Genomic DNA, 144,179 nt, shown 5'->3' on the forward strand with positions numbered 1-144,179 from the left:
ACCTAAATTTTTTTTATAAATATAACCCCAAACAAAACTGTCATACAAGAGCTATGTTTAGCTTCATATTAGACCAGGTTTAACAAACTATTTTCTTCGGAAAAAGCCTGTACCAAATCAGGATCATGGCAGTTGTGTCTTTCTTGTTTTGTTGATTGATAGCGAACTATTTTGTCAGTTTTTATGGATTACCCGTTTATTTTATTTGCCTGGGATTTTTTGTTTTTAATTTTATGCAGCTTTAAAACACACCTCTTGCAATATTACTTCAGTCCGACACTTTTACATCCTTGTTAGAATAGTACATTTTGTACTTTTCTTTTTTAGCCAGGGTTTTGTCAGTTTATTTTTAATCTATGAGTTTGATCGTCTCTCTAGCCTCGGTCACACCTTACCGGATAGCATGAACGGACGCCTAACGGACGAAAATAAAAGTTGTCCGTTGACAAAATTGTTATCCGTTGGGAGGCCGTTGGTGTACTGACCGAATACAACGGACGTGTAACGGATGCATAACGGACACACACCGGATAGGCAACGTACGAGAAACGGACACGTACCGGACAAAACGGATGTCTAACGTACATCCGACAGACGAGTAACGCATAAAACGGACACCTAACGGACGCGTACCGGATAAAACTGATGAACAAGATATACGGAAATATCAAAGGCGACAATAATAATACATGTAAATCGCATGAATATTCAAAATGTTTCTGTGTAACTGGTTTTGGTTTGTTCTTCAAAATTCCGCCAAAGGGCAGTGTCTGGCCTGAATAAGAACTGCTTGATTGTGAAGACGTACCTATACACTAAGATCGATTATGAATAATAAGAATTCATGAACCTTAAGAAATCTGACATACCAATAATTGGCATTTCTGACGCGAAATTTTCAATTAGCATTTATCCGTTTCAGATCCGTTCATCATCCGTTTTATCCGTTATACGTCCGGTAGAAGTCCGTTGGTGAATTTATCTTCCAGACCTCCAACGAATGTATAACGGACACGTAACGAATACTAAACGGAAACGAAACGGACGAGTACCGTACAAAACGGACGCCTAACGGACGGTCAACGGACATTTTATCCGTTGGACGTCCGTTCAAAGTTTTGAACATGCTCAAAATTTCCACTGAACAGAACGGACGTCGACGGATAAAACGTACGCTTAACGGACATGCAACGGATATTGACGGACGTCTAACGGATGAGAACGGACGTCGAACGGACATGAACGGATTGAAAAAAAAGTTATCCGTTAGGCGTCCGTTCGAGCTATCCGGTAAGGTGTGACCGAGGCTTCTGGTATCTTTCGACCCTCTTTTAATCTTTTAAATGCATAGAATAATATATGTGATAATAAGGAATCATTGAAAGACTTTACAATGTATAAACTATAGACAAATAAATACACAAATTAAATAAACGAATGGACTAATTTCAAGAGCATTATTTGATTTGTAATTTCAGTATGTGTTAAACCGTCCGTCCATATCAGCCCTGCTATCAATCCTAGAGCCATATCGTAACTTTCGGTTAAAACTCGTCTGATATGAGTCTCAGGTAGAAAGACTCAGTGAAGACTGGAGTGGGGTTTAACATTTTGACACAAGTGGGTTTTCAAATAGGAAAGGTTTTTTTGCAATAGAAATATTTTAAATCAGCTGAAGAATGACAATTTTAGTCGATAATCTTGAAAACTTCTATAGATAGACATAAACTTGTTTGCATATAGCAAACAAAATTAACAAGAAATGATCTACAAATCATATCCTCTGGACAACTGGCAGAAGTTCACCAGCAATATTTACCTTTTGGAAAATGTTTTCGCATGTTTTTTCCTTTAGAAAACCTGCAAAAGTGATTGTTTTTCTATAAGACAAATACAGGCTTTGATGGAGTCAAAAGGATTTGTATGTGAGTATCATGACATTTTTCTGCCTTGAAAGCTCAGTTGCTATATGTGTTTTGTTGACACAGGAAAAATGAAGAACGAGAACAAACAGCCAATTATTGTTCCTATTGTTTCGGGATTAGCTGAAACTGAAATCCCTAAATGCGTTTCAGATTATACATACTTAGAAATTTCACCTGACACGATGAACTTTGCCTAATACAGGTTAGAAAAAACAATGATGTTTGCTATTGCAAATTATAAAAGTGATACAGAAATAGCTTTAGACATGCTAGGTGCTTTACAAGCAAATTAAATGTTATCAATCTCATATAATTTGGACCAGGAAAATGAACGGATGTTATTATCATGTTGCATACATTATCTGCTTTACAACAGGTTTTTGGTCTAGACCTATGGATTGAGAAACATTTTTTTGAACATCGTTCAGCATTTAATGTTATTCTCATCAAGAATTTGAAAAATTCGTATTTTCTAAAAAGTCCATGATATGACTTTAGAAACATGGAATGTTTGTGTCGATTCTGAACAGAGTGATCTTTCCAGTTATGATTTTTTGGAAAATGACACAAATATATTGAACATTCTGTTTGAGATAGTTCATAACAAAGTGGAACTTATATTATTATGTTCGAGACCAAGACTTTCGAAAGGTCGATACAGGATACCCTACAAGCACTGTTAGTATCCGATAAAGACACATTAGAAGAGTTCAGTACTATTCACTTATGTAGCGACAGACACTATTATTCATTGTCTTTTAACGGACAGTGGCTTGTTACCCGTAGAGCTGTAGACACTATGTACACTCCATCGCCTATGTTTGTTTTTTATAATTAAGAACTATTTGTTTATGCTATTGACCATAAAATTTAAAAAGGGTTACAAAGTTGTTCAGTATCAATCAGTTGAGAAATCAAAACAGATGATACGTATTTTGCGTTTATGTAGCAGACTATCCATACATACATTTAAATAATTGTAAAAGGTAAATGAATTGTTTTCTTGAAATAAAGTTGTTTCCCTTTTACCTGCATAAATCAAATGCATTGATTAGTGTTAGTAAATAAACTTTCGTAAAAAAAATCATATTGTAATATTAGAAAGAAAAATATAAAAAAAGGCCCCTAATCAAATGACAAAATCAAAAGCTCAAACCCATCGAACGAATGGCTAACAACTGTTATAGTAGCGACTAACAGTGGGCTTTAAAACTGCGAAAACAAACTTACAATGTAATAACAAAAAGGAAACACGACCAGGTCACACACTTACAGCTCTAAACAAAAACGAAACACAGACTATGAATACTTACTTGAAGGCTTTCTGGACCATATGCTTTTCCATTGTTTTTGTCTCCCTTTTGTCGTCTGTTTTATCGGCACCGAGTGTTGGTGTTGATGTTATTAGTACTGTTAAATGTTATTGGTCACTCTGCTGTTTAATCTTATGTTTTATTGAGCAATTTCGAGACAGCCTTTTGTCGAAATTCAGGATAGATAGATATAAGAAGATTTGGTATGAGTGCCAAAGAGACAATTCTTTATCCAAGTCACAATTTATAAAATTAAACCATTATAGGTCAAAGTACGGTCTTCAACAAGAAGCATTGACTCACATCAAACTGCAAGCTATAAAGGGCTGCAAAACTTACTAGTGTTAGACAATTCAATTGGGAAAACCAACGGTATAATCTATATAAAAAACGAGAAACGAATATCACATCAACATTACCAAGCCATCAAGATTAAGCAAAGTGTCAATACGGCAATTAGAATAAGACAAAGTGAAGTTGTTCAGTATTGAGAAAGTGTGCAAAGAAAAGGAACAAATGTATTTAACATTTTAAAATTATAAAAAAAAGACAAAAATTGTTTTCTTCGCTTTCCACATTTTTCCAGAAGCACTATTCACAAAACAATTTATACCAAAAAAATATTTGTAAGTCATGACGTGCAAAAACATTTTCTGGTAAGTTTACTTTTGTGAAGTTTGTCGCAGAACTTTGTCACATATCTAATTTAAGCAATATAATTGGTTATGAACATTATTTGACGGGTAAATACAAAGCGTCATCACACTGACCATGCATGTTATATCACACTTTAACAACCTTAATATGCGCATAAATATGAACATATCTTTTTTAGTAATACTGAGGTAACAGAAGCAAAGACGGCTTCAATCACAACAGAAAATATAAGTATTTAACTTATCCAAAAAGAAAGACATTGCTTTTGCTTCATGCAAGTTTTTACTTCACAAGTTGAATCACCCGTCTAAAAATATGAACTAAACCAATTCAAAGTAATCTGATTTGATTTTGTGTCGATACTAAATTAAGGAAACAGATACATTAATGGGAAGCCTAGTAGATAAACGCAGATATAATTTTGAACTCATCTTGTGTCAATTGAACTGCATCTGAATATCGAAAATGTAATAAAAAAAAAGACTGAAACAGTACTAAAATAAATACATTTAACAATACTGAAAAAAAAGTCATTAAGTATAAACTATGAAACAAATGTTATACAAGTAAAGGCTTGAGTGTTCATGAAGAAAGGTATACCAATATAGCTGTAATACAAAGTGTATACCAATATAGTTGTAATACAGAGTAGTGATGTACAAAAGTCTCAGAAAATTCACTGTAGGCTCAAACTTTTCAATTAAATTATTACGGAAATTCAATATCAATTCCATTGTAATAATGAAAAAAAAGTTTCCTAGAACTCTTATCAACAATACAGTACATTTTATTTTTGAAACATTCACTATTTTTCACTCACTATTATAGAATACACAAACATTTACAATGGAAGTTAAACGTTGACTTAATTTAGTTCATGTAGCTTGGTACTTTTACACATTTGTTCTCTAGAATGCACTGTCATCAACTATGTGTATCTTTTCCATTGGTTTTAGTGACATCTGTACTACTAACTCTGTGTTTCCTGATAAAGAAAAATCCATATAATTATTGTTTCTTTAATTTCAAAATATGTCCGCTTAGAATGAATACCTTTCAATTTTTTTTATGTTATCATCAATAATACAGTGAGGTAAAACTTACCAATCAAGGAAAAAGGATCTTGTGCCTTGTCATTTAGCTCAACAATATTACTCGGGATACTGTACACATTGAACATCTTTGTAGGTTAATGTAGTTACTGCAGGATAATTCTTATATAATTTGCATAACATTCAAAAAATGATTTTGTTTGGTTCGATGACCTTGTTTTCTTGGTTTACATACTTTTAATAATAGAGGATATAGTTTCTGATTGATTATGATACACCCTTTTGGAAGGTTTAGTGCCAATTTAAAAAAAACCGAGGCATTCTCTAATTCTGTTATCTAAGTTTTCGTATAATTGATAGGTTAAGACAATCATCAACAAGATTCGGACGACAAAATATCTTTATAATGGAGGATTTTCAAGATTTAAAGCTATTTTATTTTTCTTAGAAATGTTACACTTTAACCTGAAACCTTAAAATATCAAACAGGATATTTTTTTCTTATTTCTATGAAAATTTATAAATTTTTTCAAGAATCGAAAATAAAGAACTTTAGAAATTCCATTCACAAAGTGTAAATTTACTTGAAACATGACATGCATATAGGCTTTGTCATGTGTGTATTAAAGCATTCATTATGAAGGTAAACCTAGAAAAAGCGATTCAGACGGAAAAAAGAAATCGAGTTTAATTTCATTAAATAGCGCTGTCTCGATATGTCTGGTGGTGACTTCAATTTTATATTTAACCAGTTTCCCTCTGCGACTTTGAACTTCTTTGTCATATGAAGGTGCTATGGAAATGTTACATTGATATGTTCCTACTGTCAATATCACAGTTCTATCCTCTATACTCTAATCCCCGAATATGACTTACTGAATAAGACTTATCATTAGTTATGTGCTCACATAAGCAACACTGCAGATACAATATGTGAAGCAGGATCTGCTTATTCTTCCAAAAATTTTTTTTTGTTGAGTCTCTAGTTTTCTATGTTGTGATTTGCATACTGTTGTCTTAAAATTATTTTTTTTTTTGCCATGATGTTTTGTTTGACTCGTGTGATTGAATATTCCTTTGATACCTTTAGCCCCTCGTAGACAAAATTCAGAAGGCTTAAAGTTTAAAAAAATATCCTCCTTGATATTTTGCATTAAAGCTCCTTCCATTATCGGAACAGTAAAAATAACGTTCCCAAAAATGTATTTCAACTCTCACTTTTATTTCCCTTTCATACAATTTAAAAATAAATAAAAGAGGAAAAGATAAAGAAAACAAGCACACTTTTCAAGGAAACAATTGTTAACAACAAAAATATGAGTCATTAATTGAGGTCTGGAGCTAGGTTCATCGCAAAGGATATTGATAAATTTATATTAGGGAACATTTATGTCAGTGACCACATTTAACCTCAAGCTCGATTTATTAATGATGACAAAATTTAATTTGGCTCCTCTTACGTTAAGTGTATATGCTCTTATTTCCACATGTGTATACCTGGATAAAATAGTAAACGTACACATTCGCAGGGGTAAATGAAAATAGTTTAGAGAACAATGTGTTGGTTGTTCTAAAGATGCTAGTTAATCATCAAAGATGTTCATAGATTATGGTATTTTTGTGCAAGAAAATTTAATGTATACAAGATTGATATTATGTCTTTCCTGTTTCCTGTTTCCTGGCACACATTATAACGAGCGACAAAATTTTATCAAAGGAAAATACACATATTGTAGGAAAATTGCGAAACGCAATCAAAGAATGTTATTTTACGTGAATAAGAAACCCTAGATCACAAAGTAGAAATCAAAGGGATTATCATAACTCAAATCGATGAGAAACTTTAAACATCATGGCAAAAAATATAAAAGAACAAAATACACAGGGTTGCGATACTTTATGAGACGGAAAACCTACAATGCATAGTGGTTTTTAAAACGGAATCAAATTACTTACAAGTGTTGAAGAGCAGTCAAGCCTTGAAATAAATTCCCATCTAGCGTTGTAATTCGATTGCTCTTTAAGGTCCTGAAAAATATCATTTTTAACATAACTTCCTTTTTTACATTTGTAACAGTTCATATTAAACTGTTCTATGTAGAAAATAGTAAGCAACTAAAAGCGAAGTAAAAAAATGCGATTATTTCATTAGACGCACACCACCTTTTCTTGGTCCTGTTTCCCAGCTACGTTAAATGCATCACTTAAAAAAAAATATGGTTGCGGGATCAATTTACCCGTTTTTAATACATCACACCCTACTGCACTGGTTACCGGAATTTCTGAAAAACCAAACCAGGCACTTTATATCTGGGAAACAGGCTATACATGCCCTCAATTTTAGAATTCCTTCATACATTTTTGTATTATTCAAAATTGTCTGTAAATTGTGTGTTTCACAAAGATCAACAGTCCTTCACCTTTAAAGTATAGTATGTTCTTTTTTAACCGGTCCAGATTAGATATGTTGTTGCATCTTACATAGTCTATCCAAATATTTCTGCAAAAAAATCCGCTCAAGCCAATGCTTAGGGTCGTCTTAAACTTGCAGTTAGGTGAGCATTGTTTTTTTTAGCTCCGTGTTGAAGGCCTCACTACGATGATGCAATACAGCAAGTAAACGCGCTGCTTTTTTTCTTTTTGCTGTACATTTCCTGATTGTGTGTCATGGAAGGATACCCACATACTTTGTTTTTCTATCATACTGATAAATGTTTAAAATACAATAGAAAGTCTTTACTTCCTAATTGATAAAATGATTATTAATTAAAAACTACCAAGACGGTGAAGTAATGTTTGATTTCTTTTAAAATTCATATCAGAGGAATTTGAAGCAATGTTTTGTAAAAGCATTTATTTTGAATAAATTTTGCAAAACATATAGCATGTAAGTAAGATTAATGTTGTCAAGTCGATAATTCAACATCATTTGAAATCGTTCACGTACGAACTTCAATATAACATTTAGATATAGTTAGGATATGCATGTGCTAAGTAAGTTTAGACACAAAAAAGAAAAGAACAACAACATTGATAAGTGAAACAAGGGATTCACCGGAAAGAACTTTTCTGTTGTCTTATATTCTAAAACAGCTAGCTTCTTTTGACATCAACTATTTAAACGTTCATGCCAATATTTTTAACTCTGAAACTTGAGTGGTGCTTAGAAAAGCCATGTAGTGCATCAATTCATCTAAATCGTTTGCCAAGGTATTTGTGATTGTTATACAAATGATTAACCTTCCTTTACTAGGAGCATTTAGACATTAGTTTGCGAAATTGGGTCCTTTATCACATCATTCAACTCAAAATAGTCTATTCCGCCACATATCTAATTTCTTATTAATGGCACACCTCTAAAAAACGACGAAATGATATCATTAACAAAATAAATATATATGTCTACGAAAATCGATTTTTTTTCCTTGAAAATCCAAAACGAAAGGATTATAGAAACCAGTAAAATAACAAAAAATACTTAACTCCATGGCGAATTCAAATCGTTAGTTCCTTATCAAATGGCAAATTCAAAAGCTCAAACGAATGAAAAACAGCTGTCATATTCCTTAATAGGTAACGGAATTCCTTATTGTAGAAAATGATTGGTTAATTCTGTTTTATAAATAAACGTAGCTTAACCTCTTACTTGTATGACAGTCACATATAGTTCCAATATACTGATAACAGTGTTTGAACAAAACAGTCATTATTGGTAAAGACACTCTACAGAAAACCCAGATTAGCAAAAATAAAAGACAAGGAAACAAAACATGACCACTGCACAATATCACAATGGCAGATATAAATACCGAGACACGCCTAAAGGATGTTACAAAAATAAACTAAAAAAAATTTAATACCCTCACAAATAAACTCATCATAGATACCAGGATTGACTTTTTATTTTTACCCCAGACGCGCGTTTTGTCTACAAGAGACTCATTAGTGACGCTCAAATAACAAAAAATATTTGAAAGGCCAAATAAAGTACAAAGGTGAAGAGCATTGTGGACCAAAAACACCTAAATGCTTTGCCAAATCAGCTCAGGTAATCTATTCCTGAGGTAGAAAAGCCTTAGTATTTCAAACATTCATAGTTTTGTTAACGGTTAATTTATAATTAATGATAACTCAAGTCAATACAGAAATGTTCACTACTGGACTGGCGATACCCTCGGGGAATTAAAACTCCAACAGCAGTGACATCGACCCAGAGGTTGTAAATAAACTGATCATATATAGATACTAGGACTGAAATGTCTTTAAAAAAATCTTTTAGTCTACAAAAGATTCGTCATTGACGCTTGCTTGAAAAAAAACCCGTTAAAAAGCCAAAATAAGTACTTAACTGAAGAGCATTTAGGACAAAAAATTCCTAAATGTTTTTCAAAATACAGCTAAGGTAATCTATTTCTGAGATAGGAACGTCTTAGTATTTCAAGTATTCTAAGTTTTGAAAATGAACGCAATTGTAAATGAAATTAGAATAAAAGGACAGTGCAACAACAGCATATGTCAACAATGATTTTTTTACAAAACCAATTTACTTACAAGATTTCAAGGGCCATCGACCATTGGAATAAGTTAGCAACGATGATGGTGATCAGTTTTCTGTTCAAGTTCCTGAAAATAACGTTTTTGAAAATGATTTATGCATTTCATTTGTAATATTAATGAAATTGATGTAGCTATTTGTATGAAAACTGTTACTCATGTATAACTGTATTAATTAGCGGTATAGGATACCATCTCATAGTTATTATCTTTGAGATTTTTTAAAGTTTGCAATGGAGTTCTCTGTTTGTTTTTGACTTTTTAAAGAATTTGAATTCCTTCGGTATCCTCTGCCTCTTGAGTTTTCAATTGATAACAAATTGTAGAAATATATCCATATAAGTCGAAACATGATGTTATAACCTTTGCGACAAGTTATTGTACCTACAATTACAAAATATACCAGTAGTCAACAATGGAACAGGTGAAAAAAAGAGGAAGATACCAAACAAACATTCTAAACCCGAAAGTCGAAGAGACCTGACAAAGGCATGACAATGTCACACTGACATGACGAATAGTCTTTACAACACTATATACCAAACGAAAGACTGTCCAATACTATATTCTTCGGGATGATTTCCCGTGATCCAGAAGGGGAAGCAGATATTGCTCCCAACGCAACACTGGTGATGACCATTGTTATTTAAAACTGGGTGATGTATCATAAGGTAAGGTCTCAATCGAAAAAAAGTAAAGAGGTCAAGATAGTGGTTACGACATTAGGAACATATTTCATTCATATTTGACACAGATTTACCATATCGGTACCGCTTCATAGACGTTTGTAAAACCTTCAAAGGGATGACGTCAACTGTATCACTTTGCACACTTGGTTCAATAACTTCTTTGTTTGCAGAATGATATATTGTATCAAAAAGGAGATATATAAAATGGCTAGTTTACAATTCAGTGTATAAAAATCATCTATGCTGTCCTAAAGTTGTGTCATTAACTGACTCCTATTTGCAATTTATAGTTTAAAATGTAGATGAGTAGCTTTAGATTTTCAAATAGTATGGGCTATAGCATCATTGAAGTGACATGGATTGTTGAAATGCGCATGTAGTGCAGAAAAAGTAGTAACGTTTATGTTATTAGTCACTTACAGGGTGTATATCAGCAAATTGATAATATTATTATTCTTTTTGAAGACCTGATCTCAATTAAAAAAAAGCAAGGTCTTTCTCGCTTATTTTTCATACAATGAATCATGTGTATTGACTTAATTCACACAATTTAAAGTTATCTTATCTATTTTCCCGAAATAATCTCTATGTATTTTTATTTATTAATTAATGACAGTAATGGCATACCTTAAACAGAAGATTAATTTAAAAATAAATTGCACGTATTTCTTGGTAAAACGTAAAACGTTAGTGAGATTACGATTTAAGGACTAGCAAATCATGAAAGGAGAGATATTTTGTTTTCAATTTCATTTACTTACAAGTCCTGAAGGGAAGTCAAATCTTGGAATAAATTTGCATTTATCGTTCTCATCTGATTGCTGAACAAGTGCCTGAAAGATAGTGTGTTTATGCATTAGTCATAATCCGATCATATTCATAAATACAAACATATTTTCGTTTTAAATAGCATTGGAAAGAGAGAGTTGAAAACTTTTGAAACATAATACATACACACTTAAAAATGTTTTAATGTCATTATGCATGGCTTTACACATGTTTATAATCTTCAATGTTTTATAGATTGAAAGGAATATCAATAGATTTGGAAGTTGGGCCAATTTTGCCCATTAGAGCCGCTTCTCCTATGTTAAAACATTTCCCTGTTATTTTCCCCAGCTAGAAAACCACTTCCTTCCTTCTTAAACAGAAAAGCTTTATGACAAGGGCCACAGCAGAACAGAGAAAAGTACTTGGAAATCTTAAATTTAAGTAGGATTATATATTTAATAAATGAATCTAATGTTAATAATTATATCTTAAAAATAATACATAAAAACAAAATTAAAAGCTAAAAGAGTGAGTAATATATTACAACGAATTTTAAAATTTTTCTTAAATCAATTTTAAGTATTTCCTGTCTGTATGCGATTTATAAAGTACAAAGTTGTTAATTTGATAAAATCTACTTAGTGTAGTAATACGTTGTAATGTGATGATATATACAAGTAGAGAAAGTGTGATCTGTTATAAACATTTTTGAAAATATTTATAACATGATGGAGTAAAACAGAACTAACTCTGTTACATAAACTCATCATAGATACCAGGTGGGGTATTTTATTTGCGCCAGACGCGCGTTTCATCTACAAAAACCTTATCAATGACGCTCGATTTAAAAAAAAAACGTTAAAAAGGCCAAATAAAGTACGAGGACCAAAAATTACTAAAATTTTTGCCATATATAGCTAAGGGTTAAATTTTCCTTTTGAAACATATAGCTGAGCTTTCATCAAATTATTTGTAATACAACTATAATATAGCCCTAATATATTCCTATTTTGGTCAATACCAAAAGACATCAATACAGATACAATTATGGTGAATTTAAAATAGATACAGTTGGTTATTTTTACGAATCATATTGGGGTTTAATTCCTTGTACTATTTAAAGAAGATGGACGTTATTTCAATCATTTACTGCTAAAAATAAAATTACCACACCTTTATATTATGAAAAGTATGTAACATATACAATTTTTATTGATAACTAAATGCATTTCCGTACTTTATATCAATTGTTTACTTACCTGGTGAGCACACAGTTCCATTTAACAGAGACAACTCCCATTCGTTCCATATTTATTGATATACACGTATTCATACCAATCACCTATTCAATGTGTATAAATGAAATTTTAAATTCAATTCAATGTATGTTAAAAAAGTGTATTATATGTATAACTGTGTTGTGGAAACACAGAAGGCAGTCACTCGATACATGTGCAGAATAATCCACGTGGGTGTGTTTCAAACAACGTGTATACCACAATGGTCGACAGCATTATCATGTCCGATCTGAAAAATTACTCAACAACTTGCATGTTTAATTTAACATTATTTCATTGGTCCGTGACATATCCTATTCAATAAACAAATTGATGATTTGCTAGTATAAATAAACTCACTTTATATGTTATTGTAGCCTGGGTTATCTCGCCTTCAACGTTCTTGATTGTTCACAGCATTATTTATGTAATTACACATCATAATTCTATTTCAATTTTAATTTCTAAGATGATGATTAAGATGAAAAACATAAACATGACACACAATAAAGGAAACACTTAATTGTTAGTTGGACAAGTTCAGCAAAAACCTCAATTGAGAAGAATTTGCTTTGATTACAGCTAGGATAAAAAAAAAGTACATACACCTATTTATTTGAATTCCAGATATAACAGAAATAACTTATATAATACTTAATGTTATCTCGAAATACTCGGAGTACAAGTTTAAATTCACTTCAATTATTTTCAAAAGTTTTATAAATGAAGACTGCCAGATCATGCACATGTAAAAATAGTGAAAAATAATATTACAGTGAAACCTGTCCAAACCGAACACCCACGGGACTTTGCGTTTTGTTCGGTTTTCACAGGTGTTCGGATTGTAGAGGTAAACGGAAGTCGACAACAAATAATTTTGGCATATACTGACAAGGGATAATAGGTGACACAACAGACGACAGTTTTTTTTTTTGTGTTGATTTAGATGTAAATGTAAATCAAACGCCACTCCGTCAATCACGCTCGTCGTTGGGAGATGTCCGACGTGGAGCGATTTTGCTTTTTATAATTATTTTCTCATCCGTTAATACACTGACCAATTCAGATTCACAGTCAATGTCAAATGACGATTCCGTAGTTGAATCGGGAACATCATTGTACACACGAGTTCTCGGACTAAACTGGTAACCCGCTGATTGATACTTCGGCAGCAGGGGTCCAGTTTATTCTCGGACTTTATCGTTGCCAAATAGCTAACGGAAGTCTTCGGGGGCATTCGAATCAAATATATAGGGCCTATAAAGGGAATCAAGAAATCGAAATCCATTGACCTTGTTGTGTTGCACGACTTTTTAATCCGGTGAAAGGCTTTAAAACTATTATTTAATTAAACAGTTTAGCTACAGAATGGCAGTTGCGATTTTGTGGCCGTAATTATTTGAGTAAGGTGCATTTAATTGATCTAAGGGAAAGTTCTTTTCTCGTCATTATCGGCGATGGGGGTAGCTGACTAGTTTAACGTTTCTGTACAAAAAATCACTTTATACATGGACACAGACATGCTAATTAGTTTGTAATAACAACTCACAAGTTCATTAAACCTCAAATACCTTCGGGGATACTTTGCCATCCTGTGTTTGTTTAATTAAATCATGCAAATAATTAATAATATTTTATTCTTTTGATTGGTATTGATCGATTTTGACAGGTAATTTTTTAGATAATAATTTACTAACGAGCCTTCAAAAAGCGTTCGGAATTCGGTGTTGACAGGGTTCGGTTTTTTTCAGGTTAAATTAACGTTAATTGATAGGGAAATTTCGTGGGACTTTGAAAATTGTTCGGTTTAAACTGAAATTCGGTTTTATCAGGGTTCGGTTTACCCAGGTTTCACTGTAGATGAAAAATAAATTCGTTTGTTGAATTTACATATACGCGTACTTCGACATTAAAAATCAAGTCGTCCGTTCCTCTTACTATTATGCTAATTTGAGCACGTGTGAATTAAGCCATAAAACTCCGTGCATTTACCTGTCACTCAAAGATATAAGCAGTTGTACTATGAGTGTCAATTAGACACCTTTCCATTGAAATCACAATGCATAAAAGTAAACTATTATAGGTCAAAGTACGGTCTTTAACACGAAGCCTTAGCTCACACCGCACAGCGAGCTATAAAAGGCCCAAACAATTACTAGTGTAAAATAATTCAAAAAGAAAAACCAACGGTCTAATCTATATAAAAAAAAACGAGAAACGTGAAACATTTATGAACCACATCAACAAACGACACCTTTGTATACAGAACATCAGAATACTGACTTAAAACAGGTGAAAACAATCAGAGCGGGTTTAAACGTTGTAATGATACATGTACCCAACCATCACCCTTATCGGAAACAATAGTGTAACATCGAAATATAGAAAGACCCACATTGCCTTGAAAAACAAGCTTATATGAAGTTGAAAAATTAAGACCCAGCCTCTACCACTATAATAAATAGAACTTTGTTTACTGCTAGTTTTATTTATTTTTCAAATAAATTTTTCGTCATGAAATCACGATGAAGTACCATCCCAAAACCGGGACGAAATTTACTTTATCTTATGCAGACTATAGATAGCCCAGCTGCTAATTCTGAAATATTGCTAAATGGACCGCACCTCATGTCACCAGCTTTGGATCGCCCATCCGTGATACAGTCTTAAGTTCAAAATATTAACATTTGCTGTTACAAAATGTTAGAAACTATTATAAATTAAGGAATGTATCTCCCTCATGCAAAGCTCTGATTCCTTTCACGGATTTGGCTATACTTTTTGGAAGTTTTGGATTATAGCTCTTCATCTTTTATATAAGCTTTGAATTTCAAATATTTTGGCCACGAGCATCACTGAAGAGACATATATTGTCGAAATGCGCATCTGGTGCAGGAAAATTGGTACCAATAATGGTATTCAATCGTCATCAAGATATTCAGTGCAATTTACTATAACTATATGACAATTATTCCTTTTTTTATTTAATGCCTGTTTTGTATTAAAGTTGCAATAGAAAAGTAGATATTTATTTTTAAATAATTTCAAGTTTAATTTTAAGAATGCACCTTTAGAAAGAAAATCAATTAAGAACTTATGAGAAATAAACGCAACAGTTCACAACATCTTTAAGATGGTCGTATATAGATAGTATTTTAATGATTCGAAATAACAAATGTATGATATACAAGAGAAAAATCATATGTCTTTTATTTTCTATCTATGAAAATTAAAAAAAATATAAAAAACACAGAAACGCAAATCAATATTCCGAATCTAACTGTATCAACATCCCCTCAGTTAGCGTAATGCCAGTTTGTTTGGTGGACTTATGCATTAACTGAATAATCTACGGTAGTTTTAACTGACATGCAATTCGATTTTTTTAATTCAATTCTGAAGAATGAAATAATATACTGAATTAATTGATGCATCTAAATCAATACTAACGGTACCAAACGTAACTAATACGTAGGATATAGAGATTGTCCAATTTATAACCTTACCTCACCGACCGTGGTACAAACTTGAAGCCGTCATTGTACTTAAAAAAAAATATATGCCGTCAATGTCGAAGTACATGTATATTAAATATACATTGTAATAATCAAAATTATTTGAAGGAGTTGAAGCTATAACTTAGTATACATTTCATATGTATATGTCCCCTTTTATAAGAAATAACGACATATGCTTTCAACCATTTGAATAAACCATTACACGAACGGTGCTTTTGTGTACTCAAGTCTAAATTTCCTGTGATGATCTACACCGAGTTTGATTTCAAACAACAATTTTGATAAATAAACACTTTTCAATTAAGAGGGACACTTTCGGGCGTTTTTGAAATATGAACAGGTGTAAACATTTATGATTAGGACACGGCGTACATGTATGTTTAAACATACATTGTAATCATCAAAATTATTTGAAGGAGTTGAAGCTATAACTTGGTATAAATTTCATATGTATATGTCCCCTTTTATAAGACATAACGACATATACTTTCAAGCAACCATTGGAATAAACCATTGCACGAACAGTGCTTTTGTGTACTCAAGTCTAAGGTCCCTTTGATAATCTACACCGAGTTTGATTTCAAACAACAATTTTGATAAATAAACACTTTTTAACTAAGAGGGACACTTTCGGGCGTTTTTGAAATATGAACAGGTGTAGACATTCATGATTAGGACACGGCGTTTTGACGTCCCGCATCAACTAGGCATGTAAGGGTATAAACTCATTATATATACCAACAATGAAATTTCATATTTACGCAATACGCTCGTTTCGTCTACAATAGACTCAACAGTGACCAGTGGGAGTTCAGTAACATTATATTGGGCATTATGCGCAACTTTTTCTTCTTAGGCAGTAACGGTAACGTTTGCTACTATGACACAGTCCATATCGTAAACTTGGATATGCATGATGGCTGGGTTTGAAGCATAAACAATTTGTGTTGATTACAAAAGTAAAGGAACATACAATAAATGTTTAAAAACTAAGGAGATGTTCTGTATGTTAAAAGTAATACTTTACCCATGTTTCCGCATCAAGAAAGGAATTTTGGGGTATGCTAAATTACGGAGAGAACAAAAACCTCATACCCCGAACATTTAACCACATATGTGATTATCTCTGTGTAGTCATATTGGACATGTCAGAAACATGTCCAATATCAACTCTCAGAGGTATTTTGTTTACACACAACTTTTGAGCTCCTCATTTTGAGACGCATTAGGGATATTGACCCATATGGACACTTTTGGTGAGAGATCACGTTTTTAAGTTTGACAAGTATGTTAGGAATTTAAGATAGGAGGAAACAACAGGATAACATCAGTTATGAAATGATAAGAAAAAGATAAAACTAAATAGAAACAAGGAAATTTATACTAACGTTATGAAGAATATTTCGTTCTCGTCAAAATGATGCAAACGGTGATGAAATTTTCATAAAAAAAATCGGTCAAAAGAACATGTTATAATCAAATTCCATACGAGAAATTAAAGTGAACCCACAATATAAATCCTTTTAACAACATGATAGAAACATATTGGCAAATAACCAATTTATTTGCCTTATAACAACATAATTTAATCGCTTGAAAAAGATGTTCGCAAATATTTGTTTGTTACCAATGCTAATATTAAAAAAACATAATTTACTTTCGCTTGTGGTTTAATATAAATTGTCTAACAAGAACATTATTTGACTACAGTGTTAAATTCGCATTTGTAGAACATTTTGAATTATCATCTTCGCCACCTAAATTAGCTATGAGCTATTATTTAGTAGGTAGACGAACACAAATATCATCAAAGTTTTGAAATAACTTACTTATTTTGATGTGAGCGTCACTGATGAGTCTTATGTAGACGAAACGCGCGTCTGGCGTACAAAATTATAATTCTGGTACCTTTGATAACTAATTACTTCTGAAGAACTACTTTGATTCCAACAAAAAATACATCTTTGAAGATGTAATCAAAATGCTAGACATTGCTATACGTTTTGACTGATGGTAATGTTTTGTTGCGATTGATATTATGAGAAACAAAAGACCGTATTACAATGGATCAACACTACAGATGGATAACATCATTTCACTCATGTAACTCATTTTAAATATATATAATATTCATTCATTATGTTGGAACTTTCTTATCACCTGATATTCGCATTGCTAGTAACATAGAAATAACGATTGTATGTCTGTCTGTCAGACAATTTTCTTAAAAGAGGTATGTCTTTTGTTAATATTACTTATACGGTAAATTGCATTGTTATCGCTCTCAAAGAAGGTAGAAAGATTCCAGAGGGACATTCAATCTTAAGAGTAGAAATAAACTGCCATTGATAAAAAGAAAAGACTAACAGACAATCAAAAGTTCACAAAACACAACAAAGGAAACAAAAGACCTAACAACTCAAACCTCAACAAAAACTGGGGTAATCTCAATTGCTCTTTTAGGGTAACCAGATTTGCTCCGAGTGTTGCACCCATCATGCTTATGTAAGTACAAACCCGGTAAAAAGTCAAATTCTGGAAAGGGGACGGGAATGCAGTGAAGACATTAGGAACATATCCGTTATCACCTGTCAATTCTTGTAAGATTTTTATGAAACTTCATTCAGTGCGTAAGATTTATCTTTAAAAAAAACCTCATTGAAAAAATATCTTATATCTGAAATTTCATTGAATTTACTCTCAGGCTTTCATTTCTCTAAGATATCCGTAAAAAGTTGCAAAAAAACCCAAGTTTTTTCTAAGTTATTCACCTTGGTTAAAATAAGTGTGCGAACCAAAGGGGAAAACTGTTTTATTTATAGTGAACATATCAAAGACTTAATTTCTCAACTGTGATATATTATCTGCCTCATGGTATGCAACTGACAATACTCCAATGTGTTTACATTATTTTGCGGCTGTTGATTGTAAAATCCAAGGAAAAGCGTCCGGTTATGTACTTCGAAAAAATGAGGATTCGTATTACTGGTGTATGGACAATCTTATTTTGTCGACGCACCCGGGCTTGATCATTTAAGAAGACTTGCAAATTCCTAAGTTTATGTTCAACACCGATTTAATCTACTGTATTGATTTATGAGATTTTCAGACACAACATCTAACATAAACGTTATATTTAGGCCGTACATTTTAAAAGCGGATGACGGATCTTGTTTGTTGGTGCCGTAACATTAGGTTATAAATCAATGAGGATACAATCCGCCGAGAAAACGTTTAATTTGTCTTAAGATGATTCAAATGATTAAAGTTTTAATTGTTTTTATGATATTTTGTACATAAACTCATATATAATATTTGACACAACTTTTTGGAATTTTGGATCCGCAATGCTCTTCAATTTTGTACTTGTTTAGCTTTATAAATATTTTGATATGAGCGTCACTGATGAGTCTTATGTAGACGAAACGCGCGTCTGGCGTACTAAATTATAATCCTGGTACTTTGATAACTAAATATAACTATTGGGTCGATGCCACTTTTAGATGAGGTTACCATCAGCCCAGCTTAATTGTATAATAACTATTTACAAAACTTTTGTATTATTCGAAATGTTTAGGGTTTCTTTACCAGTCATAGATAATCAAAGCAAACATTTCGTCATCGTCGTTTGTTAACTTTTACAAGAATCGTCTTCTCTGAAACTTATGGCCCAAATTAAACCAAACTTGACCACAATCATCACTAGGGTATCTTGTTTAAAAATGTGTCCGATGATCCCACCTGCTAACCAACATGGCCAACATGGCTAAAAATAGAACATAGGGGTAAATTGCAGTTTTTGACTTACATCTCTAAAACTAGAGCATTAACAGCGAATCTGACATGGGGATAAAAATGTTCATCAGGTTAATTTCCATCCGCCCTTAAATTGAATGACGAATCTGACAACCCAGGGTTACTGCCCTGAATTGGAAATTTTATGGAAATTTTGCAGTTTTTTGGTTTTTATTTTGAACATAATTATAGATAGAGATTAACTGTAAACAACAATAATGTCCAGCAAAGTAAGATCTGCAAATAAGTCGCAGCATGACCAGAATTGTCAGTAAACCCCTTCAGAAGTAATTGCTCTTTAAAGTCAATTTTTTTCATTTTTTTGTAAATTTTTGTAACCTTTCACAAAAATCTTTCCTGAAACTACTTTGACAAATTTAACCCATCCTTTGCCATAATCATAAAGGGGCATCTAGTGTAAAACATGTGTCAGATGACCTCGCTTTCAAACCCTCATGGCCGACATGGTAAAAATAAAACATGGGGATAAATACAGTTTTTGGTATATATCTCTGAAACTAAAGCATTTAGAGCAAATCTGACAGTTCATGTCCATCAGATTAGGATTTATCCGCCCTGAAAACCCAAACGAATTCGACTACCCGTTATTGGTTGCTGTCCCTGAGTTTTTTGCTGTTCTTTATTATTATCGTAGATATCAATATAATATCTATTATCTAATACTATTAATTATGATTTTAACCTTATTTTACATGATTTCCAAAGCATCAGTAAATAAAGGTGAACGACACATGCTCTTGAGAGTCTCTAGTTTTATTCGAGCTTCACTAGTAAGTGTTTTCGAGACAATAAACGCGTCTGTAGGACCAAATATGATTATTAAATACATGACGAGTTTATTTACCAATAGTGCATTACAACAACATGTTGAAGGTTCCTTCCTCGAGTGTATCACGAATCCAGCAGTCAGCACTTCTGTGTTAACAGAATTATCATGGATATAGCCATAGTTGTAAAGTTTTCGAAACAATGAAATTTCTTTACAAGGAATTGCTTACCTTGATATAAAAAGAGGAAATGTGGTATGATTGTCAACTAATCAGATATCCATTAGATTTCAAATAACTGGATTTAAGCAATTACAGGCAACATTAGGGTCTCCAACAACAAGGAAAAAACCCATACCGTATTGTAGGATAACAGGCCCGGACATAAAATATGAAACAATTCAATTGAAACAATAAAGAGCCTTATCTATAACAAACAATTTAAGAAAAAAAAATATGACAGACACGACCTAATGACAACCACTGAACTGCAGACCCCTTATTTGGGACAGTACGTCATAAGGTTAAACTATAAAAATCAATTAAAAGGGGCTTTGCCACATCAAACACAACACAAAAGACAAAACTTAAGATCTGAGAACACCCGCAGTTGCTAACATCTAGTTCGAAGCCAATAGCATCTTATTAAAAATATCATGTATCTTAGACTAAAATATTAGTCAGTGCATAACTAATATCAGTGGATATCGTGTAAAGACTTCATTAACAATCAGAAAAAACATGAAGTTGTGCAATGCCTATTCTTTTGGTACTTAATGCTCTTCAACTTCCCACTTTTTTACTTGTTAACTTTTTGGTTTCATTCGTCATCGATGTGTCTTTTATAAATAAAATATTATTCGAAAACAATATGTTGATATTTTAACATATACATAGACCTTTTAAACCAAAGACAAAAACATACTTATATTTTCATAATGGTGTCCAAAAAAAAAAAAAAAAACATGCACAAATTTGTGTTTTCATAAAAGTAAGAATCCTTTTAAAATTGAGAAAACAACGTGAATTGTATCTTACGGAAGAAGTTTTATCTAGTTATATTTTTTGAAGTCGTTATCTAAATATGTACTTCGGTTTGAAATACGTATCCCATATTTTTTTTTATTTCATTCGCTGTTCAGTTTATCCTTCATTCATTGATTATTCAGAATAAATTGCTGGTCATATAATATCGTGTTTGCTTTACTTCCAGCTCATACGTCTCCTGGTATATCGAAAAGGACACAGGTAAGCTCTTTGCAAAAACCTGCTTCACATCTTATTTCCATATATAGGTCTATGTGAGTGAACACTAAGATTTTTTTTATACATTTCGAAAACCTGAATCGAAACCAAATCATTTAGCTGTTAGCATCCTTAAAATTAAGTATTTCAAATAAGAGTTGATTTATTATTATTCTTTTTTAACTACCCAATTTGAATATTTAGTTTTACTAACGAATCCTGGTGTATAAGACCCATTTGAAGTCAAAAACATTTTGTCGGCTGTAAAACAAAATCTGTTTTTAACACAAATTAATAAAAACCAAGTTTTCCTTAAGGTAGATTCATAGTATCCTGTCATCTTAGATTGTACTATCGCAGTACACACTCGGTCTAGTTTTTTGCCCAAATCTGCAAATTTGTAGACAGATTTGCCATTTTATTGGTTAAACTGTTTAATTATATAGAGAAAACTTGCTGATTTATTGCGTTAATCAAAATATGTAAACGAATACCAAACATTTAAGTTTTAGAATCATTTTTTTTTCAACTAAGAAACTTAAGGGGAAATAAGTCTTTTAGTAAAAGAAATATTCTGCGATGATAGGGAATTTTTTTTAATTTTTACTTGTAGCAAAAAAACAAGTTCGGTGACACCAATTTTTCTTTTTCTTTTCTTTAAACATATTGTAGAACATATTTTCTCACAATTTATTCAAATAATATCCCATAGATTCTTTTTAAGCACAAAAAATGTGTTTTTTCATGATCATTCTTAGAAAATTTAGGCAATTTTCAACATCTCATAGCTAGAAAAATAGCACGGTGAGCTATCCTTCATATTATATATTTGAAAAGAGCATAGTCATTATGGCAAAGTATAAGAAAATTCCATCTCGGGAAACTTATACCTATAATCTACCTTAAATTATCCTAATATAATCAGAAGGAAGTTTGGGTTTCTCTGTTCAACCTATTTCCCTGACGTCACGTTATTTTCCTTACTGTAGAATACTTTTTGCAGAACCCACTGACCACTGTGTTATCATAATAAAATTGAGAATGGAAATTGGGAATGTGCCAAAGAGACAACAACCCGACCATAGAAAAACAACAGCAGAAGGTCACCAACAGGTCTTCAATGTAGCGAGAAATTCCCGCACCTATTACTTTAAATTTTAACTTAAAATCTTTTTGGCTTATTTGCAATGCATTCCAACAAACTGGATTTCTTTTCAATTGATTATTATCTGCTGTAACTTATGAAATATTGATTATTAGTATGTCTTAGTTTGTTCATGTTCTTTTCAATTGTTAGTAGATTAATTTTAAAAAAAATTAACTACAAAAGGATAATTTTCAACATTTAAACGTTCTCGAATATGATTATAAAGCAATATCAAAATATAAAAACGATAAAAGAGAAAAATAAATCAAATATATTCTTAAATTTTTTTTTTAATGAGTATTTTGTCATGTGTCAGGTTTTGAATATTGGTCGATTTTCACCATTATGATATCGAACTGAACATTTATACGTTAGTGGTTTTTACACAATAGTTAGAAAATTATATTAGTTTTAACTTACATAGTGTTCTAATGATTTAATACTAGATATATATGGGGTTAGAAAATTCAATATGAGGTGCGATTTTACAAATTGACTGACCCTAGATATATCGTATTAGGTCACTGGCTCACTTTGTAACGAATTTGTCTTACCGACTATCTTCAAATCATGAACATGTGGTGTTCAGACTAGTGGCCTATACCGATTGTATTAAGAACCTACTTCCATTGGTCTATATAAAAACAAAATCCAACAATAACAATTTGTTTGCTTTCGCTGTGTTTTTAAAATGAATTTATTTGAATCGTTTATAATCAATTCCTTTGTTAAAACCTTTAAGATATTGCCATAACACCGTGTATGTTTCATAATAGGAAATAACTCCTCTACTAATCGTGTGTTGAAATAATCCCCGTCTACTAACCATATATGGAACCCTACTAATCTAATATGGAAAATGCATGGTATCCACGCGGTTGCTTTTAACCAATCATATTCCTACAAATGTATAGGAGGTAAGATAAACATCTATATGCCCTTTACACTAGCAAATGTTAACTTATTTTTATAGTTTTATAGTACTAGTATTATGCTATAAATAAATTCGTCTTTGTTTGATTATCAATGGTCAAAATAAACATCACGACACCATTGCTCTGAATGAACTCTTAATGAACAAGGTGTGGTTTAAAAGGCACGACAGTTTATATTACTACTTCGACAGTAAAATTGTTTTTTGAAATAAATGATATTGAAGATTAAAACAATAATTTCCTCGAGACAAACAAACAAAACACAAAAAAACTATACAAAATGTCATTCCGCGTTCATGATTCTAACTTCGTACTATAAATATCACCAACGACTTGCCGATCACTTCTAAGAGCAGCGTAATAAAAAATGAAAAAACAACTTAGTCGTTCATTCAACTAAAAGCATAAATAATCCTTCAATGTAGAAAACAAATTTTGGGTGTATAAAACTGAAAAAACTTGAAAAAGTTGGTATGAAGTTTCGCGTGGTTTCAGCAACAAATATATATGTCGTGTACAAGTTGCAATTTTGTACAGGTTATAACCTGTACAAAAATATTGTACGTGTTATAATTTGTACAATGCTAAAATACAAGTTTTAACATGTACAAAAGTACCTCGTACTTGTTATAACCTGTACAAAATATTGCTTAAAAATGGTTTTAACCTGTACAAAATTTGAAAATAATAATGAAGCAGAATATACATGTATGATTGAAATTTATTAAATAATAAAGAACAATAATCAAAAGCAAAAGAAGGTGGATTTTTACAGCATGCATTAAATACTACATTTTCATTCATTTTAGAAACAAGTTTTCTTACTTGTTGCTTACGCAATATCTCTCTCACACTCATTGTGACAAGTCAAACATATTAAGTTGCATTGGCAAACAAATGAACCTAGTTTCTACTTTTAAAGTATACCTTAGTTTGTCCAACTTTAGTTCCAATTTTATAGCCGCTATGTTCATTCACATTCATCACCACATCTTTTATGTTTCTCTAATCAGCAGGGCGACAGAACATTTAATAAATTTATTGGATTTAAATTATCAATATCAATATTTTTACATATAAAGATTTGCTTGATTTTTTAGGTTTAAAACTAGCAATTTAAGGGGATATTACTCCAAAACAGTGCATTTCTGAAGGAATCTATATGAAATTTTGCTATTAATATTTTAGCTGGGAAAACTTGCACAATGACCCTATTTTTTCTATTGATATTATTAAATCATTTACTATAAGCTATCTCCTCCTATTTCATTTGACAAATTATTATTCAGTTTAGCTTCTTATCACACAATGATGTTTTTTCCTCTATAATCCATACATAATGTGTCAGGTTGTCACAATCCGTAGCTTAAAAAAATGCCCGATGACCTATCATTTTTTTTTATATATTTTTTATCATATCACAATATATACTACATTTTGGTAAAGTATGAACAAATTCTATTACTTCTAATTTAGACTTCCATTCTACCTTAAGGTATTTAAATAATTATTAAAAGCTATGTATCTAGTCATTAACAGTATCAAAAAGAAATGCTTTGTAATGATAGAAACATTCCCCCCCCCAAATTTTGTTAAACCCATTTTTACGCAATATTTTGTACAGGTTATAACATGTACGAGGTTATAACTTGTATTTTTGCATTGTTCAAATTATAACATGTACAAAATGTTTGTACATGTTATAACCCGTACAAAATCGCAACTTGTACACGACATATACATACTCGTTGGTATATTAAATTTGTGAATTGTAGATTTTTGAGCGAAAAAAACGAAAAGTCGTGATATATATCATCAGTTATTTTGCAAAGATTTGTGGGACATTGTATAAGGTGTTAATTGTCACTCACTTGTTCGTCTTGACTTACAAAATTCATGTTTACAAAAAACCCCAATGCTTTTCGAAATAAGCTGATTCATCTATGCTTTGTTTCATATGACTTTTGATTGAGTTAATCCATTTCAATTGATATAATGTTTGTGTCTGCCTATGTTGTGATGTTACACTATTGTTTCAGGTAAATGTGAAGGTTAATACCTATCAAAAAGTTGAAACATTTGTTTGCACCTGTCTTAAGTCAAGAACCTGATGATCAGTGGTTGTCGTTTGTTGATGTCGTTCATAATTTTTTTTCTCGTTTCTCGTTTTTTTTATATAGATTAGACCGCTGTGTTCCCGTTTGAATGATTTTGCACGTCATTGTGTGGCCTTTTATAGCTTGCTGTTCGGTGTTAGTCAAGGCCCCGTGCTGATGACCGTACCTTGACCTATAATGGTTAATACTTTTACAAATGTTGTCTTGGATTGAGAATTGTCTCATTGGCACTCATACAAAATGTTCTTATATCTATTATAAATTGTATTAATCAAGGAAATGCATATCCTAACCGTAAATCGCACTTCCATCAATCAATATTTTTTCCATGAGAATCAAAATGTTGTTCATTTAAGTTTTTTTATAAATCAAATAGGTAAATTCGGACTGAAGAACCAAACATATGTATATTAAGTTCCTACCTTGGGATCTTTTCATGTCTGAAATTAGACAGTTATTATATATCATTAGACATGAATATAACCATCCATGAAAACCACGAAAATTGGTACCCCACGAATAGAAGTACGTTTACAGCAGCTGCTAATTGCTTTAATCTTGGTTATACGAAATGTTTAAAGGCTATGACTTAATTTACTATCTATCTGAACAATTACAGAATAAGTCTGTAACAAATGCTTAAATTCTAAAATTCATTGACTTTTTTACATGTCGAAATAAAGATGTTAACCGTGTGGTGGTAATCATTTCAACATATTTCATAAACTATGACATTATGAGTTTATTTTGGACTTATGAATTGAATTTCTATCGGTATGTGTTGCCTCTCTTTTATAACTGAACTTTGATAGTACAGTGTTGGTAGATAATGTAGTGTAAAATATATAAATATCTTGATGTTACATATGTGTTTATATTAGTTCCAATATTACAAGATCTTCTACCAAATATAAATCAGCTGAATAAGATTTAAAACAGATTTTGTGAAACATCATGTTTGTGATAAAAATAAATCCGCTAAAGAAGAGTTATTTGCAAAAAATACACAATTTTAACAGATACGATAACAAGAGAAAAAAATAATGTTAAGGAAAATATTAATGATAAAAATATATTTTTTGTTTAACCTATCGATAAGGACAAGATATAGACAATTTTGACATTTCAGAGTTAAAAGATAAAACAACTAAACAATTGTCCTTATGACCTGGTATGTCGTCTGTTATCCCGATCTTTCAAATCTCTGTTTCAATTCAGTCACTTTGAAAATTATCGTTATCAAAAGGAAATAGTTCCATTAAGTTTTGTTATTGGTTATCGAGGGTAAAGATATATAAAATTAATTAGTTACATCGATAGTACAAACATAATGTAAGACTTTAAACTTGAGGCAAGGCAATCTGTGTCATAAGAAATTGTAAAAACAAATTTGATAGATGCTATAAAGGACAATCAAATTAAAAAGAAACTGCCTACGCATTGTTTAAGACAAAAATGAAAAATATATTACCTTAAAAACTAATATCACAAATCACATCAAAACATGAGGTTTAATTCAGCTGCTATGAAGAAGTAAATAGAACCTGCTATTCAGATTTGGTACCAATATGAACTCATTGTAGGTACATATTCATACTATATTTCATCCATTGATGTCACAGAAATGTAAAAAGGCAATAAATAAACTCATCATAGATACCAGGACTAAATTTAGTATATACGCCAGACGCGCGTTTCGTCTACAAAAGACTTATCAGTGACGCTCGATTCCAAAAAAGGCCAAATAAAGTACGAAGTTTGAAGAGCATTGAGGACCAAAATTCCTAAAAGTTTTGCCAAATCCAGCTAAGGTAATCTATGCCTGAGGTAGAAAAGCCTTAGTATTTCCAAAACAGTAAATTTATAAATATAACCATATCAATGACAATTCATGTCAGCACAAAAAGTGCTGACTACTGGGCTCGTGATACCCTCGGGGTAATAAATCTCCACCAGCATATAAGATTGTAGCTTCAGTTTTAATGCACTACATCTTTGGTTTTATTTAGACCCTTTAAACTGTTTATATTCATGTTCCACTGATGCGTCTTCTGTAGATATAACTCGGGTGCCGTATAAATGCTATATAAATACTTAATACTAATAACTAACTCAAATGTATTCTAAAATATGGAAGTCAATAAAACCTGACAGACCAAACGTCGACTATATCAAAGACCGGAATAATATCTGTCATAAACATGATAAGCTAAGTACCTTTGATTAGTTTTTAAAAACAACTATGTAGATACCGTTGCTGGTAGATATTCGTGCCTCAGAGTATCTGAAATTCATTAGTCAGCACATTTGTGTTTGCATAAAAAAGCACTGATACGTTCTTATATGCCTTAATCGTATTTACAAATTTTATAAAGGTTGTATTGGATTTGGGTTTCTTCCAAGCATCACTGATGAGTAGACAAAACAGGCTTCTTGTATGATAATTTGTCAGCCTTGTATCTTAGATGATTTCTAACGAATAAAACTTATTCGTAGTCATCTATGACACATATACTTTATTTTGGCCAAACAAAACAGTTTGCGAGTTGATTTCAATGCTACATCTTGAAATCCGTGACGCAACAGCCCCGTTATAAGCGGCAAGTCCTCTACTAATCGTTAAAGCTACTGAAATAGAAAAAAGGTAACCAGAAAGCAAAAGTCAAACAACCAAACAAATACTTAAATGTTTCATTAGCGATGATTAGCGTATTCAATCTAAGTCCTATTTGACATGTGCGATCAACATATTTTCCGAATGAAATATTCAAGTTTGATAAAAAAAAAAATGCTTACTTCAGATCGTTACGCACTTAGTAATAGCAATTATATATTCATTTCAGTGTTTTAAAGAAAATAGATATAGATAGAGGTAGGATTTTTACAATTTCTTAATCTTATTTGAAAAGTGCAGAATACTGAAAATTTGAAATAAACAAAAATATAAGCCTGATAAAAATATTCCAATTTTGACTTTGAAAGCAGTCAGGTGTTTCAGAAGCACCTTTTCTCACTATAATTTCAGTGCTATTGATAAATTGATTTAGTTCCCATAAAACCATGTGTTAGATAAATTTCATATCATATGATTTTAATAATTAGCTCTTCCACGTTTGTTTAAGTTTTAAAATTACCAGTATGACTTCGTTCATCACTGAAAAGATTGTAATTGTCAAAATACGCATCGGGTGCAATAAATGTGTACACTTTATGTTTTCTATGTTTAAAATCCGTTGATTGGACTGAATTGTCTGTTGTTTAAAACTCAATCCCTAAAATCCCTAAACTATATTCTAAGTCCACCATTTAAAGCCTCGGTCATACCTTACCGGATAGCACGAGCGGATGCCTAACGGATGAAAAGTAGTCCGTTGACAAAATTGTTATCTGTTGGGAGTCCGTTGATGTACTGACCTAATAAATCGACGCGAAACGAATGCATAACGGACACACACTGGAAATGAAACGGAAACGGAAACGTTCCAGACAGAACGGATGTCGAAAGTACATCCAACGGACGAGTACACTAGAAAACAGACACCTAACGGAAGCATACCGGATAAAACTGATGGACAAAGATAGACGGAAAAATTAAAGGCGACAACAATAATACATGTAAATCACATACATATTCTAAATGTTTCTGTGTAACTTAACATCATTCGTTCAACATCCGTTTTAACAGTTAGACGTCCGTTTGAAGTCCGCTGATGAATTTATCTGCCAGACCTCCAACGGATGTATAACGGACACGTAATGGATACAAAACGGAAACGAAACGGACGAGTACCGTACAAAACGGGCTCCTACCGGACGTTTAACGAACATTTTATCCATTGGACGTCCGTTCAAAGTTTTGAACATGCTCAAAATTTTCTACCGGACAGAACGGACGTCGACGGATAAAAGGTACGCTTAACGAACATGCAACGGATATGGACTGACGTCTAACGGATAAGAACGGACGTCTAACGGACATGAACGGATTGAAAAAAGTTATCCGCTAGGCGTCTGTTTGAGTTATCCGGTAAGGTGTGACCGAGGCTTAAGTTACTAGTTCAATTATTTAAGTTTCCGTTTCTGAGGCGTGATCAGTATTAGTCTTGAGACAGACATTCACGTGCAGATTAAGCAGGAAAAATATATCATAAATATCAACGATTTACTTTTCCATAGTGCATACCTCGTTAGTACAGTGTTGAGGAAACATCAGAATACACTAAACAAGATAAGTATATTTAAACTTACCTTTAGTTTCTTATTACAAACTTTATTTATTTTCTTTTGACATCAGACTCGGACTTCTCTTGAACTGAATTTTAATGTGCGTATTGTTATTCTTTTACTTTTCTACATTGGCTAGAGGTATAGGGGGAGGGTTGAGATCTCATAAACATGTTTAACCCCGCCGCAATTTTGCGCCTGTCCCAAGTCAGGAGCCTCTGGCCTTTGTTAGTCTTGTATGATTTTAAATTTTAGTTTCTTGTGTATAATTCGGAGTTTAGTATGACGGCCATTATCACTGTACTATTATGCATATTTTAGGGGCCAGCTGAAGGACACCTACGGGTGCGGGAATTCTCGCTACATTGAAGACCCATTGGTTGCCTTCGGCTGTTGTTTGCTCTATGGTCGGGTGGTTGTCGCTTTGACATATTCACCATTTCCTTTCTCAATTTTATTCCTGTGATAACATTTCAATTTGTCAAACATAAATATTGTTTAGTAAGAATGTGGTATCTTCCTCTATCTTGGATTTTAAAATAGCAGATTACAATAGGTCTCAGATACATAATAGTATGCAGTTCATGTGTAATTCTTTTCTTGCTAATATAGAAGAGTATGTGTTTTTCCATATTTATCACTGTATATTTTTTTAATTCATTGTTTACAACTTTGCTATATAAAGGAGATAACTCAGTTAAAGTAACTTTAATAATAAAATATTGTGAATTTACCTTATTTATTATGTAGCAAGAAAACGAGTCCGGTGACACATTGTTTTTCTTTTTCTTGTCTGAAAGCATATTATTAGAGCTATCTGCTCATATTATTAGAGTTATCTGCTAATATCTTAAAATTCTATGGTGTAGTTTCCATCTATACAAAATCTGACAGTTTAGCACAGACTGTAGCATGCAAAAAAACAGGTGACCCATACTTTATTATATTTTTTAATAAAATAAACACATGTTATAAACTACATTTTGACGAATTTAAAAAAAGAAATCTATGGATTTTGATTTACACCCCCAACTACCAAAACGATGAGAGGGATTTAACATTTCAGTATTCATGGGTTCTAGCAAATTTACTAAATATTTGGAACAGTCGTTATCACAAAAGGGTTCAGTCTATTAAGACATTGCATTCCAAATACTTAATAAGATATTTATCAAACTTTTTTTATATGTTATTGTGATTCAAATCGAGTTATCCGTTTGATGTATTGATGTGTCCATTTTGTTGTGGTCTAAGCTTTAACTAACGATATTTGATAGTAATACAGAAGCCATCATTTTAAACATTAACAGAAATATTACTTTGTTACATATTTTTGAATAATAATTTGCATTGTCATTTGGTTAATGTTATGTAGTTTTGTTATAATAATAAAGTTTACCCCAACTCGACCACACGAATACACAAATGCGTGCCGATATCTTTGCGTGTTTATCTAGAATGTAATAATCTATGTATCAAGCTTATATAATCCAAACCACATTAAGTACTAAAAACCAATATACGACATGGCATTGTTATTAAATATCAATATTTGTAAATTTACATAAATAATATACTAACAATAAACTGTTCTTATAGAATCTGCTTTTTGTTTCGCATAGTTATCTCATCGCAAATCACATCATATCTAATGAAGTATTCAGTTTAACTGATTTTTTTTTATCTTTATACATGCCAAGAGCAAGAACTAGTTTAATGCAATCTTTAGAACTGGCAGGTATTGCCTACAGACGCAGAATTAGAAGACTATTAGAGGGGGAGGTCCAAGGAAATATTGGGAATTCGAGGAGACAACAACAGCAAGCTCCGACGGAGGAACGACAAAGACAAGATACAGAACAACCAGTTCCTATTGAGCAACAAAGACCAGATCACGCTGAAGTGCAGATACAAAGAGAGCAAAATAATTTTGCTTTTTTTATGAAAAGTGAGGTTTTCTTCTAAGGCTTTTCTACTTCAGGAATAGATTACCTTAGCTGTATTTGGCAAAACTTTTAGGAATTTTTTGTCCTCAATGCTCTTTAACTTGATACTTTATTTGACCTTTTTATCTTTTCTGAATTCGAGCCGAACTAAGAGTCTTTTATAGATGAAACGCGCGTTTGGCGTATATACAAAATGTAATCCTGGTATCTATGATATTATTTGATAACAACTGCCATAATCCTGACTTGGTACAGGACATGTTAAGGAAAAATGATGGGTTAAAAAAACCTGTACAATTTGAACATAGTATACACGTATTGATCACTAAAGGCCTTGTTTTTTATGATTATATTACTGATTGGTTTATTAATAGTGGGAAAAAACAAGACAAAATCCATAATAATATATCCTTTCAAATTCATGTTAAATATTTTTCTCACCAAAATGGTATTTGTCAACAAAATATGCTAAACACTATCTTTGGGGAGAGATGAATTTCAAACGTATTTCTTTTAGTTGGATAAAACCTGTAGTTCCGATGTTTAGTCATAATGTAAATATTGTTCTTCTTATTTTTTTCAGTATTTGGCATATTGGTCTCAATAGCAATTATTTTTTTTGCAATTGCTTGGTTGAGCTGTTGGATATATATATATGCTGGAAAAATATGTGAAATATCCTGCACTGAGCGCTGGAATAACTTGCATCGACGTAACCCATTAGATTTTAAAGCATGGAAAAAGATTTTGTGTCCATTTGTTGTAGAAAACAATTGCACTTATCCATTGAGAATTACTTTGATAGATATAAGTGACAAGTTTATTCCTTATAATCAAAATGAGTTGTGGATATCAAATAACATGTACGGTAGTTATTTTCTTCATGCTAATTTTGAGCAATGTGCATCTGAATATCAAAAGTATAAAAAAGAAAATAGGGAAATTGAATACTTCTTCCACGACCCTTCAACACACGCTGTTCAGCGGAAACACGAACTTCGAAATACTAGTTCACCATACTTGTCTATATTTAAAAACGGTTGCAAGTATAGGAGTGAAGCAGTTAGGAAGCAGACCACATTTTTTTCTATCCGGCATTTCATTGAAAATCAGGAGCTTTTGACCCGTTCATTGGTATTTCAATTGTTCGGCGCAAACAAATCTGAATGTTTTCCTACTAGGATATTTAGAGAATTGTTAACCTTTATTACAGCTATCGATTTCAAAACTGGTTGCTATGAGTTCTCAAACACATCACCATCGCACGAAAACTTATCTATTGAACAAGCTTTTTTCAGGGGAAAGACATTTGTCAGTGATGACGACATGACGTACCTAAGTGATTGGATTCTTTTTCGTTTTTCTGTCTACTTTTTGTTCCTATACATAGCTTACACAGTTTGGGGTTTGACGAGGCAGATGCTAACATTAGGAAACATGTATTATTTTTGCCGCAAACCTCAAATACCTCCAGAAGAAAGTCCAAGCTATGTATGGAGTCCTTCTCTTATCTCAACCAATAAAACATTGGCAGATTATTTTTTGAAAATAGCCTGCTTCAGAAAATTTTATTCTGTTGGAAGCAGTTATATCACAGCATCTGCGTGTTTTTCCTATGTTCGCACTGTTTTGTTTATATCTTTTAGCGAACATGATATCATATTTCGCATTTTTGAATACGAACAATTTTTATGCATGCTGTATTTTTTAATAGTATTTTTATTTTTCATTCTCGAATTAATAATTAATAAATTCTGTAATAAAAATGTTATTCTTATACCGGAACCGACAGAAGGTTTTGCAGCAATGCTACCTATATCCTCATTATTTTGGAATATGAAATTTTTACAGAATAAATTAACTTCATACGTGAGTGAAAGACGAATAAAACAATTTTACTCTGCATGTAAAGTCATATTCAAACTGATTCTTTTAATTTTTTTTCTTTATTTGTTAATTGGCACATTTTGCAATTTTAATAGTTATACATTTTTCGTCCTGCTTTGTATTTCAATAGTTGTATATTATTGTGCTTTGAACATTGCTTTGTATACCATTTGTAAGATAACATTCCGATGTTTTTTATGGTATAATTTAATGATCATGGTATATCCTATACTCTATTGGAGCTTGAAGTTCATTACTGATTATTATTTCACATATGTTCCAGTTATATATACTTATAAGATTTGGATTCCTTTCGTATTTCTGCTTCTGTCGTACTTGAAAGATATCTTTATAGAGTATTATCATAAGTTAAGTATATTCTTAAAAAGTGTTTTAGTATATATAGAATCCCATTTTGTCGATGATACTGATATGACAGACTGCTTTCGAAATATTGCAGATAATGCTGAAAATCCAAAAAAGGTTGCTTTTTTGGCTGGCAAAGCAAATGAAAATGCCACGAGTACTTTGCAAGAAACTTACATAACACATTCGGGCGTGATGTTATTTTATGACAATTATGGAACTAGAAGTGTTACATCAAACTTTGTTTGCAAAATTATTATGATTTCAGAATTATCGTTTTGTAGATTTATAGGGACAATTTGGTCTGAGTTATCGTCACTTATTATTCGTATGGTGCCAGCTGGACTTACCTTTTGGGTATTAAGAGATATCTATCAGTTTCAATCACAAAATATCGATATGTACACATTTCTTGTCAGTACATTTCTTTTTCAGACATATCGTAAGGTCTGTTTTCACAGAAATCGTTCACAAAGTGATATTTCAACTACAAAATATTTTAAAAGCCGTCTAATAAGTTGTATTGAGCAATTTCATGATGAATTTGAAATGTCTGTTTCCACTTCTTCCCATGTGAATATAGTTCCCGAAACATCAAAAATGTGTAATTATGTATATTTGCTTTCTGCAATTTTAATTTTTATGGGATTATTTGTACAACAAATGATATCAAAATATATCTTGGAATGGAATATTTACGAATTGCAGCCTCAATATCTGTATATTCAAAATGTATTGTCATTTGTTTCCGAATTAACATTTGTTTTTTATATTTGTTTGATGATTTGAAATGGTTGAATATATATGGATTTTAAACTTATGTCTGAGCATTATGTTAGTATTTACTGCAAACACACACGATTCTGAAAAGTGATACTGTTTTACCTAAAAGGTAATAACATATACATTTATTGCAGCAAAAGCGCTTTAGAACAGTAAATATCTCATCAGTTAATTTATAAATGAAGATACTTATATAAACCTAATTAAAAAAGAGCTGTAAAAACCAAATAGGACAAAACATTATATTGTAAACAGTGCAAAGAATCCAACCATTGTCAGAAGAAGATATTTTCTGATTTTAGAATTATTTCCGATAGGAAATTTCGGTATTTTGGTAGCAATCCTATTTCTGATTCTCTATTTTGATGCATTGATTATTATTTACAAACTATATGGAGTTTAATCTCTGTGCTTGGTATACTTACGATATTTTTTCATATTTCCTTATTTTCGATCGTTTTAATAGATCTATCGGCGTTTAAGGTAAAACGGTGTGAATATATTTTTGTCGATTTTCAGAAAAAAATGAGAGGAATTCTTAAAATCTTGTTATTTTGGAAAATGTGAAATAATTTCAGTTGTGAGTACGTTGACCATGACTTACAATATACATTATGGTGGGTTTTTTTTTCCATGTCAATGAATTCGGAAATCGGGATTAACATCTCTCTTAAAACATATTTGTTAACCCAACTACAGATGGTTTTGAATGCTCTATATATGCATATATGTTTTGTAAACGTTTATCATTTTGTGAACTGTCAACTTTCTCAGTACTAATAAACACTCTGCCCAACATGCTGTATATGTGTTCCAAGTATAACGTTACACAGTCCATGCTAACATGAAATGGACTCAATTGAAAAGACCATGCTTCTTACACAAAAAAACTAATCAACAAGATTTATGAGGAGGATTTAAGTACACGAATTAATATGAAAAACTTCTGAAATCGCCAACACAATGTGATTGACTAAACATTGTACTGGTGTCAAACATACAATAACTGTGATTTACTTTCAGTCTGTTTTTAATGTAAGTGAACTTTTTAAATGAATAAAAAAAAGTTACATTTATTATGGGCACAAATAAAAAAGAGTTTTGTTTATTAATTTCATACGAGAGAAGCCATAAGCTCTGCAAGGTACATGGTATATGTCCTAGTGATTGGAAGTTCCCATCACCTATTCAACAAAATTGTTTTAACAATACATTTTAACGAGCCTTATCATATACGCTCGTCTGGCATACAAATATTTAATCCTGGTATCTTTGATGTTTTTGGTTTATATATTTGTTTCAATACAGGTATTGATGAGCACACCACCATACATTGTTATAAATTATTGATTTGATTCGTGTTTTAATAATCGAAATATCTTTTAGTAAAAATATCATAAGAAGATGTTAAAATTAGGCGAATTGGTTAACCGGTGTGTTAATATCGTAAATCGATCATGAATAGAAAATTAAAGTAATAAACAATAAGAGGGGTATTAGTCAAGTAAGTCAAAAAGTAGCGAAACTGTGTGATTCGACAGGGTAATTGTCTAGTTTTATGAGTGTATCGTATCAACCGACTTGCAAAATCTACGCAATGGTAAAATGTCACTACCACAAATAGGACTTACACAGGTACAGGTCAGACGACCATATTAATATCTTAATATCTGAGTGAGTTAAAACATGATGCAAGTAATTTGAGACAACAAATAAGTCAAAAAAGGTTTTGAACAATTGAAATTATATGAGAGAACAGTGTAAAACATCGCTGATACTGTTAGCATCCTCTCCTGTGAATGCATTTTTTACATATATTTCTAGATATGTACGACATATGATCATGGCATACGACTAATTAAGGCAACAGTAGATTGTCGCTTTATAATAATCACAATTCGTTTAAGCGAAATTCAATCCGGGTAACAAACATAAACTAAGGCGGAAACTTTGAACAGGACATGTCAAGACAAATATTGCGGGTCGAACCTGGTTTAATTACTAGTCAAACCTACCGCGAAAATGACAACAATAATTGACAGCAAGGCAGTATAAACACTCAGAACAGAAAAATAAATAAAAAAATGATATAATAGTACAGGACAACGGGTAAACCGCAGAATAACAATAAATTTACGAACAGCACAGCCTGATAACACAGACAAAAAATAAACGTGATATATTTTTTTCTCTAATTCTTTCTGAACCCATTGTACATGAAAAAAAAGAAGATAATCAAGTCATGGTTGTCGATGATCTCATAAAACGATTGGATTAGTTTAGGGGTTATAACCTTTATCAGCCCACTGAATGAATCAAAGTATGCTACCAGGTGTTAGTGAAACTAACTGTTTTATGGAATGTGAAAGGCACTCGCCATTCTCGAAGAGGATTTTCGTTTAACAAACAATGAAAATATATTTTTCAATTATTATTGAAACAGATTCTTACATAGTTCAGTCGTTTTTCTTCATAATTTTGTTAAATGAGTAGAAAACGACTGCAAATGCAAAACAAAATTAATATCATATCACCGTTAGACCAAAAGCCTGATATCAGAGAAATTGGTTGCGGTAAAGAAATACAGTTATAATATATTCAGTAATATATTCGTATCCCAATGACAGAATAAACAAAGGTGAAAGATTGGATACTCACTAAACTAATTAAACCCCACAATGTTTCTATCAAAAGACAGCAATGTCGTAACTACGAATTAAAAAGATATGGGATAAGTGCAGCGTGGAGAAACGATCACACGTTAACTCAATTAGTAATTAAATCAAAAAGTCAGCACACTACCTTATACAATGACTTTACAGTTTAAAGATATGAATTTAAAAAAATTGGTCAGTTGGAATATTATTTAAAAAAGAGACGACTAAATTACTGACATCAAAAGCAATTATCATAGAACAATTGTAAATGTCAATGTGTGCCGATCTGAAAGGCTACGCAGTTTTTCTCCAATAAAGGCATCTGACGTCTGTTGCCATTGCAGGTAAAATTTTCTTGGTGCGTTATTGTTAATGATCACATAGTAGAGAAGGAAGGAATAAGACTATTGCTGCTACAAGTGGAAAATATCATTTTAAAACATGTTTACCCAGATATTCTCTAACGGACAACCAAATCATCATGTCGTAGTACGCTAAATTTTAAAAGGAATTACGTCGACTCTTACATTTAAAATAGGTTCAATGGTTGAATTGCTTCTGTGTAAGCATTTAGCCTGTAACGAGAAAATCGTAAAGTCATGTCAACCTATCATTTATGCGTAAATAAAATCTAGCCAATTTACATAAAAGTAAATCAAATATATACTGGCTAAATACATACCGATCATTGGTCTGGTTCATCTTCGATCTCCAAAGTGATAAACGAATATAAAATATTTAAAAATTTAAAACTTACTACAAACGCTGAATAGTTGATATAATCGACAGCGACCAGACATGTAACAATTCAAACAGAGTTATGAATACATTCGTTGAAATTGTCTTTTTAGTCTTTTTTATATAAATTATAATACGTATGTTTTCAGGGTGATTTATGCTCCACACATAACGCATTGAACGAATTGTACTGAAATGGTATATGTTCTAGTAAGGGTTCCATCCTGTTTCCTTATCACAGTTTGTTGTAAGTATCAACATATATATGTTTTAGATTATGAGTTTGACTGTCCCTTTGGTATCTTTCGTCCCTCTTTTATATATAACATAATGTTAGAAATGGCGACTTTATTTGTATTATTCCATTTTATTATTGCTAGTTTTCTTTGTGAAGTTTTGTTTGTGTTTTTATTGTTAATGTTATGTTTGCTTCGACCTTGTAATGCTTCTTGTAAATGTTTGACAAATTAGAAGTTGCATTATTAAGCACTAGAACTATTTTGGAGAAGACATCAATATTTTGTTCACACGTTAGTTTTGTATATCATTGTATACCAATGCTACTGCACTGGATGTCTGTAGTGATGCTCGGGGTTAAAATATAAAACACGTAATCAGGCATTATAGCTATTTTATGTAATAAATTAATTTTAGCCAATGAAAAACCGAGACCAAGCGAATTATTCTTAAAAGGTAAAAATCGGCTAATTCATCAGTATCGTTTTCAAACATTATAATTTAAATAAAGAGTATTTGCGTGAATCATGTAACTTTTTTCTCTGAGAACAGTTGGTTTACAGTTCAATGACGTCAGCCAATTAAGACAACATGCTATGGACATTTCTAATGCACTTTCTGGAACAACTGGCACCGGTCAGGTATATTAACATTTTAGTTGTCGAAATATCCGATTAAAACAAAAACAAAACTATGATTGTTTTCATTTCCACATCATAAATATGTACTTACTGTTGATCTTCTCATGCTTATTCAACATGCTAAATGTATTAATCAAATATATCAGTTTTATATAGCTAATTATAACAGTCACTTTTGTCCATTTTTAGAAATAACTGTTTGGTTCCAAATGGAATATTTAAATTAAAATAAACGGGATAAAACCGATTTGAACCTAACAATCTCATTTTTTTTATTTGACGTCGATGTTCCACCTGTCGTTTCCTATCTTATGTACTTTCATAACTAGCACTAGTACTGTTTATTAAAATATTTTTAATGATCCAAAATTTATGAACCTTGAATAAGTCCAAAACTTACTCTCACAAATTTACAGACACCACAGACTTTTGAATACTTGCAAGAAATTACACAATCGTTATATTGCTTATTTTGTCTTAACAAATCTTGGAATTATATAAAGTTCCCTTTTAACTGGTACAGCAAAATGTAGGTGGTATAAATTACAAACACAGTGCTACATTTATTCATATTGCAATATTTAAATTTGATAATAGGAGTTTCTTCTACTTAGATGAGGATTGTTAAGATACATTCTAAGAATGGTTTATTAGATAATGGCGGAATTTTTTTTTCAGTTTTTTTTTAAATTTGAAATCTAACCATAAATCATTATAAAAATCAATTCAAAACAGATATAAAACCTCGTATGTAAACAGGCGTATTCACGTTTTTCTTATTTTTTAAAGATTAATCGTACAAATGATTGTGCTATTACCTGGAAGTTTCAAGGCATGCTGATGGGATTTGAATGGAAACAGATTGGAACATGCGTAGACCAATGTACAGGGGAATCTTCTACAACGATCAATAGCAGTAAGGGTGGTGCAATTGAACAATGTCTAGATAATTTATTGCTGAAGTTGAAAAAGAAAGACACTCATTATTATATATAGATAAACCATCATTTATTATTCATTCTTTTCTTATTATATTAAGTTTAAAGCAGATTTTGCCCCCAATTTTATGACTTTACATAGGACATGAAAATATAGTTTTCAGTGTACATGTACTAATGCTGTAGTACATCTATATTCAATATTTATTTATCTCGAAATATTGCACACATAATGCTAACCGTTCATAATAAAGCCAAAATTTGAAAATATATTCTGCATTTTTTTTTATTTCATCAACAACAACGATGATTTATTTTGGTATTTACCTAACCGTTTTTTTTATCTCGAAATTAATTTTACTCTAGAATTGACATCTTGATCATTAGTTCATCTAAAATGTATGAAAAAAAAATTCTATAATTTTTCCGTTACTTTTATTTTTCTGATGTTTTTTTTTTTTGAAAATTAAGCATTTAGTCTCTTTTCAATTACAATATGTATCGTGTTGCTAAGATACAAAAGAGACTGGTGTGAGCTTTGTAACAACAATAGCAGAATCTCATTTGGTCGAGAAAAAAAAGTGATAAATAGGTATTAAAACCCTTATTTTTCTTATATGATTCATTCAGATGTAAAGCGTTCTTTCATTTCAAATATACTTTTTGTGGCCTATCCATATGTTAAGTACGTTCTTCTTATTGTTGTTTTAGGATTTACTGAAAGAAATCATCAAAAAGAGTATGTGGTCGCTTGAAACAAAAATACAAAAATAAGATAATGCAAGTATTTATGGCTTAAAAGCTAATTAAGCAAATGTAATTTCAATTGACATTTATGTATGTATACAAAATTGTTCAATTGTCTACTAAATAAATTTATTCTACATAACGTCTATATATTTGGCTCTATTGACTTATATTAATGTTTATCTATATTACGTTTTTGTGTTTGATGTAATTTGAGGAAGTATGAAATTGACATGAGGATTTGTTGCGAACAAAACATTTTAACAATAGGGATGCTGTCAGCTTCTAGCTATCAATTTCTATATAGCAATATTTCAGCAATGCCTTAACATTGAGTTTATATCTTCAAGTTTAAATGATACACTAGAGCTTGTATTTCCTGTTATGCATGCTTTTCTTGATAGAGGTTCGCTACACACTAGGATGATTTTGCATCGGGATTCTAGATTTTATTCAATTTGATGTCAGTCCTTTGAGCACACTGATGGCTATTATGTGTTATTTGACCGTAAGTGAATACCATTGTCATAGATGATGACGGATATGTTCTAAATGTCCCAGCAACAGTGCCATTCTCTTTCCACCGATTCTATGCAACTTTTTTGTGACTGTCATACAAGTGAGAGGTTTAGCTAGCTATAAAACCAAATTTAATCCACCATTTTATACATAGGAAAATGCATGTACCAAGTCAGGAATATGACAGTTGTTATCCATACATTTGATGTATTTGAGCTTTTGATTTTGCCGTTTGATTAGGGATTTTTTCCTTAGAGTTCGATATTTTTTGTTATTCTACCTTTGAAATCATCGAACATATGTGATATGAATGTATAAACATGGTCAAACCGACACTTAATGTCACAAAATATATCTATTATTTTTACTGTATACCCGTATTATCAGCGCAAATGAAATGTTTTTTCAAGCTCAAATAAAATAAAGTTTGTACCGCTAATGAAACGTCATTTGGTGCATAAACAAAACAACAGTTTAAATATTTCATAAACAATATGAGAATAGAATGGCCTGATGCAAAACCAAAATATAGTCCGACAAGATACTCGTCACTCTATTTGAATACATATTTAGTTGTGCTTAAATTTATTGATAATATAATTATTGTCACTGTGTTAATGTAGGTTGCACTTGTAAATACAGCTGTTTCACAAGCCTTTTATGGGAAGAAATTTAATATTCCTCTACATGTTAATTTATTAATGTACTGGTTCCCAGATATGATCTCAGTGTTTTATCTCATAGAGACATAACGTAGGAATGTTCTTTTTTTACCGAAAACTTAACAGAAATTTCTAAGAGTGTTTAGGGGCACCCCTATCTCTCTCTTAGTAAATAAAATGCAATGTTCTTGCTTGTGCGTTTAAGAGAGCAAATTAGGATATCCATAAGGATGTGAATCATTTCAGAGATCGATCAAATCCATTGGATTTCCTAGACGACTGTAGAATTCTCCGTGATTACAGAATCGGAAAATGTCCCGAGTATTTTTTTCATCTGAATAACTGTCAGTATTGTTTTCGGTTCGTCTTCGTTAAAGTTGGCTTATCTTATAAAAATAAGATGTGGTATGATTGCCAATGAGACAACTACATGTATCTTACAAAGTTCAAATGAGGTCGATGTAAGCATTGATAGACAATCGTACGGCCTTCGGCAATGACAAAAACCCATACCATATAGTCGGCATTAAAAGGCCCCGACATGAAAAAAATGAACAATTCAATTGAGAAAACCAACGACCTAATCTATAACAAAACAATTTATGAAAAACGAATATGACAGACATGAACCAACGTCAACCACTGAACTACATACTCTTGACTTGGGACAGATACATAAAGAATGTCGCGGTGCTAAACATGTTTGAGAGCGTTCAAACAGCTAACAAATCCACAAACCGGACGAGGCAGGGTATTTATCTGGCTTAATTTTTGGTCGTATTTGGTTTTATTAGCTCTTTTTTATAAATACGTTTTATTATGTTTTTGATTTTCAAGTATTTTGACCTCGAGCGTCACTGAAGATATAGAAATTTTCGAAGTACGCATCAGGTGAAGTTAATGTTGGTGTCGTTACTGTTATCATAAAGATATGAACCCTAAACCGTGCAATTGCGTCGACAAGATTAGCGTTTACTGCTAAATGTATGCATGCATATATATATAGAGAACTTATGACAATATTCACAAATCTCAAGCTAATTTGTATTGGCTGATGATTAATTGCAATAACTGGGGTATCTAGATATAGACTCATCATAAATACCAGGTTTATAATAGTTCAAAAAATGTAAATAATTATTACTCTCTCGATAACAGAATCGATTGATTGATTGATGGATTGATGTTTACCGCAACTGTCAGCACTTTTGTGCTAATATGTTGCGGTCAAATTATATTGGTGGAGGGATCCACAGTAACCGAAGAGAATCACGGACCTTCGGTAGGAAAACGGACAGTCATAGTCACTAATGATTGGAATCGAACGTAAAATCCACGTGCAGGATTCGAACTCACAACCACTGGCCCCCTCATTAATATATGCAAGTTTTCCTTTGCCCGTAACATCATTACGTTGAAACCCTTTATTGTTTAGGGATTTTTTTTTAAGTTTGTGTGTTTGTTTTTTTTACCAGTTCTACAGGTGTAAAGGTAAACCCATAAAAGCGCTTCTTATACAACACGTTTTTATTTGCTAGAAGAATGCTTTCGCCCGGATAATGATATGCACTCTTGATTAAAAGTAATCCGAAAAATATATTTCACCGTTAAAACACTATTACAATGTATCAATGCTTTCTAATTTCAATTGTTTTATGCCACTTTTATTGGCTCTCTGTTAATTGAATGAGGTAGTTGGAATACTCAGGGAGAACAACCAATTCAACCTTTTGCGAGTATGGTCTAAAGGAAACGATGATAGTCCGTCGGAAGGGGACGATAAATGGCTGACCCGTGTTAAGAGAGAGCCATATCTCTTGCACGTTAAAGACACCCTTGTAGATTTCGAATAAGAGTAGGCTAATGCCGCTACAAGGCAGTACTCGCACCCTCAAAGTGGAAAGGGATTGATATAAGTTGCAAAACTTGTTTCCCAATCCACTATAAATAAATATGTTTAAACTAAACTAACTAACCTTCATTAGGAAAACTTGCATCCTTATGAATTAAGATTGAAATCGAACACAGTTCGTTACAAACAGAGGTGTATAACAAATGTAAATAAAATTGTAATAAATTTATTTAATTTCAAGTGTAGCTGCATTTGACATTATTAAAATATACGTAAAATTTTATTTTTCATTGGTTGGAAACGGTTAACTGCCTATACCAAGTTAGGAATATGACAGTTGTTTTTCATTCGTTTTATGTGTTTGGGCTTTTGAATTGCCATTTAGAAAGGACTTTCCGTTTTGAATTTCTAGGTTGTTTTACTTTAGACTGACCAAAAACACAAGTCCTATTCAATGAATGGCGTCGTTGATGCTGAAGTGTTAAGTCTATCAGTCATATAGCCATTTCACATATATTGTATATTCTGATTGTGGATTTTGTGTTCATGATCCATGATCAACGCATGAGTTCTGACAGCACAGTTGATCCATATAAATATTAACGTAAGAGTGTCCCTGATGGTCTGAAAGCACATAGATTTCAATACTTTCAAACGTTAAATATAAAAGATTTTCCTCAATTTTCTCCACAAATGTACTTGACGAGAATTTAATATGATATTACGCACTAAAAAGTATAATACGTGTCAACTACTGTTTCTGCCCTGTTTCTGAACATGCGTTGCCAACATGAATTTTATTTGAAGATTCTGTGTTCAAAGTTACACTTAAAACCTGAAATATAATAGCTGCAATGAAGTACATTTGGAATATTTTACAACATGAATCATTCGTACCAACATGAACCTTAATTATTCTAAATGTACTCGCACAAAATAAACACTCTTCGTTTAAAAAAATAAATAAGATAGTTAGGGTGCAATAAAAGTGACAAAATATTACCGAGAACTTAACTGTTATTTTAAAACGTTTCACCTTATTATAAAAGAAACAATTACGCAATTTCTGAAAATCCAAAAATGATTAAAATAATTCAATCCCCGATTGGATATTACCATAATAAGGAAGAACTGGATCACCCGTATAAATAGAAGCCTACATGTAAATTGGTAGGAACAAAGTAAAGACCAGTTAAAGTAAGTACAAGAGAAATGCTTAGAATTTTTTTTTTTAACTCGTATGAGATATATTAAATGTGTTTAATCTTAAAATAAAATTAATAAAAATATGTTTGCATTTTACTGTCCGTCCATACGTTTTCAGCTTCTTTGGTTTAGTAAGCTTACACTATTCAAAACTGAAAACTTTGCCGAATGTATTGAAATCAAATATCGCTTTATATAATATAGTTCATATTAAGTATGCTCCTTACAATAATCTAAAAGTTACAAAAAACAACACATTTTACATTTTATATTTAAAGTTACCAGCGTCAAGACTAAACGGTTTAATCAAAGACAAAAAAAAAGGCTAAGGAGAATGCTGAAAGTACTGAGCGCTTTATGCCTTTCTGTGGTGATTTTTCAGTTTTCTGAAACTAGTTCAAAAGTAAGTATTTGTACCCTAGATAAATAGAACCAATTAAATTTTCTACCGTAAAAGTACATACTGTCCGGTTAAGTGTGTTAACATTATAAACGATCAGTTCCGAAAAAAACCATCACCATAATTCTGACATATTGCCCAAAATCAGAAAATAAATCCTAGAAATAATTAAAAAAAAAATAGAATAAATAAATTTCTTACAATAAAATCTGTTTTCGTTTGTAGCTACCTCAGTGTCATTCTACCCTTAAAAATGTTTTTTTTTTTTAAACTTATAGATTTGCACAGACTCGTTATGACCTACTGTATCATAATTTAAAAATTTCTCGTGTCTAAGGAAAATTTAAAATTACATAGAATAATGCTATCTACTCAAAAGAAATTTCGTTTAACATTTTTTTCTTAAAATACTGGGTGATACTAAACTTAACAGATTGTTTGTGTTTTAAATAACAAAGCAAATGCTATGGTAATACCATGACAATTTTTGTTTGTTCAGCATCGTGTGGTAACTGATACTGAAGGGATTAAGTATGATGTCACCGAAATCAAAGAAGAAGGCAAAGAAATATCCGTCATAAGAAAAAATGGAGTTATTCTAGAGGAACAGATTGTAAACCAGGATAAGGTAAATAAGTTTAAATTATTTTTGAAACGTGGACATTTAATGTTTATGACTACAATGAGAGTATGTGTCCACAGAACACCCTGCGCCAAACGCAGTAAATTCTATGTTCAGTAAACCGTGACATCAAACCATAATTTGGTATATTATGTAAATAGTTTAAATCGTAAATAATATGTAACCTAAATTTTGAGTTGATATGACCACAACTCAATGACAAAATCTATATTCAAAAGTTTTAACATGAAAATATACTGATTTTCTACTATCAAATTTTAATGTTTAGTGAACCATGAAACTGGGTAAAACAGTGATAGGAATATTCCTTAAAAAGTTCACAGCATCATGAATGTGTGTACTTGCTTTCAAGTTGAGGTGACCAAACTTGATGGTATACTACTTAAACTTAAACTGATACATGTGATATGAGACACACGAAGAAACAGAAGAAAAGACGAAGGGATAGGTGGACAGACAATAAGACGAATGAACGAACGGAGGGACGCACAGACCATAAACATTATGCCACTACAAATAGAAGAAAGGGCATAAAAAGTAGTTAAACTCATCTAGTAGATTATTCCATAAATGTGTTTACTCTTGTATCGTGTGCAATAAAATAGTATCAATGTTGTTTTTCCAATTGTTTTAAAAGAAAAAGAGATACTTAATCTTTGATTCGGTAAAATCTATCTTTCCAGTACAGATTTCCTCACAAGTAAATAATAAAAAAGCAAAACGATTGTCATATATTTGACTTAATTCAATTATCAAAAGGCTGTGATTTTGGATATTGAAGTGTAAAAAATCTAAAATAAATGTTGAACTTGAGACTTTTTATTTTTATAACTTTTACCATTTTAATTTTCTAGGGTTACATAGTGGTTAAACAGAATGGAACTTGCAGTGTTGAGTTCCATGATGAGGTAAATTTAAACGTTGTATGATATATCAGAAAAGGAAATGGAAGCTCTAAATCTCAATCAGCGCTTCACATATTTCCACTAAATGTCTAATGTAGAGCTAGCTACTATTTTAAATTTAAGGTTGATATATATAGCATTGTGATCACATTTATTTGGAGAGTTTTGATAAAGTTAATGTTATGATATAACCATTGTCTTTTTAACTTGGTTTTCAAGTACGTTTTAAACTGTAATTGTTTTTTATTCAAAAATTCAAATTTTGATTTTATGTTAGCAGAGGATTTAATTTCAGGAATATAATACTAATAAAATAGTCACAATGAGCATATATCCTACTCAATACACGTGGAATAAAGATGGAGGTAAGTTTGAATGAAATATTGTTCATATGTATTTTGAAGATAACGATAGAAATGCATAAACGTTGTTATAAAAAATCACAATTTCTATTGGTTAACATTCGGTCAATTTTAAGATTTAGTACATATTTTACTTTAGGCAGAAGTAGGTGATTGTTACACAGGAACTGTACCGAAAGCAGATGAAGTCACAGAAGATATCAAGCAGGAATGTGGGGACCTTGAAATCGTGTTCGTCAGATTAGGCGAATGTCCGGATAAAGCAAATGGTACGTAACTTGTCTTTATTCAAAATCGAAAAAAAAAGACGTCATCTATTCAGATCATAATATGATTAAGATAAAATACAGAAGAGCTATTGTAATATTTTCTCTGTTGAAAAAATGTAAACCAAATTTGAATCGTAAAGTAAAATGTTCTTCAAAATAAGCATCAGTCAGCCAATTTTAGCTTATAAGTAATATTGAGCCTGTTTTTAGCTACTAAAATCGCCCTTTAATACAAAAAAAAAAAAAATAATTGAAAAATAAGCTTATTGTCGTTGTTTTGTTTTGAGTGCCTTTTCTACTGATTTGTATAGCAAATTTTTATATTCAACTTTACCAAATACTAAATGATATTTAATGAGGGTTTTTTTTAATTATCTAACGCTTATTTATACAAGCTGCATATTCACGTGACAGTCCCTATTGACGAACTTCGTCTGTTTTTTTTTTATATAGAATGAAATTCAAAACAGTGTAGCTGTGGCCATTGATTGACACATTAAAATCATCCATTGACTTGGACAATTTACGTGAACGTGTGTCTGTAACGACCACTGTTCACGACGTACCTACGATAGATATTTAAACTGTGGGGTCACCAAAGGTTTCTTAACGCCTTTAATTATAAAATAATTCGAAAAATTAATCAGGAATAACCTTCGTGTTTTGATTTATATAATTGATATAAATCAAAATATCGTGTTATTTCTGATAAATTTTTCGAATTACTTTATTTAGGTATTGAGAACCTTTGGTGACCCCATAGTTTAAGTGTCTTTAAAAAGTACATAGTGAGCATTGGTCGTTACATACAAACGTTCACCTAAATTGTCCCAGTCAATGGATGATTTTAATGTGTCAATCAATGGGCACAGCTACACTGTTTTGAATTTCATTCTATATATGTTTGTAATGGTAGCATGTAGATCCTTAATATCCGAGTTTAAAAATCACTACTTTTTCAAACTCGGTAAAAAATACCCTACATAAGAAAATATCTGTTTCAAAGTATGGAATATTACAGGTGTATTTCATTCGTTTACTGTGTTTCAGCCTTTTACCTTGTCATTCAATGAGGGACCTTCCATTTTGAATATTCCTTAGAGCTCGGTATTTTTGTATCGTATATACAATATGTCAAATATTTTATAAACATTTGTCTATTTATGTATGTTCACCGCACATAATGTCTGTTTTCTCGTTTTATTCTGTATTTATACGGATTGTCAATTTTTAAGCAAATAAGTATAAATAAATCTAAATAATAAATGATATGAACAATAGAAGTAAACGTTAAAACATTTTCAAACTATCTAAAGGCTTCATACAACAACCGGTTATGTTCTTATTTATAGAAGTAAACACATTTTGTTCAAGTGCAAGTATTCATGGCTTTGTATTTTTTTTATATGTGTTTTAAGTTAGATACTTGACTTCAACTCAAAAAGGTTTTCTATCTTCCCAAAGTAGGTATAGTGTCTGGAGAAAATCGTGTTGTTTCGAGTAAACCGGTCCACATTTTTCGATATAGATCAAGTTTTTTGGAGTGATATACATGCTATTGCGTCAGCGTGATAATTTCATTCACGACTATTTATCTAATTCTGAATTCAACACATAATTTGAGCGCAATCTATGCACAATTTCATAAAATTAAATTTAAAAATTCACCATTTTACATTATTCGCGTTTTTTTTTTCGAGAGCAATATGTAAAACGTCCAGGTTTTTTAACAACTGTCAGGTTTTTAAAGAAAATGTGAATCATAACGTACACATTCTAAAAATTTGCATTTATAACCTTTTTTGATTTTTTAATTTATAACTTTAATTGAATGAAGACTAATAATATATATTACCATTAAGTTACAAAAACATGTTACAATGTTGATCAATGTAACCATTTTCGATCTAATTCTAATTTTCTGCTAGTACTGAAAACATTTTACAATAAATTTGCAATAATACGACTTTTAAGAACGGCATTTTGAGTACAGAGGACTCATAATATATTCAATTTTATTTCATGCTATCTTTGTTTTTACAGTCAATTATACTTTCTGATTGATATATATTACTGTTGCGAACCTCTGTGTAAGAGTAAGAAAACTATGGAAAAGTGGTAAAAAATCCGAAAAATATAATATAAACACAAATATTCTACTAAAAGAGGTCTCCAAAAACCACAACACAAAATAAAAAAGGACCACTTAATCCTTCTATTTATATTTCCGTATGACCATAAGATTTGAATTGAATTGAATAGCTTTAAAATAAACCAACACTTTATAAATTTTATTCGCTTTTCTGGATTAACCTTCATCTGGAACGCTAAAAGTCGAAAATGTAAAAGTAAGGGGTGAATAAGTACCGAAACAGATGAAAAGTTTGAAGACAGAAAGATAGCTTAAAAAAGCCAAATCCATCTAAGGTTCAACTTAGCAACATAACTGTAAAATGAGAGATTATATTTTTTTACCAAAAATTGTTGATTGTTTTTTGTTTTTTTTTTAGCTTTTGTTTTGTTTTGTTGAAGTTTGTCAATGTCAATTCTCTCGTTTGAGACGAGATGATCATCGATGTAATCATTTATAATTATAATTCAAAACAGAAAACAAAAACCAAAATTTGTGTTTTGTGTCACTGGATTGCTATCTCATCGATTGGTTTTTTGGGCTAGAATAAGAGATGAAACAAGGTTAAACTGTTATATTTCATATAAAATTAATCTAGTAGATGTAAAATGTTTGCTTTTTTACAAATGCATAAACATAGCAGAAAATTGTATGTTATTTAATTATGAATATTAAGACTAGACGTGTATCAAATATGTACGTTTTTTTATCAACAATAATGGGTAAGCTTCGTTTAATTTCAGGGAAAATACAGGCAAGAGGATGGTTATGGAAACCCCCCAAATGCTCTCTCTGCTGTTATGTAAAACTGGTATGTTCTCGGTGGAGATGTTCCTTTAAGACTGTTTGTTACTGGAGATGTGGTTGATAGTTAAATCAACTAGGAAAAAAGTATTGGTTGACAAAAATGATTTAAAAATACTGATTGTATTGATTGAAATAATGGATTGGAAAATGAAAAATACTATTTGATATGATTGAAACATTTAATTGAAAAATACTTTTTGTAATGATTGAAATATTAAATTGAAAAGTACTTATTGTAATACTTGAAATATTGGATTGAAAAATACTTTTTGTAATGATTTAAATATTGAATTGAAAAATACTTATTGTAATGATTGAAATATTGGACTGAAAAATACTTTTTGTTCTGATTTAAACATTGAATTGAAAAATACTTATTGTAATGATTGAAATATTGGATTAAAAAATACTTATCGATTGTAATGTTTCATTGACAATTTAAAATATAGTTCAAATTGTGTTTCCCAGACATTTCAATGTTTAAATAGATAATGTTTAATTTGACATGCGTATGTTAACCCCTCTTTGTTGTAAAAGAAAATTCTTGTGAAAAGTGTGTAAACTCTACTATCGTTTATAGAATACACTGTCCGTGTCAAGCGCAAGCTGTTTACTCTACTAAGTTGAGAGTTTCTATGATTTAGAATCACAAAAAATAAATATTTTCGTATAAATAAATACGTGCAACACATTTCTTAATTATTTTGGTCTAAAGTCCTTAAAAAATTAGACAGCAAAGTTATATCACCACACTACAAATTTTATGAAGTAATTTCAATTCTTTTTCCCCCGAATGCATTGATAAAGTTTCGGCAATATAGTTTTGTAACTAAAAATAGAAGGTGATCAAAGACATTCATGTTTATCCCAGATAAAAAAGGAAATCTTGTATTCTTCCTCACTATATATACAATGTATATATATATATATATATATATATGATACAGACTGGAAAAACAACCTTTATTAGATATACAAAATAGCTGTATTTTGTACTAAATATATGATATATATATATATATATATATATATATATATATATATATATATATATATATCATATATTTAGTACAAAATACAGCTATTTTGTATATCTAATAAAGGTTGTTTTTCCAGTCTGTATCACCTACCCTGTATCGCATACCCCGTATCGCATAGCTAAACCCGTATCGCATACCCCGTATCGCATGGTCAAAACCCGTATCGCATACCTTTTTTTTTTTCTTTTTTTTTTTTTTACATAGTTTTTTGTTTATTTTTTGCTTAAGAAAAAATTTCCTCAAAATAGGTCATTTTTTTTAATGACGTCATTGTTTGGTATGTAACGTCACGAACGTCAAGTTTTCATATTGTATGTGACGTCACGAACATCAAGTTTGCATACTAAATGCAACTATAAAAAATACAAAACACTCAAATAAATACAATAATAAACAAAATATTTTTAAAACAGCAGCAGGCAAATGGTAAGGTAACCCAGGTGCTTTGTATAAGCAGTTATTTTAAGGCTTTGAACCAAGACAAAAGCAGAACTGAAGGTAACCCAGTGCTAATCTATCGGGATCAGAAAACAGTTCATATAATATAATACTCTTCTGTTGAAATATGTGATAAAGCCTATAATACATGGCAAAATCCGTATCACATGCCGTATCACCCTCGACCAATATCATCCCTCGGGCCTAAAGGCCCTTGGGCTGATATTGATGTCTCGGGATGATACGACATATGATACGGATTTTGCCATGTATTATTCTCTATATATATAATGTAGCATACTTCCTTATATATTTCTGGTGCAATGCACTAATCAAAGTTTTCATTTCAACATTTTTGGGGATGATGATGAGGAGAAGAAGGTGCACGATGACGACGACTTACGGCACACAAAAGTAAAATTCACAATCAAATCGAATGGCCGTAATGTTTTAGAAGGTTACCAGCTGACAATTCTTTAGTATGCAATAACTCTTGATTTGGTTTGAATTATTGGCCCAAAGAATTCGGAAAGTGGAAAGCAAATCAATGATCGAAGATCAATATCAGAACCAATATAGAAACAACCAGTTACAATTATACTTTTAATAAAGGATTTTACTTCTTCAAGGAACTTAAGTACTCGTGTATTTTTCCGTTCTTTGTTTCTTTAGTATTTGTGCTTGTTACAAATCAGTTGACATAAACCATTTCTGTTGTATACACTTTATTTTTATGTTGTGCTGTATTACCACTGACCCATGTGAATGAGTGAACGCCCACACAAACGTTTAATCCGGGCAACATTCTTTATTTGCATGTCCCAAGTCAAGGGAGTGCAATTCAGTGCATGTCTTTGGTTGCTGTCTGCCCTATTTGTTTTTCGGTAATTGTTTTAATGAACTAGGTCGTTTATATTGCTTCAAATTATGACATGTCAGAACTTTAAAGACGAAGATGTTGCTGACTATTCAGTAATGGTTTTTCAATGTTGTTTTCATTTATTTTGTTTGCTTAATATTGTCGAATGTCGTACGACCACCTATAGTGTCATAATCATCATAATTTGGACACTGGTGGATAGTTAATCTCACTGTTAACCATACCACACCTCCTTACATGTGTATAAGAAAAGTTCGGTAATGTTGTTAAAGAAATCATAAATATGATTCAACTTTTCTTTCTCGGCAATTATGCATTTTTCATCAAAAATACTGGAATTTTTCTATATCCTTTCAAAAAACGTAAAGTTTTACTGACATAAACCCAAATTATCTAGCAAATTTAGTGTACCAAACAAATAACATGCGTTATGGAATTTGGCATGTTCTATGTTACATTTGTACATAGCCCTTAAGCCAACACTCAATAATTACTCATTGCTCCTGGAATGCTATATAAATATATTCTCGTAACTAAACACATACACAAATGACGGTACACATTTTAAATTTGTGTATACTATACTCTTAATCTGTATTGTTGAGTACGGCGGAGGGGGAACTTATTATGGCATATAGCGAATTGGTGGGACATAACCATTTTATGCGACAAATATCAGAATTTTATGTGCAAAAGTATTATAAAACAAATATACATTTTTGCTAAAATTAAAATTATTAATTTATTATAATTTACCATCCTCTTTTCCTTGCTTTCTTACAAATCAAGCCTACTTTTTGTTGTATCCATGGAAACAATCTGCTTTTAATTGCTATAAAATATTGCAAAAAGGGGGATAAAGATGTCACATATTTCCCATTTTTTTCTCCAGAACTAGAATTTCAACCCCTTGGAGTGATACCTTTTCTGAAACTGTTTCCATATATTTATCAAGAGATAAAATTAAACTCATATGACTTTTGTTTCATTTTCTTTGTAAAATTGCGTCAAAAACTCCGTGGGAAAAAAGTGTTTGTAAACACTACACTAATTTCTGGACCTATAGCTGGTCTGGCTTTGAAAATACGGACAGTCAAACAGAGAATAGCCCATTAAACATGTACAAAATAATCTTGATGTTCTTATAACCACTTTGAAGGCTAAATTGGTCATCAGCTGTCTAAAAATTATTTTTTTTGCACAATTATTTTCATATTTGAAAAAGCCACCATGGCCAAAATGCGAAACTACACTCCTAACTGTGTATTGCTTCCATAGCGACGGATGCCACATGTGGAGCAGGATCTGTTAAGTCCTCCAGAGCATCTGCGATCTCTCAAAGTTTTTTAATGGGGTTTTCTTTCCTTTGTATGTTCTGTTGTTGGTACCGTTGTTTGTCTGTTAGTCCTTTTCTATTTTAGCCATTGCGTTGTCAGTTTTTTTTTTGAATTATGAGTTGAAGGATCCTTCGCCTCACTTCTTTTTCGAGAGAATAAGAAAGACAAATGTTATGGGGTATCAATCCATGGTACAAAATCAGTACGTACACAGATAAAAAAAAAATGTATATAAAAACAAATACACAAAAAACACAAAAAAAAAGGATCAACACTTTTATTACTTTCCTTTTTTATTTAAATCACAGTGAGACTTTCGACATAGAGTAAAAATACTCTTACCTCATTGTAAATTTTGAGACGGTCATTAGCACCAGCTTGAGTGGAATTCTTAATTCTCTGCAAAATAATTCGGATCGACTTTGAAATATCTAAAAAAAAAGTTAGGCCCGGTAAAAAAAACCCCAAACCATGCTGAAAAGTAATACATATTTTCAACAAAATACTTCCTACGACTTATGGGTTTGAATGTCTCTTTGGTAAACTTCGTATTTCTTTTCCTAAGCATTTCTGTAAATATCAAACTATATAGAATAAATTTTGGTAATATAGGTATCAAATGAAAAATGAAGGACTAGTAATCCTTGTACAACACAGTTAGACTGATAATTTCGATTAATACAAAAGATTATGACATTTTGGTTTACTTTCACATTAGTGTACCCATGTACTATATTTAGAGTATATTGCTTGACTTTGTCTTGTCACATGTGGAGCAGGATCTGCTTACCCTTTTATAGCACTAGTGGGGTTCGTGTTGCTCAGTCTTTAGTTTTTACGTTGTGTTTTGAATACTGTTGTTTGTTGGTCTTTTTCGTTTTTAGCCAAGGCGTTGTCAGTTTATTTCCGACTTATGAGTTGGAATGTCCCTTTGGTATTTTTCTCCTTTATTTCGCTTTTTTTCTAATTGAAGCTATCAGTTTCCCGTAGAAATACTGTTAATAGGCAAATAGTTAACAAAAAACTGTTTTCTGGGTATTAACTTTTTTTTTTAAAGCAGACAGATTCCCGTTAAAAGATTATTTCCTGGAAGTAAATATTTTCCCGTTCTTTCTATATAATGAAACACAAGTTCAATTACATACACTTGTCATTGTCCTGGAGGCAAGACATTTGAACTAACATATAAGCGTTACAAAGGCATTAGGTTTAAATACATAAAAAAGAATAAAAGCAAAGAAAAACGAAACCATGACTACTGTCTGACAAATACCAGAAATATACATACCAAAGAGGAAATCCTGAAAAATCAGAGGCCTCAGCTGTTTTATATTTCTTTGAATTTCAACCAAAAATGAAAATCATTTGACTTCTCTATCCTTCGAACAAGTATTCCCCAGTCCAATTTTAAAGACATGTTACAAGTAGCATTGATATAATTCTGCTCCATTAAACATATATGAATGTAATTGAGGTCTGGAGCATACATGTCAGTAACTGTGAGTAGTCCTTTGCAATTGTTTATTTATGTATCATTGTTTTTTTTTTGCTTTGTTTCTTTTGTTACATATTCTGACATCGGACTCGGACTTTTATTAAACTGAGTTTTACTGTGCGTATTGCTGTGTGTTTCTTTATTCTACATTGGCTAGAGATATAGGGGAGGGTTGAGATCTCACAAAACATTTGCGCCTGTCCCAAGGCACATGCCTCTGGCCTTTGTTAGTCTTGCATGTTTTTGTTTTTTTAATTTTAGTTCATTTAGATGTTTTGGAGTTGAGTATGACGTCTTTTTTCACGAAACTAGTTCACATTTTATTTAGGGACCAACTGAGGCCCACCTCCGAGTGCGGAATTTTCTCGCTGTATTGAAGACCCATTGGTGGCCTTCGGCTATTATCTACTCTTTGATCGGGTTGTTTTCTCTTTGACAAATTCCCCATTTCCATTGTCAAGTTTACTATGTAGCTACAAAGCTTTTGTCTTACAAAGGGATAAATTATACTTTGTAAAACAAAACTTTCGAATAAAATTCATCCTTGAAACAAACGCTATCACGAGTTGGTTGACCGTTAGGATATATTTGATTCACTTATAGTTGGTTGACCATTATGGTATATTTCATATGACATATGACGGATATTGTCCAATGTACCCCTTGAGTCATTGGTATATGACTCCAGTGAAAAAGGGAAATTAAGCACTATGTTAACAGTGTATGTATTTGACGAAACATTTGTATGTTTATGAACGGAATATTTCAGGAAATGTATGTTTTTCTTCATCCGGTTCCCTGTTAAAATATCGATAACGCTGTGTCTCACTCATATTGCACAGTGGTGGAAATAAAGAAATTGTGCCTAAGATTACAAAAAATAATTTGGAGCTTAACATATAATTTCAAATGTTTATTCTGTTCTTCAGCAGTACTTGTATGTATGTCGACCCACAGTAAGGCGTACACTGTTTTAGACAAAACTATTAAGTCCATCCATAACTCAAATTATCATTTTCCTAAAGCCTTTTGTGGATGCTGAAAATACGCGAACGACAACAATGCTAACACACATGAATCTAAATACATTATTGATGGAATCGAATATAACATACACGTATATGTAAGGCTAAAATTGGAACAATTTTCCGATCTCAGATAAATGGTATAGTAAATTATTTTAAATATTACAAGGAAATTTAAATGATGAATAATGCTAATGTCAGACTATCACTGTTATGTTTCTTCATCTTTAAAACGCGGCACCACAAACTATAGGTTTTTCGAAGCTTTTGATGTAAGGCGTCAAAGAAAAAATAATATAATAGCCTTTCAAGACGTCATAATTGTTTGGACTAACCGGCACAGGTAACATTTTTTTTTTAAATTAAATGTCATAGTTTTGTTTTCTTTTTTGTTTTTATTTAAAAAAAAGCAAAATATGTGTTTAACTTCCCCCTGAAAAGCATTTGCACGCAATTTAGTATTACACATTCAATTTAACATACCTCCTTTCACAAACAAAAGATACATAGCTGGTAGTAAAGAAAACGTTGATTAGTTGATATTCATAAATATAAAACGTGTTTTAATCAGTTGAATCGTTTTGCCTTTTTCTACTACGATTTAGCACTAACATATTACAAGAGCTGCGCTAAAAGTACAATCAAAAGTTCTAATATTTGTGAAGTACAAAACAGTCTCATATGGTACCTTGTTAAATCAGTATTAGGCAATTACAAAATGAAATGCGTGCTAGTAATATCTTATGATTCTTATTGGTTTTACAAAAAATAGAAAAAGTGATTGTGATTGGTGTGGTATCGTTGCTTAAGTGGTCACTGATGAGTCTTTAAAAGACAGAACGAACGTCTAGCGTATCAAATTTTAAGCTTGGGATCTATAATGAGGTTATTTTCGATAGAGTATATAATATTCCCCTTTTGGAAGATTTGGCATAGATATGAATACAACCAGGTCTTCCTTAATCTCGTTATCTAATTTGTCATATTAAGGTAGAGAAAATCATCAACTTATTCAAATTCAAAGTTTTATAATTGATGATCTTTCAAGATTCAAAGCATTCTTATTTTCTAAGACATGACACAATTCAAAACGAATGACAATATAATATAAAAAAAGGAATGTGTTATGCTTCTTGTAAAAATTAAGAAGTTAAGAAAAGAGAGAACTATAGGAATTCCATTAACACATTGTTTTTTTGAAATATGAAAAAATAGAAATTTGAGATATTATAATGCGACAGCAACAACATATGTTGCCAAATTATTGTTCTGACATCAGATAGCTTACAGGATTTCAAGATCCATATCAGTTGGAACAAAAATTCGATTCCAGTGTTGTAATCTGATCGCTGTCCAGTTTCCTGACAAAAAAAATATGCTTAAACAGTGGTATACTACATTTGCTAAATCAAATCTTATACATTCCTGGCTTTCGAAAATATTTGTTATAGCGTTCGTGATGACGACAAATAAAAAAAACTAAAGCGATTCGGATTCACAGTAATAACCAAATTTAATTTCTATTTACAAGCATTATCTCGACAAGCCTGATGGTTTAAATTTAGAATACCCAGGTCCTTTCTTCGCCTGTAAACTCATTTGTCATTGAATTTTCCAGTTAATATCTTACATTGATATCATTGATCTGGTCATATTTATAAATTAACTGTTTACAAAACTTTTGAATTTTTGAAATACTAAGGATTTTCTACCTCAGGAATAGATTACCTAAGCTGTATTTGGCAAAACTTTTAGGAATTTTGGTCCTCAATGCTCTTTGACTTCGTATTTTATTTGGCCTTTTCAACTTTTTTGGATTCGAGCGTCACTGATGAGTCTTTTGTAGACGAAACGCGCGTCTGGCGTTAATACAAAATTTAATCCTGGTATCTATGATGAGTTTATTTCCTACTCTCGTAACCACAATCCCGTCCTCGTTTCCTCGAATGTGACCTATCAAATTAGATCTATCAACAGGTTTGTACTTACATGAGCAATGCGATAGCTTCCATCAGTAGAGCAGGTTCTTACCAAAGTAAACGAGATCATCCCCGGTTATCGTTGTTTTGTCTTATGTTATCTATGTTGAGTTTTGCATACTGTTTAATGATCGGTTTAATTTTCTTTTATTTTGCCATGCTGCTGTCAATTTGTTTTCGACTTTTGAGTTTGAATATGCCTTTTGGCAGCTTTTGTCCTTCTTAGACTAAATTCAGATGGCCTTTTAAAAGTGTTATTAATCAAAACACTTACGTATCCTCTTTTACATTTTGCCTGCTATCAACTGAACCCTAAACATAACATTACCAAAAATTCAATTTAAATCTCATTTTTATTTCCCTCTCATGAAAAATTAAGCCTAAATCAAAATGAGAAAGGGAAAGAAAACATGCACACTAGATAAAAGCAACTATATAATTGCGAGCAACATAAGTATGAGTCATCAGTTGGAGTCTCGGAATAGTTTTATCGGAAAGGATATATATACATTTGAATATAGACAAATTTATCAGAGTGACCATTTTTACAATAATCTCGATTCATTGATGATGACTTAAACAAATTGTGCTCTTCTGGAGCCAAATATATATGCCATGATTTGCACATGAGTAAAGCCTGATAAAATATTAGACGTACACGTCAACAGTGTTGAATGGAATAGTTTAAAATGCAATTTGTTGGTTGTTCTAACGATGTTCATAAATCATCAAAGATTTTTTTCTGTAGGAATATTTAATGGCTACTTGATTAAAATCATGTCTTTCCTGTTTCCTGTTGACTAATTTGTCATATATTTGTGAATCATCAACATTGACAAAATTTATATGATCTTCATTTTTCGTTTTTACCAATTAACATCATCCAACCAGGCTATCTTTTTCACTTCTTACAAATGGCACATATAACATACGACTAATGATATCAAAGCAAAATACACGTATTTTAAAGGAAAACTGCAAAACGCATTCAAAGAAACTTCTTTTACTTGTATAAAAAGCGGGAGATGCCAAAGGAGAAACAAAAGTATAGCATTACTCATAAGTGTATGAAAAGGTGACAAGAGTATGGCAAAACACAATAAATAAATAAAAGACAAAGGGATGCGAGACGTAATGAGGAGGTTAACCTGCAACGCATTTGGGTTAATTTTTCAAATCAAAATCAAATTACTTAAAAGTGATAAATACTGCAGTCAAGCCTTGAAATAAAATCCTATCTTTCATACGTCTGAGGGCTTCCCAATTAAAAAGGAATAAAAGAAAAATACCGAAGGAAAAAAGGAAGGGTATGCAAGCATCAGATATATTATATATATAATTTGGCCACGTGGATATGATGAAGTTATATCCGGGCAGGCGGTAAACAGGAAACATTTCTGGTCACAATGGTAGAATATTTATATAAAATTTTAGCACATGCATAACTCTCTCTTTTTTTATTTTCATACGAGTTGGAGTTCTTTCAGACACTTGTAAAAAACAGAAATTCAAAGAAGCCATGTCATTCAATTTCACATTCAGATTTATTGATGATGTTTTTCCGTTAACAATAACAATTCAAACTTTTCTGATTGGGTTTCCATTACTATACTCCCGAGAACTAAGAATTAAAAGAAACAATAGATACGGCATCCATCGCCTCCTTTTTAGACTTTTACCTCTAACTTGACATACACGGTCATCTCAGTACCAAAATCTATTACAAAGGAGAAGATTATAATTTGGAATCATCAATCTCCCCAACCTTAGTAGCAATATACCATTTTCACCTGCACATGGGATATACATTTTCCATTTATTCGGTATTAAAGAGCTTGCAGCGACTACACAGACTTTGTAAAACGCCACCAGTGCCTGTGCAAAAAACAGGGGTATGTCAAAGAACGTCTCGTCCTTTTCTAAAAACGTTCATCGTCCTTTTCTAAAAACGTTCATCGGAAGATACCAAGACCTTGTTGTTAACTATTCCGTATCCAGTACACAAATAATACACGATGGTCTTGAAGTATAGAGCATGATAGAGTATGGGTACTGACGTTGTTTAAAATCTTAAGAACGTGTTATAGTATTCTTCTATTTGTCTTTTCTAATATTACTTTTACTGTTTATTGCATTTTTGTGATATCCATTTGGCGTGTCTCGGTTCTTGTACATCCTGTTATTGTGTTACTGTGCTATGGAATTTTTTTGTATTTTAAAAAAACAAATTGCTTATGTGCATTGTCTTTATGTCTATTACAGAATATTGACTGTTGAACCCCTATTTTGACATTTTTACCTACTATGTCTGTTTATTTTGTTCACACGTCGTTGTCTATATAATGAAATTTTATACGACAGTCAAATAAGTGCGAGGTTTAGCTAGCTATTTAACCATGTTTAATAGCTGGCAGTTGTTATCTTACAGTTCGTTTCTGTGCGTGTTGCATTGTCGGGTTTTTTTTTTTTTTTTTTTTTTTGCACTTCAGTGTTTCTATTGTTGCGTTGTTTTCCTGATATAGTTGATGTGTTTACATCAGTTTTAGTTTGTAGCCCGTATTTGTTTTCTCCCAATCGACTTATGACGTTCGAACAGCGGTATACTACAGTTGCCTTTATTAATTCACTATTTTTTTACATAAGAAATTTTCTTGTATCAAGTCAAGAATTTGACAGTAATTATCCATTCGTTTGATGAGTTTGAGCTTTTGATTTTGCCATTTGATAGGGACTTTTCGTTTTGAATTTTCCTCGAAGATCGGTATTTTTGTGATTTTACTTGTTTACCGGCATTGCAGAAATCATTAAGGGGACATGCGGACACACACTGGTGGTCTATAGACGGGGACGACAGGTGGTAATCCGAAGAAACAATTCATTCAGTTTATGATAAAATCTTTGAAATATCAATCCTAAATGAAACATATATGGTCAGAACTAAGTATCAGAAATTCTACAGACCTAAAGGGAAATGTTCAAATTATTTTGGTTGATCACTTTTAAGTGAACGTTTTTGAAACGAGGCTTATACTGCTTCACAAATGATTGAAAATGTATACATAAATCTGTAGAAATTTCAGATGAAAGTGTTACAAATGTAGACTTTAATTCAGTTATTGTTGTGGCCTTTTGGAAAATGTTTCATGTTTTAGGTTTACCCAACATGCGTTTTGTTAAAATATAATTTTCACTTTTTTGGTCTTTTGGAAAATGTTGTTAGTGCTGTATCTAGATCCCTCTTCAACGAATATATTACATGCACACGTATAAAAATTGCGGTTTATATCCAACGCAATCGTAGGTTTGAACGTTGTTCTCAATTTAGACTTGCTTATATTCATTTCGTTTGGGCTTGTATTGTATTTTCCCTCCGGTTTATATAATCCGTTCATCCTATTTCGACTCTTCAAAATTCAAGAGTCTTGTATCCTAAATTGAGGTGTATAATATGGCCTTCAAAATACTGTTTCGATCCCTAACATCACTGAAGAGATATTAATTGTCAAAATCCGGATATGGTTTACAAATTTTTGCACCTCATGTTTGTGGTATAGCATCTTTGCCGTAAGTTTATTGTTTTCTGTTTGGCATTAAATTAATATAAAGATATCCGGATATGGTGTAAAAAATTAACACCTCATGTTTTAATTACGAACATCAGTTGTTCGTACTGTTAGTCAAATGCGTTTTGTTAGAAACATACTTTTTCACTTTTTGGTCAACGAAATTGTTTTACATGCACACGTATACAAATTGCGGTTTTTATCCAACGCAATCATAGGTTTGATCGTTGTATTCAATTTAGACTTGCATATATATTAGGGATGGCAACGAGTACTCGAGTACTCGGTACTCGCTCGGAAGGCCGAGTACTCGAGAACAGTTTTAGTACTCGGATACTCGTTTGCGTGTTATACATCTTGAGATATTTCTCTTCACATTCCCACTCACTTTAGTTCCGTTGAAATATCCCCTTCGTAATACTAAATGAAATCAATTAACAAAATAAATATGTTTATCTTGAGGATACTATTTGTTATAGTAGTACCAGCAACGTCTTTTCCTCCCGATGGAATGTTTTCATGTGCACAACTTGTAACAAAAAATAAAAAGTCAAATAGTCTTTCGTCAGAAATTGATGACCAGATCATATTTCTAAACAATAACAAAATCCAATTGACCTGTGGTGAACCCTACGCAACTGATTAGAGACATTTTTAATGGCATATCCAGAAATCAACGACACTTTGCTTATTTGAATATTATACTAAAGAAATCGGATACGGGTCACGGAAATGGATTTGAAATGATAGGGAATTTTGAAAAAAATGTCTGTTTTTACTTTAATTTAATTGATAGACAAGTTGCAGGGACAGAAAATAAATATACACAACAATATACACCATTTAAACGAAACATAATGACTGTTGTTGCAAAAATCAAGGTTCCTGGGCTATTTTAAAAATCGAAGCGAGAGGCTTTTGACATTTCAGTATAAAATACAGGCTAAAATGGCTGAAACGTCAAATTTGCAAACTTCGTGTTGAAAATTGGCTAACAAGGTCATTAGAAAAAACAGTTTGCCGGGGTGAAATTTGAAGCTTGAATGTCCAAAGAATAAACAAGTCCAAACCTTGTATGTGTAGTCGTTGAACTTTAGGTTCCCACGTAAAGTTAAAATGTCCTTATTTCAAGAAGATTAAACTCACGAAAACACGAAAAAACACTTAATTCGCGTTCATTGTTTTGATTTTGACCGCCTGACAACTTTACGGAAATGTCAGAGTGATTATAAAAAAGGACTCTTTGACGAGCAACTTATAATATCCGTGTTTTAAAGGTTTTAATGATATCAAGCCAGTTCAGTACAAACTATTATCACGTGGTACAATTCTCATTTACATATTATGAATATTAATTAGCAAAAGCACTACTAATTTCTGGCTATGGGTGTTTGTACACGGATCAACACTTTCACGGATTCATAATTAACTCATCACAAGCCGTAAAAACTTACCTTTGTTTGTTAATCAAGACTTCTATGTAAAGGTGTTTGGTATGAGATTTACATTTAAATTAATTTAATTACTCTGTATTTGAAACTTAACTATAATTGTTTAATTAGCAATTGAAAGATAGGCGAAAGTAAGTAAGTAAGTAAGTAAAACTTTATTTGGATTCGGCATATTGACAAACAATACAAACATAAGCTCTAATGAGCTTTTCACCGAATATAAAAAAACATATGCAATAACAAATAAAACAAGGCATGCAGCATGCAATAAATAATAAAAAGCAGCACCAAAAATTTACTTTAAGCAAATAGCATATACATGTAGAGTTCATTTACGTGAGCGACATGCATACCCAAAAATCGAAAATAAACTGACAATGTCATGGCTAAAAAAAAATTAAAATCAGACAAACGATAGTGCAAAAAAAAAAAAAACCACAGAAAAAGTTAGACTGAACATTACGAAAAGGCACAAGTAATTTGAAGTCCAATATTGTTATTGACAAATTAATAGACAATTCGTATTATAAAAAGTACCAACTCCTCAGGAACAGATGATGCATAAATTGTCTATTTTGTAGGACTTTATATGCAAATGTTTATGATTTTATTGGAATTTAGTTCATGAACACGGACACAAACAATAACTGCTATTATGTATGATAGGTTATTTGTAGAATTGGCGGTCGGTAATTCATTGTTTGATTGACACAAAAACAAACAGAGGAGCAAGCTATGTTTGTAGTACGTTTGTCTTTCGTTAATATGTTTATGAAAGGTAGTAACAAAAACACTGCATCCCATCTAAAACCTAAACTTTTCAATAGACTTTTAAGATTCATCCGAGTACTTGCGAGTACTCGAGTATCATGACCGAGTATCCGAGTATTAAATTTCAGATCTTTTGACATCCCTAATATATATATATATATCTTTTGGATAATGTTGTTTGTGCTGTTTTTAGACCCTTCTACAACGAAATTTGTTTTACATGGACACGTATAGAAATTGCGGTTTTTATCCAACGCAATCATAGGTTTGAACGTTGTTTTTAGTTTAGCCTTTTATACATGTATATCTTTTGGAAAATATTGTTTGTGCTTTTTTTAGACCCTTCTACAACGAAATTTGTTTAACTTGCTCACGTATAAAAATTGCAGTTTTTATCCAACGCAATCATAGGTTTGAACGTTGTTTTCAATTTAGACTTGTTTATATTAATGTGTTTGGACTTGTTTTATAATTTCCCTCCGATTAATATAATCCGTTAATCCTATTTCGACTCTTTAAAATTCAAAAGTCTATCCTAAATTGAGGTAAGTTATATGGTCTTCCAAATACCGTTTCGTTCCCTAACATCACTAACGAGACGTACATTAATTGTCGAAATCTGGATATGGTGTAAAAATGTTTCCACCTCATGTGTGTGCTATAACATCTTTTCCGCAAGTTTGTTGTTTTCTGTTTGGTATTAAATTAATACAAAGATCTATTTTGTTATATCTTAAAATTAATTTACTTGGCAATCGTCAATGACAGTCAGCAGCTCGAAAGAACATCAGTTGTTCGACCTGTTAGTCAAATGCGTACAGTTAAACTATTCTTTTTCACTTTTCAAAACATCTTATAACAAAAATCGATCGTCAGTTATGCCAAATTCTGATAAGATTTATTTTGTGAAGTTTGTCGCAGAACTATGTCACACATCTAAATTTAAGCAATAAAAATGATTATGAACATCACCATTTAGCGAGAAAATACAATAATCTCACACTTCAACAACCCCAATAAGCGCATAATTATGGTATATGTTTGTGAGTAATACTGAGGTAGCTGAAGGAAATAAGGGCAACAGTAGGATACCGCTGTTCTAAAAACGAAAATCGATTGAAAGAAAACAGATCCCGGTTTTAAACTAAAACCGAGGGAAACACATCAACTATAAGAGAAAAACAACGAAACAACAGGAACATTGAAGTGCAAAAAACAAAAACAAACGACAATGCAACACACACAAAAACGAACTATAAGATAATAACTGTCATTTTACTGACTTTGTACAGGACATTTTAAGAAACAATGGTGATTGGGCCTGGTTTTGTGGCTAGCCAACCTCGCGCTTTTATGGCAATGTTAAATATAACACTAAAATGACAAAATGACAACATTTCATGACAAGACTACAGTTCAAATAAATGCAAGCGCATTCAGGACAGAGAAATACACAAATAAACAATACAATAGTACATTTCGACATGCTAATAGTTATCAAAAGTACCAGGCATATAATTCAATACGCCAGACACGCGTTCCGTCTACATAAGACTCATCAGTGACGCTCATATCAAAATAGTAAGAAAGCCAAAACAAGTACAAAGTTGAAGAGCATTGATGATCCGAAATTCCAAAAAGTTGTCTTATGTTAGTACTGTTTCAATCACAACAGAAAATATAAGCATAAGTTCCTCCAAAAATAAAGACTTACTTCATGCAAGTTTTTACTTGACTGGTTGAATCACCCTTCTAAAAATATGAAACTAAACCAATTCAAAACAATTTGATACGATTTTATGGGGATACTTAAAAAAGGTACATTAATGGGAAACCTATTAGATAAACGAAGACGGAATTTTTCACTCATCTGTATATGGAACTGCATCTGAATATCGAAATAATAATAATAATAAGGACTGAAACAGTACCAACATAAATGCCTTTGACTATACTGGAACGACAGTCCTTAAACTATAAAACAAATGTTATAAAAGTAAAGGCGTGAATGTTAACGAAGAAAGGTATACCAATACAGTTGTAATACAGACTCAAAAAATTCACCGAAGGCTATAACTTCTCAATTAAATTATCACGAAAATTAAATATCAATTCCACTTTTAAAAATAAAGTTCCCTAGAACTCATATCAACGTTACATAGATATAGGAAGATGTGGTGTGAGTGCCAATGAGACAACTCTCCATCCAAATAACAATTTATAAAAGTAAACCATTATAGGTCAACGTACGGCCTTCAACACGGAGTCTAGGCTCACACAGAACAACAAGCTATAAAGGGCCCCAAAATTACTAGCTTAAAACCATTCAAACGAGAAAACCAACGGTCTGGTCTATATAAAAAACGAGAAAGAGAAACACGTATAAATTACATAAACAAACGACAACTATTGTTACAGTACATTTTATTTCTGAAAATTCACTATCATTCACTCACTATTATAGAGTACACAAACATTTACAATGGAAGTTAAAACATTGACTTATTTTAGTACATGTAGCTTGGTACTGTTATAAATTTGTTCTCTAGAATGCACAGCCATCAACGATATGTATCTTTTCGATTGGTTTTAGGGACATCTTTACTATTAACTCTGTGTTTCCTGATAAAGAAAAATCCATGTAATTATTTTTCTTTAATATCAAAATATTTCCGCTTTGTATAAATACCATTAATTTAATTTTTTGTATGTTATCACCAATAATTCAGTAAGGTAAAACGTAACAAACAAATGTTAAAATCAAAGGTAAAAAGACTCTTATGCCACCTTGTCATATAGCTCAACAATATTATACAGTACAAATTGAACTATTTGTAGATAAATGTAGTAACTGTAGGATGATTAACCTCGATAATAAGAATGCAATTTAAAAAACAGTGTTAAAAAATGTCACTCCTGGTTCATGTTATTTGTTACTTCAAACTGATATAAAAAAATGCAATTATAGGTACTTTTTCATAGGAATAGTCTGAAATAGGCTACTTTCGGTTAAAATACGGTAATTTCCGGTTGACCTGGTACATGATGAAATGTCTACAACCAAATGCAGAAGACTGAATTATTGTATAATGAACAAGAAAGAATTTTTAGAAAAGGTCAAAATCTAGAACGTCATTGATCTCAAATAAAAAAAAACCGAGGTCAATCACATAAATGGTTGTGGAGTAATACTGATTTCAAATACAAAAGGGAGAGAAAACTCTTACCAAAACACTTCGACTAAAACAGGTTGAAGTTGCGCCCTATCGTAAACAGTTATTTGGCAAACACATCATATCATTAACTGTGATGGTTTCTTTTGATAAAAAGCAAAATTCAAATAAGAACATGACCTTGACCTTTGACCTTGACCTCAAATTTCCTCCAAATGGACCCAGGATTCCATATCAAAAGACTTTAGGCCTCTTTGACGTATAATGTATGAATTTATCCAACATATCGCCTATTTTAAATTTTCAAAGGGAAATAACTCCCATAAGATGTAATCCGATCACTTAAAAAAATACAATAAAAAAGCATCTCAGACGGCAGAAAAAAAGAAAGACCTTTTGTTTTTCTTCTGATATTTTTTTTCTCTTCTGCCGCCTGAGATGATTTTGTGTTTTTTTTAACAACATATGGAAAGAATTTTTGGCCATTGATGTTGTACAGTAATGGGGGTATCAAAACTCACCCTGAGTGACCGAACACTTATTCTTATAGGATTTATATCAACGCGTCTTCTTTTCTTGTTACCTTTATATCTCTGAAACCGTATGAGATTTCAACAAACTGTTTTCACCAAATTGTTCGTCTACTCTCTAGAATGATTTGGTTAATTCTTATACAATTTGCGTAACATACAAAACATGATTTTGATTGGTCCGATTGCATTGTTATGTTGGTTTACACTTGAATAGAAGATATAATTTCTGTTTCTATTTGATTCTGAAGATTTGGTGCAAATACAATAACAACCAGGCATTCTCTAATCCTGTTATCTTAGTTGACGTATAATTGATAGGTTGAGGCAATAATCAACAAGATTCGGACGGCAAAATCTGTTTATAATCGAGGATTTTCAAGATTCAAAGCAATCTAATTTTTTTTAGAAATGATACACTTTAACGTTAAACTTCATGATATTAAATAGGAAAATTTTATTATTTCTAGGAAAATTTAGAAACATTTTTCAAGATTCGAAAATACAGAACCTTTAGAAATTCCATTCACAAAGTGTAGATTTACTTGAAACATTACATGTATATATATATATATATAAACGTAAATTCGAGATATATATGTAACGGCACACAATCAGATTCTAGTGTTGTTATCTGATGGCTGTCCAGTTCTTTAAACATAAAAATGTTTGAATTAAATTGCTTTATCAAATGTTAAACATCCTAGGCTTTGTCATGTGTGTATTAAAGCATTCATTATGAAGGTAAACCTAAAAAAAAGCGATTCAGACGCAAAAAAGTAATCAAGTTTGATTCCATTTAATAGCGCTGTTTCGATATGTCTGGTGGCTGACTTCAATTTGATATTAACCCGTTCCCCTCTGCAACTTTAACTTCTTTGTCGTATGAAGGTGCTATGGAAATGTTACATATATATGTTCCTACTGTCGTCATCACAGTTCTGTCCTCTATTCACCGAATATGACTTACTGAATAAGACTTATCATTAGGTTTGTGCTCACATGAGCAACACGAAGGATGCGACGTGTTAAAGAGGATCTACTTATCATTCCAAATCACATAGTCTCTAGTTTTCTCTGGTGTGTTATGTATACTGTTGTCTTATAATCGTTTTTTTTTTTGCCATTATGTTATCAATATGACATTGACACGTGAGTTTGAATATTGGTATTTTTAGCCCCTCGTCGACAAAATTCAGAAGGCTGAAAGTTTTCTTAACATAAAAAACCCCTCAAATATCCTCCTTGGTATCTTGCATTAGTGGAACAGTAAACATAACATTTCCCAAAATGTATTCCAACACTCATTTTTCCCCCTTTCATAAAATTTAAGAATAAATAAAAAAAGGAAAAGATAAATAAACATGAACACTATTCAAGGAAACAATATAAGTGTGTACAACAAAAACATGAGTCATTAATTGAGATCTGGAGCTAGTTTAATCGCAAAGGATATGGATAAATATATATAAGGAAACATTTATGTTAGTGACCATATTTAACCTCAAGCTCGACTTATTAATGACGACAAAATTAAATTTGGCTCCTATTACGTTAAATGTATATGCTCTTATTTCCACATGTGTATAACTGAATAAAATATAAACGTACACATTCACAGGGGTAAATAAAAATAGTTTAGAGTACAATGTGTTCGTTGTTCTAAAGATGTTAGTTAATCATCAAGGATGTATATAGATTATGGTATTTTTGTGCAGGAAAATTTAAAGTATACTTGATTAAAGTTATGTCTTTCCTGTTTCCTGTTTCCTGGCACACATTATAACGATCAAATGAAAATACACATATTGTAGAAAAATTGCAAAACGCAATCAAAGAATGTTATTTTACGTGAATAAGAAGCGGGAGATGACAAAGTAGAAACCAAAGGGGATGATCATGATTCAAATCGATGACAAATTTAAAACATCATGGCAGAAAAATATAAAAGAACAAAAAACACAGGGTTGCGAGAAGTTATTAGACGGAAAACCTACAATGCAAAGTGGTTGATTTTTAAAACGGAATCAAATAACTTACAAGTGTTGAAGAGCAGTCAAGCCTTGAAATAAATTCCCATCTAGCGTTGTAATTCGATTGCTCTTTAAGGTCCTGAAAAATATATTTTTTAACATAACTTCCTCCTTTACATTTGTGACAGTTTATAATAACAAAACTGTTGTATGTAGAAAATAGTAAGCTTCTAAAAGCGTGGTGAAAAAAAAACACGAAAATTTCATAAGACGCACACCACCTATTCTTGGTCCAGTTTCCTATCTACGTTAAATACATCACTTCAAAACATTTTATGGACGCGTGATCAATTTACCTGTATTTATACATCACACCCTACTGCACTGGTTACCGGAATTTTTGATACATCAAACCAGGCACTTTATATCTGAGAAACAGCTATATATGCCCTCAATTTTAGAATTCCTTCATACATTTTCGTATTATTCAAAATTGTCTGTAAATTGTATGTTTTACAAAAGTCAACAGTCCTTCACCTGTGATTTCCAGTATGTTCTTTTTTGACCGGGCCAGATAAGGTGGTGTTGCATCTTACAAAGTCTATCCAAATATTTCTGTAAATGATTTCACTCAAGCCAGTGCTAAGGGTCATCTTAAACTTGCAGTGAGATGAGCATTTGTTTTTCTCCGTGTTGAAGGCCACACTGCGATGATGAAGTACAGCAAGAAAAGCGCTGCTTCTTTGCTTTTTGCTGTACATGTACTGATTGTTTGTCATTGGAGGATACCCACATCCTCTGTTTTTCTATAATACTGATAAATGTTTAGAATACAATAGAAAGACATTACTTCCTAATTGATAAAATTATTATTAATTAAAAACGACCTAGACGGTAAAGTAAGCTTTGTTTTTTTTTCGAAATTCATATCAGTGGAATTTGAAGCAATGTTTTAGTTAAAGCATAATTCAACATCATTTGAAAACATACTCATGCGAACTTCAATATAACATTTAGCGATAGTTAGGTTATGCATGTGCTAAGAAAGTTCAGTTCTAAAAAGAAAGAAGAATACAACATTGAAAAGTGAAACAAGGGACCTACCGGAAAAACTATTCCGTTGACTGATATTCTTACACAGGTTGATACTAGAAATATCTTATTAGCTTCTTTTGACATCAACATTAACACTTTCATGCCTTTATGTTCAACTCTGAAACTAAAGTGGTCCATATAAAATAAACTCATCATAGATACCAGGATTAAAAGTTGTTATTACGCCAGACGCGCGTTTCGTCTACAAAAAAATCACCAGCGACGCTCGAATCCAAAAAAGTTAAAAAAGCCAAATAAAGTACGAAGTTGAAGAACATTGAGAACCAAAATTCCTAAAAGTTTTGCCAAATACAGGTAAAGTAATCTATTCCTGAGGTAGAAAAATCTTAGTATTTCAAAAATTCAAAAGTTTTGTAAACAGTTAATTTATAAATATGACCATCTATACTATTAAGACCTCATTTTGTGTGTCGCTTCTCTTCCTTCCACAATAAATGAATCATCATGCCTTTGTTTCCTATAGGTACCATGCATAGTCGCATTTGTCATCCTCGCTTATGATTATTCCGTTTGGGTTATTTTGGGAGAAAACGATAACAAAGGCGTCCGGATATTGTTTTAGTCATTGGTTGGACTTTTAAGTAATAGACTAGACTTCCGTTTAGGAGAGTTTAAAATTACACATAATTTTCTTTCATAGGTGCTTGGGGGACAGGACATATTTATTTTTTTTTGCTTTATCTGTATACTATGAACATACATATACTATAAATAAAGTGTACATTGTATTTGCTATTTACTATCAATTTCCAAGTTTACCATCAACGGCGGTCATATATTACATGCTTAACTTTTACTTTCTTTTTGGCTACTTATTATATGTTTATTTGATCCAACTTATTGTGTATTATACATACGTGTACATGGATATCTATTTTTTTTGTCTCTCTTTTTGGGCTGTTAGTTTGTTATCTATATCAACCACACTTGCATTAAAATGCATTAGATATTTATAAAAAAAAAATATTTTTATAGATTATTTATTTGCATATTCTTTAAGAACTTAAATAGTTTTCATTAGTCCTTTTTTTTTATCTCGTTGTTTGTATTGCAATGAAAATTATTGATGTTGTAATGTTTATGCCCTTTGGGGCCCATAATTGGAAAATAAAATTTCTTCTTCTTCTTCTTCTTCTTCTATTATATAGAGATTATTATATATGTGTGTTCACAGTATATGGAAAATTAATAGAAAAAAAAAATAAAAATAACGGATTTGGAAAAAAAGAGGGAGGGCTAAAATAAATTGCTCTGCCACCAAGTACCTTTGACTTTTGATACCTTTCCTGAAATTCTCCAGTCATAAAATCTTTTACAAAAATTCACCCTACAACAGTTTTCATACTTTCAACCAAGCTCTAAAGCCTGCGATTTCGCGGGTGTGTTCTAGTATCAATGATAATTCATGTCAGCATAGAAGTACCATCGGGGAATTAAAACTCCACCAGCAGTGACATCGACCCAGTGTTTGTAAATAAAAGCCATGGAATCTCATTAAGTAGTGCTTTACAAATTATTTGCCTTCCTTAATCAGGAGCATTTAGACCTTGCTTTGCGAAATTGGGTATTTTATCACATCCTTTCTTTCAAAAGAGTCTATTCCGCCATATTTTCTATTTCTAATTAAAAGAACACCTTTTACGAACGACGACATTATATTATTAACGAAATTCTTCAACATCTGAGAAAGAGGTAGGGCCAATATGCCGAGGATTTTTTTCACAGAAGGGCCAATTTAAAAAAGTGTCGACAGAATGAAATTTACTATAAAAACAAAAAATAAAAATGCTTTTTGATCAATATCTCGATTTACATATATTATGATACGTGTGATCAATAGTTAATGTAACCTTCAAAAAGGATAATAGTCCAATATGCGGATTTTCGGGTGTGTTTAGGTAGGAAAAACAGGGAATCCCCCCTGAAGGACATTTCAAACCAAAAAAAAGTTATGCTTTTTATGACTGTTGTTATTCATACTATATTTTCGTTTAAAAATGAAATTGGTTTAGTGTGTCCTTATTACATAAAAAACAACTTTTTAAAGAAAAAGTTGTAACATCGATAAATTGTACCGATATAGCCTCTTAATAAAAGATAAAGGTATAAGCATCGCCGTAGCTCAATCAGTAGGGCACAGAACTACTAATATATGATGACTTTGAAGTAAGGGTTCAAATCTCGCTCAATATATTTGCATTTTTTGTGTTGTTATATTAAATTTTAATGTTTCTATCGTATATTTTCGGATGTTTGCTTATTTTATAGAGTCTTTCTGGTTCATTTTTTACTATATAGTTTACTGGTATATCATTCAACATGTATCAAAGAAAAAAATAATGTATCGCTTATTGTGTGCATTCCTATGACTGTCCATACTCTTGGCGAACTTTCTATTTATGTGTTTACATTTATTACATATATTCAAGGAACAACTGCCGTTAAACTGATGTAGGTGCCTGTACATAACCAATAACACGAGAATTAATTCTATAGCAATGAAGCCTACATGTTGTGAGTGTAATATACACATAACTTCAAATAAGGCCATTGTATACAAGTTTCAAAACAACACAAACAATTTTTCGAAACCTTTTTTGAACATGGCATTATATGTAACAAATGCAGTCAACAACAATTTTCTCGCCAATTCACAAACTATATAGATACTAGTATTGAATTTTTTACCACCGTCCCTACACCGGTACCTAAGTCATCGAGAAAACACAACAGATCAAATCAATTACACTACAAATAGTGATTGTAGGTAAAACATCAAGAAGCTGTTGCATCTGTATCACAACAAAGGGCCGATTTGTTAAAATGACACAAAAGACAATAAAGCATGTGTTAGTAACATGGGGTGATCTATGACCAACTGATGTAAGATGTTCTCCGGTTATAATATATACATGTATTATCTTATCTTATCTTATAGACGATAAAACATTAAAAGACCAGGACAAATACAGATATACATATATTCAGAATGAGAAAATCACGATTTAAATTTGTTCAATATTATTTGGCTCTTTGACAAGTTACGTGGTACATTGTATGGCACCTTGCATAAAGGATGTTTATAATAAAATAGAATCCATATTAAAAAATCAATAGTCTTGGCCTTGTTATTGTAGGAATACCTGTTCAAGGTATGGAAATAGATGATGTGACGTATTTGCATGTACTATAATTAGCATCTATCAGGCTATTTAAAACATGAATTACCTATCTTATCGAATGAAACAAATCCTCGGCAAATCGGCTCTACCTCTTTGAAAAATATTTCTCAAAATACAAAAAAGGACTATAGAAACCAGTATAACAACAAAATACGGAACTCCAAGGACAATTCAAGTCGTAAGCCCCTTATCAAATGGCAAAATCAAAAGCTCAAACGCATGGAAAACAACTGTCATATTCCTGACTTGATACAGGCATTTCTATTTGTTAAAAATATTTGGTTAAACCTAGATTTTTAGCTAGTTAACTCTCTCACTTGTATGACAGTCACAAATAGTTCCATTGTATTAACAACAATGTGTGAGCAAAATAGACATAATTGGTAACATTGACAACATTGGGGTACAGTAGTCAACATTATGTAATAATCTAAATCACTTTAAAAACAATTCATGTCACACAAAGAAATACAAAATGGCATATAGACACTATATATTTAAAGCAGATAAGACAAAATGTAAGACATTGATACAAGTACAGTACAATATCACAGTGGCAGGATAAATAACGAGCCACGCAAAAAAGATATTACAAAAAAATGATTTTTTGCAGAACCAATTTACTTACAAGATCCCAAAAGCCGTCGACCATTGTTATTAGTTCGCAACGATAAGTGTGATCAGTTTGATGTTCAAGTTCCTGAAAATAACGTTTTTGAAAATTATTTCTGGATTTCATTTGTAATATTCATAAAATTGACGTAACTATTTGATTAAAAACTGGTACTTATGTATAACTGTATTGATTAGCGGCATAGGACACTATCTCATGGTTCTTCTTTTTAAGATTTGTTTTTTAAGTTTGCAATGGAGTTCTCTGTTTTTGACTTTTTGAAAAATTTGAATTCCTTCGGTATCATCTGCCTTTGAAAATAAATTGTAGAAATATATCAATATAAGTCGAAACATAATGTATATAACCCTTGAGACAAGTTGTTTTACCTACAAATAAAAAATATACCAGTAGTATATATACCAGTAGTCCACAATAGAACATGTAAAAAAGAGGAACAATATAACACGGAACACTGAACACTGACGAATAGTCTATACAACACTATATACAAAACAAAAGACTATGCAACACTCAAACTCCGGGATGATCTCAGGTGATCCAAAAGAGAAGGCAGATATTGCTCCCAACACATCACTGGTGATGACCATTGTTAGTTAGAATTTGGTGATGTATCATAACGTAATGTCACAATCGAAGAAAAAGAAAAGAGGACAAGATAGTGGTTACGACATTAAGAACATATTTGATTCATATGTGAGTAATATGTGACACAGATGAACCATATCGGTACCGGTTCATCGACGGTCATAAAACCTCCAAAGGGATAACGTCAACTTTATCACGTTGAACCCTTGGTTCAATAACTTTTGTGTTAACAGAACGATCAGTCAGCAAAATCATTATCCTATGTGCATTAGGAAACGCAAACTCTCAAATATTGTATCAAATAGGAGATATATAAAATGGCCAGTTTACAACTCGGAGTATAAAAACACCTATGCTGTCCTACAGTTGTGTCATTTACTGACCCCTATTTGCAATTTATAGTTGAACATGTAGATGAGTGGCTTTAGATTTTCAAATATTTTGGCCTCGAGCATCATTGAAGAGACATGGATTTGTTGAAATGGGCATCTAGTCCAGAGCAATTGGTACCGTTATTCATTACTTACATATAGAGAGTGTATATCAGTAAATTCATAATATTATTATTCTTTTTGAAGACCTGATCTCAATTAAAAAAAAGCAAGGTCTTTCTCGCTAATTTTTCATACAATGAATCATGTGTATTGACTTAATTTACACAATTTTAAGTTATCTTATCTATTTACTCGAAATAATCTATGTATTTTTATTTATTCATTAATGACAGTAATGGCATACCTTAAATAGAAGATTAATTTATAAATGAAATACACGTATTTCTTGGTGAAACGTAAAACGTTAGTAAGATTACGATTTAAGGATTAGCAAAACATGAAAGTTGATAAAAAAAATTCAATTTGATGTACTTACAAGTCTTGAAGAGAAGTCAAACCTTGGAATAAATTTGCATTTCTCATCTGATTGCTGTACAAGTGCCTGAAAATAGTGTATTTATGCATTAGTCATAATCCGATCATATTCATCAATACAAACATATTTTCGTTTTAAATAGCATCGGAAAGAGAGAGTTGAAAACTTTTGAAACATAATACAAACACACTGAAATATGTTTTTAATGTCATAATTCATGGCTGTACACATGTTTATAATCTTCAATTTCTTATATATTGAAAGGAATATCAATTGATTCGGAAGTAAGGCCGATTTATCCCATTAGAGCCGCTTCTCCTATGTTAAAATATTTCCCTGTTATTTTCCCCAGCTAGAAGCTCACTTCCTTCCTTCTTAAACAGAAAAGCTTCATGACAAGGGTCACATCAGAACAGAGAAGAATACTTGGAATTCTTAATTTTAAGTAGGATTATATATTTGATAGAAGAATCTAATGTTAATAATTATATCTTAAAAATAATATATAAAAAAAATTAAAAGCTAAAAGAGTGAGTAACATATTACAACGAATTTTAAAAATGTTCTTATATTTATTTTAAGTGTTTCCTGTCTGTATGCGATTTATCAAGTACAAAGTTGTTTTAATAAAATCTACTTAGTGTAGTAATACTTTGTAATGTAATGATATATACAAGTAGAGAAAGTGTGATCTGTTATAAACTTTTTTGAAAATGTTTATAACATGATGGAGTAAAACAAAACTAACTCTGTTATAAAAACTAATCATAGATACCAGGATTAAACAAATTTATTTACGCCAGACGCGCGTGTCATCTACAAAAGACTTATCAGTGACGCTCAAGTAAAAACATGTTAAAACGACCAAATAAAGTACGAGGAACAAAAATTACTAAAATGTTTGCCATATATAGCTAAACGTTACATTTTACCTCTTGAAACATATAGCTGAGGTTCCATTCAATTATTTTTCATCCAACTATAAGAGTGACGAAAGATACCAGAGGGCATAAATCGAAAATAGACTGGCAACGCCATGGCTTAAAATGAAACAGACAAACAATAGTACACATGACACAACATAGAAAACTAAAGAATAAGCAACACGAACCTAACCAAAATATAGGGGCCATCTCAGGTGCTCCGGAAGGGTAAGCAGATCCTGCTCCACTTGTGACACCCGTCGTGTTGCTTATAAGTTACCAAATCCGGTAAATAGTCTATTTGGTAGGTCACATCCATGAAAGGGAAGGGGATTGTAGTTACGACACAAGGAACATATCCGATATCATTTGTGAAACGGTTATTCCATCACGGTCAACCAACTCGTGACGGCGTCCGTAAAATTTACGAAGGGATGATTTCAACTTCACTATGTGGAACTCTTGGTTTAATAACTTCCTTGTGAGGAGCAACCCTCTATGAAGAAAATCATGATAGGATATATAATATAGCCCACATATATACTTATTTTGGTCAATACCAGAAGATATCAATACGGTTACAATAATGGTGAATTCAAAATAGATACAGTTGGTTATTTTTATGGTCATTTTTATAAATTTTCTGTTTACAAAACTTTGAATTTTTTGAAAAACTATGTCTTTTCTTATACCAAGCATAGAATACCTTAGCCGTATTTGGCACAACTTTTTGTAATTTTGATCCTCAATGCTCTTCAAAGTTGTACTTGTTTTGCTTTATAAATATTTTGATATGAGCGTCACTAATGAGTCTTGTGTAGACGAATCGCGCGTCTGGCGTAGTAATTTATACCTGGTACCTTTGATAACTATTTACATATCATATTGAGGTTTCCTTGTACTATTTAAAGAAGAGTAACCAGGGGCGGATACAGGATTTGACGTTAGGGGGCGCAGAATAAAATTTCACCGAGCGGATCGAGGCGAAAAAATTTTTGAGGTTTAAATAATCAAAGTTATTGCATGAGCTGTTGATCCGCCTCTCAACTCTATAACACGAAAGTGTAAACTTCTTCCCGCAAGATTAACGGTACTAAGTATTTCATTTATAAGCATATAACCCCTATGTGTGAATATTGAGTGGTAAAGATCTGTACCAAGTTGAAGGATATGATCAACGTCAGATGGAGTAGATGGTTCGTGGGTGACAGATGCCATGAAACACAGGGAGAAACAAACGCATTGTCTTCCACCATCTACTAGCATACCTTGATGTTGTGATCCTTTGCAAACCAATCTACAATCATGACATCAGCACTTGTTGTAAACTCATATATATAGTAATATTAGGTAAAATCTACACTAAACCTTGCATAGCCAGAAATTAGTAGTGCTTTTGCTAATTAATATTCATAATATGTAAATGAAAATTGTACCACGTGATAGTAGTTTGAACTGGACTTGCTTGATATCACTAAAATCTTTAAAACACGGATAGTATTAGTCGCCCGTCACAGAGTCCTTATTTACAATCACTTTGATATTCCCGTAAAGTTGTCAGGCGGTCAAAATTTAAACAATGTACGCGTATTTAGTGAATTTTTCATGTTTTGTGAGGTTATTCTTCTTGAAATAGGGTCATTTTAACATTACGTGGGAACCTAGAGTTCAACGACTACACATACAAGGTTTGGACTTGCTTATTCTTTGGACATTCAAGTTTCAAATTTCACCCCGGCAACCTGTTTTTCTAATGACATTGTTAGCCAATTTTCATCACGAAGTTTGCAAATTTGACGTTTCAGCCATTTTAGCCTGTATTTTATACTGCATTGTTAAAAGCCTCTCGCTTCGATTTTAAAAATAGCTCAGGAACCTGTATTTTTGCAACGACAGTCATTATGTTTCGTTTAAATTGTGTATATTGTTGTGTATATTTATTTTCTGCCCCGGCATTCTGTCTATCACTTAAATTAAAATTAAAACAGGCATTTTATTCAAAATTCCCTATCATTTCAATATAATTTCCGTGACCCGTATCCGATTTCTTTAGTATAATATTCAAATAAGCAAAGTGGCGTTGATTTCTGGATATGACAAGAGATGGCTTTTCTCATTGTTGAAGCCGTATGGTGACCTATACTATAGTTTTTAATTTCTGTGTCATTTGGTCTTTTGTGGAGAGTTGTCTCATTGGCAATACAACAAATCGAAGTTTTAAACTTTTACAGCCCTTACACGGCCGGTAGTTGCGACCTAAAGAGATACAGGATTTCCACAAAAATAATTATCTCTTGTTTTGCACAACGTCGATGTGTCTAAGCCAACTGTACATGGTTTCAATAATGTGGAATTAAATCGGTTAACTTTAAAATTACTTTAACTCTCCATAACAACTGGCCCTGCCAAACTTCAATTTCTTGGTTAAGACGAAGGAAATGTGAAGAGTTGACAGATAGACAGTCGGACCGATAGACGCAAAGTGAGACGAAGCAAATGACGATAGCTCATCTGACCAACATAAGATTTTGAAAACGAAAATTATAACTGGTACAATTTATTTGTCAATTCATAATACGTGTTTTTATTTTTGTTCTATTTTCGGAGGTCGTTCTAGACTTTTTACACACTGTAAAAAAAAATTGGCCGCTAACCACTAAAATCAAAATGAGATCCTTAAAAAATTGTGCTTATTTTCTTGGGATCCCATGTAATACTGTAGTACCTACGGGTTTGGTCCTTGACCGTTTATGCATGCTTCGGCTAATTTAATATGCTGCAAGTGAGAATCATATATTGTCACAGAGATATTAAATAATGAGTCAAATTAACAAACTAACCTCTCGCTTGAACCATAATCTTTATCTTTCCTTAAGAAAGAATCTAACTTAGACTGCTTTCTTGGTCGTGCCATGATGAAATAACCCAAACAGCGGGTAGGGCACTTCCACCTTCTTCGTGGGAAAGTGATGTAGGGATGTTTTTGAACTTCGATTATCAAAGAATGCATCCTTATTGCCTATGATGTAACGTCGATGTACACAACTATGAACATTGATAACTTAGAAGAAACAGTTATCAATTCATTAGAATCAATTGACACACAAGAATATAGTTTCAGCAGATTTTACTATAATGTTCTTTAAACGGTTGCAGTATTTCTTTGCGTGTGAACTGGGTTATCACAGGTTTCAGGTAATAATATATTATGCAAATCATATGCGGGTTGTACCAATATAGAAAATAATTTAAAAATATGTGATATTGAAAATTTTTACTTTATAAAAGAAAAAAAGAAAATGAATATACAGATAAAAGAAATTATGCAAGAAAATTATAAAAAACTGTTTTAAAAAAAATTGAATTCGTTAACAGAAAATAATAAATTATTTATTTATAGTAAAGTTAAAAAGAAATATGAAATTGAGCCTTATTTAATAAAAAATAACTCTGAAATCAGGAAATGTTTTACTAAATTAAGGGTAAGTGACCATATTTTGGAAATCGAAAGGGGCAGATACAGAAATATAATAAAAGAGGAACGTTTATGTCAACATTGTTTTTTAAATAAAATAGACGATGAAGAACACTTTCTGTTTGTATGTAAAAAAAAATGAAAAATTGAGACTGAAATGAAAAATGAAAGCTCATCTACCCTGTTTTACATATATCATACTTCCGATCTCAAAAATGTAGGCGGATGAGGTCTACTAATAATATACTATATACTCTAAAATTTCACCAAAAAAAAATCACTCCAAAATCTCACTCCAAAAATTTCACTCCAAAATCTCACTCCAACACTCCACTCCAACACTCCACTCCATAAAATACATTATGCCAGTGAGCACAAAATTCCATTTAACAGAGACAACCCCCATTCGTTCCGTATGAATTGATATACACATATGCATACCCATTTGCTAATTTCATGTATTTAAATGAATTTAAAAATTCAATCGGACAATGTATGTTGAAAGAGTGTATTATTTACAAGTCATATGTCTGTGTCTGTGTATTAACCAGAATGTATGTCACAGTCGTCGGCCGCTTTATCATTTCCGATCGGAAAAGTCAACGGAAATTACTCACTAACTAGCGCGTTCAAGGAAACATTAATTTATTGATCCGTGAAATACTTTATTCAATAAAGAAATTGCTAGTAAAAATAGAATCACCATCGTAGTTATAAGTCGAGTTAGCTCGCTTTCCACAACAGTGTTATTTCTGTTGTAATTAATTATTTCCTATTTATTTTTGATTTCTATAATGAAAAGATTGGATGAATTATATAAAACACACAACACACAATAAAGATTTTTTCTTGAATACACATGAAATATTTACCACTGACCGTTAAGCAACCGACAAACAATCAGTCACAGCAAAGGATCGGAGAACAATTATTTGACGAATTTCAGGAAAACTTTAGCTGAGTGTAATTTTGATAACATTTCAGCTGTAATTGTTAGTTCCAGATAGCAAAAATGACCAGCATGCTAGAAATATTGTAATTTCGAAAAACTTTAAGTTCGTGGTCATTTACCATGTATGTTCAAATGAGAAAAAATATTATGTAATACCGTATGATAGTGCTAGTAATAACTATAATTAATTTTCCTAGATAAACTCATCATAGATACCAGGATTAAATTTTGTATTTACGTCAGACACGCGCTCGAGGACACGCGTTTCGTCTACAAAAGACTCAAAAGATATTTCTATCCCAAAGTGATACGCGAGTGTGGAGAGAACTAACGATTTGATATAATTTTAAATTTTTTATAATATTATTTTTATACATCATACAATCACAATTGTTTATATTATACATATGAAATGAAAAAAAGCTCCTGGATATCAATCATTTAACAGATATAAAGGATGGAAAAAATGAATTATTATTTGTAAGACAATTATTGCAAAAGTAAAATCACAAAAATACTGATCTCTGAGGAAACTCTATTAACGGAAAGTCCATAATCAAATTCAAAAGCTCAACCACATCAAACGAATAAACAACAACTGTCATATTCCTGACTTAGTTCAGACAGAGAAAGTTCAATGGAAAATGTCGACAAAAAAAAATCTGTATCAATTTGAAATTGTTTTTTTGTGAAATGAAGTGTTTGTTTACTTTATCCATCGCATTTCCTTTACAATTGTGACCAAATTTCAAATTTGTTTTTATGAAACTGGTATTTGTTTTTTAAATTGCTGAAAAGCAACACAGTATTGTTTACAAAAGTGCACGGTGATAAAATAAAGCATATTTACAATCAATTCAGATTTGTATTCCTTTCAGGCCGATAGTGAATAAATTGTTAAATGTTTCTATACATTGTTATTGTAAAGATAAAAAGTGAAAGGTAGTAATTTTTAAAATGATTTCAAAATGTTCACACGTAGTTTTACTTCATAACTATATTTCTTTACCACAGGCCCTTCGCTATATTCATAAAAATCTGACCTCCTTTTTCATGTTTTTGTAATATTTTTTGTTTATATTCAGTAAATATTTATGAAGGTGCAATACATCCTTCAAAAGTTTACGCCTCTCGAGCAATGTATACATGTACTGGAATCAAGTCTTAAAAAGATTGTTCATATGATTTATTTTCTCACAGTGCACTTTTATCGTGGCTTGATAGTGTTCTACAGCAGCTGGTTAATATTGACTACCAGTTGAAAAATTGGAGTAGAGAGACCAATTTGCTACTTGGTCAGAACTTTAAATGATTTGCAATAGAGAGTAAGCGACCCTCACACTCAAGTCAAATTTAGTCTAGGCCCGCTGCACTTAATTTTGAAACAGTAAAGATGCAACAGAACAAGTATGATTTGAAAACAACCCTGATGAAAACTTTCAATAATATAGCTGTTAGTCATCCGGATTTTGAACTACACATGTTGATGTTTATAATGTTTGTATTTGTTATTGAAATGTGACACCGTATTGGTTTTAAGGGATGTTTATTAAGATATTCTTGTCGGTAGCGTAAGGAAGAAAAAAAAATGTATATTTGTTTTACTGAAAAGTAAAATAACAACAATACCGAACACCGAGGAAAATATAACGGAAAATCCGTAATCAAATGGCAAAATCAAAAGCTCAAACACATCAAACGAATGAATAAGTACCAAGTGTCATATTCCTGACTTGGTACAGGCATTTGCATACGAAAAATATCAGTGAATAAGTTTATGAGAAGACAATATTTCAATAGCAATTTACAATTTTTACTTTTACAATATTTTAATGATATAAAGGATTGTCAAGAAAGTCCAATATTCACTTGTTTTATACTAAATACTAGCCATTCAAGTAAATAAACATATGTTTTCTAAATCTTAAGTATCAATTGCGGCTGTGAAGGGACTGCGATGATTTCTAAGAAAGTACAAAGCTTATACCAGAATTGTGTTGTCCATGTACTGTGTGTCTCATTGTCATTTAAGTTGCACATAAGCCTTTCGAACAGGTCTTGCAGAACAAGTTTGACAACAACCTCAATTCAACTAATATCATAATGAATGTGTTCGGAAAAAAGTATTGTTGTACTAAAATTTTTGAATATATACGACGAAGACGATGTTGATTATAAATGAGTAATGAACGTTTACTGTTTATTTTCAGAAATGAAATGATTCGAGAATTTGGACACGAAAAAGTTAAGCTGTTTGTGTCCATTGTCGATATTTCCAAAGAAAAAGAAGTTAAAGAGTACTTAGAAAATGTAATGAAGAATGCACACACTATTGAGATTAAAGAATTTAAAGAGAGATTGGTAAAAAAAGTTGAATCTGAAGTCTGGAGATAAAGTAGCTAATAACATAAATGCTTTTTTTCGGCACTATTGGGTTAAGTTTAAGAGACACCATTTACCATTATGATGTGACATGCAAACATGTAATAGAAGACTGCTTGGAAGCCTCAAATGGTATACCCACTCCTGAATTTGATTGTTTGGAAGCCTCAAATGTTATACCCACTCCTGAATTTGATAGTTTGGAAGCCTCAAATGGTATACCCACTCCTGAATTTGACTGTTTGGAAGCCTCAAATGGTATACCCACTCCTGAATTTGATTGTTTGGAAGCCTCAAATGGTATACCCACTCCTGAATTTGATTGTTTGGAAGCCTCAAATGGTATACCCACTCCTGAATTTGATTGTTTGGAAGCCTCAAATGGTATACCTACTCCTGAATATGATGCCAATGATATTGTCATAAACACAGACGTAGGAAATATTGGAACAGATAAAATATGTACACCGTCAGACGATCTAGATTTTTCAGAAGTGAGGCTAGTTGGAAACAATATACCAATTTCATCCCGTTTGAGAAAGCGAGATGGTACATTGGATGACGGAGGACTGTTTGGAAGGGACATGCTTGTATTACCGGATGATGTCCCACTTTATAAATGGGGAGCATCTTCAGGTTTGACCAAGGGAAAGTTTATTGGTAGGAGTGATGTGAATGGTCAACCTCCATTATTTTTCATACAGAGCGTGCCGCCAGACGTCTTTGCGATAGGGCGAGACAGCGGGTCACTTGTATGTTACAGTATAAACGAAAATGAAATTGCTGCTATCATTTGGACGGGACGTCTAGAGAGTGATGAGGATTTGTTTGTTGGCTATAAAATAAAAGATTCTTTGGAATCATGCAAAACAATATCGCCGGATATAAGAGAATGTATAAGTCAACACTGATAATTAGAACTGAGAAACTGTTTAGTACTACCGCACATTAGCTTGGATTGAATCATTGTTCTGAAAATGCTTATGGGGTTGACAGATAAAGGCCCTGACATTTAGGCTTGTCAACAAGAGGAATATAAACTGTAACACTGTCATTCTCGAGCTCCTATATAACATCATCAACTGAAATACGCAACAATGATTTTCACAAGTATAAAGGTATACATAAAAAGTAGTGAATAAGTGTTCGTAATTGTATTAATCTTAATGCAATTGTATTTCAAGCATACCAATATTTAGTTAGAATGCATGGTAATTAAAGAAAACATATTAAAAAAAATCTTGTAGCGTCTAGAATGCTTAAAGATCTATTCATGCCATCTCAAAAGTTAAAATAATAATTCCTCACGTTGAAAAGTCAGAATTTGATTGTCAAATACGAGGAAGATAAGTTACTTCTGTAACCACTCGTGCAGAAAAATGAAAACTATTTGATTAACAGGACATTGAATTGAATTTTGAATATTGAATAATATTTAAGACAATGCCAAAGTTCTAGTTTAGGTCTCAGAAATTTGTATAGCCTGTCAAATTAAAAAAAAATACATGTTGCTTCACGTTTCATGTCTTTCTTATTGTTGTGTAAATGCTGTAAAAGCTAAGTACTTCTAACTTAAAATATGAAAGACAATAGAACATTCGGTACAGTGTGAAATTATTCAATTCATGGGTATCAATTTTCGTGGTTTGAGCAACATTTTTATGTTCGTGGGTTTTTTAATTCTAGTTTTCTAAAAAACAATTATAAAATGAAAAATTGAAGCCATTAGAAAAGAAGGTTACAAATTGTCTGAATTGAGGGAAATTGCAAAGTAAACATTGGCCCGTGTCAACCGAAGTGATCACACTAATTAAAGACCATCAAAGGTTAATCCATAACCATGTTACCTAAATAAAACAGTTCCATAAAGAAATGCTATAAATGTATCTTGAATAGTAAAATAATTCTTATCAAAAGCAAGCCCAACATAAAATTATTATTTCCCATAGGTACCAGAATTATGAGGATATGAAATTTACACTGTATCATAGCATATCAATACTGAAAATCTGACTTTCATCGATCAAAAATATTTTTTAGGAGAATTAAAAGATAAAAAAAATTACAGTTTAGGTTTTTTAAAGATTAAATGGGTATAATTCTGCCTGCAGTTGTAGTTCATAGTGCGTTTGCCCTGTGACTATTATTGTAGTCTTCTCAGATTTTGCGATATTCAAGATATTCCTTAGATCATATCAGTAGTAAACCCTACATAGAGATCTTTCCATGTCTTGATTTGGACAATGGTTGTTTTATTCCGTTTGATACTTAAATTCGTGGATACGGTCATCCACGAAAACCACAAAAAATTGGTTCCCCACGAATAAAAGTACTTTCACAGTAATAATTTAAATAACATGTAGCTAAAATGATGACAAAGAAGATTGATACCCCTTGAAAAAAAAAGCTTTGCCTTTGGTTGCATTTTTTTTTTCATGGTAACAATATACTCTCTTACCATCTCAGTTACGTATTATTGTCAAAACAAATATAGAGATAGTGACTGTTCGTAGGTCCATTGTATTTTCCATATTTTGAATTTGAAGTAAATCTGTTTCACTAAAAATTGACTTTGTCTTTTCCATTCGTTCCGTTAGTCGATAAAGTATGATGTTTCAGTTTAGTTGTTTTTTTTTCTTTGAATATATCTCTTGCAGTTCAATAGTTTTGTTAGTATTTTTTTTTTTTGTATTCCAGAGTTCATCTCTTTATCAAAAATTTAAACCATAGTTTGTTTAACACTGTGCAATTACATAGTATATACGATTTTTTTGATAATTTTATTAACGCTTTGGTACCAAAACATTTTATACATGAAGTAAAACGACCACTTAAGAGATTGTTGCATTTCCGTCTAAAATATTGGTTTTAGTGAGAATCAATTGTCCGTTTAGGAGCTTCGTTAATGTCTTAGACCCACAACACGTAAAATTATGTATGGCAGAAAGGATAAAAACAACTAACTAAATTCGTATAAGTAATTTTTTGCCTGGGAGTTGAAACTTAAGTTTCTATACAATTTCTAAAATTAAAAAGGACAGTTTTAGAAAAGTGCGTTATAATATGTGTCTTTTCTGGGGTGTTATCACGGCAAACTTGATGATACCTTGGGAACTGATAGTCTACGAGGAGCAGTATCGACCCAGTACTGTTAGGAAAACAACAACACTTTATAAATTGCTTGCGTTCGAAGCGCATTTCTGGATTTAGTTGCAATAAGAACGCTTAAATCTGAATATGTTAAGACAAAGGTATATATAAAAATCGAAACAGTTAATGAGCTTGATGAACGAAAAGGCCATCAAAATAATAACGCCCAAAATGAGACATTTTCAGTTTTGAAAAAAAACGTTTATCTTCAAGCCATTTTACGATGAAACAAATTTAGTATAGATAGACATGATTCAAACAAAGAATATTTGAACAAATCATTTTCTTCTAGATAAAACATTTGGAAACGATTATAGTTTCACGTCATAAAAGTACATGTTATAGTATACTTGAGTGATTTATTATTATAGCATCTAAACTAAGTATTAGCATTATTGTTCAATCTATTAAAAAGTACAAAGTAAAATACCAAAAACACTGAAAATTCATAATGGAAAGTTCATAATCAAATTGTAAAATATCAAGCTCCAACACATCAAACAATGGTCGTAATAGGTTAAAAAAGGTAAAAAATATGGGTACAACAGTCAACATTGTGTTATAATCTTAATCACTATAAAAGAACATATAACAGTATACTTGAATGATTTATTCTTATATATATACAAATAGCATCCTGACTTAAAGTTTTACATCATAAATATAAATCTACCGACACAACTACATATTTTCACTCGGTACAATGTAGTGTGAATTATCATTTTTACTAGTTGAAATGTATATCATTATTCTTTTGATCAGAATCATCTGTTTCAGGTCTTCATATTGTCACTTAATCCTATCATTATAATAGTTTTTAACGAGCCCTTTTTCTTTAAGAAGAAACCATTCAACTTCAATGTGAGGTTATTAGTTTGGTGTGTGTCAGATTTTTTGGGGTTTATTCGACGCTGTCGTCATTAATCTGGATTCAAAAATGTTTACCTTCTTCATCTGCTTGACCACAATATTTTTTTCCCATAAAATGTGGGACCAAAATATAAGAAATAACATTACCCTTCCTTTTTGAAGTTTAATATTCGTTCCATTATTTTGTATATACATTTTGCTGTTTATATGACGATGAAGCTTTGTTTTTTCAAGAGTTAACTTTTTGTATTTTTGATCATCTGCTTGTTTATTTGCATGAACACCATACTTCATTTGTGCATTGGTCAGTTAATGTCTTACCAATGCAGTGCATATAGTCCATCCCTGTGCCTATTTTAAAAAGTATGTTTTTTCCCGATTATTCGTTTGATGAGACCAGATTAGCGCACATAATATTAATATTAGTGCAATGGGTTACAACAGAAAAGAATGTAGAACTTAACATAAAAATTATGCGTTACAATATATTGGTATTTATTTCAGTCATTTTAATAAAAAAAAACAATGGAAATAATGGAAGTATATTATACAAACTACTTAATGTCTTCAAAACTGGGGGAAATGATTTACACTGTGAGTTTAAAGTAACTTACTGATGACTTAATTGATGTTCTTAAATAAATGCAACAGTAGTATACCGCTGTTCAAAACTCATAAATCTATGGACAAAAAATAAAGTTGGGGTAACAAACTAAAACTGAGGGAAATGCATTAAATATAAGAGGAGAACAACGACACAACATTAAAATGTAACATACACAGAAACGGACTAAGCATTATGCAAAATCCGATGAGAATAACAAATATAACATCAAAACTAAATACATGAAGTTGGGATAGAAAAGTCCACACACAAATATAAGAGAAAACAAACGACACAACGGAAACACAAAGTTAAAATGTTACACACACAGAAACGAACTATAATATAACAATGGCCATTTTCCTGACTTGTTACAGGACATTTTTAAAAATAAAAATGGTGGGTTGAACCTGGTTTTGTGGCATGCCAAACCTCGCACTTTAATGGCAATGACAACATAATATTACAGGACTACAATACACATAAATAGGAGAACGTATTAGACAAAGAAACACATGATTAATAGATAACAAAAGGCATCAGGTTTAAAATTCAATACGCCAAAAACGCGCCTCGTCCACAAAAGACTCACCAGTGACGCCCAGATATAAAAGATCGAAAATGAAAAAAAGTTCAAAGTTGTACAGCACTGAAGATCAAAAGTTGAACAAGGTTGTGTCAAATACGGCTATGTTTTTATGCTTGGGATAAGAACATCTTTATTATTTAGAACAATTTATGCTATGCAAACAGTAAATTTATCAAATAGATATAAAAGATATACATAATGAAACTGAAGTATTTACTAATTACAGAAAACAAAACCCGAATACATAATGCAAAGACCAACACAGAAAAATAGACACACCCGAATTGTGAGCTGAACGTTGAAGTCATTATTAGGTCAGGTTCCAACAAGGAAAATAATTGATATCTTGACAAAGTGATATCCCAATTTTGTAATATAATTTTTAACTTTAGCACATTATTATATAACATATCTTTAAATTTAAAGATTCACTTTTTTTATGTGTAGAGCAATTTTAAAGTGTTAGGTTACAGAAACAAATTTGAGTTATCTCCCATCGTATGCATGTAATGCAATGTTATATGTTAGTGTACATGTTGCAAGTTAACATAATATTACCTTTTGTGCTTTTTATTTCTATAAATATGAATATAGTTTACCTTTACATTTAGCCTTTATATTGATCACATTATGTAATATAAAAGAAGTTTACACTTAGCTTGTTGGAATATCAATGGTTTTAAACACAAGGGATACAAAAAATACAGTGATCCTAGGTTCATCAACGATTTGAGTAATAAAGACATAATTTGTTTACAGGAAACACACCGCTCCTTTGAGGATTCACTGTCTTTACCAGGATTTAAATATGTTAATTTGATACGACCGAAATCAAAGTGCACAAACAAACGATCAGGAGGGTTATCTATTTTACTTAAAAATGAAATATCAGGGGTAACATTTCTTGAGCATTCAAATAATGACTACATATGGTTAAAGTTGAGTAGCTCTCTTTTCAATCTCACAGAAGATATATATTTATGTTTAACTTGTGAACCCCCTGAAAATTCATCTCTCACCCGTTCTTTAAATGATGATATATTTCATCTTATAGAAAAAGATATTGCAATGTACTCAACATTAGGAAAATATATATTAGCAGGAGACTTGAATGCCAGAACTGGGACTGAGGAACTAGACTTTATAGATAATAATTCACAATATAATCTTCTCCCTTTATATGATAATTATAACCCTGATTATGATATATCAGTTCGTCATAGTAAAGACGTGCACTTATCTACCCGTGGGAAATTGTTAAATGATATATGTGTGCAGACGGGGCTTAGAATTCTTAACGGAAGAACTAGAGTAGATTTCATTGGGCAATTAACTTGCCATAATCCTCGGGGGAGTAGTGTAGTTGACTACTTTATAGTATCAGAGAAACTATTAGATACAGTTGTTTTTTTTTTTTTGGTAAAGTTCATGACTTTTTAGCTGACTTTTCTGATCAAAGTCAGTCTGTTATGTTAAATATAGATATGAAAGTTCCTGTACTAGATACTCAGAGAGTGAACACTCTCGAACTCCCCCCCCCCCAAAAAAAAATATATTTGGAATGATGAGTTTGCATTTAAATTTCAAACAGCTCTGACCTCTTATGATATGCAATGCAAGAACAAAATATCAAACTTTTTGTCTGACGACTCTGATTCACAAAATATGACTTTAAAACTAAATAATATAATCTGTGAGGCAGCTGATAAATCTTTAAAACAAATATTACATAATATCCCTAACTCCTTAAATTCAAATACAAAAACTATAAAGAAACAAAAAAAAGTGGTTCGATTTTTCTTTTATTAAAATGCGAAAACAATTAGATGACAAGGAAAAGTTATTTGAAAAAAATAATAATGACCCCATAGTGAAAGGGAATTTCTTCAGTTTTTGAAAACTGTAAGAAAAACTAGGAAAAATAAATATAAACAGTTCCGTAAAGATGGTATTGTACAACTAGACAACATGAGAGATAACAATCCAACCAAATATTGGGCTTTCCTACAGTCTCTCAGTAATGAATCCTCTTCAAAAGGAGATACATCTAATATATCAATATATATCTGATTTGTTACTATATTTTAAAAAGCGTAATTCAAATTCCTTACCTGTAAATAAAGAACTATTTGATTCACTTAGCAAACTAGAAAAGCATAATATTTTTACAGAATTGGAATATAAAATTACAGAAAAAGAGATAAATGGAGCAGTTAAATCACTAAAAATCAATCAATAAATAATAAATCAAGCAGCTTTGACTCCATCATAAATGAGATGCTCATATCTGCTTAAATGTTTTGTAAAGATATTTAATGAAGTATTAACTTCAGGAAATTCCTGAAATATAGGCTAAAGGATTTATTGTCCCATTACATAAAAGCAGAACTAAAGATGATCGACCCCTCAAATTTTAGGGGCATCACGATAGGTTATTGTGTAGAAAACTCTTTTTAAAAATACATATTAACAGATTTGAAAATTTTTGAACTAAAAGAAATATAGTTGGTCCAGAGCAGATATGATTTTGTAAAGGAAAAAGAACTAGTGACCACAGGTTTGTACTTAAAACCTTTATTGATAAATACACTAAGCAGGGACATAAACGCCTCTATACCTGTTTTGTTGATTTTAAAAAAAGCCTTTGACAAGGTTTGGCATTTATTGATTTAGCGAATCATTTTATAATGTAATTAAAGATATGTATAAAAACACATCTCTATGTGTAAAAACTAATATTAACACACTGAATGAAAATTTCCCATCAGTTATTGGTGTTCGTCAAGGGGATAATCTGAGCCCTACATTGTTTAAACTTTTCATAATTGATTTACCTGTATTTTTTTTTTTTATAATTTTCAAAAAAAATTGTATTCTAGCTGTTTCTTTATAATAAAGCATTAAAAGCCTTTTTTAAATTAAAAAGATATTTCAATCATTTTAAAGTTTATATTAAAACACTTTTACATCTTATTGACCACATACTAAAGCCAATTGTGTTATATGGCTCAAAATTTTGGGGGAAATTCTCTCCAAATAAGTTAATCAGAAGGAGACAACTAACTAATTTTTCAAGATGTGCAAAGATCTTGTTATCGAAAAATACATGTTAAATTTTGTAAAATTAGGTACCTAGTAGATCAACTAACCTAGCAGTGATGGGAGAGTTGGGGCGCTACCCCGTATCTTTTGAGGTTATTCTTAATATGACTAATTTTTGGCTCAGACTCACAAAACAAAATAACTCCCGCATTATTGAAAAATTCCAAAAGAGTGCGAAATTTTATCTAAAACATGTAAAGACAGTTGGTTGGGAATAATATATTCATTATTCAAATATTCTAATTTAACCCCAAAATATTTGTGAAATCACAAATCTCATATAAAATCAATTATCATTAAAAAAAAATCCGAATTAAATATGATGAAATTTGGCTCAATCAACTAAATAATGACAAACCTGGCATGGTGCAAGGAAATAATTTAAGGACCTTTAGACTATTTAAAAATAATATAGCGCCGACAGTTTATTAAGGTAGCACAATACAAAGATTTTTTTACTCCCAATCAGACAACTTTAAACTGATGTAATTCAATTCATCCTTCTTTATATTTTATAAATGAGGTACCAAAAGAAAGAAGAAAGATTAATCTTTCAAACTGTGATAATTTCATTATTACATAATTAATTATTATGTAATTAATTGCTATATTGTGATGTCCACACTTGAATGAATTTAGAGTCTTTGTTCTTCATAGCATCCCAAAATATTTTATAGATTCTTGTACAACACAGCTTGGCCTTCAAAACTGTGTATCGTTTATTTCCTGTCTTTTTATTGAACAAAATATTTACGTTAGCATTAATATCTTTTTTCAAACATTTCCAGTTAAAGACTAATCATATCAGTACACTAAGGGATTAAACATTTAACTTCAAAAGGGGAGGGGGTATGGTTTTATTCCTAAAATAGATATTTTGATCCCAAAAACTTATTATGGTCAAGCAGATGACAAATTAATGTTTTGTATGATTTCTGATTTTCCGAATACCGTTAATAGTGCTAATTTAAACAAAAACATTGGGTGATGTTTTCTTCAATATATGGACATGAATAGTATTTTGGACAATGCTGAAAGTACAGAAATGCTGATACTTACGTGTTTATTTCAATGAAAATAAGACAGGAAATAAGTAAATAAAATTCAAATCTAATATCAAAATATAAAGTCCCTATCAACTCATCAATGCACGATTGATCCTATAAACGAAAAGTGTTCATGTAATACACGTCCAAATAAGCAGCAAATATAGAAGAAAATCATTCAACTTATGTCATCAATTTTGGGCGGTAAACTGCGATTGGATTATATAAACACGTGTTTAATTCCGATCAACACTTACAAATCTGGAGACGAGCATGCATTACAAAAAAATCAAAATATTTGCCTGAATATATATAATATTTAGACAAAATCCATTTTTTTCATCAACATTTCATTCACTATTGAAGTAGTAAATTCATTCTTTTGATACAGTTATATTGTTATCGAATTTATATCAGTGGCGGATCCAGGTCCAAATCCAGGACAAAACGGGGGGAGGGGGGGTCCAGCTTTATGTCCCCATTTAAATGCATTGATCGTCCAAAAAAGGGTTGTGCAAACCCCTGCGACTCCACCACTGAATATTGAATTCATGTATTTTTGCAACAAACGCGCGATTTTTAAAATTTTTTTTATGTGGGGGGGGATTTGGGGGGGGGGTGTTAGAATGTCTTTTACTTGAAATGGTTCCTTTTTATTTATTTGTTGAAAAAATATCTCGGTTGAAGGGAAATGAAATATAAAGTGTGTTTATACTATGCTAACTTACATTTACTGCTTTATGGCTATCTAAGTGTTTCAAATGTTTAGTCTTGCTAAAAGTATTATTACTTTCTTGAAACGTCGTACAAGTCAGATAAAAAAACAAAAGTAACAAAAGAAACAGGCCGGCTACAACCAGCCGAATAGTGTTTCTGCACTTGTAGTAAGGTCAAAGTCCTCGGCTATCGCCTCGGACCTTGACCTGACTACTCGTGCAGAAAAACTATCCGGCAACGGTTGTTACCGGCCTGTTTCTTTGTTACTTTTGTATTTTATCTAATACTTATCTTGAGAACATATACTGTGTTTGTTGTCTCCCTACTCTTATATAGTTTTAGTTTTATTACCATGTATTGTAATTTCAAAAAGCACCACAATTGTTTGTACCCATTAATTTAAACTTTAATTGTTCTGCTCCTCGGGGCGTCTTGGTTGACAAATAAAATTTGTTGCTGTTGTTGTTGGTATACTACTCTCCTTTCGAAGTAACCTAGTCTAACAGACAGATAGATTGGTTACCAGTCAGACTAGTCTATTCTTAAGGTTTATGTACCCTTCTGTAACCATTTTTGTGCGAACTTTTCAAACTTCAATTGTATCAAAACTACAGATATAATGAATAATAGAGATAGGCCATTTTGTACATATTCCAAGGGGAAACTTGATGCAAAGCATTATTTTTTACTGTTCCATTGCATTTAATAGAAAAAGAGGACTTTGTGGCAAATAAATCACATTTTTATAGAAAATCCACAGCCTTTATCCTTGTACTCTCATATTTGGCAATTTGATGACTGATAGATATAGGATTATTGCATGCAGAGCTAGCATTGATTTCCTTTAAACAAGTTTTTAAATGTAGTTATTGGTTAAGACAAGTATAAATATGACCAAAATCAAGTACACCTTTTAGGGTGCGCTCGACTTTAGTGACTCAGCACGAGGTGTTTTGGAATTTACAGGTTACTTAGAACTTTTTGTAAAAAATAAACACTAGCGCATCATAGAAAATCAAGTGAGTAATTTATGTTTCAAATTTTATAACAAAAATCTCTGTATTAAAGGCTGTGGATTTTCTATAAAAATCTTGATTTATTTGCCACAAAGTCCTCTTTTTCTATCAAATGCAATGAAACAGTAAAAAATAATGCTTTACATCAATTTTCCCCTTGGAACATGTACTAAATGGCCTATCTCTATTATTTATTATATCTTTAGTTTTGATACAATTGAGGATTGAAAAATTCGTACAAAAATGGCTACAGAAAGTTACATAAACCTTAAAGGAGGTTAGTTAACCAAACCTAATGATGACTTCGCGGTTCGGCTAGAAAGCAAGCTAACCAATGACATTACCTTTACCTAAACACTCAATTAAAACGGCTTTCATGGAAATTATACCATGTATACATTTTGATCGTATATTCCATTTTCATGATTAATGATGGAAAACTGACTTCACCTCCTCGAGCATGCTTGACCAGGTTTGTTTTCCTGATATCTTAGCGTTTTTTTAAAACATTTTCCCGCTTAAAACAAACTGCACTTTTGGTACATTAGTCTATTTCACTTTAACCTGTATCTATGAACATAGATTTCCACCTTTAATTATAAATAAACTGCAGGTAGTTAAAGTTCTATATTTAACCATATCTGTAATGTTGCACAATTTACATAAATAGACTGTATAAAATATACGCAAAGACATACCGTTCTTCATTTAGTAGATCACTTTGAATTGGTCTGAAGTGTGATCAATATACTTGTGTTGTTTTTATGATATTAGTGTGGACATAAATTGACATTTTCAGTAAGTAAACATGAATCAAGTAATAAATCTTTATTTGGCTCAAAAACTATTTCACATAACAATCGGTAACATAATTAAAATGAAGTAATCTTGAATTGTGTTACAATGCGATTACGAAATGTGACAAAAAGCAAAAAAATGGAGTGGCTACTTCACCCTCATTTTTTGGTGGGGTTCGTGTGGCTCAGACTTTAGTTTTCTATGTTTACTTGTGTGTACTATTATTTGTCTGTTTGTCTATTTATTTTTAAGCCTTGACGTTGTCAGTTTTTTTTTCGATCTATGAGCTTACTGTCCTCTTTTAAGCTCTAAACTTTGAACGAATAACAATCTTTACAGAAAGTGACCAACAGAAACCACTTCTAGGTTACTACTTCTTTCCGTTTACTTTAGCATGTTTAGACAGGCACACACAAATTTGTGTGGTTAAACGGGTCAAGTATATCTATTGTTTTAGATCGTATATCTATTAGTTTAAGCTGGAGTTAGAATAAAATGAATTGTGTGTACTATTATTTGTCTGTTTGTCTATTTATTTTTAAGCCTTGACGTTGTCAGTTTTTTTTTCGATCTATGAGCTTACTGTCCTCTTTTAAGCTCTAAACTTTGAACGAATAACAATCTTTACAGAAAGTGACCAACAGAAACCACTTCTAGGTTACTACTTCTTTCCGTTTACTTTAGCATGTTTAGACAGGCACACACAAATTTGTGTGGTTAAACGGGTCAAGTATATCTATTGTTTTAGATCGTATATCTATTAGTTTAAGCTGGAGTTAGAATAAAATGAATGTTTTTTTTTTATTTTTTTAAATAAGTGTTAGAATTTTAAATTAACTTGACTGTTGACAGTAATCATTCATCAATCAATCAACGAATCTTATTTTCTGTTTTGAAGCTCTGTCTGTAAAAAAAATATAAATCGAAATATTTGTTTAAGGATACCAACAATATGCATACAAATTATGACAGAATTTAGGACACTATTTCTTATTATACGACAGATGAAAGTTGGCAAACGAATGGCATGCAGAGTGATTAATTTCTATAACTTAGTTTAAGGAACAAAAAATATTGGTCAGGGTCCCGATTAAAGCTTGTTATTTATATAAGGACATTTGAGGACAGTATTACTTATTATACGACATATGAATGTTGGCGAACGAATGGCACGCAGAGTGATTACATGTAAATTCTATAACTTAGTTTAAGGAACCAAAAATATTGTTCAGGGTCCCGATTGAATCTTTCAATTTATATTAGGACATTTAAGGACAGTATTAATTATTATACGACATATGAATGTTGGTGTGATTAATTTCTATAACTTAGTTGAAGGAACAAAAAATATTGGTTAGGGTCCAGATTAAGGTTTTCCATTTATTTTAGGACATTAATTTGGTCAATAATGTGGTCATATTTAATGACAGTATTAATTTGGACAATAATGCGGTCATTTTTATAAATTTTCTGTTTTCAAAACTTTGAATTTTTCGAAAAAAATAAGGATTTTCTTATTCCACACATAGATTACCTTAGCCGTATTTGGCACAACTTTTTTGGAATTTCGGATTCTCAATGCTCTTCAACTTTGTACTTGTTTGGGTTTATAAATATTTTGATATGAGCGTCACTGATGAGTCTTATGTAGACGAAACGCGCGTCTGGCGTACTAAATTATAATCCTGGTATCTTTGATAACTATTTACACAGTTGGGTCGATGCCACTGCAGGTGGACGTTTCGTCCCCGAGGGTATTACCAGCCTAGCAGTCAACACTTCGATGTTGACATGAATATCAATAATGTGGTCATTTTTATAAATTTCCTGTTTTCAAAACTTTGAATTTTTGTGAGAAATACCATCTTTTTACAACAACATGATTTTTTTCGCGTGTTTTAAATATTTAACGACCAGGTTTAAGGTTAACAAGCTATGCTCATCACTTCAGGGATTGTAAGTACATATAGTTCGTTTAATCTTATCTCCAAGTTGTTTATAAAACAATCCAATCTAATCTGTTAAGTTTTGTTCAGTGATATCCCAACATTGTTTTCAAACGTTACTTCCGCTTAAGCAAATAAAACCAGTAATATTTTTGTGTACAATTCTATCTTGCTCGAAGCTGTATTGATAAAAATGGATTTCCATCTCAGTCTATAAATAAGCTGCAGGTTTTTAAAGTCCTATTTTTATAGCGTAATTATTTCGTTGCATAATTTACCTAAAAATATCTATAACCGATTTACCCGTTGACACATTATTCGTTGTCATCAACCAGTAAGTCTCTTTGGAGTGGTTTGTTGTGTACAGGGGATAAACATATATATGCAGTTGTTTTCATGACAAACGTGCTTACATAAATCAATATTTCCAGGTAGTAAATATAATTCAACTATGAAAACTTCTAAAATGCTTTTAAATGAAAACATTTGCACATAGCAATAAGTAAAACAATTAAATGGAAGGCCTGTAGATTTTTTTTTACGCTGTGATAACAAAATGTAAAAAAAAAAGAAAGAAATAAGTAAATACCTCATTTAAGATCAAAAGTCGAATAAAAAAACCAATCATTACAAATAGCCACTAACAGAATTTCTACCTGTTCCCTTTAGACAGGCACATACAGAATGTGCTTGACTAAATAGGTCGCGTTCATATTGAAATCTAAATAGGTCGCGTTCATATTGAAATCTACATAAAGTAGTTTTGGCAAACAATGAACATGCAGTGATGAATTATTAAAGGGGAGGGACATTTTTTGTCAGTATTCCGGTTTAAAATTTCCCAATATATTTCGAGTATTAACCTTCATTTGAAGAAAAGAAATAACAGATCACACTAGACAGTGGAACTACTATGAGACTGAATTGCATTTTCTATGCAATTTCAATACGATTACCATGATGTCCGCCATTGTAAAATCTGAATACACTCGAGTGGATCGGTCATTCTGGTATGGAGCACACATTTCGTAACTGCAATGGTATTCAAGAATTTGTAGCTGCTACTTTGACTTCGCAAAACTTCATCTGTTTCTGATACAACAATTAATGACGATTAATTTTCGTCAGAGAACGTTTTACTCTTTTTCTCAAAGTGTTCATCGGAAGGTACATGAATATTCAGTCTCTATATATAGCTACTTCGCAAACAATACAAGAAGGTGTTGAGTTAATGATTCTAGGTGCCAAAGCTATGAATCTTTTATTTAACTTTAGTTTACCCATTTTGTGTTTTTGTTCTTAATGTTTTCTTGTGTCGTCAGACGTTTGAAATGACAGGATGTTTTGCATCCCGTCATAAAGTTCTCGGTACGTGGATACTGAGTTGCAATTTCGGACACGCATAGTTTTATTAAGTTTGGTTATATTTTGTTTACCTTAGTTTTTTTATAGTTAAATAATTCTAACCTTTTTTTGATCAGTATCGTCACCGGCATAGTTTTGTCATTGACTTTTTTCTCAGTAATATTAAACGTGAGTGTTCGTTGCTTCCGACTATGTTTACGTTGCCCACCTATTTTTTTTTTAAATATAACCCTAACCAATACTGTCATTCAAGAGCTTTGTTTAGCTATATATTACACCAGGTTTAACCAACTATTTTCTTCGGTAAAAGCCTGTACCAAATCAGGATCATGGCAGTTGTGTTCCTCTTGTTTTGTTGATTGATTTCGAACTATTTTGTCAGTTTTTATGGATTGCCAGTTTATTGAATTTGCCTAAGAGCTTTTTAATTTATGCAGCTTTAAAACAAATCTCTTGCAATATTACTTCAATCCGACACTTTTATATCCTTGTTAGAAACTGTACATTTAGTAAAATCTTTTTTAGCCAAGGCTTTGTCAATTTATTTTCAATATATGAGTTTGGTTGTGTCTCTTGTATCTTGCGGCTCTCTTTTAATCTTTTAGATGCATTGAATGATATATGTGATAATGAGGAATCATTGAAAGACTTTACAATGTATAAGCTGTAAACAAATAAACACACAAGTTGAATAAACGTATAGACTAATTTAAAGAGCATAATTTGATTTGTAATTTCATTATGTGTTAAACTATCCATCCAAGTAGGCCCTGCTATCATTCCTCGAGTCATATCGTAACTTTCGGTAAAAATTCGTTGTCCGATATGAGTCTCAGGTAGAAATACTCAGTGAGGACTAGAATGTTTTTTTTTCTCATTTTGACACAATTGGGTTTCTCAAAAACCTTTTTTCAATTTAAGTCGATAATCTTGAAAACTGGTAAAGATAGACATAAACTTGTTTACATATAGCATAGCAAACAAGTTTAACATGAAATGATCTACAAATCATTTACTCTGCATCCACAAAATCCTAGAAAGTTTCCATCAATTTCATGAGAAATACTTACTGACTAAGTGTTCGTTAACACGATTAAATATTACAAAATTTTATTTACATTTAATGTAATTTTTTTTTATTTATTAATATTTTATTAATTTCAGACGAACACAATGAGTTTATCGCGATATCAAGCGTCCCAAAGACCATTGACAGAAGTTCAACAGCAATATTTACCTTTTGGAAAATGTTTCCACATTTTTTTCCTTTATAAAACCTGCGAGAGTGATTGTTTTTCTATCAGACAAATACAGGCTTTAATGGAGTCAAAAGGATTTGTATGTGCGAGACACGAAGAGGTTTTTCTACCAGGATTTTCGATATTTCAAAATATAAAGAACTGCCTTGAAAGCTCAGTTGCTATATGTGTTTTGTTGACACAGGCATTTTTAAAGAGTCAATGGTGTATGAAAGAACTCGATCTTGCTGTGATGGGTCAAATAAAGAACGAAAATAAACAGCCAGTTATTGTTCCGATGGTTTCGGGACTAGACGAATCTGACATCCCTGAATGCGTTTCAGATTACACATACTTAGAACTTTCACCTGACACGATGGACTTTGCTTTAAGAAGGTTAGAAAGAACAATGATGTATGCTATAGCAAATTATAAAAATGATACAGAAGTAGCTTTAGACATGCTAGGTGCTTTACAAGCAAATGAAATGTTATTAATCTCCTATAACTTGGACCAGGAAAATGAACGGATGTTATTATCATGTTGCAAAAATTATCCACTTTTAAAACAGGTTTTTGGTCTAGACTTCAGGATTGAGAAACATTTTTTGAAACATTGTTCAGTATTCAATATTATTCTCATTCTCAATTTTGATAAATATTGTTTTTCTAAAAGCACAAAAGTCCATGATATGATTTTAGAAACATGGGAATTTTGTCTCGATTCTGAACAAAGTGAACTTTCCTGTTATGACTTTTTGGAAAATGACACAAATATTTTGAGCATTCAGTTTGAAATAGTTCATAACATAGTGGAACTTATATTATTATGTTCTAAACCAAGACTATCAAAAGGGCAATACGGGATGCCTTACAAAGCATTTTTAGTATCAGATAAAGACACAATAGAGGAGTTGTCAGATGGAAATTCAGTACTATTCACCTTTAAAGGAACAAATAATATGTTCCATTGTCTTTTTACAGACAGTGGCATGTTACCTGTAGAGCTTTAGACACTAGGTACACTCCATCATCTATTATTTTTATTTTTCAGAATTATTTGTATATTCTATTGCCATAAAAATTAAAAGAGAGATGATCGGTGTACTGCGTTTATGTAGCAGACTATCCGTATATATATTTTAAACAATTGTAGTAAAAGGTAAATGAATTGTTTTCTTGAATTCAAATTGTTTCTCCTGTACCTGCATACATCAAATGCATTAATTACTGTTAGTAAATACACTTTCGTAAAAACAAAAATCATATTCAGCCAGATCTGCAACAAACATCCAATAGTACTTTTTCACTTCATCTCACAACATACATTCCAGTTCTATTCATTCGTACAAAGTAGACATTAACTTATATTTTACATAAAAAACATTTGAGGTTAAAATCAGAATTGAGTGCTCAAAATATTGCCATGTCGCTTGATAAAATATTTAATAACCGATTGATTAATGTCATTAGAAAAAAAACTTCATTTTCTTAGAATAAATATCTGCAGAGTGCAGACCACATGTTTATGATGAAGGCTTTAATAAAACAAAATATGACAAAAACAGTTTTAAACAGTTATGTACAATATTATTCATTCAAACGTGTCTTAATTTGGAACCCGATTTATCACTATTTTATAAACCAAAACAAGCATGAGGTGGATCAAAGGTCTATGGTATAATAAAGCCTATGTATTACAAAATTGTTTCATATGTAAAAGAGTATAACTACTATAGGTTGCACTATGTGAACACAGCTGATTCTAAAACCATACCTCTTTTGGGGAGATCTAGAATATTCATAGAAAAATTATTTTTTTTACATACTGGTTCCCAGTTATGATCTCTGTGTTCCATCGCATAGAGACATAACTCGGGGATGTTACCAGTAAATATACATGTGTATATTGTTTACATTGAAGTCTGTGGTAACCCTTAATTCGATGTAGGGAAGTTAAGAAAATTTGTGTTAGTTTAAACTCTGAAAAGTTCAGGGCATATAAACGTTGAAAATATGCCGCACAGCCCTATATTTTGACCTTTGAAAAAAATTGTAGTGCATATGAACTTTCAATTCTAGGATAACTTCTTATTAAAGTGGTACAGTTTTAGCTGTAAAAGGAGTTTCTTAGGGAAATTGCATTGTCAATATTTACAGAAATGCAACCTAAACAGTAATGTACAATATTGTTCATTCAAACGTGTCTTAATTTGGTACCCTATTTATCACTATTTATAAACTGAAACCAGCCAGGGTTGATCAAAGTTCTATGATATAAAAAAGACTATGTATTATACAATTGTTTTATATGTAAAAGAGTATAACTATTATAGATCTGAGTTTTTCTCTTCATATATTTGTGAGTAGACAATTTGATAACGTTGGCCCTGGTTTCTTCATCATATTTTTACACACATCTTAATATTATCTTAAATAATTAAATAACATCTCTGATAATTTTATTCTCTCATGAAAATCATTTTGTAATATTATTTGAGAGCAACATTGGTATTCAAAACTGCAAAAACTTACAATGAAATAACAAAAACAAAATACGACAGAGTCATAGACTAACAGTAAACAAAAACAAAACATAGACTATGGATGCTTACTTAAAGATTTTCTTGGCCATATGCAATTCCTTTGTATTTGTTGTATCGGTACCGGGTGTTGCTGTTGATGTAATCAGTACTATTAAATATTATCGGTCAATCTGTTGTTTTATTTTTATGTTTATTAAACCATTTCCAGACAGCCTTTTGTCGAATCTCATGATAAGTAGATAAAAGAAGATGTGGTAGGAGTGTCAATGAGAAAACTTTCCATCCAATTAATAAAAGTAAACCATTTTAGGTCAAAAAATGGTATTCAAACGGAGGCCTGGCTCACAATGAACCGTAAGCTATATGAATATGCCCAAAATTACTAGTATAAAACCATGCAAACAGAAAAACCAACGGTCTAATATACATATAAATGAGGAATACTATGAACCACAATAACAAACGACGATTACTGAACAGCAGATTCCTGACATAGGATTGTAGCAAACAATTGCAGCATGTTTAAACGTTTCAATAGGTACCAACCCTTATCTGAAACAATAGTGTTACATCACAACATAAAAAGAAACACTATAAAATATCAATCAAACTCAGATAACTATAACCTTGAACAAAACTCCACCAATAACAATAATATACAAAGGTATATGAAAAAATGTTTCTTGTCAGATAAACAGTTTAAATGGTAAAGGACACATTTTACAAAATAAATAATTTTGATGTTCATAGAACGCCTCGACGTGTTATTTTAGGGGGAGACGGTGGATGTCGATGAGAACGGATGTGAAATGTTTGCAGAGAGAATCCATCAGCATCATCCTAAATAGGTCTCTAAATTGCTTTCTTGAATTCATTTTATCATCCATAGATTATATACTTTCAGTTTCCGTCATTATTTTCTCGTTGAGGAAAACCTCTGCAGATATTTTCAGGTTTGTGAGACATGTGCTCTGCCTATATGGGACCCATAAGTAGTTTCCAATTATCAGACCTATCATTTGAAGTCTGAGAGTTCTTGCTGTTCTCCTAATGGATCGAGTTTCTTTCCGAGATCCTTTTCAGTAGGATTTTCGGCTTTCCTTTATCATTGATACAAGTAGGGCATTTGGCCAGTCGGAAACCCGATTGAAATAGAACAAAAGAATCGAAGCTCTTTGTTAGAGAAGGCGAGAAATGTTTAAAAAAAAATAAAAGTAAATAGAAACAAACAAAATTACAATTTTCTTCTCAATTACGAAGTGTTTTGTTTTTAAAACACCATTTGCATAAGTTTTCAATTTATTTAGTACATAGTTAAGCAGAACAATTAGATATCAAGTCGAGGACATGGGTATCTTTCAAGTTTAATGTAGAAAATACATAACCTCTGATTAAAAAAAAAAATTACAACAGACGAAAAACATATCAATATACTAATTCAGTAATTTTCGTGTCTGCCCTTTCATTCGGTGAATCAAGAAAAAAATCTAAAAAATGGGTAACAATTGTATCGAAAAAAGAAAATCGAGTGCACCTTTTTATGTTAAGGCGTGTTTGAGGTGAATATTTTGTCTTGATATCGTACAAAGCAAGAATATTTCATACATCGTCTCGCTTCAGATTCTATCATTTTTATATATCAAAGCTACAGGTTGACTTTATAACATAAAAAAATCACAGTACTAAAAGATGAAATGTATGGGTCAAGTGAAATACCTATCTGATGAATCACAAAAACAGAGTAGGTGTGTTCGAATAGCTTTTTTTTCACTGAAAGTACTTGACGACAGTCTTTCAAGTTGGATGATGAAAATGCATATCTTCGAAAAAAATATAACTTTTTGTGTGTGATAACTAGGGTTTATAGTCTTCAATCACTAAAAAAATCTAGTCTGTCCTTCCACGAAATATTTAATTAGAATTTTTTTAAATGTTTATGAATTTTCGAAAATTCCACCTGACAACCGATCACACAATAGTTTCAAGTTGAATCAATGCAGACAAGATCATTAACTGATGCTCATTAGCTAGTTGATACATTTGTCTTTTAGAATACAGCTGACATATAAGGATCGTAATGATGCAATGTGGATACATTTATCGGTTTCCAAGAGCAAAATTGGTAGCGCGTCATCCCTACAATGGCTTCCATTTCTACGATTGTGAAAATGAACCGGCGTAATGGGGAGATAATTTTGACGAAGTAGAATCCTGACTATGGCAGTGTCGGTTTTGATTGTATTTTGTTCTTACCGATTCCTCGTTATTACCTTAGACGTATTTTGCCAAGGCATTTGTGGGGCATCCGGTGTGACCTTTTAAAACACACAGATATTCAAAAAGGATATTTGATACATATAAAAATACACCTGTTACAGTTTGCACTTTTTAAACTTTGAGGTCTGAGCGAATCAGGTGAGTGTGTGAGTTGGTATGTTTTATTTTATTACATTGTTTTATGTTTGGGGAAGGTTAACTTTCTGGTAGTAAGACCCGTCACGACCTGGCCGGGAATTAGATAAGCAAATGCTCACATTAATCTGTACCGATACAGGCTCCAACTGACCTCCTTTATGCGCTATAACTCTTGGTGGTGTTCCTTATGAAGAATGCTCGTACGGAGACAAGAAGGCAGAATGGTCATACGGAGACAAAAAGAAGAAGAACTACGGAGTGAAATTCATAGTCATACCAAACACCCATCACAGCTGGTATATAGAAGATATTACTCTGAATGAGCAAACATTAAATAACAAAAAAAACGTTACAAATTGTATCAATAGGTCGAATTTAAAAGAATGTATGATTTGAGACTACTCGCAGTTACTGACATATAGTTACATGTACAAGCAAAAAAACAGTAAAAAATTATGAATCATGTACACATGGAGCACATCTTTCGTACTCCCTTTTATATGACTTTTGTAAGATGAAAATTTAAACACCAAACAAATAAATATGTATTTTAATCACTGCAATAGTATGGGTGAACTGAAAACTAATGATAAAAATGTATGATTTTCTCATCCAACTGCCTGTTAAGATTTCGATTACCTTTTAGTTAACTGAATAATTTCATTTTGTAAGGTTTGGATATCCAATTTATTCCGCCCATTTTTGAATTTCTTCTTTCGGTACTGTTCAACTAAGTTATCGATTAGGTTTAGACATTATTTTGATTCAAACCCAATTACAAGTCTTAATTTAGTTTGTATACTAACAAAGCAAAAACAAAAACCTCAACAAAAACTCTCGTAATTATTCGGAAGCCATTTTTTTTTTATAATAAACACTGATGACGAATGAAGTGACGACTGAATGCTCTTTATGTTTTGTAAAACCATAAAAACAGTAAAGATTTCAGTTCCGTATAAAAAATACTTCGTTTGTATTTAGGTTCTGGACATTCTTAGAGCATACTTTTTTTCCGAAATCTGAATAACCATACGTTTTAAACATTAAACCTAACATATCAAGTTACCAAGCCATAAAGATTGAGCTCAAGTGCCAATACGGGATTTATTATGCAAGACAAAATGAAGATGTGCAATTGAGAATGTATGCAAAGAAAGGAACGATTGCATTTAAAAAAATTGTTTTCTTCGGTTTCCACTAAACATTTTATACCAAAAATTGATCGTAAGTCATGGCGTGCGAAAAAAAGTTCTGTTGAGATTATTTTGTGAAGTTTGACGCCGAACTTTGTCACATATCTAAACTTAAGCAATAAAAATGATTATGAACATCATTTTTTGACGAGAAAATACAAAGCGTCATCACACTGAATATGCATGTTATCTCACACTTCAACAACCTTAATATGCGCATAAATATGGTCATATCTTTTTTAGTAATACTGAGGTAACAAAAGTAAAGATCGCGTCAATCACAACAGAAAATATCAGTATGTAACTTCTCCAAAAAGAAAGACATTGCTTTTGCTTCACTGGTTGAATCACCCTTCTAAAAATATGAACTAAACCAATTTAAAGTAATTTGATTCGATTTTGTGTCGAAACTTTATTAAGGAAACAGATACATTAATGGGAAACCTAATGGATAAACGTAGATATAATTTTGAACTCATCTTGTGTATATTGAACTGCATCCGAAAATCGAAAATGTAATAACAATAAAGACTGAAACAGTAATAAAATAAATGCTTTTAACAATACTGAAAAAAACAGTCATTAATTGTAAACTATGAAAAAATGTTATACAAGTGAAGGCGTCAGTGTTAACGAAGAAAGGTATACCAATACAGTTGTAATACAGAGTAGGGATGTACAAAAGACTAAGACAATTCACTGTAGGCTCTAACTTTTCAATTGAATTATTACAGAAATTCACTATCAATTCCATTTAAAAAGAATAAAATTCCCAAGAACTCATATCAACGATAAAATACATTTTATTTCTGAAACATTCACCATTATTCATTCACTATTATAGAATACACAATTTACAATGGAAGTTAAAACATTATTATTATTTTAGTACATGTGGCTTGGTACTGTTATATATTTGTTCTCTAGAATGCACCGCCATCAACTATAGGCATCTTTTCCATTGGTTTTAGTGACATGTTTACTGCTAACTCTGTGTTTCCTGATAAAGAAAAATCCATATAATTATTTTTTTCTTTTATATTAAAATATTTCCGCTTTGTATAAATACCTTTAATTTTTTTTTGTCATCAATAATTCAGTGAGGAAAAACTTAACAAACAAATGTTACAATCAAACGAAAAAGCTCTTATGCCACCTTTGTAGGTAAATGTTATAAATGCAGGATAATTCTTTTATAATTTGCATAATATACAAAAAATTATTTAAATTGGTCTGACGACATTGTTTTCTTGGTTTACACTTTAATAAAAGAAAAAGTTTCTGATTGATTATGATATATAAAAGGGTTTGGTTTAGAATAACAACCAGGCATTCTGTAAACCTGTTATATGAGTTGTCGTATATAGTTGATAGGTTGAGACAATCATCAACGAATTTGGAACGACAAAATCTGTTTATAATGAATGATTGTTAAGATGCAAAGCAATCTTATTTTTGTTAGAAATGATACACTTTTATGTGAAACTTTATGATATTAAATAAGAAAATTTTATTATTTCTAGGACACTTTAGATAAAAAATAAAGGCAACAGTAGTATACCGCTGTTCAAAACTCATAAATCCATGGGCATAAAACAAAATCAGGGTAACAAACTAAAACTGAGGAAAATGCATTAAGTATAAGAGGAGAACCTCGACACAAGATTAAAATGTAACACAAACAGAAACGGACTAAGCATTAGACAAAATCCTTTGTCTTTAGAAACGTTTTTAAAGATTAGATCAAAAAACTTTAGACATTTCATTCACAAAGTATAAATTTACTTGAATCATGATATGTATTCAGAAACGTAAACTCGATATATATATACGACGGCACACCTGCAGATTCTAGTGTTGTTATTTGATTGCTGTCCATTTCCTTAAACTAAAAAATGTTTTATTTGAAATGCTGTATCAAATTTTAAACATCCTCGACTTTGTCATGTATGCATTACAGCGTTCTTAATGAAGGTTAACATAGAAAAAGCTATTCAGACGCACAAAACTAGTCAAATTTGATTTCCATTTAATGGCCTATCTCGATACGGCTGGTGGCTGACTTCAATTTTATATAATGTCTTTCCTGTTTCCTGTTTCCTGGCAGCCAAAAACAGATAAATAGCTGCAAAATTTTATCAAAGAAAATACACATATTGTAGGAAAATTGCGAAACGCAATCAAAGAATGTTATTTTACGCGAATAAGAAGCGGGAGATGACAAAGTAGAAACCAAGGGATGATTATGAATCAAATCGATGACAAACTTAAAATATCATGGCAAAAAATATAAACGAATAAAAGACACAGGGTTGCGAGACGTTATGAGACGGAAAACCGACAATGTATATATATATATAGTGGTCAATTTTTAAAACGGAAACAAATTACTTACAATTGTTGAAGAGCAGTTAATCCTTGAAATAAATTCCGATCTAGCGTTGTAACTCGATTGCTCTTTAAGGTCCTGAAAAATGTCATTTTTAATAAAACTTCCTGTTTTCATATTTGTGACAGTTTATAACAAAACTGTTATATGTAGAAAAAAACTAGTAAGCAATTAAAAGCGAGGCAAACAAATGCGATCATTTTATGTCATCAAAGGCACCAGGATTATAATTAAATACGCCAGACGCCCGTTTCGTCTTCATAAAACTCATCAGTGACGCTCAGATAGAAATAGTGATAAAGCCAAACAAGTTGAAAGTTTAAGAGCATTGAGGACCCAAAATACCCTAAAATTGTTCCAAATACGGCTAAGGTAATCTATTCCTGGGATGAGGAAATCCTTAGTTTTTCGAATAAATCAAAGATTTGTAACAGGAAATAAGACGCACACCATCTATTCTTGTTCCTGTTTCCTATCTACGTTAAATGCATCACTTCAAAACAAATTATGGAAGCGGGATTTACTTGTATTTATACCTCACACCATACTGCACTGGTTACCGGAATTTCTGATACATCAAACCAGGCACTTTATATCTGAGAAACAGCTATATATGCCCTAAAATTGAGAATTCCTTCATACATTTTTGCATAATTCAAGATTGTCTGTAAATTGTGTGGTTTACAAAGATGAACAGTCTTTCACCTTTGATTTCTAGTATGTTCTTTTTTGAAAGGGCCAGATTAAGTGTTGTTGCATCTTACAAAGTCTATCCAAATAGTTCTGCAAAGAATTCCGCTCAAGGCAGTGCTTATGGTCGTCTTAAACTTGCAGTAAGGTAGGCATTTTTTTAGCTCCGTGTTGAAGGCCTCACTGCGATGATGAAGTACAGCAAGAAAAGCGCTGCTTCTATTCTTTTTGCTGTACATGTCCTGATTGTGTGTCATGGAAGGATACCCATATCCTTTGTTTTTCAATCATACTGATAAATGTTTAGAATAAAATAAAAAGTCTTTGCTTCCTTATTGACAAAATGATTATTAATTAAAAACTACCAAGACGGTGAAGTAATGTTTGATTTTTTTTTTAATTCATATCAGAGGAATTTGAAGTAATGTTTTGTAAAAGCATTTATTTTGAATAAATTTTGCAAAATATATATCATGTAAGTAAGATTAATGTTGTCAAGTCGATAATACAACATCATTTGAAATCGTTTACGTGCAAACTTCAATATAACATTTAGCTATAGTTAGGACATGCATGTGCTAAGTAAGTTTAGACACAAAAAAGAAAAGAACAACAACATTGATAAGTGAAACAAGGGATTAACCGGAAAGAACTTTTCTGTTGCCTAATATTCTAAAACAGCTAGCTTCTTTTGACATCAACTATTTAAACGTTCATGCCAATATTTTTAACTCTGAAACTTGAGTGGTGCTAAGTAAAGCCATCATTTCATCTAAATCGTTTGCCAAGGTATTTGTGATTGTTATACAAATGATTAGCCTTCCTTTACTAGGAGCATTTGGACCTTAGTTTGCGAAATTGGGTCCTTTATCACATCATTCCACTCAAAATAGTCTATTTCCTTCAAAATCCAAAAATAAAGGATTATAGAAACCAGTAAAATAACAAAATACTTAACTCCAAGGCGAATTCAAATCGTTAGTTCTTTATCAAATGGCAAATTCAAAAGCTCAAACGAATGAAAAACAGCTGTCATATTCCTTAATAGGTAACGGAATTCCTTATTGTAGAAAATGATTGGTTAATTCTGTTTTATAAATAAACGTAGCTTAACCTCTTACTTGTATGACAGTCACATATAGTTCCAATATACTGATAACAGTGTTTGAACAAAACAGTCATTATTGGTAAAGACACTCTACAGAGAAACAAGATTAGCAAAATAGAAAGGCAAGAAAACAAAACATGACCACTGGACAATATCACAATGGCAGATATAAATACCGAGACACGCCTAAAGGATGTAACAAAAATAAACTAAAAAAATTAAATACCCTCACAAATAAACTCATCATAGATACCAGGATTGACTTTTTATTTTTACCCCAGACGCGCGTTTTGTCTACAAGAGACTCATTAGTGACGCTCAAATAACAAAAAATATTAAAAGGCCAAATAAAGTACAAAGTTGAAGAGCATTGTGGACCAAAAAAAAACCTAAATGCTTTGCCAAATCAGCTCAGGTAATCTATTCCTGAGGTAGAAAAGTCTTAGTATTTCAAACATTCATAGTTTTGTTAACGGTTAATTTATAATTATGAACCTATCAATGATAACTCAAGTCAATACAGAAGTGTTCACTACTGGGCTGGTGATACCGTCGGGGAATTAAAACTCCAACAGCAGTGACATCGACCCAGAGGTTGTAAATAAACTGATCATAGATACTAGGACTGAAATTTCATATTTACGCCAGACCCATGTTTAGTCTACAAAAGATTCGTCATTGACGCTTGATTGAAAAAACCCGTAAAAAAACCAAAATAAGTACTTAGTTGAAGAGCATTAGGGACAAAAAATTCCTTAATGTTTTTCCAAATACAGCTAAGGTAATCTATTTCTCAGGTAGTAACGTCTTAGTATTTCAAGTATTCTAAGTTTTGAAAATGAACGCAATTGTAAATGAAATTGGAAAAGAAGGACAGTACAACAACAGCATATGGCAACAATGATTTTTTTACAGAACCAATTTACTTACAAGATTCCAAGGGCCATCGACCATTGGAATAAATTAGCAACGATGATGGTGATCAGTTTTCTGTTCAAGTTCCTGAAAATAACGTTTTTGAAAATGATTTATGCATTTCATTTGTAATATTAATGAAATTGATGTAGCTATTTGTATGAAAACTATTACTCATGTATAACTGTATTAATTAGCGGTATAGAAAACCATCTCATGGTTCTTATTTTTGAGATTTTTTAAAGTTTGCAATGGAGTTCTCTGTTTGTTTTTGACTTTTTAAAGAATTTGAATTTTATTCGGTATCCTCTGCTTCTTGAGTTTTCATTTGATAACAAATTGTAGAAATATATCCATATAAGTCGAAACATGATGTTATAACCTTTGCGTCAAGTTGTTGTACCTACAATTACAAAATATACCAGTAGTCAACAATGGAACAGGTGGAAAAAAGAGGAAGATACCAAACAAACATTCTAAACCCGAAAGTCGAAGAGACCTGACAAAGGCATGACAATGTAACACTGACATGACGAATAGTCTTCACAACACTATATACCAAACGAAAGACTGTCCAATACTATATTCTTCGGGATGATTTCCCGTGATCTAGAAGGGGAAGCAGATATTGCTCCCAACGCAACACTGGTGATGGACATTGTTATTTAAAACTTGGTGATGTATCATAAGGTAAGGTCTCAATCGAAAAAAAGAAAAGAGGTTAAGATAGTGGTTACGACTTTAGGAACATATTTCATTCATATTTGACACAGATTTACCATATCGGTACCGCTTCATAGACGTTTGACGTCAACTGTATCACTTTGAACACTTGGTTCAATTACTTCTTTCTTTTTTGTTTGCAGAATGATATATTGTATCAAAAAGGAGATATATAAAATGGCTAGTTTACAATTCAGTGTATAAAAATCATCTATGCTGTCCTAAAGTTGTGTCATTAACTGACTCCTATTTGCAATTTATAGTTTAACATGTAGATGAGTGGCTTTAGATTTTCAAATAGTATGGACTATAACATCATTGAAGTGACATGGATTGTTGAAATGCGCATGTAGTGTAGAAAAAGTAGTACCGTTTATGTTATTAGTCACTTACATATCGAGGGTGTATATCAGCAAATTGATAATATTATTATTCTTTTTGAAGACCTGATCTCAATTTAAAAAAAGCAAGGTCTTTCTCGCTAATTTTTCATACAATGAATCATGTGTATTGACCTAATTCACACAATTTAAAGTTATCTTATCTATTTACCCGAAATAATCTCTATGTATTTTTATTCATTCATTAATGACAGTAATGGCCTACATTAAACAGAAGATTAATTTATAAATGAAATACACGTATTTCTTGGTATCGTAAAACGTTAGTAAGATTACGATTTAAGGACTAGCAAAACATGAAAGGAGAGATATTTTTTTTAATTTGATTTACTTACAAGTCTTGAAGAGAAGTCAAACCTTGGAATAAATTTACATTTATCGTTCTCATCTGATTGCTGAACAAGTGCCTGAAAGATAGTGTTTTATGCATTAGTCATAATCCGATCATATTCATAAATACAAACATATTTTCGTTTTAAATAGCATCGGAAAGAGAGAGTTGAAAACTTGTGAAACAGAATACATACACACTGAAATATGTTTTTAATGTCATTATTCATGGTTTTACACATGTTTATAATCTTCATTGTCTTATAAATTGAAAGGAATATCAATAGATTCGATAATGGGCCAGTTTGACCATCAGAGCCGCTTCTCTTTTGTTAAAACATTTTCCTGTTATTTTCCTCAGCTTGAAAACCACTCACATCCTTTTTAAACAGAAAACTTCATGACAAGGGTCACAGCAGAACAGAGAAGAATACTTGGAAATCTTAAATTTAAGTAGGATTATATATTTGATACCTCGAATTTTAACATTTTACTATAATTTTAAGTGTTTCCTGTCTGTATGCGATTTTATCAAGTACAAAGTTATTTTAAATAAAATCTACTTAGTGTATAGTAATACGTTGTAATGTAAAGCTATATACAAGTAGAGAAAGTGTGATATGATATTAACCTTTTTAAAAATATTTATAACATGATGGAGTAAAACAGAACTAACTCTGTTACATAAACTCATCCTAGATACCAGGATTAAGATTTTATATCTGCACCAGACGCGCGTTTTATCAACAAAAGAGTTATCAGTGACGCTGAATTAAAATAAAATGCTAAAAAGGCCAAATAAAGTACGAGGACCAAAAATTACTACAAATTTTGCCAAATATAGCTAAGCGTTACATTTTACCTTTTGAAATATACAGCTGAGGTTTCATTAAATTATTTGTAATGCAACTATAATATAGCCCTAATATATACCTAATTTTTTGGGTCAATACAAGAAGACATCAACACACAGATACACTTATGGTGAATTGAAAATATATACAGTTGGTTATTTTAATAAATCATATTGGGGTTCTTTGTACTATTTAAAGAAGAGGAACGCTTACTGCTACAAATGAAACAACCAAACTTACATATTATGAAAAGTAATCGCATATTCATTTTTATTGATATTCTTTAAAAGAAAATCGTCGTCTCTACTTTATTTCAATAAAAGGTGATTTTTGTTTACTTACCTGTCCTGCACAAACATCCATTTAACAAAGGTAAATCCCATTAGTTCAGTATGAATTGATATACACAAATGCATATTAATCTGCTTATTTGATGTGTTTAAAACTTAATTTTAAAATTCTATCCGACAATGTTTGTTAAAAGAGCATATTATTTTTTAATGTGTGTCTGTGTATTAAACAGCATGTATCTAACAGTGGTCGGCAACTTATCATATCCGTTTGGGAAAGTCAACGGAAATTACTCACCGACTTGCGCGTTCAATGAAACATTATTTTATTGGTCTGTGACAAACCTTATTCAATAAAGAAATTGCTAATGTAGATAGAATCACCATAAGATTGTAGTATTATTTCGAGTTAGCTCGCCTTCCACCACATTATTATTTCTGTTATAAAAAAATATTTCCTATTCATTTGTAATTTCTATGATGACGAGATTGGATTAAATATATAATATACACAACACACAATTAAGATTTTTTTCTTGAACACTTTGAAATATTTGCCAATGACCGGTAAGCAACCAACAATCAATCAGTCAAAGTGGAGGGAACAGTAAATTGATTTATTGGACAAACTTCAGGAAAGATTTAGCAAGGGATATTTCTGTTATGATTTAATAATATTTTATAACTCGATTAAATATCATTCAATCATGAGACAGCACGGTTGTGTCATGGTAAAGATAACAAAAATATCAATGACCTTATTTACAAAGGAGTAGGTTCAGTAAAATCTTTTTTTGGCCCCAAAATATAGCAGTTTTACAAAATCGTTAAAATGTAAACTTTTAGCTATTTTTTGGAAAATAGAACACGTATGCTACATACATATCGTCTCTTTTTGCTAAGGATTTTCTTATCCAAGGAATAGATTACATTAGACGTATTTGGCACAACTGTTTTGAATTTTGGGTCCTCAATGCTCTTCAACTTTGAACTTGTTTGGCTTTATAACTGTTTTGATCTGAGCGTCACTAATGAGTCTTGTGTAGACGAAACGCGCGTCTGGCGTTTTTAATTATGGTCCTGGTACATTTGATAACAATTTGACAATGCAATCCATATATATCGGGTACTAGCATTCTTAAGTTATGCTTAATTACTGAAATCTTCATAATTTATACATTTGAGTTAAATTTTAGACGGTCGCATTTGTGTTCATACTTAATATTTAAATGTAAGTTGTATTTCATGGTGATACATATTATATATAAAGGTTGAGAGTGAACACGGATGCGTCCACCTTCATTTTTGACAAAAACCATTCGAAAAGTGATATATTATGGCATATTTGATAGATTTTTCATATTTCAGCTAGCATTTGAGCGACTTAAATCAGTTCAAATCGTTAACATAAAATATTTGAATCGACTGAAGTACATACTTAAGTGTTAACAAAGTGTTCAAAATATTTCATTGGTCAAAATTTGAGGCCAAAATCGGCTCTTACCGGACATAATAATTATATAGGGTTAGATAATACAAATGAAATAAATATATATATATATATATATATATATATATATATATATATATATATAAGCTAACGTTGATTTTGTTTATTATTTACAGTAAATCTACAAGTACAGTGTCTTTATATTTATTTACAAAATATGAAGTACTAGGTTATCAATCATCTAGCAGACAAAGAAATATGGAAGAAATGTATATTAGATAAGCAAATGAATAACACATATGTTTTAATCGCTTGTTAAACTGGAAGCAAACTGAAAGGAAATCATTTAGTAAGACAATATAATTGAATTTTTCAAGTGCGGGGATTTTCAAGTTGTCAACATACTGGTTGCAATATTAATCATCAAAATAAAAGTCGGTAAAAAAAACCCGTGAAGTTATTATTACTGTGAATCAATTTAGCCATGGCGTTGTCAGTTTATTGTCGATTTATGAGTTTGACTGTCCCTCTGGTATCTTTCGCCCCTCTTTCTTCAATCATTCAGTTCATTCAAAATTGTGATAAAATTGCAATTTGTTTGATGAATGCAAACGGTTTAACTAATTACTGAAATAAAACACAGCGAAATAAAACCAAAGTACAAGGTGATAAAATAAAGCATACTTACAATCTATTTAGATTTGAATTCCCTTTCCAGGCTATGATTAAAGCATTGCTTTATGTTTCTATATATTTTGTTACTATAGTTACGATTCCAAAGTGAAAGGTAGTGATTTTTGAATAACTGTATAAATGTTCAAACTGGGTTTTCCTACCATCTTTCTTTAAAGTAGTTATCTATATTTACAAGAATAATATATACAGTAATATACATATATATGTGAAATTGCAATATATCCTTCAAATTTACTCCACTCGAGCATTGCAGATTCTAGCTATATATAGTATGTGGTGGAATCAAATCTTAACAGATTGAAAATATGTCTTATTTTCTTACAGTGCACTTTGATGATGGTTTTACTGCGATGTTCTACAACACATGGTTAATATTTATGACCAGTTACACAGTTTGATTAAAGAAACCAAATTTCAATTTAAAATAAAGTTTCTTCAGAAAAGATGTATATCAAGCGGTTACAATTGATATCACATTGAATTGGAGTAGTTGTAGACCTCAGATACTAGCTGTTGGTTACAAAACATATTGCATCCTAGATTTCGGCCTCGAATGTCCTCAATCTTTTAGGTTCGATAAATGTGTAAAATTATAATTTTTACCATATGTCAATATTTGCAAACATTGAAGCTAACAATGTGCTGTTATGAAAACAAATATAATTGTATTACTTAGAAGTAAGGATGATGAAATACATGTACACTCAATAACGAACCAATACTAGTATTGTGTTTTTTTTGGAAATTTTAGGATAAAGTTGAAATTCAAAGCCATATTTAAAGAATTAAAAGAGGAAATTGATTAAAATGGCCTATAATTACTGTTCTTTACAAATGTTATAACATTGAAACAGTCTGTTTATTAATTTAAAAAATAAGATTTAAATTATAACTTTCATTAGTGGTACTCGATATCAAATCAAGAGATTGAGTTTTATGTTTTTTTATGAAATAATATAATTTATCGCATAATAGTCATACGACTTATAGGATAAATTAAGTAAGTAAATATTATTAATATATCAACTCCATTTAAAAAAAAATAAAGTTCCCTGGAAGCCATATCAACGAAACAGTACTTTTTATTTCTGAAACATTCACTTTTATTCACTCACTATTATAAAATACACAACCTGTTACAATGGAAGTTAAAGCGTTGACTTATTTTAGTACATGTTGCTTGGTACTGTTATATATTTGTTCTCTAGCATGCACAGTCATCAACTATATGTATCTTTTCGTTGGTTTTAGTGACATCTGTACTACTAACTCTGTGCTCCTGATAAAGAAAAATCCATATGATTATTTTTTCTTATATTAAAATATTTCCGCTTTGTGTAAATACCTTTACTTTTTTTTCATGTGATCATCAATAATTCAGTGAGGTAAAACTTTACAAACAAATGTTAAAATCAAAGGAAAAAAGGCTCTTATGCAACCATGTCATTTAGCTCAAAAATATTATACAGTATATCTTTGTAGGTAAATGTAGTAACTGCAGGATAATTCTTATATAATTTGCATAAGATCAAAAAATGATTTTGATTGGTCCGATGGCATTTTTTTCTTGGTTTACACTGTTAATAATAGAGGATATAGTTTCTGATTGATTATGATACACCCCTTTAGGAAGGTTTGGTGCCAATATATTAACAACTAGCCATTCTCTAATCCAGTTATCTCAGTTGTCGTTTGATTGTTAGGTTAAGACAATAATAAACAAGATTCGAACGACAAAATCTGTTGATAATCGAGGATGTTGAAGGTGCAAAGCAATCTTATTTTTGTTAGAAATGATACACTTTAACGTGAAACTTTATGATATTAGATAGGAAAATTTTTATTATTTCTAGGACACTTAAGGGGGCTCGCGGGTCTAAATCAATTATTTTTACTAATATAGGATTTCTTCATATTTTTTCATAAATGAAATTTATCATATACTTCATAGAAAAACGAAATAAAAAAATTGGGTGACCGTTCATTTAAGCTCACAATCTGCCTCCAAAAGAATAAAATTGAGAATAGAAATGGGGAATGTATCAAAGAGACAACAACCCGATCATAGAGAAGACAACAGCAGAAGGTCACCAACGAGTCTTCAATGCAGCGAGAAATTCCTGCACCCGGAGTCGTCCTTCAGCTGGCCCCCAAACAAATATATATACTAGTTCAGTGATAATGAACGCCATACTAAACTCCAAATTGTACACAAGAAACTAAAATTAAAAATAATACAAGACTAACAAAGGCCAGAGGCTCCTGACTTGGGTCAGGCGCAAAAATGCGACGGGATTAAACATGTTTATGAGATCTCAACCATCACCTATACCTCTAGCCAATGCAAAAATGTATATACATTTTAGTTGATGTCTTTTTTTTTCTGTTGAACTAATAGGAGAAATAAAGGTAATATCGAAATAAAAACAGAACTAAATTACAGAAATCGCTAAAATTTTACAATTATTTAGTTTATGTAAAGCTTCTTTGAAAACAATAACAAAAAATATAGGTCACCGATGAATTAAAGAAGATATTTCAACTTTAATATAAAAAAGGCATTTTTGCACCAAAGGGAGATAGTTTGGAGCTTTTTCAATGATAAAAACATTTCAAATGTCATCTGGGGCCAAACCGAATCGATTTTATTGGTTGATTTTTGTACCATATCATAAAGTAATAACTAATAGTGTATTAAATAAAATATGTAATGAAAAAACAAATGTTTAATTTTTTGCCGAAATTTTTGTACCCGTGAGCGTTCTTAAGAAACGTTTTTCAAGATTAGATCATAAAAAACTTTAGAAATTTCATTCACAAAGTATAAATTTACTTGAATCATGATATGTATTTAGAAAGGTAAATTCGATATATATATATATATACGACAGCACACCAGCAGATTCTAGTGTTGTTATATGATTGCTGTCCATTTCCTTAAACTTGAAAATGTTTGATTTGAATTGCTTTATCAAATTTTAAACATCCTCGGCTTTGTCATGTATGTGTAACAGTGTTCTTGATGAAGGTTAACATAGAAAAAGAGATTGAGACCCACAAACTAGTCAAATTTGATTTCCATTTAATAGCGCTATCTCGATGCGGCTGGTGGCTGACTTTAATTTTATATAAACCAGTTCCCCTTTGCGACTTTTAACTTCTTGTCGTATAAAGGTGCAATGCATATTTTACATTGATATGTCCCTACTGTCGTTATCACAAGTTTGTCCTCTATTCCTTGAATATGACCTACTAAATCAGATTTATTAGTTTAGTCTTATATGCATGATTTTTTTATTAGTTGTTAGTGGCTTTGAACTACAGTGGAGATCAGTTCTAACCTCTCATAAAGTCTGTCAGAATCTGTCAGGAGAACTGTTCTAGAACAGTATGTAGAACTGTCAGTCTGACACCTTTTAGTCAGTTCTAGGTTAGAACTGTTCTAGCTAGAACTGATCCTGACAGTTCTACCCTAGAACAGTTTTAGACAGTTCTAGCTAGAACTGACCAAATCTTTGGTCAGTTCTACTTCTAGAACAGTTCTACGGTTAGAATTGATTTCAAATTCTACGGCTAGAATTGATTTATAAATTATAATGCCAGAATTAATTTATAAATTCTACGGCTAAAATTGATTTATAAATTCTACGGCTAGAATATTGATTTATAAGTTTTAAGAAATATTTGTCTTAATATAAAGGCTTCGGCAAAATAGCGATTAATATTACATAGAGTTTTGCTATTTTGCCGGTTCTATTTCAGATTTAAAATCGGCAAGAGAACATGTTTAACCCCGCCATATTCTGCATGTATGTCAGTGCCTGTTCCAAGTCAGGAGCCCGTAATTCAGTGATTTTCTTTTGTTGATGTGTAGTATAAAATATTTGTTTTTCTTTCATTTTTTGTACATAAATTAGGCCGTTAATTAGTATTATGGGGAGGGGGGTATTATTTGAATTGTTTTACATTTGTTATTCTGGGAGTCAGGATGGCTCGTTATCAAATAACAAATTATCATCATTAACCAAATGTAATATCTTTTTACGAGTAGTTTTCATACCTCGGACGGACCTGTTTAAGAAATATCTTTTGACCACATCAATCTAAACTGACATTATTTGCTCTTTGATTCTGCAAATCTATATAGCTGCACAGTACTTCAGTTTTAATTTTAGGTCAAGAGGGACAAGTTACAGCAATATTGGAAAACAATTTTGTTCGCATCAATTTATAGTGCCAGCATGCAGGGGCAGATCTAGCCATTTTGAAAAAGGGGAGGGGGGGGTTCCAACTATATGTTCCCATTCAAATGCATTGATCGTCAAAACAAAAAAAAGGGTGTTCCGACTCCTGAACCCCCCCACCCCCTTTTGATCTGCCAATGAGCATTTCCTCTTTTTATTCAAAATATTGAATCATAAACAAATATCAGTAGTTTTCATACTTCAGACTGAGTCGTATAATAAAATCTTTTTCTCGCATCAACCGAAACTTACCATATTTGCTTTTTTTTATGTAAATCTAAATAGCTGCACAGCAATTCAGTTATAATTTTAGGTCAAGAGGGACTGTAGTATATAAATAACTACAATATTGGAAATCAATGTCCACAATTTTTTTTCTCGCATCAATTGAGAGTGCCAGCATTTCCTATTTTTATTCAAAATATCGCATCAGAAACAAATATCAGTAGTTTTCATACCTCAGACTGACAGTAACATGTAATCATGTAACAAAATTATGTGTCTGCATCAATCAAAACTGACCATATTTGACAGCATCAACCAAAACTGACCATATTTGACCGCATCAACCAAAACTGACCATATTTGACCGCATCAACCAAAACTGACCACACTGCTCTTTTTATGTAACTCTTATAGTCGCAAAGTAAATCTGTAATATTTTTATGTAAAGATGGATCGTAAAATTATGAAAATACAAATGATAGAAATATTCGAACACAATGCTACCTAATATCATTTGCATCAATTTAGAATGCCAGCATGTCCTCTTTTTATTCAAAATATTGCATCATAAACAAATATCAGTAGTTTTCATACCTCAGACTGACTGGTATAACAAAATAATATGTCCGCATCAACCAGAACTGACCATATTTGCACTTTATTATGTACATGATGTCAATCTTAATAGCCGCAAAGTAAATCACCTATATTTTTATATCAGGATGGATTGTTTAATATAAATGAAAGCAATATTGGAAAATATGGGTTTTTTTTCTGTGCAAACTTTTTTTTTCGCCTTCGAAAATCTGCTATTTAATATATAGCAAAGTAATTGGAAGTGATTTATTTCTTCTAAATTCTAAAGTGCCCTTACTGTAGTGACGTCATTTAGAACTGTTCTACAGTCCTGACTGATTTAGTCAGTTCTGCTGACAGTGCTACGTTTAGAAGTGATTTGGACAGTTCTACCTAGAACTGATTTAGACAGTTCTACCCTAGAACTGATCCTGACAGTTTTACCTAGAACTGATTTAGTCAGTTCTACCTAGAACTGATTCTGACAGTTCTACTTAGAACAGTTCTAGGGTAGAACTGTTCTAGGTAGAACTGTTCTAGGACAGGTTAGAACAGTTCTAGGACAGAATATTCTGACAGTTCTAATGAGAGGTTAGAAGTGATCTCCACTGTAGCTGTCAGATAACTGCGAGTACTCTCAGATCTGTTCATTATGTCTTTTTGTGTCGGGATGTATAAGTACCCGGCCACGTCTACTTGTAATTTTGTCAATCTGAGTTACGCCTTTTTCAACTGATTTTTATAATTCGTTCTTAGGTGGTACTGTTATACCACTGTCCCAGGTTAGGGGAGGGTTGGGATCCCGCTAACATGTTTAACCCCGCCACATTAATTATGTATGTGCCTGTCTCAAGTTAGAAGCCTGTAATTCAGTGGTTGTCGTTTGTTTATGTGTTACATATTTGTTTTTCGTTCCTTTTTTTACATAAATAAGGCCGTTAGTTTTCTCGTTTGAATTGTTTTACATTGTCTTATCGGGACCTATTATAGCTGACTATGCGGTATGGGTTTTGCTCATTGTTGAAGGCCGTACGGTGACCTATAGTTGTTAATGTCTGTGTCATTTTGGTCTTTTGTGGATAGTTGTCTCATTGGCAATCATATCACATCTTCTTTTTTATATTGATTAAAATAATGTCTTTCCTGTTTCCTGTTTCCTGGCAGCCAAAAAAAAAATAACGAGCGACAAAATTATATCACAGGAAAATACACATATTGTAGGAAATTTTCGTGAATAAGAAGCGGGAGATGACAAAGTAGAAACCAGAGGGATGATTCAAATCGATGACAAACTTTAAACATCATGTCAAAAAAATATATACGAACAAAAGACACAGGGTTGCGAGAGGTTATGAGACGGAAAACCGACAATGCATATATATATATATAGAGAGAGAGTGGTTGATTTTTAAAACGGAAACAAATTACTTACAAGTGTTGAAGAGCAATCATGCCTTCTAGCGTTGTAATTCGATTGCTCTCTACGGTCCTGAAAATATCATAACTTCCTCTTTTACATTTGTGACAGTTCATAACAAAAATTTTCTATGTAGAAAATAGTAATCAACTAAAAACGTGCTAAAAAATTCGATTATTTTATAAGACGCAAAAGACTTATTCTTGGTCCTGTTTCCTATCTAAGTCAAACATGTTAAATGCATCACTTCAAAACATTTTATGGAAGCGGGATCAGTTTACCCGTATTTATACATGAGACCCTACTGCACTGGTTACCGGAATTTCCGATACACCAAACATGAGAAACAGGATATAGATACCCTCAATTTAAGAATTTCTTCATAAATTTTTGTATCATTAAAAATTGTCTGTAAATTGTATGTTTTACAAAAGTCAACAGTCCTTCGCCTTTGATTTCCAGTATGTTCTATTTTGACCGGGCCATATAAGGTTGTGTTGCATCTTACAAAGTCTATCCAAATATTTCTGCATATAATTTCATTCAAGCCAGTGCTCGGGATCGTCTAAAACTTGCAGTAAGGTAAGCATTTGATTTGCACCGTGTTGAAGGCCACTTTGCGATGATGAAGTGCAGCAAGAAAAGCGCTGCTTCTTTGATTTTTGCTGTACATGTCCTGATTGTGTGTAATTGAAGGATACCCACATCCTCTGTCTTCCATCATACTGATAAATGGTTAGAATGTAATAGAAAGTCATTACTTCCTAATTGATAAAATAATTGTTAATTAAAAACGACCTAGACGATAAAGTAAGCTTTGTTTTTTTTTCGAAATTCGTATCACTGGAATTTGAAGCAATGTTTTGGTAAAAGCATAATTCAACATCATTTGACACCGTTATCGTGCGAACTTCAATATAACCATTAGCAATAGTTAGGTTATGAATGTGATAAGAAAGTTCATTCATATAAAGAAAGATCATCAATATTAAAAAGTGAAACAAGGGATTCACCGGAAAGACCAGGCATTTTAGAAAATGCCTTAAGTTAAAAGACATTTTACAAAATCCCTAAATTTAGAAAATGCCTGTAACATATACATTATGGGGAATAAGCTAAATTTGAAAATACGCGATAGCTATGATAAGTACCAAAGATCAAATAAAGGATTTGTATAGTACGACTATACAAATTCTTGGCCAATTCTATTCCGAAACATCAATCCACAGCAATTTACACCTTAAACGTTAAAGTAAAAATCATGGAATAAATTTAATAGTAAGCAGTAGCAGTAATTTACTTCATAGGAATTAGGAGCCAAAAACAAGTATCTTCTGATTTCCGGACAATAACTTGACTATACCTGTAGTGTTAGTCAATGAATTTGTATGATATTGTACGACAAGGTTCTATACCAAAAAAAAAAGAGGGAGTTTGGTTAATTTTGTGAGTTATGGCCCTTACTGTTTAAATTTTGAAATTCCTTTCAAAGTCGTCCACATTGAGTTCCAAAGGTTTCAAAATTAAACTTATTTTGATTTTATTAATCAGAAACGTGTTACTAGGTTTGATATGCTGAATCTAACCATGTATTCAGTTTTTTAAATGTTGAGTCACGTTTCTAAAATGGTTCACAGGTAAACTAAGTTTGATTTTGGCAAAAGAAGATTTATTGGGGTTCGTGAATAAGCTAAAGCTATAGATATAGGAAGATGTGGTGTGAGTGCCAATGAGACAACCCTCCATACAAATAACTGCATGTTTTAGGATTTTGAATTTAGGGCCAAGTTTTCCAGTTTCTGCAAAACGGGGTTCAAATTAGACTTTGTTTAATTTAAACAAAAAAGGAACAACTGAGGTTCTCTGAAATTCTAAACATAACCATGAATTCAGATTGTTGGTCCCGTTATCATATTGACGGATAGTTACAAATTCCGAAAGAAGGGGAACGAAGAACATCATAAGCACAACCAGAAAGTGTACGCTAAAATCGAAGAAGCTTATGGCGAATTCGAGACCGACAGTGCCAAGAGAAAGATTTCTGAAGGTATGGATTTGATAAAAAATCGTCAAAAGCTGATAAAACTTACTGATTCAACAGACACGGTATGGCGAGATAGTGGTAGAATAATACGTAACTAACCCTCTCGCAGAAGATTCAGAGGAAGAGAAGAAGATTTATAAAGCGCAGAGTAGAGCAGAAAGCAAGCTGAAGAAGGAAAAGTTAAAAAGACGCCCAAACCGCAAGAGCGTGCCATACACACAACAGGCCCCAGCAAAAGTAGCAAATTCGATTCCTGTGAACGTTAGTGTTTTTATTGTAATGAGTACGGGCACTGTATTAGGAATTGTCCAAAGTCTGCTGCAGAGCAAAAAAAATAAAATATGTATTGATACTACTATATGTTAAATTGATAAAGTGGAAATGTATACACACCAAAAGGCAGATCTAGCACCGGATGAGCAATGTATAGTAAATAATAACGGTTCATGTGTAGGTCATTTAAAAGAGAGATTGAGCGAATGGAAGAGAATAGGTCCCACAGATTTTGTAATAGATATTATAGCAAAACATAAAAAATATATATAAAATTCCTTTCAGTACCATTCTATGCATGGTTGAATTACAAAATAACAAATCAGCAGAGACAATCCCGATTTTGTTAAGAGCGAGATTAAAAAATTGCTAGGAAAAGGATGTATGACTCGAGTGTCTCATAAGCCATCTGTAGTTAATCCTCTAACTGTAGCTCATGATAGAGGTTCAAAACTCAGGTTAGTATTAGATGCAATAGTATTAGATGCAAGACATATCAATCCACATGCCGTTAAATTTAATCACAAATATGAAGATGCCAAAACTGCTAGACAATTATATGATAAAAAAGATTTTGTATTCTTTTACGATTTAAAAAGCGCATATCATCATATAAATGTTTTTGAAGCAGATACTACATATTTAGGTTTCAAATGGAAGCATGAATATTGTGTGTATAATGGTTTGAATTTTTGGTTGTCAACTGGGACAACATCCCTAATGCGCCTCAAAATGAGGAACTCAAAAGTCACGTGTAAAGAAAAAATATCTGTGTAGTGATATTGGACATGTTTCTATTTTTTACAAATGACTGAACTTAACCATTTGTGGTGATTAGGAAAGTAGAGGAACATAGGATAAATAAGTAAAAACTATGGAGCTATTAAATGTGTTCAAAGTATTAAATTTTCAAAGAACTTATTGTGTTAAAAAGGGGATATTTTACCACAAGGAGCCGCATCACAAAAGGATGTTCGGGGTATGCTAATTTACGGAAAAAGTAATCACACTTCGTACCCCGAAAATTTAACCACATATGTGAAAATGTCACAGCTTCGAAATGAGCTATCATACATATCCAAGTTTACGATATAGACTGAGCTACAGGAAAAAACGTTACCATTATCGCCTATGTAAAAACAATTAAAGATCTTGACCCAACTAGTGGATATATTTTTGAGAAGTACAGGTCTAAACTTATCCATGAATCCAGACGATGGCCTCGGCGGGGGCAAAAACATGAAAGAGGCTATGTTAGCGAGCGAAAAAAATCACTCCGATTTGGAGAAATTTTGTTTTGGTCTTGCAGCAGAGAACTGCAATTGGGTTCCCATTCAAAGTCTAGAATGGTTGGATTTTCATTGGGATATGATAGAAGGGGTTATAAGAATTATCGAAAAGAGAATAGAAAAACTTTAAAAAAATTTAGAAGTTTTCAGGACACAATTGTCACAACGGTATTAGGCTTTTCCGGGTGAAATTCATTGCAAGTATTGTAAGACAGATTATATACTTGCAGCCTGTATTAAGAGATCATGCACGTTATAGAACAAGGTATTTGTATCAATGTATATTGCCAAGGGCAAGTTGGAACGCCAAAGTACCAGTTAATACGGACGCATTCAAGGAATGCAATTTTTGGGAACATAAAGTTAAAAGCTTTAACGAGATAGGATCTCGGTAAAGTCAGTTGACTTATAATGTAACACAAGATTGTATGTGTTCAGTGATGCATCTGGTACAAGTTTCGGTGGTTTTGTTACCACTGGTCCAGAAGACGAACCTTTTGAAATGTTTGGTAGTGGGTCATTGACGGAACAGGCCGAAAGTACGACCTGGAGAGAGCTTTAGGCCGTAAAAATATATTGATAAATTTGGTCAAATATCCCTCTGGTAAGATTATCAGAGTGTTCACAGATAATCTGAATATCACACATATACTAAATATTGGTAGTAGACAGATGGTTTTGCACAAGAAAGCTTTGTTCTTTGATGATTTTTCAGAGAGAATGCAATTATATAAATAAGTTGAGATCGGTTTGGATACGAAGAGAATCAAACCAGTATGTAGATACTTTAAGTCGGGTAACAGATTGTGATGACTGGTAAATACAAGTTGAGGTTTTTCTGTACCTTAATCATGTTTGGGGTCAACAGGACATATATAGGTACGCTCATGATTACAATGCCAAGTGCAAGCATTTTAACTCAAAGTTTTGGTGTCCCGGGACTACTGGGATAGACCCGTTTACAGTAGAATAGGGTGGACATAATAATTTGGTAGTCCCACACCAAGTTTGATTCCAAAGGTTATTAATAAGAATAAAATAGAAAAATGTAATGGCGATTTATCATCCCTGAATGGACATCGGGACCATTTTGGCCCATGTTGGTGGATCGGTTTGGAAATTTTAAGGATTTCATAGTTGATAGAAAGTTTTTTCAAGGGGAAAATCTTACTAAAAGAGGCAGAGTTCAGTACAGAGTATTTGGACAACAGTGTTTTAAATTTAGATTAATTGCTATAAGAATAGAATTTTAGTTTTCAATATACTTATGATGTTATTTATTTTAACAGGGGTTAAATTATACCGCACAGTGAAGGAGACCGTCCAGGACAGTGATATAGAAATTGACAGTTATATAAACGAACTTTATCCGAAGATGTTTGAACTGTTGAAAAACTCTAAAAGTGACAATACCGTTAAATCATATTTTAATTCTTATAAACGATGGGAACGTTTCATTACTTTACAAGGACATAAATCTTTGCCAGGTCTGCCAGTTCATGTTGCACTGTATTTAACACATTTATTGAACAATAATTCAACTTGTCACCCTGTTTCTAACGCAGTGTATGATAATAAAATGGGCACATGAGATAAATGGTCTAAACGTTCCTACAACAAACACTTTCGTAACATCGATTCTTGAAGCATCTAAAAGAGTAGCATCAAAAGAGACAGAAAAGGAAGATCCGATTACTACTGAAGCTTTAATTGAACTTTATGGTTAAAGATTCTTTAGATTTACTTGTTATAAGGGATTTGGCATTGATGATTTTGTGTTTTTCAGGATTTCTCAGATATGATAAAGTCAGTTCCTTACGTTTTTGTGATATTAAAGTACACTAGTCTCATTTGATTTTGTGTTTTGAAAAAAGTAAAACAGACCAATATAGACAAGGCTCCGAAGTCTTGATTTCTAAGGGTAATTCATCTGCTTGCCCTTACACAATGTTTCTGAGGTACACTAGGTTAGCAGGGTTTAGTGATTCTTGTCAGCAAAACTTTTATTTGTTTAGCCCTATTTATAGATTTCGTAACACATGCAAGTTTATTACTAAAGATAAAAAAACTAAGTTACACGGCGGCTAGAGAGCAAATTCTTACGAGAATTCGAACAATTGTCAAGAGGTAAACATAGGTCTTCATTCATTCAGATCCGGTGGGGCCACGATGGCGGCTAACGCCGATGTTAGTGACAGATGCTTAAAGAAGCACGTCAGATGGAAGTCTGACTCTAGTAAAGACGATTACATAGTAGATTCCACTGAGAAACGTTTGAAGATATCTAAGGTATTAGACCTATAGATTACACCTTTCTTTGGTTTTCTATCACGTACGACGGGCTGTCGGCAAATTCAAAATTTGCGTTTGAGTTTTTTATTTATTTTACTGTCATGCGTACAAAGAAAGTGTTGTTGGTGTGCTGTCAATGGCAGACAAAGGGTGTCATTTGTGTGTCTGTTGTCTGTAGTATAGCGAATACTAATATTTTCCCGCGTTTCGATCAGTATAACGAGAAAATGTTGTATTCTCGATATGGGAATGGTTAATTTTCGGTAGGCCGATGAAAATCTATCCAATCAGACGACTGAGTTGTGGTCATATATAAGGTGTGTTTTCTGTTGTAGCTTCATTTCTAGTCGTCGTATTGACCGAGTAAACTATAATTCTAAATGATGTTATATATCAGTTGTACATTATGACAAAACTGTTTTGAACTGACTAGGTTCGACGTTATTATCCTGAGATAGGTTCGAGCATTGATTCGGACACATGTTTCCGTAATACGTTTTCCTGGTCGGGCTTGGCTATCAATGAGGGGTAATTTATTTAAACGTACAGTTTCCAATATTTTGCTGTGTTTTGTATACATAATGAAATGATTGGTACATGAAAATGCCAATTGATTACTGATTTATATGTCACGATTATATATATTATATACAATTATTTCTGGCATCCATCACGTACGACGGACTGTCGGCAAATTTAAATTTGCGTTTGAGTTTTACTTATTTTACTGCCATGCGTACAAGGAAGGTGTTGTTGATGTGCTGTCAATGGCAGAAAAGATGTCTCTCATCTGTAGAATAGAAAATACATATAATGTCGAACAACTAAAAAAAATTAACACTCATTTTCGACATTCATGTCTAGTCTCATCTTTTTAACTGAAGTTTTATTAGTTTCTTCTTCAAAAGTGTGATTCCTTTTATGTTCAATAATAAGATCAATTTCTCTCAATAATTTAGTGTTCTTGTGTTTCAGTTTGATGTGCTCTTGTTTTAGAGATTAGATCTGGTAATCCTCCACAACTTTTTTTTTCATATCTGCTCATATTCACTAGTGAATCGTCTTCAATCACATGTATTTCCTGAGTTTTAGGTTGTGTCAACTTCTCACAAAAATTTGTAATACCTGTTAAAAAAATATTTTAATTATGTTAGAATACTATTTATATCTTTTTTTCCATTTAAGTAAATGATACTTATACTAGTTCTTATTCTTAAGTCGTTTTTAATTTTTTATCAGTGATAAAGAGTTTGCGACATATTGTTTTAACATCACCTGTCTGTCGGTCCCACACAGCGTATATGATTTGAACAGTCCACTCTTTGTTCTGTTTCAAGCTGGCATCAATTAATTAAAAAAAATATATAAAAAATTAATAATTGTGGAGGGTATGAGGATTTCAAAAAAAAAATACGACACACAAATGTGAACAAGGATGAAAATAACTTAATTCCTTTGTGATATTGTTTCATGCATATACTTTATGTAAACTTTCATTAAATTTAAAAGAAAGTTTAGGAGTAGGTATGTTTAGATGACAAAACAACTGATATGTAGAATGGGTGACCTCTTTATACCCTCATATAAACTTTAGAGGAAGAACAGCAATAATAGCATTGTTTCTATGCTTTTATATGTAACCATTATGTTATAGATGGCTACCTCATTTTTTTTATGTTTCTATCGACATGATTAGTTATTTTATACCTTTTATTGAAGAATAATTTATGGTATATGCAATGGTGTTATGAATCAAGGAGGGTACATTAAAAGCTGTAGGATGGGTTTCTATAAAAATGCATAAGTACTCTGTTAGTTCATCTCGCTCATCATCTAAAATGCTTTTAGTAACATCATCATACTCATTGAGTATGCTATTGCCAATCTTTGGTAGGTGTAATACCACTATTTATTTTCCCCTATTATTCTTTATTAAATTTGCACTTTTCAAAAAAAATGTGCAGAATTTATGTTTGTTTCAAATAAAGAAATACTTGAAAATAAGAAAATAACCATCACTGGAAGTTAACCAATCAAATTTCTCCACTTATTCTATCTGTGTACAAGGTTTAGTCACCATGTAACCTCAAGATTACAAAATATTCTATAGAAATCCCAAATAAAAAAATAATGGTGCTTTGAAATACCCAAGACATATGTTTATGACACACTAATGTTTTACTGTAATAAAATGTATGATTTATTACCTACAACTGTCAAATTCAAGGAAATTTTTTTTCGACCTATTTTCGTATACAACCGGATGTGACGTACCATGATTTGGTGGTATTATACCTGGTAGAGACTTTATATGTTTGTAAATTTTCACTCAAACTTGTTTTCTCACTAAATAATTCAACATTTGGTGACTATGGTGAACGCATCTATCCCGTTGAACTAGAGATAAAGGATACAACAGATACAGTTAGCCGGCCTCATATCTTGACTTTCATCAAGAAATTGACAATGAGGGTCGGTTGAAAAAAAAACTTTATGACAAAAGAGATGATTTCAGCTTCCAAATTGTAAACATTCCATTTCTAAGAAGCAACATCCCAGCAGCGCCTGCACACGAAGTATATATCTTCCAATTGATACGATATTCCCGTGCTTATATTGTCTATCATGACTTCCTTGATAGAGGGTTGCTGCTCGCAAGTGAGCCTTTAAACCAAGAGTTTCAAATGATGCAGTTGAAATCATCCTAAAGTTTACTGACGCCATCACGAGTTTGTTGACCGTTATCGAATAACCGTTTCAGTTATGATATCGGATATGTTTTTAGCCATGGCGTTGTCAGTTTATTTTCGATCTATGAGTTTGACTGTCCCTTTGGTATCTTTCGCCGCTCTTTCAGAAATTTTAGTATGTCTGCCTCCATGTTAAAATTATTTTTTGCATTACTAAGAACAGAATAATGTCCTAAAGCTGCAGATCAATAAAATACATGGATTGTATTTTTTACCGTTAATTTGTACGTTAGGTTTAACATTAATAAAATACCATAGCAAGCACTGAATTGAAGGTCTTTATGTTGTAACCTGTATAGGCTAGAATGGAATATTATATATTAAAATTCAGTTGAAAGAATGGAATGGTCCCAAAAACTTGTTTTGTATATTTTCTGAGAATACTTTAACTCATAATAGTCACAGGTATTTTCCAGTTCTGACATTAGAGTACCACTTTACCAGAATCCAGTGCAAGTTGTGCTTCAAAAATCTTATTTAATATGAAAGATGGTTTAGATTGATCTAATAAATATACAAACATGCATTTACATCAGTACTGGTCACTTTTAATTACGTCATTCTCCATGTCAGTTTATGGATGTTTTTATGCGGAAAGATGGTCCCTCCTATCAACAGTCTATTGCAAAGAAAAAGATCGATAGAACGTTTTCACCCCGCAACCATGCCTGCCAATGACATTTTCAGCATCAGTGTTGTCTGATACTACCTTTACATTAAGATCTCCCGTTATTACCAGCATGTCGTGTTGAGATACTTGAGAAATGGCAGTCTGCAGCTGTTCGTAAAAATCATCCTTGGTCTCATCTTCGGCATCATTTGTTTGTGCGTAACTTGTATCATAAAAAACTTATAGTAGTCTGAGTTAAATCTTGCTGTTTCTTATCTTTCACTGATTGGTTCCCATTGTAGTAGTAGTTTTGCCTTTTCTTTTGATATAATTATTGCTACACCATTAATATGTCTGTCAGTGTGTCCAGAGTGTAGTATGATTTTCCACTATTTGTGCTAGTCTTTTCTGAACTAGTCCATCGACATTGGCTCACACCAAGAGTATCCAACCTGTAGTGCTGCTTTTCCTTGATTACCTGTGCAGTCTTTGATGCTTACGTCGAACATTCCTGGCTCCTATATGTATTGGTGCCTTAGGTCATAGAAGACACATATTCATTTTCCTAGATTCCACAATAGGACTTTCACGATGAGAAATCATTCCGCTGTGGTTTGAGTCCCCCGTTGAACCTATAAGAGAGGGTTATCTAATTTCATATGTTGTGGTTTATGTAACTACTGCAATAGTTTTAACAGGATTAGGTGGGGGGGGGGGGGGTAACCCAATGCCCAACACTCCAACCTGAAGGGCCAGGGAATTTGTGCCCAAGGTTTTAATCCTCCAGAAGGGCTGATGTCATGAGCTAATGAATCCATTCTATCCAGGTTTGTTTTTATAGTTTACCATCTCCTAGATGAGTTACCTTACTGGGCTATGACTCTCATCTAACCGACAATTTATCAATATCTGGTACAATGTGGATGAGTGCTATGGCATGTCCACACATCGGTTGGCCTTCACACTGCATCTCTAGGGACCTTGCTGCGTCGAGATCTCCTGCAGTTTAGCCTGAGGTACTAGAACCGAGTTAACGTGCTCAGTCGTGGACAGGCACTGCAGGAGTTTTGGTAGTGTGGAGGCTATGTACTGCTAGGAAAGACTTACACACTAGGCTTTCTTTTCACACATCAAGAATGCTAGCCAGCGGTAGTTAGTAAATCATAGACTTGCTACCACACCTAACGCATATCACTACCTTGTGGCATAAACCACTAGCACTAGGAATCTTCCCAACCTATAATTCAAGCTTGAAAAAAGAAAGAGTTTTGTTATATTCAGTCTAAAATGGAATAACTTTGTGGTCAAACTTTTCTAACTTAATAGAAAAATTTACAAATATATCGTGACATGGAGCCAAAAATTACCAAAGTAATTTCCAATGTGTTTTTTCAGCACAATTTCAAATGTTTTTGAAAGACAACAACTCCTCTTACCTTTGGTTAAATGAAAGGTAGCACAACTGCCAGTTATGATTCAATGTCAGTCAATTGAAACGGTCTTGACCTCTCTTTACTTTCATCTGACGCAAATTCGAAACAATTGTGGATTGGCAAACCTGAAAGACTGTTCGTGCCATGGAATGAAACGTGTGTGTCCGTACTACCAATTGTCTCAATTCTGTTGATATTTATATTGTTGGTACCTTTGTGTATCAATCAATGCCCTTGATGATCCTTGATGTGTCGAAAGATTTGAGCGTAAGATCTTGAAGTAATGCCTAGAACGCTAAGACAGTCTATTAAATCGGTCTATCTCGTGGATGGCAATGCTTGTTAGTCATAGTCTTACCTCTGCATAAAAAGCACAAAAGCTATGTTACATGTAATACAAACCTTCTATCAATCTTCCAAGATATATCCCAAAGAGAATGGGTGAATGTTAATTTTGCTACAGAAATAAATGATTTTGCAATAGCCAAACATTTACGAATTATATCTTTAGGGACAGCATACGGTTCGGTTCAGAAGCGCCTTAGTGAGATTATTCATTAATTAACATACAAATGAACCATATAAACACCTAACGAGGCTTCATTGGCAGAGGAAATAGCGAGGTTTTCAATGTATCTTCTTTTAACTTATCCTTGGTATCTTCAGACAAACCATTAGTTGGTGCAATTATACCCCACACATTAATTGCGATAGGTATAATGTTTTTGACTTCTACTTTGTAGATAATAAGGACAAACTATGTAGATGTGCATATCGACAAGACATTATGATTTAATTGTTTTGCTAGAAGTTATGCCCTTTTGAACTTATTGGCCTCAATATACTACAGTCGGCCAGTCCTGTTCTTGTTATCGCCACTCCTCTGAAACAACACAACATACTTCATGAATTGTTGTGCATAATAAGGACATACTATGTAGACGTGCGTATAAACAGGAAATTATTACTCAATTTTTTGTTAAGGAGTTATGCCCCTTTGATTTTTTTTTTAAAATTTGCCATAATAGAAAAAAACAGTCAGGCAGTCAGTCCTGTTTTTATCATTGTAATCCTTTTGAACTTGTTTATAGGTGTTATGCTCCTTAGCTATGATCTTAAAGTTGATGCCATAATATACTACAGAGTATTTTGTCATCGCAGCACCTTTGAATCCCTACACTCAGGAGGTCGAGACTTTTAAATGGGTTAATCTGTCAGCCCTATTCTTGTTATTGCAACTCCTCTGAAACCACAAAACAGAATTTCATAAAACTATGTAGATAATTAGCACATACAATGTAGACGTGGATATCGACAGGAAATTATGATTCATTTTTTTAAAGTGGGTTATGCTCTGAACTTTAAATTTTTTAAATATTTTCTGAACAGTCCGTCCGTCAATCCTGTTCTTGTCATCTCAACTTCTTTGAACTTTTGTATAGAAGTTATACCCCTTAGCCTTGAACTTGTCATAATTTACTAAACAGTAGTTTTGCATCGCAGTTCCTTTGAACCCCTAAATCAGGAGATCGAGACTTTTTTGTAGATGTGCATTTTCGACAGGAAATTATGATTCAAGAAGGAAACTGAGCGCGAGTTCCCATTAAAGTATTAGGTTGTGAGGATTCATGTGCTGCAGAGTGATCATATATTTGACTTTCTGTCTCTAATTTAAAAACGCTTCAATTTTACTTGCTTGTGTAAGTCTTGGACCATTACTGATGATACACAACTCTTTCATCCAAGGAAAGCAGATTATCAAGAGAAGTTATTGTTGCATCTTCCTGTTACACACCAAATCTCTGCGAAACTTCAATAAGACTTTTTTCCTAACCGCTTACATGCATATTAACTGCTCTGAGGTTGAACATTGAAAAAGAATGTTTTTTTCCTCGCACCATACCATTCTTTCTCCTTTTGGGACTAGTAGTAGTAAAATGTACAGAACTTCCACAACTTGCTAGCCATTATACGGGAAAACATCTTATCCGTGGTACTTGGTTGACTTTGATAAAAAGCCAAAATTTGATAAACAAGAATATTTAAAAAAAAACTTATTTACCTAAAATACACAAAAGTACTACTATATATAATCTAATCACACATCATAAATCTAAAAAATAATTAACTTATCAAAGAAAATGTACATATTCACAGTGTAACTTGCAAATTCTTTGTGGAGAACAAGTAAAAAGTTAAATCACAAAACTACTGAACTCAGAGGAAAATAAAATAGGTAGGTCCATAATCACATGGCAAAATCAAATGACAAAACACATAAAAAACGATTGGACAAGAACTGTCATATTCCTGACTTGGTACAGGCATTTTTAAATGTAGAAAATGGTGGTTTTATAGCGCTAAACCTCTCACTTTGTTGACAGTCTCAATAAATTCCGTTATATTTACAATGATGTGTGAACTAAACAGACATAATAAATAAAATAGTCAAAATATGGGTACAGCAGTCATCATCGTATAACAATTTTAAAAGGAACAATTTAACAGAACACAATAAAATTTTCTGACGTTAGACACGCGAACCAATGAATGTGTTTGTAGATGTTTTTGTGTTCTGTTAAATTGTTCCTTTTAAAATATAAAATAAAAACGTCACATATATTTGTCGTACAATGTTTATACAAACAATTTTAAAATTTCACATGGGTTATATTAGATTTTATGAATTGTAAATGGATTTTCGCCTAATCTAAAAGAGGGACGAAAGATACCAAAGGGACAGTCAAACTCATAAATCTAAAACAAACTGACAACGCCATGGCTAAAAATGAAAAAGCAAACAGAAAAACAATAGTACACATGACACAACATAGAAAAATAAAAAAATAAACAACACGAACTAAAACAGCTGGGATGTGAAATAGTTATCCCATTCGGACTTGGTGTGTCAGTGTAAGATCAATCTCTGGCCTCCGGCCATTGGGATGATCTTACACTGACACACCGCGTCCTTATGGGATAACTATTAATAACACTAATTACAAATTTATGAGAGAATGGAAAACGATTTTGATAATTTGAAACATCCTTTTGTAGGTACTGCTGTATTGATGAAGATAACGTTAAAATTTCTTGTATAGCTATTGAGATCAAAGAGCTAAATTCATTCAAGTTAACTGACCAAGATTTTGCCTTTAATTGCATAACAATTGATTACATAACAATATCGCAATCATTTCAAAATTTAGCCCTGGTATCTATGATGAGTATATTTACAACCACTGGGTCGATGCCACTGCTGGTGGAGATTTATTTCCCTGAGGGTATCACAAGCCCAGTAGTCCGCACTTTTGTGCTGTGTGCTGACATGAATTATCATTGATATGGTCTAGGGGTTTGCATAAATAATTCTGATGATGATCCAATGTACATATGTATGTGACCTTAAGGAGTTCAGTTAGTGGCATGATGAGTCGTGCATCCAGTCCAGCCTGGTGACCCATCTGTAAAAACTGGTGTGTCATTGTTGTTTATGTCTCTGGTCCAACTGTTACAACCCTTGGCAGTGTTCTCTGTAGGCGAGCAAGGTCGCACTTTTCGCTTTCTAACTAATCTTCCCAACATTGTGCTAAAACTCAACAAAAAGTACATATTAGTTCCACCATGCTACATAACACTGACATAACAAAATCAAATGACTGTAAAAAGAAACAATAACAATAAAAATATTATGTATACTCATAGTTGTGACGATGATAGTTACAATAATTGAAAAAATTAATAATTCAAAATTAGTATATATACATGATATATGTATTTATTAATTCTCAAATACATAGTCAGTTGATAGTAACATATAGTGTAATATTTGTATATAATTAAGTTATTACAACAATAATTCAAGCTGTGGCCTGTTGGTGACATTATGACTAAATTCGTGATTTATCTGAACTATTCATACCACATCGCCCTACTCTAGGCAAGAGAGTAGAAGCAACTATACATGTCACTGTGATGACTAAATTATGGTATCATCAGCTCAGTAGTCAGTGCTTCGGTACTTACATGATTAAACAAACTTTACTAAAATTGTCCGTTTATAAATTTTGAAATTATTATGAAACTAAGGTTTCAACTCCCTCAGGCAAAGTTGGCTTTAGATGAATTTGGCTATTTATTTTAGGTATTTTTAACATATAGCTCGTCAACGATTTTCGGTACTTATACATCTTTGGACTTCAAATGTTTGGCTTTGAGCGTTCCTGATGAAGGTAAATCCATAAAAGCGCTTCGGACGCAATAAATTATTAAACGTGTTGAACCTGGTTCCTTCGCCCCAAAGGGTACGTCCCTTTTACGTTCATATCCTTTCATGGAATATTTGCTGTATATGTGCTATGAAAGATCTAGATACACAATTACCGATGTATACCCTTTTAAGGAAAATTTACTTTTAATTCGGGAGTTCATCAGATAACGCCTGCCCCACAACATGCACAACACATAATCATGAAAGACACGTTACTAACCTGCATGATCTGTTACAGCGCAAATACAATTTGTTATACACATAGGCACTAGACGATCTGTGAATACTCAATTTCAATAGTATTAAGATATGGGAAAAAAGTAATATAAAAAAAAATTAATATTAAAATTAAACTCGTCCTCATCGATATATATACACACGAATACATGCATTGAATTTGATGTAGAAATACAATGACGAAATCGTTATCATAATCTACCAATCTTAGGACAATATTGCATCTAATTACTCATATTTGTCAAAATTAAATAATTATAAAAATGAAAACGAATAATGAGACCAATTTCTTTCAGTCTTTGCCTGTGCTCTCCACGTGGCGATGAAATATGGTTCAAAAATGACGATCGATAACTTTGAATGAATTCTTTCTAAGATTACTTCTAATATTGGACGCATGAGGCAGGTTATAACCATACAATACTAACGCTACTTTACCATTTCACTTTTACAGCTTACGAATTTTCAATTTTACAGCTTACGAAATTTCAAACAGCTTGCTTGCTGCGATGAAATTCTAAAAAGGACTAAATTACGTCACAGAATATAACGTCACTCGTGTTAGGTAAATCTAAAGCATGAAACACAATCCGTCAGTTGCCACCAGTGATAACTGAATTGAAGTCTATTTACTTAAATTCCATTATATTTATAAATTAACTGTTTATAAAATTTTAAAAATTTTGAAATACTAAGGCTTTTCTACCTCAGGCATAGAGTACCTTTGCTGTATTTGGCAAACCTTTTAGGAATTTTGGTCCTCAATGCTCTTCAACATCGTACTTTTTTTGGCCTTTTTAACTTTTTGGATTCGAGCGTCACTGATGAGTCTTTTGTAGACGAAACGCGCGTCTTGCGTATATACAAAATTTAGTCCTGGTATCAATGATGAGTATATTTACAGCATTTTAAAGGTTAGAGATTGGAAGTTAAAAAATCTTTGTATTGTGCTACCTTAGATTAGACGAAAATTCAAATATAGATATTATTCTATCATTTAAAACATATCCAATCGTGTTTCATTAAATATTAAACTCGTTACTGTGTGTATTTTTCGAGATCAGTTGCAGTACTATAAGTATATATAATAATAATTCAAAGAATTGTTGCAATTTAATTTAGCCTACATTTTAGTTTGCTTCTTCATTTTTGCTTTACTTGCGTTGCTAGCTTGATTAAGTATATAGCATTATATGCCATTTTGCATATTAAGTTCTTCATTTGTTGTGTAAATGCATGTTTTAGCTTACCATATAAATTCATATATCTTTATTAATGTGCTTAATATGCCTTTTCCGTTCTGCATTGCTCGTTCTGCTTTTAATATTTGTTGAGAAAACGTATGGTTTAACCTATTTCCTAAATAGTCGACCGTATACAAATATATAAGATAGCTTTTTCAAGATGTGTATATAAAATTGAGAATGGAAATGGGGAATGTGTCAAAGAGACAACAACCCGACCAAATAAAAAAAACAACAGCAGAAGGTCACCAACAGGTCTTCAATGTAGCGAGAAATTCCCGCACCCGGAGGCGTCCTTCAGCTGGCCCCTAAACAAATATATACTAGTTCAGTGGTAATGAACACCATACTTATTTCCAAATTGTACACAAGAAACTAAAATTAAAATAATACAAGACTAACAAAGGCCAGAGGCTCCTGACTTGGGACAGGCGCAAAAATGCGGCGGGGTTAAACATGTTTGTGAGATCTCAACCCTCCCCCTATACCTCTAACCAATGTAGAAAAGTAAACGCATAACAATACGCACATTAAAATTCAGTTCAAGAGAAGTCCGAGTCTGATGTCAGAAGATGTAACCAAAGAAAATAAACAAAATGACAATAATACATAAATAACAGCAGACTACTAGCAGTTAACTGACATGCCAGCTCCAGACTTCAATTAAACTGACTGAAAGATTATGATTTCATCATATGAACATCAGGCACAATCCTTCCCGTTAGGGGTTTAGTATCATACCATCATAACATATATGAGAAGAACATAACCCGTGTCATGCCAACAACTGTTTTTAGAATAAATGTGTTTAGTTCCGACGCAAAGACCTTATCAGTGACTCAATATTAACGCCAAAATATGCAATCTTTAATGACTTGACAACAGTATCGTAATTATATCCCTTCTTAATAAGTCTATTCAAAGGTTTTGTAAGTTTCTGAGGTGAATACTGACACCTTTGTGCTTTATACAGAATATTTCCATAAAAAATTGGATGTGAAATACCTGAATGTATAAGAAGTCTGCATGTTGAGCTATATTTACGAATGATGTCTTTATACTGATGATAAAATTTAGTAAATGTTTTGACTAGTTTGTGATATCGAAAACCCTGGTGTAATAATTTTTCAATAATACATAAATATACACTATTAGAGGATAGGTGGTGTGCTTTTTTTATACTTCAAGATAACATGTATTGAACATATCAAGCTTGATTGAGATAACACATTGTACATTTTTTACATTCAATACTCACAAAGGGATAACAATTTAACATTAGGTGAGCTTTAAAAACTGATTGTTAGTTTTTGGTCTCATTTATATTTAATGAGCAAATTGTGAATGCCAGCTTCAATCTAGAGATGCAAAGTGACACCTGCATGTTGAAGTGATGTGATGAATAAAGCATAGGACAAACTTTACAAGATCAGATAAAGCAGCCATACTATAGTAAGTTGCTCTTTCTGTGATCTTTTTTCTTTTGTCTAAATAATCTAATTCATGAACTTAAATTTTGTAAGAAACTGGTGTTTAGATATTGAAAAGTAGTACAGATTATTATACAGATTAGCACAAAACTTAGTCTTGCCTTAATTTTATCAAAAATAAAACTTATGAGTTATGTCCCCTAGAACAATTACTTTTATTTGCACTTGAGTATCATATTCATATTATAAGTTTTTAAATATGTTTCATTTTCTTTCGTTGTTTATTTTATGTATTTATAATGAAACATGGATTTCTAATATTTGGCACATACATATAGAATAACCATATATTGTCTCGAAATATCAATGTTATTTGTACAAGGCTTAGAAAGAGGTAGAAAGCGAGGCTGTGCAATTCGACTGCTCTAATAGCAGCTGCAGTATATATAAATTTATAAGTAAAAAAAATGAAAGCAGTTATTTTAAGTCTCCCATGTTTCTTTAAAGATATTAATATACTTAATATCAAATTAAAAAAAAATACTTCACAGCTGACGAACAGTTATCTTGATGGAGAGACAAACTTTATAGGTAGCCACTGGCCTTTGTTAGTCTTGTATTAATTTAATTTTAGTTTCTTGTGTACAATTTGGAAATTAGTATGGCGTTCATTATCACTGGACTAGTATATATTTGTTTAGGGGCCAGCTGAAGGACGCCTCCGGGTGCGGGAATTTCTCGCTACATTGAAGACCTGTTGGTGACCCTCTGCTGTTGTTTTTTATTTGGGCGGGTTGTTGTCTCTTTGACACATTCCCTATTTCCATTCTCAATTTTATGTCCCTTTTATTGACAAGGACTTCATATGTAGGAAATACGGGGATATATTTTTTATTATCTTCATTCAAAAGATTTAAACATATATTGTCTCCTAGAAACACACTTTTTAAAACAGGATGAAGTTTTGTTTAAAAAACCAACTGAAAGGTGTGTGTGTGAAATTCATTTGCTCAAAATAACTGAAAGGTTTGTGTGTAAAACTCATTTGCTCAAAATAAAAGAGGAATTGCTATTCTGTTTTGAAGTAATAGAAATTAGTTTTGTTTTATTTGTGGGAACTTTAATCATATACAAAATTTTAACCTTGATATCCGTCACTATATGATTATAAACAATACAAGATGTAGAAAGAAAATTAAAAAGAATAACGAATACAAGAATCGTGGCGGCCTATTTATAGAAATATACCCTGATCTTCATTTTTTAAAGTAGTTTGGATAGACATTGGAATGATTGTCCGGAAATTAAAAATTATGCATATAAAATAGAAAGGAAAGTCTATCACACAGTAGCAGGAAGTTATCACATGTATTTCAAAAGAAGGTAAGTCTAAACAGTGCTTAAAAAAGGCTTCCAAATACACTTTCGAACTCAATATGCAAACAAGCTTATAGTTGTATAGCTGAGGGGCTACAGACAGTTCTGAACAAAATTAATTACTCTGATCAAGCATGTTTTTATCCCGGGGATATCTTGGGGAGATATTGCCTATATGTCATCCTCTTTGAAACTCTGAAGTATTTTAATTTTGCAGATTCAATTATGAACTGGATAAAACATTTTACAATAATATTACATAAACTGTCATCCATAGCTGTTGTCTGTCAGACTATGTCTGTGCGGAGAGGGGCTGTGTAAAATATAAGGCATGAACAAGTATTATTAAGATACAGGAAAAAAAAAATGTATGAAGAAACCTATGATTGCACGTCAAAGTGAACTTTGATTTCACCAGAAGTAGCTAATTATCAACTATTCAGAAATACAATGTGGAGAGACCTTCAATTGTTCTCTAAACAGTTTTTGTTTAATTTTGATACTGTTTGTTTCAATAGTAACATTACACTAAATATAAAGTATGTCATGAATTCCTCAAGGTCGAGGAAATTTTAAGAAAGACATATTATCGGTGTATCTTCACAGACGATTAAAAAACTGGGTCGAACCTACAATATGTTTTTCAAAAACCTAGGTTAAAATGAAATGTAATATATCAAGGTTTTAACTTTGATTCAAAAGGACCATGGTGATAATTTTTAAAATGAGCTAAAAGACTTTGTTTTTAAACATAATGAAATTTTTGTATTCAGAATTTAATACAAAACACCCAGGAGAACAATGAAATTAAGCCTTGTGTTTCATGTTTCCTCTTGTATACCGGCCTTGTCTATGAAATCTTTGTTAAGAAAAACTAAAATAATAGTGCATCGAATGTCAACCTCCTACAAAGTTGAAAAGCACCAAAATGAAAGACTTTTATTTATTGAATAACTATAATCATTATATTCATTGTGTTGTAAACCTTAACCATTGTTATTGTTTGTTTTCAATATTAGAAAAGAAAATAAGAAAACGTTCGATGAACGCAAATAATTGCTTTTACAACGAACGCGTTGTTGAATCCCATCTCTCACTCAAAGTCATATAGGTCTCGCAATTCGCTTGTATATCATTCCTTAATGTGCACTTTAGCAAACAAATTATTTAATTATGTCTAGACGGTAGTGAATTATTTGCATAATTTAAATAATTAGCAAATAATGAGCTTACTTCCAATGAAATTCAATTTCAGACGTTTAATTGGTTGATTTCCATTTAGAGCCTTTTTTTTATTTTATATTTTATTTAATGACGATTCTTTATTTGTATTGTATATCAGAATTTTTGTTTTAATTTCTAGAGATCAAATAAAAATCAAATTTCTTTCGTTTCATTTTTGGGTAAAATTGCGTCAAAAAGTTCCTGTGAAAACAAAGCGTTTCAAAACATTACAAAAAATCTAGAAATATGGCCGGTCTGGCTATGAAAAAAACGGACAGTATAAGTCAGGTAAACAAATAATCTTTATGTTCTTATAAACCCACT

The 144,179-nt window shown here is 31.8% G+C and overlaps 2 protein-coding genes and 2 long non-coding RNA genes across 14 annotated transcripts; 3 read left to right on the forward strand and 1 right to left on the reverse strand.

The window, feature by feature from the left end:
- Nucleotides 1-4,661: 4,661 nt before the first annotated feature.
- On the reverse strand, nt 4,662-115,103 carry LOC143072957 (uncharacterized). 9 transcript variants are annotated; one of them, XM_076248137.1, is made up of 5 exons: nt 114,827-115,103; nt 76,749-76,814; nt 75,285-75,356; nt 70,426-70,497; nt 4,662-4,880 (listed from the first exon to the last, which is right to left on the reverse strand). In XM_076248137.1, the coding sequence occupies exons 1-5, from the start codon at nt 114,845-114,847 to the stop codon at nt 4,866-4,868; spliced, it is 246 nt and encodes an 81-aa protein (XP_076104252.1). In that variant the 5' UTR covers nt 114,848-115,103; the 3' UTR covers nt 4,662-4,865. The 9 variants fall into 9 exon arrangements, 7 of the variants coding, with proteins under 7 accessions (XP_076104252.1, XP_076104246.1, XP_076104250.1 ...); XM_076248131.1 differs by lacking the exons at nt 70,426-70,497; nt 75,285-75,356; nt 76,749-76,814; nt 114,827-115,103 and adding exons at nt 6,904-6,975; nt 9,499-9,570; nt 10,952-11,023; nt 12,221-12,545; XR_012977357.1 differs by lacking the exons at nt 4,662-4,880; nt 114,827-115,103 and adding exons at nt 67,090-67,304; nt 71,463-71,577 and having other exon boundaries at nt 76,749-77,054.
- LOC143072954 (uncharacterized) lies at nt 21,557-41,095 on the forward strand. 3 transcript variants are annotated; one of them, XR_012977352.1, is made up of 5 exons: nt 21,559-21,587; nt 28,627-28,655; nt 38,534-38,631; nt 39,174-39,262; nt 40,052-41,095. It is a non-coding gene; the product is annotated as an uncharacterized LOC143072954 (long non-coding RNA). The 3 variants fall into 3 exon arrangements; XR_012977353.1 differs by lacking the exon at nt 28,627-28,655 and having other exon boundaries at nt 21,557-21,587; XR_012977354.1 differs by lacking the exons at nt 21,559-21,587; nt 28,627-28,655 and adding an exon at nt 30,659-31,955.
- Nucleotides 45,079-51,121, forward strand: LOC143072955 (uncharacterized). Its single transcript, XM_076248130.1, has 6 exons — nt 45,079-45,177; nt 45,465-45,589; nt 46,086-46,214; nt 47,084-47,137; nt 47,636-47,765; nt 50,640-51,121. The coding sequence occupies exons 2-6, from the start codon at nt 45,521-45,523 to the stop codon at nt 50,762-50,764; spliced, it is 507 nt and encodes a 168-aa protein (XP_076104245.1). The 5' UTR covers nt 45,079-45,177; nt 45,465-45,520; the 3' UTR covers nt 50,765-51,121.
- On the forward strand, nt 96,252-102,096 carry LOC143072956 (uncharacterized). Its single transcript, XR_012977355.1, has 2 exons — nt 96,252-96,372; nt 100,848-102,096. It is a non-coding gene; the product is annotated as an uncharacterized LOC143072956 (long non-coding RNA).
- Nucleotides 115,104-144,179: the final 29,076 nt, after the last annotated feature.

This window comes from Mytilus galloprovincialis, chromosome 4 (assembly GCF_965363235.1).
Source record: "Mytilus galloprovincialis chromosome 4, xbMytGall1.hap1.1, whole genome shotgun sequence".
NCBI classification, from domain to species: domain Eukaryota; kingdom Metazoa; phylum Mollusca; class Bivalvia; order Mytilida; family Mytilidae; genus Mytilus; species Mytilus galloprovincialis.

Bases quoted from the DNA above. Each gene is read 5' to 3' on its own strand.
- LOC143072957 (XM_076248131.1), bottom strand. From the start codon at position 12,294: ATGAATACGTGTATATCAATAAATATGGAACGAATGGGAGTTGTCTCT. The intron at 11,024-12,220 runs GTAAGTAAACAA...ACTATCTTTCAG, and splicing joins TGGAACTGTGTGCTCACCAG to GCACTTGTTCAGCAATCAGA. The intron at 4,881-6,903 runs GTAAGTAATTTG...TTTCTTTATCAG, and splicing joins TTGACTGCTCTTCAACACTT to GAAACACAGAGTTAGTAGTA.
- LOC143072955 (XM_076248130.1), top strand. From the start codon at position 45,521: ATGCTGAAAGTACTGAGCGCTTTATGCCTTTCTGTGGTGATTTTTCAG. The intron at 45,590-46,085 runs GTAAGTATTTGT...TTGTTTGTTCAG, and splicing joins TTTCTGAAACTAGTTCAAAA to CATCGTGTGGTAACTGATAC. The intron at 47,766-50,639 runs GTACGTAACTTG...GTTTAATTTCAG, and splicing joins ATGTCCGGATAAAGCAAATG to GGAAAATACAGGCAAGAGGA.